General features: G+C 38.5%; 3 protein-coding genes across 20 annotated transcripts; all 3 read right to left on the minus strand.

Annotated features, from left to right (window-relative positions):
• Positions 1-13627: 13627 nt before the first annotated feature.
• LOC113533584 (NACHT, LRR and PYD domains-containing protein 14) lies at positions 13628-38698 on the minus strand. Of its 7 annotated transcripts, none has more exons than XR_008300636.1 (30): positions 36231-38698; positions 34742-34803; positions 34354-34500; positions 34165-34194; positions 32287-33982; positions 31582-31665; positions 30570-30737; positions 29807-29878; positions 29423-29569; positions 28940-29107; positions 28469-28543; positions 28089-28139; positions 27685-27825; positions 27121-27282; positions 26980-27036; positions 26645-26716; positions 26151-26294; positions 25848-26006; positions 25565-25633; positions 19749-19820; positions 19511-19576; positions 19150-19230; positions 18889-19038; positions 17709-17867; positions 17408-17491; positions 16871-17011; positions 16499-16657; positions 16270-16365; positions 14430-16062; positions 13628-14260 (listed from the first exon to the last, which is right to left on the minus strand). XR_008300636.1 is itself a non-coding variant. In XM_053227405.1 (30 exons), the coding sequence occupies exons 2-29, from the start codon at positions 34761-34763 to the stop codon at positions 15825-15827; spliced, it is 4710 nt and encodes a 1569-aa protein (XP_053083380.1). In that variant the 5' UTR covers positions 34764-34803; positions 36231-38698; the 3' UTR covers positions 13628-14581; positions 15822-15824. The 7 variants fall into 7 exon arrangements, 4 of the variants coding, with proteins under 4 accessions (XP_053083380.1, XP_053083381.1, XP_053083379.1 ...); XR_008300635.1 differs by having other exon boundaries at positions 13628-14263; XM_053227405.1 differs by having other exon boundaries at positions 13628-14581; positions 15822-16062.
• Positions 38699-38841: 143 nt separating this feature from the next.
• On the minus strand, positions 38842-99030 carry svilb (supervillin b). Of its 11 annotated transcripts, XM_034314668.2 has the most exons (42): positions 84716-84788; positions 83115-83178; positions 80971-81050; positions 80836-80893; positions 80244-80398; positions 79185-79905; positions 77448-77510; positions 72984-75254; positions 72140-72313; positions 71900-71925; positions 71733-71797; positions 71401-71537; positions 70201-70296; positions 67444-67708; positions 67074-67160; positions 65309-65969; positions 62465-62933; positions 60949-61063; positions 59511-59558; positions 59064-59144; positions 58047-58194; positions 57172-57267; positions 56989-57069; positions 56692-56869; positions 55421-55593; positions 54906-55061; positions 54617-54753; positions 53242-53389; positions 52987-53132; positions 48299-48474; positions 48064-48211; positions 47398-47698; positions 47068-47222; positions 46091-46196; positions 45609-45816; positions 44534-44667; positions 44216-44371; positions 42761-42904; positions 42064-42185; positions 41485-41640; positions 41305-41330; positions 38842-39698 (listed from the first exon to the last, which is right to left on the minus strand). In XM_034314668.2, the coding sequence occupies exons 1-41, from the start codon at positions 84771-84773 to the stop codon at positions 41319-41321; spliced, it is 8775 nt and encodes a 2924-aa protein (XP_034170559.2). In that variant the 5' UTR covers positions 84774-84788; the 3' UTR covers positions 38842-39698; positions 41305-41318. The 11 variants fall into 11 exon arrangements, with proteins under 11 accessions (XP_034170559.2, XP_034170565.2, XP_034170564.2 ...); XM_034314674.2 differs by lacking the exons at positions 41305-41330; positions 84716-84788 and adding an exon at positions 98929-99030; XM_034314673.2 differs by lacking the exons at positions 41305-41330; positions 84716-84788 and adding an exon at positions 96466-96804.
• A 2803-nt stretch (positions 99031-101833) lies between these two features.
• On the minus strand, positions 101834-121646 carry LOC113533649 (uncharacterized). Of its 2 annotated transcripts, none has more exons than XM_026925923.3 (4): positions 121536-121646; positions 114541-115075; positions 108633-114115; positions 101834-105450 (listed from the first exon to the last, which is right to left on the minus strand). In XM_026925923.3, the coding sequence occupies exons 2-4, from the start codon at positions 114897-114899 to the stop codon at positions 105416-105418; spliced, it is 5877 nt and encodes a 1958-aa protein (XP_026781724.2). In that variant the 5' UTR covers positions 114900-115075; positions 121536-121646; the 3' UTR covers positions 101834-105415. The 2 variants fall into 2 exon arrangements, with proteins under 2 accessions (XP_026781724.2, XP_026781725.2); XM_026925924.3 differs by lacking the exon at positions 121536-121646 and adding an exon at positions 120990-121358.
• Between the last annotated feature and the right edge of the window lie 250 nt (positions 121647-121896).

Here is a 121896-nt window from a genome sequence, read left to right on the forward strand (position 1 = left end):
AGTTCATTAGTTTCAGCTGCCACTCATTTACTGCTCTATTTAAGCCTCAGTGTTTGTCCTGTCTTTGTCAGTTCGTTGATTTTCATGTCTGTGTTCTGTGCAGCTTCCGCGGTTGTTCTGTTTCCCGGTTCCCTGCACTCTGGTGGATTACTGTTGTCTAGCCTGGATCATTGGACTGTTTATTCCCAGTTGCAGCCAAGTGCTACCAAGAAAACCTGCCACCACTGCACCCACGATTTTCCACCCACAGTACTCTTGTCTGTTTGTTCCTTTTTTCCCGCTCATTAAATAATATTGAACTCGCACTTGAATCTGCCTTGTATTCCCTGACACTTATATTCTACTTTACTGACTCAGTAACAATTAGGTTACTGAGTCCCCCCTTTGAACCTTTCTGCATTTTGTAGTGGTGCAAATTGGAACTGAAGTGGACTTAATTGGGGTAATGCATTTACACAAAATAGCCCATTATACTGAAGTGGGGAAAAATCAATATATTTTGCAAAATTATTTACAAATAAAAAAAGGTACAAGTTGTGATTTTGTGAAGTATTCACCTTTGTTGCTGTGAAAACAATAAATTAGTTCTCATGAAACCAGTTGCCATCAGAAGTCACATTTTTAGTTGAGTAAAGTCCACCTTTGTGCAATAAAAGTGTCACATGACACTCAATATAAATATACCTGTTTCTGAAAGGTTTATTAGAGCACATTCCTAAACAAACATCACCATGAAAAATATTTCATTTCATTTCATCTGAGTTGAGAGTTACTTTTGGTCTTCTGGTTGCTTGTCTGACTAATCCCCATGGCAAGACCTAATTTATGTGGTTCACACCAATGTGGTTCACACCAATGTGGCCCTCCTAAAGTTTCTGCTATCTCTCTGATAGGTCTGTTTTGGTTTTTCAGCCTAATGATGGCCTCCTTCACTTGCATCAACACCTCTTTGGACAGCATATTGAGAGTTCCCATGAGCAGCTACCAAATGCAAATTCAACACTTGGAATCAGCTCCAGACCTTTTATCTCCTTAATTTATCTTGATATAAGGAGGAAACAGGCCACAGCTGGCCATGAAACTGCTTATCAGTCAATTGTCCCATTACTTTTGAGCCTGTGAAAATGGAGGAACTCTGTAAAAAATGGCTGTAATTCCTAAACAGTTAATGCAATATTTTTGTTAAACCCCTTGAATTAAAGCTGAAAGTCTACGCTTCAGTCACATCTTGACTGCTTCATTTCAAATCCACTGTGGTGGTGTACAGAGGCAAAATTACCAAAACTGTGTCACTGTCCCAATATTTATGGACCTGACTGTAGCAACTGTGTGGTTTGTCAAATGGCTTGAAATAAAATAATTTTTTATATTTTGATATTTATCTTCAATTACTGGTATGTTATCACATTTGAAAGGTACACAAAAATAAGCCACCATGATAATTTACTGCATGTAAACAAAGGTAAAAACAGCATCCAAAGGCCTGTTTAAGGGTAAGTAAGAATCATTCTGGCCTCTGAGGGAACTGAGACCTTGACTTGTTGTTGTTGTTGTTGTTCCTCTTTCGGCTGCTTCTGTTAGGGGTCGCCACAGCAGGTCATTGATCTGCGTCTATCTGATTTGGCAAAAATGATTATTTTTACACCAGATGCCCTTCCTGATGCAACCCTCCCCAATTTGTAGTACACTGTTGCATACTGAGTACACTGTTGCATACTGGGGTTGGTTCCCTGGCCCGGTATCAAACCCGGGCCGCAGTGGTGAGAGCACTGTGGCCTAAGCACTATTCCTCCAGGGACCGATCTGAGACCTTGTGTGAAGGACAAAAGTCACATCCACCAATAACAGTGCTTTCTTGTACAATGTCAATATGTTGCACCTGGACAAAGGCAGCTTAGCATAAAATCAGTTGTTGGCCAGACTCGGTGGTTGATTTTGTGCTTCAAGCAGAATACAACACAAACACCCCACAACTATAATGCATAGGGCTGCTATAGAATGCATACATACAGATCTGTGTGTGACTTGTGTGTTAAGCATGATGTATCACTGAGAAGCTTTGATTGGCCTGCAAAAGCAACAGACTACAATCCTATAGAAAATGTGTGAAATTATTTGTAACAGAAAGAGGAACACCAAAATATGCATGAACTTTTGCTCAATCGTGAACACAGCTAGTAAAGATGTGGGCCAGAAAGATTGACAGGAACTATCTTAAAACAGTGGTGGCATCCTAACCTGAAAGGATTGATGCTGTTATTAAGGCAAATGGACACCTAAGCATTACTTATACCTGTTATACCTATAAAAACTGTTTTTTTGCTACTCCTCCTACACATTTTCTCCAATCATCACCAAATTTGGCACACGTCATCTTCAGAGTAAGCCTCACAAAAATTATCAAAAGAATTTTGAAAATTCCAAATGATGTGTCCGTAATGGGTCAACGAATCCGACAGCGAAGCCACCAAACAGGAATTGAGGCTGTATCTCAGCAACGACTTTGCACAATGACAGAAAACTTGGTAGGCATCTTCAGGACTATGACCTGAGGCTATGCAACAAATTTGGTGCCAGCGCCATGTACTGGTCAAAAGTTACAATAACATGCCAAAAATGCTTACATCTAACTGCCATTTTTGCTACTCCTGCTCCAAATTTTGTCCAATCTTCACCACATTTGACTCGCATCATCTTGACACCTGTCTAAACAATGCTGCAGCAATGCCATCCTGCTGCCATTTTGTTCATCTAGACCTTTCCTTCTACGGTCAGAGAATTACACCACTGTCCATGGTCAAAACATAAACATCATGAGTGAAACTTCAAATAACTCTGGAATCCCTTTGCCTAAAGTTATGGCTCTACTTTCCTGTGATTGCTTAGGCAACAATTGTAGCATGTCTGTGAATATGTGGCTCACCGAGTCTGGGTGCTTGTCCCCAGAAAATGCTGCTTGCAACTTTAATTATTATTATTATTATTATTATTATTATTATTATTATTATTATCCTCATCTAAAAGTGTTTGGCCATCAGAGACCATAAGTTGTAGAGACAGCAAACTTGGAGCGATGGTCAAAAATCCCACTGACTACTCAGGCGCGTTGACACTCATCTGTCGGATAGTAGGTGTCACTATAATAAGCACTTTTGGTTCATAACTCTGGAAACGTAAGAGCTAGAATCAAAATTCTTTTTTCCTCTGAATCCTTGAGACATGCCCTACAAAATGTATATCTCTGATTTCCTTTCTGCCATGAAAATCTTTCCACCATTTTGAATTTTTTGAAAAATTTACTTTTTCAAACTCCTCCTAGGCCATTCGTCCAATTTGCACAAAACTTGGCAAGAATGATTCACAGACCATCATGACAAAAATTTGTCAAAAGACTTTTGATTCGTCAAAGCGTTTGCTTTGCAGATACATACTGCTGTGTCTTTGTTTTAACAGAGACGTGGCTCAGCGACAGAGTTCCATACGCCGCCATTCAGCTAGACGGGCTAGCCTCATTTTGTGCCGACAGAAACACTGCTCATCGCTCGTGGAGTTTGTGACTGTTAGATGCAGACCATTTTATTTACCATAGGAATTCACCACCGTCCCCATAATCGGAGTATACATTCCCCCTAGCGCTAATGCTAAGGAGGTGCTCTGTGAGCTCTATGGGGCCATTAGCGAATTGCAGAATTCTCACCCTGACAGAGTGTTGCTGGAGATTTCAACCATGCAAATGTGAAGTCAGTGCTCCCTAAATTCCATCAGCATGTGGACTTTGCAATGAGAGGGAAGCACGCGCTAGATCTTGTTTGCACAAACATCCCTGGCGCGTACCGCGCAGAGCCCTGCCCCCACCTCGGCTACTCAGACCACATCTCTGTTATGCTAATCCCAGCATACAGACCGCTAGTCAGACGCTCCAAACTGGTTCTGAAGCAGGTGAAAACCTGGCCAGCAATAGCCATCTCTGCTCTTCAGGACTGAACACACTGACTGGCACATGTTCAGGGAAGTGGCAACTGACGGCGACTTCACCAACTTGGGGGAATACGTGGCATCAGTGACCAGCTATATCAGCAATGCATTGATGACATCACTGTCTCCAAGATCATCACCACACACCCCCAACCAGAAGCCGTGGATGATTGGAGAGGACCCGAGACTCCGCCCTTCAGAGCAGGCGACAAGGTGGCCCTAAGAACATCGAGGTCCAAACTGTCCTGGGCCATCAGAGAGGCAAAGCACGCACACACACAGAGAATCCACAACCACTTCAAGGCCAGCAGAGACAAGCGGCGCATGTGGCAGGGCATCCAGGCCATCACCAACTACAGGACAACATCACCTACCAGGGATGCCTCCCTCCCAGATGCGCTGAACAACTTCTACACTCGGTTTGAGGCGCAGAAATGATGTGACGGTGAGGAAGACCACCCCTCCTCCCAATGACCAGGTGTTGTGCCTAACCACAGCCGAGGTGAGGAAGACTCTACACAGAGTCAACCCGCGGAAGGCTGCTGGACCAGACAACATTCCTGGCAGAGTGCTCAGAGGATGTGCAGACCAGCTGGCGGATGTTTTCACAGACATCTTCAATACCTCCCTGAGCAACGCCGTTGTTCTGACGTGCCTCAAGGCCACCACCATCATCCCTGTGCCTAAGAAATATCCAGTTTCCTGCCTCAACGACTACTGTCCCATAGGACTTACTCCCATCATCATAAAGTGCATTGAGAGGCTCGTCATGAGGCACATCAAGACCCTGCTGCCCCCCTCATTGGACCCACTGCAATTCACTTACCGTCCCAACCGCTCAACAGATGACGCCATCACCACCACCCTCCATCTGGCCCTCACCCAACTGGACAATAAAGACAGATATGTTCGAATGCTGTTCATATACTTCAGTTCAGCATTCAACACAATCATTATTCAGCACCTGATAGGTAAGCTGAACCTGCTGGGCCTGAACACCTCCCTCTGCAACTGGATCCTGGACTTGCTGACTGGGAGACCTCAGTCAGTCCGGATCAGGAACAGCATCTCCAACACCACCACACTGAGCACTGGGGCCCCACAGGGCTGTGTGCTCAGTCCACTGCTGTTCACTCTGCTGACTCACGACTGCGTAGCAATGCACAGCTTGAATCACATTATCAAGTTCACCGATGATGCGACCGTAGTGGGTCTCATCAGCAAGAATGATGAGTCAGCATAGAGAGAGGAGGTGCAGCGGCTAACGGACTGGTGCAGAGCCAACAACCTGTCTCTAAAAGTGGACAAAACTAAAGAGATGGTTGTTGACTTCAGAATAGCACAGGATGACCACTCTCCACTGAACATCGGCGGCTCCTCCGTGGAGTTCGTCAAGAGCACCAATTTCTTGGTGTTCACCTTGCGGAGAACCTCACCTGGTCCCTCAACACCAGCTCCATAATAAAGGAAGCCCAGCAGCACCTGTACTTTCTGAAAAGACTGAGGAAAGCACATCTCCCACCCCCCATCCTCACCATGTTCTACAGACGGACTATCGAGAGCATCCTGTGCAGCTGCATCACTGCCTGGTTTGGGAATTGCACCGTCTCGGATCACCAGACCCTTCAGCAGATAGTGAGAACAGCTGAGAAGATCATCGGGGTCTCTCTTTCCTCCATTGCAGACACTTACACCTCATGCTGCATCCGCAAAGCCACCAGCATTGTGGATGACCCCATACACCCCCTCACACACTTTTCACCCTCCTGCTGTCTGGCAAACGGTACCGAAGCATTCGGGCCGTCACGACTAGACTGTGCAACAGTTTCTTCCCCCATGCAATCAGAAAAAATACTCAGAAACCGGACTGAAAGAACACACACACACATATACACACAACTGTACATCCTCTTTGCAGTTTTTTGCACATCCCCGCATTACATTATGCTGCTACAAATATTTATTATACTGTATATATCTTAAACTCTTTACTAGGCTGCTACTTCTTATGTTTACACCTATTTCAGCAATTTATATTGTACTATTTTTGCACTATTGTCACTGGATTCACTTTCTAATAGAACTGTGTACTGGTCGGCACTGCACTGGGACTTACCGTGTCCATTGTCTATCTCAGTAGTCATTGTACTGTCTTGTGCTGTCTGCACATGTTTGCACTTGTGCACTTTATGTATAAATTTATGTAGTCCCTTGTAGTTCTGTGTTGTTCTGTGTTTGTCCTATGTAGCACCTTGGTCCTGGAGGAACGTTGTTTCGCTTCACTATGTACTAACTGGCTGTATATGGTTGAAATGACAATAAACTCCACTTGACTTGATTTGATATTAGAGAATTAATTGGTCAGGCAACTCCCATTGTTACGAATTGACCTATATCTGCCGAACGCAATGTCCAAATTTAATGAAGCTTGATTCACGTAGTCAACAGCACATTCTGAGGAAGCACATCAAGTTCAATCAATTTCTGCCCATAGGGGGCGCTACAACTGAAAAATCACTGTAACTCCACAACCATATGATCGATGAAGTTGAAAACTGGTATGCATCTTTTTTGGTGGCCCTCCTAACATATACTCTAATATAACTCAGATACATTAAAAAGGTCGCCGGCAGCCAATCAAATTTCAGCAGCTAATAATCTGAAATCAAATCTGAATGGCCTACCAGTACGAAAATGAATATCTTTGTACAATTTATGAAAACAAATATTTGTAATGAATTTTGTGAAAATCGGCCACAAGCTGGCGCTACAATAAGCAACTTTATGATTTAGCTAATAACGCCGCAACCATGTGTGATAGAATTTAATTTCTTCTGAATCCTTGCTTTAAGCCCTAACAAATGTACATCTCATTTATATGTTTATCTATAAAGTTTATCTGTCATTCCAATTTTTTGAAAAACTTAAAGTTCAAACTTATCCTAGGCCGTTCATCCGATTCGCACGAAACTTGGCATGCATGATCCCCAGGCCCTCAGAACAAAAAAATTATTGAAAATATTTTGATTCGTCAAAGCGTTGCAAATATATAAGTTAATTAATTGGTCAGATGATGCCCATTTTTACAAATTGATCTATATCTGCTGAACACAATGTCCAGACTTAACAAAACCAGATACATATAGACAACAGGACATTCTGAGGAGGCAAAACAAGTCACATCAACTTTCGCCAATAGGGAGGTGCTAAAGATGAAAAGCCACTATAACTCCACAACCATATAATCCATGAAGTTGAAAATTAGTAAGCATCATCATTGGTACACATGCTAACATTCTTTAAATATGATTTGGACAAATCAACAAACATGGCCGTCAGCAGCTAATAACGTCAAATCAAAATGTCTGACTGTTACGAAAATTGACAAAATGAGGCTGTGTATCAAATCTTTTGAGAATCGGTCATAAGATGGCACTATAATAAGCTAATAACTCTGCATCCATGCATGCTAGCATACAATTCTTGCTTCCTATGAATCCTTGCATCAAGTGCTACAAAATATGTATCTCATTTTTATTTTTATATGTAAAATGTATCTGCAATTCTAATTTTCCGAAAAACTTGATTGATTCACATAAAAGTAGGTACCATCTCGAGACACTCCAGACAAAAAAGTTATCAAAAGAATTTTGATTCATGTAATCGTTGTGGAGATATATGCCCATATATTTGTGGGTGTTGGCAAATAATAACTAATTGGCTTATATGTTGTGAGCGCAATATCCAAACTTCATGAAACTTGGTATACATGGACAACAGGACAGTCTGAGAAAACTTGCCAAATTTCATAAATTTCTGAAGCTCGGGGGGCTAACAGCAAATTCTAAATGATCATCCATTTATCTCAATATGAGCGACAGATGTCGGCTGTAATACTAATGTTTCCCACAAGAGGGAGCCACAGGATAATAAATCTTTTTAAATCTAATCCTTTTCCATCCATTTCCATCAATTGAATGGCTGAATAATTCAGCATGTAATAGAAAAATGCATAAAATTAGATTAAATGCATAGAACCATGGTACTCGAACAATATCTCCTGAGTTTTATAAAATTGGTTTGCAAACAAATGTGTGAAATGCTCAAAGATGATTAAATGGTATCTTAATTTTTATATGACATAATTTTGAAAATATATCTGTCAAGTTAGCAGACATGATTAAATAAAAGCAGGCATCAAGATAATATTGACAAGACAATATTATTGTCTCTTTAATATAATATATATAGATTAATATTTGTGTAGACACATTTATTTATTGTGTCAATAGCAATAATAAAATGAACACTTATGTGCTGAGGTATAAGTATAAAAATGTTCATACAAAGACACCATTTTCATATAGCCCATGTAATTGCCACCCCTCCACCAGACTTTCAGCATCCTCCCATTTTCCGCTCCCTCTCTCCGGACTACTAAGCATACACACCTGCCATCAATTATCCTGTTCATCAAGGACTCCAAAAACAATCACATCACACTCATCTCTTTCTCTAGTTACTATTATTATTATTATTATTATTATTATTATTCCCTAAAACTGATATGACCACATCACCCCTATATTATCCACACTACACTGGCTCCCAATCAAATTTTGCATTGATTATAAAATACTACTATTGAACAATAAAGCACTGAATGGTCTCGTGCCTCAGTACCTGAACAAACTTTTGGTCTTTTATGATCCACCATGCCTACTCTGATCAAAAGGTGCAGGCTATTTGTTGGTACCTTGAATAGCGAAGGCTACAGCAGGGGGTAAAGCTTTCTCTTACAAAGCCCCACAGTTATGGAACAGCCTTCCCATTAGCATTTGGGGCTCAGGCACAGTCTCTGTGTTTAAGTCTATGCTGAAAATATATTTGTTTAGTCAAGCCTTTTGTGAATACCTTTCTTAGGTAAAGGAGCAGATCTGGAGGGTTCACAGGCATAGAGTGTTGTGCTGAACTGGGATGTTTGGCTGCTGTCGCCTCCCCCACTTTCATGTGTTCACTCAGGTTTGTTGACAGTGGAGTTGCTGGCCGCTTTATGTCTCAGGGCACCCTCAAGTCTGTGTCACTTTCTGGCTCTCCCTTTTGTTATGCTGCCATAGCTGGTCTTGCCGGAGTCCCTGCTTGCACTCTTGGACATTGTACTTAACCATTACAGGACAAAAAGCTTACCTAACTATCTCTCTGTCTCTCTCTCTCTCTCTCTCTCTCTGTTAAGCTACACATGCTACTCCTGAGATACCAGTGAGCCTGACCCCCTCTCCTATCCAAACCTGCCTGATACACCCTGATGGCCTACTTCTGGTTCTCATTGGTTGTTGATCGCTCTACATCACTTCTAGCTTGCTCATTAGGGATAAATTCACACATTTACGATTTATATCCTGAATATATTCATTTTGTATAGCTGCTTTGTGAAAATGTCCATTGTTAAAATCACTACATTTAAATAAAACTTACAAAACATACAAGTTAAATTAAATTGAATTGAATTGTGCAGACCAAACTGTAAGGCCTAGAGACATGAAACTTTGAGGGATGGTAGTACTCCACCAGTCAACAATGGCACAAAGTCTCACCCTGATCGGCCACGCAGTCGTGCTACAGTGATCAAAACAAAAAATTTACAAAAATGCCCATAACTTTTGAACCATTCATCACAGATACAATTGTTTTATATCTTTGGTATCCTTAGGTCAAGATGAACAAAATGTATATCTCTGATTTCATTTTCATGAAATTTTCCACCATATTGGATTTTTTGCAAAACCTACTTGTGCGAACTAGTCCTAGGCCATTCATTCAAATGGAACCAATGCAGTTCAGAAAGATTCTCTGGAGTCCCATTATCAATAATTATCAAAAAATTTTGAACTTTTGATTTCACCTTGCGATGGCACATCAAAATGTTTGAACGTTTGAACGTTTTACCTAAATGGCTATAACTCTTGAACGGAATGAGATATTTTCACCTTATGGGCCCAATCTGAGGACATATGTAAAAAACATACCAAGCATGACCAGTTAGTGGTGCTGTAACAGGAAGAAAACATGAATTTGGCTCTAACTACAGAACCATTGATCCAATTGACTTGAAAATTTTGCATGTAGTGTATTTGTCAAACGTCCAATCAATATATATGAGGACAATTGCATATCTCGAAAAACATGGCTGCCATCAACCAATTAATTTTCAGCAGCTATTAGACAAGGTTAACAAATTGGAATGAAGCTTAGTGGACTTGCTTGACAATCTTAGGCATCTGTTCACATACCTTTAATTTTGGACTTCCTACAATTCCAGGTCCATTTAATTTCATATGAATCAACAATAAGGCCTTTAAACCAATGGAGCTTGTTATACTTCCTCACCAGTAACAATAAATAGGCATTGACAACCTTGCAATAAAAAGGTAATAAAACAAAAAATAAAGGACTGTGTATAAAAAAAGGTCTGAGAAAAAAAATTCAAAGATTACCTGCACAGAACAGTTCTTACCTCACTCTCCAGTTCTTGGTGTGAGCCTGTCTGTCCAATGTCCCAATAAATTATTTTATAGGGGCCAATCCTAGACAGTAGTACATGTACACACTTCCCAGCCCAAGCATCACTTATGTCTGTATACAATAATGACAGATATCCTTTTTTTATTTATGGCTAAGATATGGGGTTGATTGGCATAGTGTGAAATGACTACTTTTAAATAAATGATTAGTTTTAAGAGAGAAGTGTCAGGTTAGCGCATAAAGGGCGCTGAACTACAGTACCCATCAGCCACTGCATGTCACATGACCACACCACATGTTACACTGTTCATTCCCACCTGTTTCTTGTTTCAGCCAAATGAGCACCACTATTTAATTTAAAGTTTTTCTGTGTCTGTTTGTCAAGCTTCTGTTGCTGTTGACGTTGTGTCTGTTGTTACTTTGCCTGCCATAGTCTTGCTCACAGTCTGTATGTTTTGTTGTTTTGTGTTTATTTCACTGCTAGTTGCTTGTTTTACACCGTGCACAGTAAAAGTCTGCACGTGTATCTGCTTGTGCCTCCTTTACATGATAAGAAGCAACAAACACAAAAGATGAAAATACTTACCACTCCACACACAGTTGCCTGCTGTCATTATTTTTATGATTAATACAATTAATTTATGATGTATTTTTAACCATTTTACAATATAATAAAATGGTTTTAACAATTTTTAATAATTTCTCTGCAGGAAAATCCAACTAATCCAACAAAAAAGCATGTTGGTTTAAAACACCTCATTCAATATCTCAAAGTTTTGTCAACCAGTGGTGTGATTTTGGGGCAGGACTATTTGTAATAAACTGAGATTTTAGTGGTGGGCAATAAAGACTGTAAATGTTACATATTTAATTATATAAGTAATTATAAAAATAAAAATTTTATTTATTTATTTATTTATTTATCTATCAAAAACTGTAGACAGTATAGAAATTACCAGAGTGAATTTGGTGAACAATAAAGACAGTTTGGGTGAAATAAAGAAGAGTAACAAATTTCAGTAACTATTTATTATGAACTGTCATATTTGGTGAACCTTATGTACCTCTGTGACTGTTTACATCAGATCAGCATGACAACCAGAATGGTAAAAGACACAGTCATAAAACACAAACAGAAAAGACGGAAGCTGCAATCTTGATGACAGAGCAGCAGCTGCACAGGGAGAGCTTGTCTAGAAGCGCTTGAACAGACTCTCTCCGCGCTCCCGATCACGTGCACGCGCCGTCAGCGCGTTCCCGCGTGAAATTTTACTGAACAGCCACCTCTAGCCACAGATTTCTCTGAGTCACCGATTTCGGCACAGCTCGCTCGCGCTCCGATCCGGTGAAATCACAGAACAAAAATGCAAACAAATGCGCCCCCGCGCTGACGTACAGCTCTAATTGTGCTTTAATAAAAACTGAATCTTTACAAGCAGCGCGTCCCTTTGCGCCACCTGGCGGTGATTTTGCGAACAAGCTTCACCTGTAAATTTGTGTGCAGCGGTAAGGGGCATTTTGCTTGTACCTACTGTACATGAGGCTCGAGGAGAACATAAAATTAAGGATGAGAGACATAACACATATATATATATATATATATATATATATATATATATATATATATATATATATATATATATATATATATATATATATATATATATATATATATATATATATATATATATATATATATATATAGTATGTGTTTTTGTTTGTTTGTTTGTTTGTTTGTTTTTAAGAAGCAACTGTGCATGTGTGGTGGCTTTGTGGTGGCTTTGTGGTAAAAGCCTTGCCTCTGGACTTGGCTGTTGCTGGTTTGAATCTAGCTCCTGCCTGTACTTGGCATGTTGAGTAGAAAGTGGAGTTAAAATTATAGGCTTTTGTGACATTAAAAAAATAAATAAATAAATAAATTGCCAACATGGTGCATGGCGTCGCTACTTCAGGTCTGTGCAGTTTACTTAGTCATATGATGGTGAAAAGATCTATAAAAGAGATGGCTTGTGTGAGATCCTGTAGCTCATGTGGATGAGTGTTGCCTCTGGGTTGAGAGGTTGCTGGTTCAAACCCCACAGGGACCACTGTAAAAACTAAGTCGACACTCACTTGCCAAGCATCATAACCCCTTTCTCCACCAGCCCTGACATACAGATATTATCCCCCACCCCACCAGTACACTGTCAGACCATTCTGCGCCTGCCACACACATCCTGCCATTGATTCCCAAACCATCTATATTCATATCCCAGAGTCCTGGCTGGGGTTTGAACCAGCAACCTCTCAACCCAGAGGTGACACTCATCCACATGAGCAACAGGATCTTACCCAAGCACCCTGTATTCTAGACCTTTTCCCCTTCATATAAGTCACCGTCACATAGCAAAGTAAACTACACAGTCAGTACAAAAAACTGCCCTTTTAACTCCACTTTCTACATTTCTCCACCCAGCAAACCAAGTACAGGGAAAGCTGGATTTGAATTAGCAAGTCCCAAGGCAAGGCCACCAAGTCCCAACAGAGACACAGTGGTGTCGTAGTGCCTTTGTGTTTTTAAAATGACATGCATGAAAAAAAACACAAAACATTTTTGTCTCTTGCTTTGTCCATATATCCATTACATATGCACAATCTATATGATACGTATCATGTACAACAGTCAATTCAACAAAATAGACTTCATGCAACTTTAATGAATTTCCTGGTTACACAATTGCACTATTTGACCATGTAGTACGCAGTTATAGAAGGGAATTATTTATAATCCCAGTGACCGGTGTCACCCAGATGAGGATGGGTTCCCTTTTGGTTCCTCTCAAGGTTTCTTCCTCATATCATCTCAGGGAGCTTTTCCTCATCACTGGCGCCTCTGGCTTGCTCATTAGGGATAAATTCATACATTTACAATTTATATCCTGAGCTTATATATTTCTGTAAAGCTGCTTTGTGACAATGTCCATTGTTAAAAGCACTAAACAAATAAAATGGAATTGAATTGAATATATATATATATATATATATATATATATATACATACATATATATATATATTCAATTCCATATATATAAAATCTTTGTTTTATATAAATTGTATTTATATAAAACAATATCTTATAAAAGTCTTGTGTGAGTATTATGTGTATTATCTAAATAAGGCCTAGAAAGAAAGACACTGCAGAAGAAAGATGCTAAAAAAGACGAAAAAAATAGAAAATTAAGTTTTGAGTTTTGTTTCATACTTATTTTCTTAATTTAATTGAATAATATTTTTAAATTAAGCATTACTTGTAAGTTGGTAGCTACAGGATGACAGTAATTGTAAAATGGCAGCTGCAAGATTAGCCTTATAAACTTTTCAGTTTGATTGTAGAAAAATGAAACATATTTTAATTTTCTGACATATTATTACTTTATGTTATTATCAGTTATCATACAATTTCTGTATCATTTTCAACAAAATCATGGACTTAGTTCACTTATAAAAGTTAAATGTCATAACTATTTATGATTGCACCAAGTTACTGAACTTCATCAGAATAGAAATATAGAGACACCATGAAGAGTCACCTCTAATATTTTCTCCTTCTCTCCTTCTTCTTTTGGAAATTCCTGCTCTGGAAGATTAAATTCCCATATCTCACAATACGAGAATGTCCAGGTAAACCTGGGGTTATATAATTACATTGATGTATAGGAGAGAATGTCAGATATCTCAGCAGTAAAGATGGAGAGAACCGTGTTCTACTTGCTTGTCGTGTTTCTGCTGAAGCAACCAAACAGGAAGTGAGGCTGTATCTCAGCAATGACTTTGCACAATGACACAAAACTTGGTAAACATCTTCAGGACCATGACCTGAGGCTATGCAACAAATTTCATGATAGCATCACCTACTGGTAAAAAGTTAAAATAAACATGCCAAAATGCTTACCTCTAACTGCCATTTTTGCTACTCTTCCTCCAAATTTTGTCCAATCTTCACAACAGTTGACTCACATCTGTCTAAACAGTGCTGCAGCAATGCCACCCTGCTGCCCATTTGTGCATCTAGACCTTTCCTCCTACAGTCAGAGAATTCCACCACTGTCCATGGTCAAAACATATACATCATGAGTGAAACTACAAATCACTCTTGAATATCTTTGCATAAAGTTGTGGCTCTGATTTCCTGTGATTGCTTAGGCAACAATTGTAGCGTGTCTGTGAATGTGTGGCTCACCAAGTCTGGGTGCTTGGCCCCCGAAAATGCTGCTTGCATAAATATTATTATTATTAGTTCCTATTACTGAAAGGTTCACTGTGAGACTGAAACTAATGGAGTTCACATAATCTGGAAATGTTAAATACGTATGAAAATAGATCTCATTTTGATGCATAATGCCCCCCCTACTGGTATTTCAGTGCTTAGTTGTAAAAGGCCATCAACATTTATGTGTGTGGATGATATTTATGTTTGAGACATTAATATATTTGAATTTTATCATGAACCTCTTTAAAAAAAAAATCACACTTCTTTTATTTTAAAAATCATATTTGCTCTATTAACTTGAATTACTTATGGTTAAACATACAATTTGATGCATTAATGTAGTGATTGTAAATTGTTAAGACAATTTTACATCTAATCTAAGTTTTTGTAACTAAGGAAAGTGGCACAATCATTTTAATAGAACACCGTTTGGCATACCAGTAACTTCAGCTCAGACAAGATACACTCACAAGTAAAACTGTTTTTTTTAACAATTTAAACAATGTCTGTTTAAAGACTGAAAGACACATGGATAGTAATCATTTTATTTAATTACTATATAATTGCTAAAATAATTACAAATATTTAAGTAGGTTCTATATATTTTAATGAGAATTTTATATTATAAAACACCAAGGTAAAGTTAAGGAGTGTACACAAAGTGTTATGCAATGTATAGTACAGTATAATCAAAGTGTAATAGAAATTATGCTATTTCACAGGCAAAGGTAATTTTTTAAATGTAAAATGCAGATGCCAGAACATTTTTATTTGCATACTTCATGCCTTTTATATTTATTTAGGTCCTTATTTGCTTACTTGTATTATTATTAGCAAGATTTTTTTTTTCTTTTTATTTGTTTCCAGTGTTATTTTAAACAATCTTTAAACATTTTAAAATATCATTTTCCAAAGCCCACAAACACCTTAATTGACTTGATAATTGTAATACAGAGAAAAAAAGTTACATAACATTACTTTTCCATTTGGCCTGCAGTTTGCATTAAAATGGCTATTATTCATCCAGATGTTAATTTTGATCTCTAATTTGTTATTTTTCATAAAAGCATATACCGTTCAATCTATGAACTCATCTCCATCTTCCTCTTCATATTCATCTTCCTCTGCTACATCAGAATAGCACTCAAACCTGTAATATTTATTCTCGTCTCTCTCACTGTCTGTCTCACACTGCCCATACATTATGGGCTCCTCTGAGTAATGGCCTCCACAGAATGAGAGCTTCACATTTTTGTTGCATTCTTGTAGCCAGTTTTGCTTTGAACATTTATCAGTGGGGTTACTGCATCTCAGTCTGTGTTAATAAACAGGAAACAGGAAAGGTCATTAGTCTATATTACTGTCATTAATTACACTTATATATTTACAAACCTTAAATATCTTTAAACATAACTCAAAAAAATCTCTGGCATGTTTATTTAGAATATAAATTAATATTGAAATGTTATTTTATCTTTATGAATGTAATGGATAATTAAATTAAAAAAAAGAAGGAACAAACCCTGTAATAACCAGAACACAGTCCTGACATGTCCAATTTTTTTTAAGTTCTGAGATTGCCTCCTCCATTAACATGTCATATGATGAGGTTATCACACTGAAACACAAATACAGATTGTTTCAACCTTTTCTAAAAAAAATTATTAAATAAGAAAGAGTCAGGTCTCACACACTGGATGACCCAGGTTTAGTTGTTGATAAGAGCAAAGAACCGTGGTACTTGTTCTCACAAGATCTTTGTAAGACTCTGGCAGGTTTTAAAGGAAAGAACCCTTGTAGCCCAGGTTGTAGTTAGGTTCTCAATCTGAAATTTCAATTTCTGAAGTTGAGGAACAGAGTGGAGGAATGAGATTAGCTCATTTATTTGCACATTGTACTCCTGAGATCTACTGTAAAAAAAGGAAAGAAGAACATGCAAAAGATTTTTACACTTTTTTTTTACACTTTGCAAGATTTTTGCAAAAGTTTTAACTATAACACTAACAATGAACTAAGTCTTACATAAAACCAAACTTTAAATGTGTATTTGTTTGCATAGATCTGAAGAGATTAAATATGTCTACATTACTGTATATTTATGCAAACTATTACATTATACTTACATGTCATTTAAACCCTCAAGGCACCTCAGTCTGTAAAGAAGACCAGCTCCATCAAGGTTGCTGATCTCAGAACATGGTAACTTGAGGTAAATGAGGGATAGTATAGTGGTGTTGCTTAGCACATGGATTTTCACAGTAACCCTTAAAAAAAAATGATAAAACAAGTGTACATAGATTCAGTATCAAAACAGTGATGTATATGGCAGTTTACATTCAAGTGAGTGATTTCAATTTAATAAAGATCTTTATAAACCAATCAGCAGTTGTCAGTATAAAATACATGTCACAAAAATAACTTTATAAATATATTATTGACTGCAAGTCATATACAAGCAAGTGTAGTAAGGGAAATAATGAGCACAAACATCTCACACAATAATAATACTCACCCTATTACTGTGAAGAGCCATCAAACAACAAGCATTAATGTAGAAGGCAAATATTTATTTTTGTCCAATTATCTCACAATATGTTTTATAGTTAATTAGCAGGTCAAAGGTCATGACCAGAAAGAAAAAAATAATTTAAATGATTTACGTGGAGTCTGTGAAGTTTCTTTTAATGGTTAAAGATGAGCAGGCACTGTCCTTTTCAATTTGTTTATCATTTTCCAACAGCAGACTGTTCAAAAGAAAAATAATAATACTCAAAGGAAAGAAGATAAAACATTTCATTATATTTTTTACTATATCTCTCTTGATATGTCTAAAAGCATATCATCAGACAAAGTAGATTCTAAGCCTGAAACTGTAGCTTGCAATATGACTGCAAAAGCATATTTGCTCAGTAACTTGTGTATAAAACATAGATAGAGCACAGGTGCAGGGTTTTCTCCTACCGGATACTATGAATATTGCGGTTTGCATGACAGAGAAAGAGGATCCTAGGAGCCCAGCTCTCAGTTAGACTATGTATGCCAAATTCCACCTCCTCCAGTCCAGGTACGATGTGCAGGAAAGACAGCAAGGCATTTGTTTTCTCAGCAAAGTACGGGTTTCTATGATGCGAAACAAATCAGCACAGTTTCACTTCAACAGTAATTTGGATTGCATACAGAGCTGAATTAAGCTCATGTAGTGAGGATTTAATACTGAAATTGTGCACATGGTATCCAGACCTCAGACTTAGAGTTATACATGCAGGGTGGAGTTTGCCTAAAACAGAAGAATGTTTCAGATACGACAGATTCGGACCTTGAACTTAAGTGTTATTGGCTCATGCAATGAAATCTCATTTTAAAAAGCACATGCAGGTACCTTTTGCTAATTTGCTAGCATTATCTGCCAATATAATGTCAGGTTAGACTAGAATCAAGTCCAGTAGCTGACATTGGCTAGGAAAATTCTAGTTAATAGTAAATATTGGTTATTAGTCAAGCATATAATCACCAAACTTACAGAGATTGAATGATGGTTTTAAGCAAAATAGCATAGTTGCTGAAGAGTTAAAATTTCTGACAGTTTTTGATAAGGAACACAAACATATTACAGAAAAGTTAAAAGTTACCTTTCACGTAAAAACATGAAATTTACTTAATTTCATCAAATAAAAAAAATATTTTTTACTTTTTAATGCTTGAGCATATTTAAAAGTAGCAACATTTTTAAATTTTACTTGACTATGCCGCCATACCCCCTAGTAATTTGCAAAATCAGACCAGGATGCCTAGAAAATTGACTTCTGCAGCTGCATAACATGACTCTGAATATGTATAACTTTCCACAAGTAAATATTGATGTAACTATTGGACTTAAGTCACCAACTCTATATATGGTCCTTAATGCATAACACTGTATAGTGTACACAGCGGCAATTACTGTTGTAGTTGTCCTGCAAGTCAGTTAGCATATTCATATAAATGGGTCAGCAGTGGTAAACTGGTGGTAAATATAATCAACGACAACAAAATATATTGTTTCAGTACTATTTATATAACATCACACAGACTGCATCACTCTTCCCTTTGTACTCAGCACATATAAGACATATAATAAGCTTGAGCTAAATGATGTCCTTACCTCTCAATTAACCCTTTAGTCTCATAGTAAGACTGAAAGAAGCTTCTCCAGTTGATTTCAGGCTCCCCTGAATATTCAGATACAATGAGTGAAATGTACGCAAAGACTGCTTTTGTATCAGGATTGGAGCCATTACATCTCAAGGACAACCTGAAATCCATCAGAAGATGAATAAAACAAACAAACAAAAAACTCTATATTTTATTTCTTTTCAAATGATATGGCAGTGTATGTGAATTTGCAAGAAACAAAGATCCTCACTTGCATTCATTCCTGGTGTTTTTCCTTATTCTTAGCTCTGAGCAGAGATCCAGGTCATAGTTTTCTATTTCTGAATCCGAACTGTGAATTAAAAAGAAAAATTGTTGCATTTATCTGAAAAAATTAGTTCTCTCCCAAAATATTTCTTGCTGAACTCTCAAGTAGCTTTTATCATTTACTGTATACTGGCTCACAATAAAGAGGACATTTTTAAAGCCATTATCTGTTGCAAACTATTTATCATGCTGAATAGTTAATTAGATAAATAGTTAATAAGTTAAAGTGTAGCCATTATAAAATACTAATATTAATACTAATACTAATACTAATACTAATACTTTCCCCCCTTTTGAGTCCCAACCTGAGCTGTCTTGGTAAGTAGACAGTGTCCCCATAGTCCTCCACATCTGTGTCATAGCTCCCAGAACTGCAGTGATTACAAAATAATAATAATGTAATATGTACTGTATATGTACAGTATATACTATATATGCACAATTAAAATAAATGGAGTTAAAAAATTATCTGCATTCTCAGTATGTTGAATTAATAGTAAATAATACATGATTCAGATACCAAAGCAACTGTAATTATTATACCTGAATTTTGCTGATCTGTTTGAGTCACTGATGTCTGAATCGACACTGTCCCCTTCATAGTCACCCTGGAAACTGCAGGATAGCATTGGGTCTAAGCCACACTCAAACAATTCATTCAAAAATTGAGATAGCACTTTTCTAATAATGATTACATGATTACATTTCTATCTAATACATGACTGTTTTCATGTTAAACGTCGCTGAACTTTTTACTATGGCCCATTCTAACTTCAGTGTTTGTCTCTGAACAGTGAATGGCTGTATGTCAGATTTTATGTACCTTAGCACCTTAGTACCTTAGCTGTGAGTAAAAAATAACCAAAGACAATAATTAGAATGGTCGCCACATACTTTTGGCCTTTCAGAATAGCTTAAAACGTACATGGTTACTTACGTAACCTCGGTTCACTGAGATACGGGAATGAGTACTGCGTCGTTAGACACTTTGGAGAAAACTCCTTTTTCTCTGATGACTGAAGCTTTACAATCACACAGTGAAACTGCACAGCTATTGGTTTGTGCAGTGAGATAAAAGCGAACCATCTGGCTATATAAGCTGGCATTGCGCCATAGAATCTCAGGTCAATCCGACTGAAGCGACGACACTGAGTCGTGCAGCATCATGGCACGGCCTGCAACGCAGTACTCGTTCCTGTATCTCAGGGAACCGAGGTTACGTAAGTAACCAAGTATGTTCCCTTTCGATACTACACTCATACTGCGTCGCTAGACGCTTTGGGGAACCAATACAATCACACCGTGCCGTGAAAGTGGAATGACTGGCATGAACTGCCCTTGAGCAATTAAGGCTCAGAGGGAGCAAGTATGATCAGGGTAAACCCCACAGGAGGCAAGAGGGCCGAACTCACCGAGGTCAGCCCAACCTGGGATAATCGTTCCAGAATAATTCTGTGCACCTCAGCACTCCTGAAGGGGCCAAGAACATACAAGGAAAATGCCTGTACTAAGCAGGCGCATGCCCCCTTAAGCAGATAGGATCCGAGCCTGTAAGGCCAGAACGTCCAAGCTATAGAACCTGGTGAATGTGGACGGCAAGGCCCAGCCGGCCACCGCACAAATGTCTGCTATGGACACACCACTAAACCACGCCTAAGACAAGGCCACGCTCTGAGTAGAATGGGCTCTAACTCCTATGGGGCTTTGCAGGCCCAGGGAGGAGTATGCTAGCGCAATAGCATCAACTAACCACCAAGAAATTCTCTGCTTTGTGACCGGAGACCCTTTGGTGCGGCTGCCAAAGCATACAAAGAGTTTCTCCGACTGCCTGAATGGGGCGGAATGCTCGATGTAAATCCTCAGTGCCCTGACAGGGCAGAGAAGGTTTAACTCCTGGTCTTCTGCCGATGGAGGAAGCACTGAGAAAGTGATAACCTGTGCTCTGAACGGGGTGTAGAGCACCTTAGGAACATATCCATGCCTTGGCTTTAGGACGACCTTGGAGTCGTTAGGCCCAATTCAAGGCAGGCAGGGCTCACCGAGAGGGCCTGTAAGTGACCTACTTGTTTGACCGATGCTAAAGCCAGTAGCAGGGCAGTTTTTAACAATAGGGTTTTTAGGTCCACAGACTGTAGTGGCTTGAAGGGGGAACCCTTGAGGGCTGTCAGAACCGTGCGCAGGTCCCACGCAGGGACGATAGGGGGCCGAGGCGGATTGAGCCTCCTGGCTCCCCTCAGGAAATGAACAACCAGGTTGTTCCGGCCCACAGACTGTCCAGCTATACGAGCATGGGAGGCTGCTATAGCTGCCACATAGACTTTGTACGTGTAAGGGGAGTGGCCCTTATCCAACAGCTCTTGCAGGAAGGACAGTATCACTGATATGTCACAGGAAGTAGAGTCTTCGCCACGAGTTGTGCACCAGGCGGAGAAGACTGACCATTTAAGGGCATAGAGGCATCTCGTAGACGCGGCTCTAGCCTGTGATATAGTATTTAGGACACTCTCAGGAAGATCTACTGATTCCCGTCGAGAGCCCAGAGGTGCAGAGCCCACAACTCAGGTTGAGGGTGCCAGATCATCCTGTTCGTCTGAGAGAGGAGGTCCTGCCTCAGGGGAATGGGCCACGGGGCTGCTGTCAGCAGCTGAGACAGCTCCGAGAACCAAAGCTGGTTCCTCTAGAATGGGGCCACTAGGAGGACTCTTGTGATCCCTGATTCGTCTGATTACCTGAGGGATCAGAGCGATCGGGGGAAAAGCATACAGGAGGAGGTTGGGCCAATGGTGGGCCAAAGCATCCTCGCTCTTTGAAAAATAAATTGGGCAGTGAGAGTTATCTTTTGAGGCGGAGAGGTCGACCTCTGCCCTGCCAAAGATCTCCCAGATTTTCTGAACCATCTGTGGGTGGAGCGTCCACTCCTCTGAGGGGACGTTGCTCCGAGATAGCATGCCTGCTCCTTGGTTCAACACGCCAGGCACATGTGCTGCCCTCAACAACCGGAGGTTGAGATGCGCCCATTCCAAAAGGCGTTTTACCATCTCGAAAAAGCGTTTCGAGGTGAGCCCGTCTTGACGATTTATATAAGACACCACTGTCATGCTGTCCGAGCGGACTAGCACATGGTGTCCCTTCAGGTCTGGTAAGAAGGTCTGAAGGGCTCGACATACTGCCGTCATCTCGAGGCAGTTGATGTGTAGCCGACCTTCTGTGTCTGACCAGGAGCCGAAGGCCGGTTTGCCCTCGCACAGAGCTCCCCACCCTGTGTTGGAAGTATCTGTCGAGACAACCTTCCTTCTGTACACAATGCCCATGGTCACGCCCTGTTTGAACTCCTTCCAGGGGGCTAGAGCTGCCACGCAGGCCTGGCTCACCCTGACATGAAGGTGAACGTGACGCCACGGCTGGGGCAGCACTTGCAGTTTCAGCCAGTACTGAAGGGGTCTCTTGCGAAGCAGGCCCAACTGTAGCACCGGCGATGAGGAGGCCATGAGGCCTAGCATCCTTTGAAATGCTTTGACGGGGTGGAAGGCTCCAATTTTGAAGGAAGCCGCGAGCTGCTGTATGGCCAGCACACGCCCTGGCGTGACTGCTGCCCTCATGCAGGCCGAGTAGAAAACTGCTCCCAGGAACGAAGTTCGTTGGCTGGGAGACAGTGAGCTCTTGGCAAAATTGACCCTGAGTCCTAGGCACTCCAAGTGGCTGAGGAGGAGGGATCTGTGGGACAATAGCTTGGCCTCTGACTGGGCTAAGATGAGCCAGTCATCAAGGTAAATCAGGATGCGGATTCCTATCTGTCTCAGAGGGGAAAGCGCCGCATCTATGCACTTCATAAAAGTGCGAGAAGCCAGGAACAGTCCGAAGGGCAGGGTATTGATATGCCACTCCCTCGAAGGTGAATCTCAAGAATCGTCTGTGATGGGGGGCTACCTGGATGTGAAAGTATGTGTTTTTCAGTCCCCGGGGCATATTTGCGACAGGATCTGTTTCAAAGTGGTCATCCTGAATGGCCATTTCATGAGATTGTGGTTCAGGCGTCTGAGATCGAGGATGGGCCAGAGGCCGCCATCCTTTTTTGGGGATGAGGAAATAACGGCTGTAGAATCCTGACTCGCTCTGTGCTGGCGGAACTGTCACTACGGCTCCTTTCGCCAGTAGGGCCATCACCTCCGAGCGCAGGACGTGAGCGTCCTTGCTCTGCACTAAGGTGGGAACCACGCTGCTGAATCGCAGGGGTCTTCGAGCGAACTGGAGTGAGTAACCTCATTTTATAATCCCCAAAACCCAATCTGACACTCCGGCGATGGCCTGCCAGGCCTCGGCCCGTGTGGTGAAGTTGGATTGGTTCGAGTGGTAGATCACCATGGGGGGACCTGACACTCCCTATAAAGTGGAAGAGGAAGTTTGCTCTCTGTTTGAAAATGTTTGTGTTTTATTTTTCCCACTATAACTGTGGCTGTTTGTGTGGGCACTTTCAGAACGGTCCCGGTATCCACAACAGTTCTTATAACACGCACATTGCCACCAGCACCCGGAACAGACCAGGGTGCTTGGGGGCATAACAGAGGGCATTTGGGGGGTGGTCCGGCGATTGCGAGACTTTGCCCCCTTCTCTTCCAGTCCAGTGGATCAGGACGACGCCTGAGGTGCAGGATCCAGCATCAGCTTGGGCCGGGGTCCTTGGCGCTTCGGAAATGGGTAGCGTCTGGCCGAGCAGGAGAGCTGTGGAGGCACAGGCTTTTGAGTAAGCTGAGCGGGCGAAGGCGCAGGTCTCGCTGGCTGCATTGGTGCAGGACTGGTGACGTTTGCAGAGCTTGAGCGCTTCAGCAGGAAGTGCCGCAGTGCCTGGGACGAACCCTTGATGGCAGGTCCAGACAGCCCCGTAGGGGACACCAGAGAGTCAAGGAAAGGAACCTTGTCAGCCTCCTTAATTTCAGTGAGGTTTAGCCATAAATGGTGCTCTAGCACCACTAAGCTGGCCATTGACCTCCCGATGGCCTGTGCTGTCGCCTTCGTAGCTCGAAGGGCAAGGTCTGTTGCACTGCGCAGCTCTCTGAAAGCAGCAGGATTGGGTCCCGACTCATCCATTATTTGGGGGAGTTTGGCCTGAAAGACCTGGAGCACGGCCATGGAGTGCAGAGCTGAGGCCGCCTGCCCGGCAGAGGAGTGCGGCCACGGACTCATCCAGAGGAGGCAGCTTTTCGCAACCCTTCTCGTCAGTGCCGTCGACCGAGGAGATCGCAGATGAAGCAGACGTGCGAAGGCAAGCCGAGTAGGGAGCGCGCCATGATTTCATGAGCTCATCATGGATTTCTGGGAAAAAAGGCGTGGCTCGCTGACGAGGGGCCTGATGGCGGCCCGGCAGGAACCATTCATCCAGACGGCTACGAGTGGGCTCCTCTAGCGTGGACCACTCTAATCCCAACTCCTCCACCACTCTACAGAGGACGTGGAAAAGCTCAGCGTTCATCCCCATTTTGGTGATGCTGGGATCCGTAGACGGCAGGGGGGCAGGGTCGATAGGAGAGCCCGATATATCCTCCGCATCTGACGCTGCTAGAGATATAATGTCATCTAGCAGTTCGTCCTCAATTGCACCAAACGAAACCGTATTGCTCGCCTCAGTCGAGAGATGCTGGTCCGGGCGCTCGAAGAGGACGGGAGAGTCATCTCTGCATGGCGAAAATGAGGCACGCGGGGTCTGGGCCGCGTGAGCTCGCTCGCAGCCGATTGCTGAGTCCCTCTGCCCTGCTGTTTTTTCCTCGCAGGTCCCTGGGTGGAAGAAAACAGGAGGACACAAGGGGCAGAGTTGCCTTCTGAAAAGAAAGCAATCCAAGTGCGCAGAGAAGCGAGACTCATGTTCACGCAGTGTGAACATTCCATCTCGGCCAGAGCGGCTTCAGCGTGGGGCTTGCCCAGACAGGTAATGCACTCTGAGTGGCCATTGTCAGCGTGCAGAGCGGAGCCGCACAAGCTGTAACGACGGCACGGCATTTGGAACAATGCTGCTGCTCTTTTAGAAAGAAAACGCTCTTTTAGCTCGCCGGATGGCGGCAGGGGACGAGCCGGTATCTGTGCCGGATGCTGAAGGTGGCTCGACTATTTGTGCTTGACAAAGACAAACCTGTAAAAGTCTAAGTCAATTTTATAGTTTGCTTTAAACAGGTCCAAAATCGATCACTCAAAACATTGAATTTTCCCCCTTACCTAAACACCGAAATCACCTTATAATTAAGAGTAACCAATTAAAAGAAATATTCGTTATTCAAGAATTGCTCAATAAAAACTTTTAAAAGATACTATGTGAATCACATATTGGGGGGAAAAATGCACCATGTAAAAAATACAACCATTGCTACTACCTTTTCCAGTCTTCCCTGACATTCTGTTCCTCAGCAAGATCTCTCCTTCTTTGCCTTGCCAGAATAACACTAGCTCAAATGAGAGACATACAAAACAAAACAAAAAAAAATTACTCTAAAAATTATTCTACAATTCAGTTGATAAGAAAACAGTTACCTGCATCCTTCAAATAGCATAGTTTATTATCTGTTGTTGGAAATATATATGATACATTCCAAACTAATCAAACCAGAAATGCAAAAGATATATAAATATATAATAACAAAAATGTTGCACACTCACTCAATCTTACACAGACTGGACGAGGTCTGAATAAGGTGTAGAATGCTGGAAGCACCATGAACTGTCAAAAATGTGAATGCCAGCTCTACCTCTTTCAGACCAGGAATAGTGTTCATGACAGATAACAGTTCATCCATGCTCTGATCATACTCTGGATAACTGCAATATACAGCAACATAACTGTATAAATTAATGTAAAGCACATTAGATCGATGGTAACCAAATGAAACAAACATGTTATTGTTAATTGTTTGTTTAATTAGCATTTATATTTAGATGAGGTCTAAATCCAGTGTCACTCACAGCTCAGTCATTGTTTTAAGCTGGTTATAATGATGGAAGAATGTTGTCCAAGAATCATTGTAGAAATCTGTGTGGTTTGTTATGGTGAGGGTGATACAGGGCAGCACTCTGTGCACATCATCTGTGATATAACCTGTTGCTGATCTGTTTTATAGGATAGAATTTTGGACAAGCTTTCATTTAGCCATCCATTCAGAACATTGTTTGGCTGAATTTGCTGGTATGAAAACAATGATATTAAAGTAAATATAAATATGCTCAAACATATTTGCTGTTTAAAATGCTCATAACATATTTGCTGTTTAAAAAGTAAAGCATCAATGAAAATAATATAAAATATACAGTATATTCTGGAAAATAAAAAATGCCATGAAAATTAAGGTTTTGCAGATCTAAGCTTTCGTGAATGCTTTAGGAATTGTTTATGCAAGACATCATGAATTTTTATGTTATGTTATAGTGAAAATTTGTCTGCAGTGCACTTTAAAACATACATCCAGCCATGGTAGTCATGATAATCCAAATGACGGCACCCAAAAGACAATATGGAGTTTTTGTCAGAAGACCTGAGAGCGAGTGAGAGAGAGAGAGAGAGAGAGAGAGAGAGAGAGAGATCAGTGTTCTACAAAAAAAATCTAATTAGTTCAATGTAAAATTAATTTTAAATGCATCAAGTAGTAAACAACTTGTTTATAATGAACAAATTACAGTATATATTCTTAATAGTAGTACGGTTTTGTTGTTGTTTTTTGTGAAGCAGTAATGACATGCGATGTTAAATATTTCTAAGGTTAGAAGAATTACGTGTTTTTTTAAACTCAATGCTAACCTCAAAGCTACTCCTCTGATCATTCCTAGAGTTTCACCTCCACTGCCCACTCTCAATCTGCCATATAGAGTAAGACAAACAAACTCATAACAGGAGTACAGATACATATTTCATATCAGACATTACAAAGTATGATCATACTCAAAAAATGGTAGACTAGAACAAGCCTGGAGGAAATAAATCACTTCAGCTGCCCAATTCTCAGGTAAGCTTCTCAAGTGTAACTTAACCTCCATTAGAGATGGTACAGATTGGAGGACTGAAAAGAGAGTCTTCATTTGCTTGTCAAAGGAGAAACATGTGCTGCAAAATAAAAAATATATATAATAATAATAATTAAATTCTCAAGTAAGGAAGAGATGAGTTTAAAAGATTGAAATTTCATTACTGAAAAGCCACAATCAGGAATTGGTAAACAACTGTGTATAAAATCTTATTTATAAACAGCTATATAAACCCTAACCAACATTACATATTATATTCAACCTTAAAGTGCTTTATGGATAACATTTTAATTTAAGTTTCAGTAATAAACTACTTATAAGCAAGTATATGCTTAGAGGAAAAAATGTAAAATGTCAAATCATAAAATAATAAAAAAGTTCCAAATAAAATGACCTTTACAAAGTCCTAACTGTGATTTTCCAAGTTATTCATTTAAAAAAAATGAAAATATATGATAAAGATTATTCATCACATCCATGCCTTTGATTTGATTTCATCAGTTGGCTATTCATTTTGAATAAAACTTCCCAGCTAACAGTGGCACCCTCCACAGGGGGAAATGTCAGTGAGAGTTGCAGGAGTATTGGTTTGGATTCATGGATCTCATGTGCATCCTGAAGACTGAAACAAATCCATTCAAAATTATTCCATACAAACCTTTAACAGAAGTGAATGACATTATTAGAGAAAAAATATTTGTAGACATATTCCAGCCCTATCCTAATTTTCCCACATATTCCTCTCTAGCAACACTCTATCATGCCCTGTGTAATTTATTCAAATTATTCATGCTATTTACAGTCAGGCCCAAATGATACGTTAATTAATGGTGTATAATAATTATACCTTCCTCTACCCCCTGCCCCCAGTACCCCTTTTCATACCTTGGGCTGTGCACTTTTAATTTCAGATGTTGCATCACACCATCCACATAACTGAAAAAGCAATTTATAATTCCAATGAATATTGCAAAAGCACATTGCATAGCTTATTTCTACAAAGAAGAACAATATTAAATATGTCTAGAAATAAGCTTTATAATCTTAATAATCTTACTATTATTGTATAATACTCTCAGAATAGCAAATATTATAAATATTATATAAACCTGTGTCCTATATTTAAGATTAACATGCTAAGATTTTGTTTTGGTATTGTGGGCATTATGGGAATGTGGTTGTTATAAGCTAGTAAATCTCCCTGCTCCTAAATTCTGTGAAGGTTTTTAGCAAAAATGTATTAAGAAAAGAAAAATGTTTCTTACACAAGATCATCTGTGGACAGTGACAGAGAGCAGATGTCCTCCTCGTTGATATTTTTGAGGCTATCCACAACAAACCTAGCAGATAAAGCAAAACCAAACTGAAACACTTCAAGCAAAGACAATAAAACTGTATTATTATTATTATTATTATTATTATTATTATTATTATTATTATTATGTTTTTTGTTTCCTGGTTAGTTTTACATGTAGTTTTCAGTGTGCCCATCGTTTATTTTCTCATTTGTATATGGGCAGATCTTTCTCCATAAAAAAGTTTATTTTATTTGAAATGCAAAGTAGTCTAGTAATACTGCATTTACTTTAAGATGCTTAAATATGGCCTATATTTGTATTACTAGTGTGTCTGAAAAATGGTACTGGAAGTAGGTGTAGAAATCCAAGTAACCTATATTTTATATTATTGTATCATCCATGTTTTGGAGTTTGTGTAGTTTTGTGTTGTCTATTTACCAAATGGAATCACGTCCAACACTAGGTCTGTTTTGGGAGAAAGCGAGGATCTTTGCAGCGCCTTTCAGACTCAAATTTTTAGCATTCAGCATCACTGTAGTTGAACCAGGTGTGGAACGGAGGAAAGACAGAAGTGCATCTACATGCTCCTCAAACTGAGGACTTTCACTTGAAAACATGAATCAACAAGAATGAATGTTATTCTTTTTTACTATTATTTTACTTTGGCAGGAGTTAAAAATGGTGACTTGAGTTCTTTACTACAAGCACTGTAGTTGGTGTACTCTAATTCTATGGCATCTGTGTGATGTATAGTTACATCATGGAACCAAGTCTGTTTGTAAATGAAATGAAAAGGAAACAATGACAATAGTCAATGTGAATCCCTCATCTTACTGTCTGGATTAACATGTTTTTGACAGCAATTAAATTTTTAATTTACATACATTTCACAGTTGGAAGAAGAAGACAGCATACACTTACATTTCTTTAAGATTATATGATATCCAAAGGAGATGTTTCAGGTCACTGTTGGCTATCACTGAGTCAAAGGCCACTGAGAGGCACACAAGAGCCAGGCCACATTTCACAGCGGAATCCACATCTTTGTGCTCAATAGTTATTCGGTACCTGGAATGAAAAAAAAAAATTGCAATTCACTGACAAAAATAACATAGGAATGTTAAATGATAATTTTAATTAATTAAATATTTTTAAAAATATATATTTTCATTTGAACATACTATTTTATCATTCCAAAAATCTAGGGTAATATTACAGTTAAGTCATATACTAAAAAGTATAACACCAAGATGAAATTGAAATTGCTGCAAGCAATATGAATACAGCATAGAAAAACAGACTCACAAGTTGTAATTTTCTATTACAAAATTTGAGCAAAGGCTCTCCTCTTTGTTCGTTAAAGTAGCCGCCTTCAAGCTGTGTAAATATGGACAGGAATTTGTTATATTATATATACAAAACTGCATATGGTCATTATCTGACTATGCAGTGGAAATATTCATCACAGTTGACTTGAAACGTTTAAGTTGCAGCTATATATGACACACCAGAAGTTTTTTTTTTTTAAATCAGCAAAAATTCATTGATGAATAGATGTTCGTTCATTATAGATAATTATGAATGAAAAAAATAAACAGTGGCATTTTGATTAGCTTGACAATACTTCAAATTAACTACACACACGTTATTATAACTTATTAAAATTCCATATATAAACTCAATAGGTTACTTGCATCCAAATTCTATGCCAAACTGACCCCATGATCACCATACATACACACATTGCTATTACGCAACACACTCCTAAACCTCTCAGCATAAGCACAACGTGGTTTTCTCTCAGGCACATGACTCTTGATCCCATGGAGTGACTTCCCACCCCCAGCCCCAAGAAGACCAACCAGTAATTTGATCACTGAATGCAATCAATCATCATCTTTGACTAAATTAAATAGTCTAAAAATAGCATTCTGCAGTATCTATGATCATTTTCATTGGAATCTAAATAGGTAGGCAAATTCTTGACTCATGCACTATAATCTTGATTCTTACTTTTCTTTAGTTGCTTTTGTATGAAGTACGGCTTACTCAAGCTCTGCAAGTTTACCTGAGTTTTCCTGAAGCCTTCTGGGATTTGTGAAAGTTCATGAGGATTTCAGTGTTGCTGTGATTAATGGCCTTCACAGTGAGATGAACATCACCAACTGATCTTTGCTTGGGCAAAGTGCTCATGATCATCTGTACACTGTGGTCAGACAGATTGCCATCTTCTATCCTGTGTTTAAGTGAAACCAGGGCAGACAATGCATGCTTTTTTAGTCTATATTCTCTTACTGACTTGTGGGTAAAATAAACTTTACAGTACTGTTTCCTAAACAGGTATTATATTAACAATATTATTAACTACCAGTAGTATTTATTAATAGTGACACCATGTTATATTATTGTTCTTAGGGCTATTACACATAACAATCCTCAGACTCCTCTGAGGTAATAATAAATCATATAGACCAGTAAAGGCTGGTCATAATATTAGATGGGAGCGTTAAAATCTAGTATCTATTAATAGCTCAATATTGAAACTATTAGAACTGATCAATGCATTATATTACAAGGTCTCATTGATAAGAAAGAGTTTCATGGTAAACAGAAAACCCTTTTTGTAAGCCAAAAACATGAAATTCATCTGTCCTTTACATGTAGTTTGTACTTGGATTGGACAGGGTGTGCTTAGTCTATCTTCTTTTAGTTTCTCATCGAAAGGTATTTTGTTGGAAAAAGGAAAAATAGATGATAAACTAAATTATCCAGTGTTCACATTCATTATACACATGACAGTATATCACATGTACCTTCTCAGTCACTGCTGATGATGTTTTACATAATAACCTGAATGGTTTGCTAGTAGTAGAAGATATGTAAGACTAAGTAATAATTAAATAATTAATACTGAATTAGCCCAATTATTCATTTACTATTACTTACTGAGTAATTAAGCAGTTTTTATTGGTAGTTAAAAGGAGTGTAATAATAGCACTCATTTGTCCCCGCTTAGTAGTAGTTCCTATTAAGTAGGAATCAGTATTAGAAAGTGTTACCGCAAACTGTATTATGATCACCTCAGATATTGAAGTTCTTTTCCTTTTCCCATAGCTGAGATCAGATAGCCTACATCATCATCTGACACAAAATTCACCGTTAAACTGTAAAAAAAAAAAAAAAAAAAAAAAAAAAAAAAAAAAAAAAGATCACAGATACTTCAGACCTAAAAGAAAAAATATATAATCAAACCAATAATAAAGCCAAGTCATTGTATACATTTTTATAACATTGTCAATTTAAAGCTAAATCATTGTAGCTGCAGGATAATATTTCGATTTATACCACAGTGCTGTGGAATTCTCGGATCTGATTGGTCAGAAGGTGCTGATTAATTACGCTTTCTGACTGCACTGTTTGTTTGAGGTTTTTTGTTTGGTTGTTTTTTTTTTATTATTAATTTCAAGAGGAAAAAAGAGAGTCTGGTGAGGGAACATCTGCTTCCAGCTGCTATAAATTACATGATAACAGGAACTATCTTTTCTCAAGGATGTTCCAACACATTAAATGTAACCATAAAAGGGTAAAATTGTAATGTGTTGTTCTTTAATAAATTAAAAACTGTAATCATTGTCAATTTGCTGTGGTATAACAGGGATAATCATTTGAGGACATGCTGTTATTGCAAAATAATAATTTTTTTTTTTGTTGATTATTTTCCTACAGCATGCCTCATCATGTTTCATTCCTGACATATAGACTGTGTTGGTGATGTTAATACTAACTGTAGTTCATAACATTTGCTCAGCGCTGTTTCCATCATTTTTAGAGTCTGCATTGTACTTGCACGCAGATACAGGCTTCTGATGCGTCTACAGAACTGCAGACAGTATGCTGCTGCACGGTAGTCTGTCATCTGTGAAGAACTCAGCAAAATTTTAACCCCAGCCCTCCCTGTTTCCCAAATTTTCATAACATTCATCACAACATTCCTGTCATTGACCTCATACAAGCAGTGAAGAGTGAAACTGCTGAAATTTGCCATCATATCATTTTTTACAAATGTGTGCATCCATTTTTCCAGCAGTGAACCAATTTCACGAGACACTACGTGTTTCTCATTAATTAAGTTGGTCACTTTCTTGTTGGAGAGTCCAAAAAGAAATTGGATGACTGGTAACAGATGGGAATTTTGGGAGATTTGAAACAGATCTGAAACAGATGATAGCAGCTGCTTGATTTTTGTCTCAGCCTCTGCCTTGTCAATTAAGATGTAGAAGAGTGCAGCAAAGAACTCTTGAAAGCTGAGATGCATAAAACTAAACATTTCCTTCATGCGAGTTCCCTCTCTGTGGTGAAAGGTGCAGAGGAAAGGAAGGCCAACCATATTTAAGATCACCTCTGGAACAAAGTGCCTTTCAAATAGGATTTTGCCTTTAAGCATTCCTTCTTCAGCTAGCTGGCCAAGGTTCTTCAGCAGGATAAATTGTTGAGATTGATTTAAATCTTGACAATGATGTTCCAGTAGGGTGAACACAAAATCAATGAAAATGGAGGTGGTACTTTTCAATCCACTTGTCATTCTTGTACCTATGTTGTGCTTTTGCTTAAAAACGTTGCAGATAAGCCAACACATTACAGGGCTGAAGCAAGCTGTGTAGAGGGCCTCATGTATCTTTACTTGCTCATGCACCTGCTTTGAAAGATCCTTGTCCTCAAAGAACTTTTGAAAATATTCTTGCACTCCCTTCTCAGAAAAGCCCATAATCTCAGTGAAGCGTTGTGGACACTTGAGCAGTTTTCCTAATTTTTCTGTAGATGTTGACCTTGTAGTGACCAGCAAGAAGGAATCTTTTAACATGATTCCCCTCAGAAGGGAGCTCAGGATAGCACCAGGTTTAGCCTGGATATCAACTCTGACAGGTAATGCCTTTTCAGGCAGAGAACGTCTGAGTTCATCAAACCCATCAACCAGGAAAAGAACTCTCTTTTCCTTATCGTTTAAGATCTGAGTCATTTCTTCACTGCAGTTTAGAAGTTCCACCAGACTTATGTCCCCAGAAATACCATTAAGCTCTGAGCATCTAAGGTGAAAGACTACATCAAAGATCCCTGCAAAGAGATCTCCCTTGGCCCAGTCCAGAATGATTTTTTGTGCCATGAAAGACTTTCCATTTCCAGAGTTTCCTTGGAGAATGACAGCTTTTGGACACTCATTGTTTGGACCATCCTCTTGACTAAACAAGTTATCAGTACCAATGCTTTGGTTGACATCATATGTCCTGAGGTTGAAAAAGTCATTTCCTTTGGAGCGCATTTCTTTTTCTCTCTCTTTCTTCACTCGGTGTCTCTGAATGATCAGTGGATCAACATAACGATCTGCTAGGAGCACATGCTCACCAGGACGGGAGGTATATTCCCGAGTGTATTCATACATGGACAGTATTGACTCCTTATATTCTGCCATCACTGAGGTTACGTCTGGGAGCAAATAACAATGACAAATGACTAAGTCAGATTCCATGAACTGAATATGAACTGCTGAACAAATGTTCAATATGAATGATGAACAAATGTTAGGCTACATATAACATCTGAGATGTGGTTAATTAAGAGGTAAAATGCAATATCTATACTATCATAAAAATGCCAAATTAGCATACCTCTGGTCGCGCCTTCAGATAAGTTTGTACCTACACAAAGGTTTATTAAAGCAATGATTCACAATTTCCCACAATATATGTAGTTTTGTCTATAGATATGTCTCAGTTAAAATGTCACTATATAATCATCAATTTCCAATTTAGTTTAAAACTGTAATTTATATCGAATTGTAAAATGGTAAACCTTACCAGCAATACTTTGTGTGAGAGTAATGCACCCTGCTCCCTGTACATTATGAAAAATTGGAGCAAAAACATTGCCACCCTGAGCCACAATATTAACTTTTAATAAGTCAGTTGATTGTGTATTTCTTTCTTCTATAGTACGCGTCTCCCCTGCAAGAAAAATATATAGAGAAGACAATTCAGCTTTTGTTTTTTTTTCCATTTGGTAGGGTTTTCTATGTTAAATTCAGTCATTTTTTGAAACTAAAGAACTCAGATTTAGCTTGTCTTTTCCAATTAAAATAGCCAAATTTTGATTATCAATCAACAACTATGTAACAGCAATTGTATTCAGTTAATATTACATGGAATAAAACCTAGTTGGTATCTAATTCACATATGTTAGACTTACTATCATGCTGCTCCATCTGCATTTTTTTCTCAGTAATGTACGTGCAGGTTTACTGAATTACCCTGTTAAACAGAAGAATAACTTATCAAAAAAAAACAATTTCACAAGAACGAAGTTTGATCTGATGCAAATTCAATACGCAATATGAATTTGCAATCATGAGACCATGTGGCTGGGATGCTGGGATTGTTAAATGAATTAAATCTTTTTTTATTTGGTATTATATGGCTTCAGTATTACTTGAATTAATAAAATGTGACAGCCAGTGCTTCACCCTGGTCAAGATCATTATGAATCTAGAACTTTTCCTGGAAAAACCAGGCACAAGTTGGCAACACACCCTGGATGGGATGCCAATTCACACATTCACACACTTATTCACACCTAGGGGCAATTTAGCATGGCATGTTTTGGGAAGTGAAACCCTCAGAGACACTGAGAGAACAAGTATAGGATTCTCCATACAAAGAGGAACCCAAGCTTATGATCAAAATGGGGGCCCTGGAGATGAGAAAAATTAGCAGTAACATATCCAAATGCTACTTCTTTTTTTTTTCCTGTATGCATGTAATTAAATCTAAATAAATGAATAGATAGATAGAAAAGTAGAATGAATTCAGATATACTGGAACACTTCTTGAATTTATTAATAAATCAAATACTGCAACACGATTTCTGAAATCCTCAAGGTAACTATCTACATATGCAGGAAAAATGTTTATATCATATGCTAAATAAGTGTGGCTTAGTCTTTTTTCAAGACTGATTGAAAGTCATTGGCTTAGGGCTTTACTTTCTTCCAAAGTGTGTGAAACATTATTAATTTATAGCATACTTATTAATGACAATTACATTTAAATAACAGGATTTTTCAAAAAAAAAATATCCAAATTCACCATCAACATATTCTAATATAATATGAATACAGTACACTAAGTTCTTCTATCAGGCACTTCCACTGGAAGGGTTTAGTAACATAAGTTTTGACTTTCATTTACTGTATAAGGCCAGAAAATAAATCCTTGCAAGTTTAATTGCACCACTTTACCTAACGTCCCAGTATACCTGAATTCATTCTACCAGAAGAGTGCTTTTTCAAAATGCATTAAAAAATTAATAATAATTAATAAATTATCAGAATACAGTATGACCATCAGAAACAATATAATTAAAGTTAAAACAAGACATGTTTTAACGAGAAAAGAAATAATTCTCTTTGGATATCAAAAACATTCTCTATCAACCAGAGTGATGATTTAAATTCAGTGGATATGTTTATGTTAAGTACTTTTCAGATGCAAGCCTTTTGTCATTTATCCTTTGCCACTGCATGGTTACTAATCTTTGAATGAACTCTTTCTGTGTCACTTTGTTGAAGAATCTGAGCTACATCATTAAAAGTACAAAGTCTGAAAGAAATCTGCTGAAGATTGCAGTCTATCTAAATAAAACTCTAAATTAATAATGTATAAGGCACAACACTTTTTACCTTCTGATGCGAACCAGATATGAAACATCCTTCCCTTTGAATGAAATGACAGAATGTTTTCCATTTCAAGTTACCAGCATGTACCTGAGCTATTAAAGTGAAATAAATTCACTAGACTACCACACCCCAGTCTGTTATCTGCAACACTAAATGGAACATCAGCGCAGAACAAACATGCTTATCATAATCAAATTGTTCCACCTTCATGGACCTTTCTCAGTGCTCTGGATTAACCTTTAATATACAGTATAAGAATGTGTGACTAATATTTTATATATTGTGTGCATTCTGCATTCTGTCAACGTGGTACATCTTGCCTTTAGCTTAATTCAATTTAAGTTGAAAATTAAAAATTAATAGTCATAAAAGTTGATTTCAAAAGGAAGGATTCTGAATATACCATAATGATATGTAATGGGAGTTTAATAACACAAGCTGACGTTGGATATTTATTGATATTTTTAATTAAAAAAAAAAAAAAAAAAAAAAAATTCAGCAATGCCTGATAAACGCACCTTTAAAGTAAAAGATCCCATGATATCCAGGTCGTCAACAGCAAATGAAAAATGAAAATGAAAACTGTGTACCATATAGTAACGCTTCCAAGTAACAGAAGTGAAGTGAGGCAATAAATTAAATTAAACATGCAATATGACATATGCTATTGAATGAAGTTATCTCAACACCTCTTGGACACAGGTTACATATAAAGTAGTGCATAATTATGTAAACTTGAACCCTGAACTTAATCTTTGTAGATAAGGTGCAAAGAGATAAGGTGTTTTTTTATTTTTTTTTTATTTTTTTTTTTTTTTATTAGAGCATATAAAAAAATAAATAAATAAAAAAAAAGGCAAATGCCAGGTGAGTTTCAGCTACTTTTCAGGCCTCTTATTAAAAATTCTTCTAAAAATTCTTCTTTTTTAAGTGGTAAGAAAGATCACAGAAAGAATATCCTTTAATATTCAGATTTTAGCTGAAATGAAAAACCTGAATTTCAAGTTTAGCAATTTTTTTTTTTTTTTTTTTTTAAAGAGTCAGGTTTATCCAGCATTATATAAAAATATTTTAATTGTGCTAAAGCATTAGTGTGCTAAAGCCCACTGGCATGGTGGCACAGTGGGCATTGATATCTCAGAGCTCTGGGGTCTCTGGTTTGATCCTTACCTCAAGTTACAGTGGAACTCCCTGTGTCCATGTGAGTTTTGCCTGGATTCTTCCACCAAAAACATGCTACACTAATTGCCAATAAATGTGTATGGTGCCTTGCAATAGACTGGCATCCCAGTGAAGATGCCACACTGCCATTTCCACTACTGGAGTAGCCAGCACTACCACTCCAACCAGGAAGTCTGAATGTGGGGAAATTTGGATGGCGAAATGGCATTTGTTTTAAAAAGACCTTTAGAATGGGGTGGATTCACCTCCCTTATTTGAAAAACCTGGCCTGTGTTCTGGCTTATGCGCCATCACTAGTTCCTGTTTTTGTAGTAGTGACTGGCACGAAACGGTTTTAGTGGCCTGTGCTATGTCCTGCTTAAGTTTGGTTCCATTTATCCACTGTTGCAGTTTCTGAAACCCAACTCTGCAGGAATAGTTTACAGACATTCGTAAAGTTAGCCCACTGCCTCAATTATCTAGTTCATGCCTACTGGGTCTGTAGCAAGGACCTGTACAGGTACTAGTGGCAGGTGGAGCAGAATATTTACCAGGCTCCAGCAATGGCGTTTGGTTCAGCCAAACTTGCCGTATAATCTTCAACAAACTCAGTGATCACTGCCTATAGTCAAGTGTGGTAGATTACTGGGTTTGTTCAAGCAGATGTCCATTGCTCGGGTTCCCATTGCTTGATGCCTGTAAGATTTCTGCACCCATTACACTTGCTGTTATGGGAATTATTTCATTAAGGGTCAGTGCCACTGTGCTGGCGATGCAACCCACATTCGCTGGAGCATCACACACCTTTTGAACCAGCATTTCCAACTCATATTTGGACTGTAGACAGCCCAGATTTAAGCACACCAGTCTGTAACACTAGTGAGGCCTCTGAGGTTTTTACTGAAAGCACTGATCTCAATCTGCTTAGTGCTTCCAGATTGGCCATTGCTGCCAAAGGAAACTGCCCTAGCCATCCAACATAAAGAAGTAGAACTTTATTCAACAGCTACTGCAGTTGTAATATCCAAGCAGATTTCCAAAGTTGTGAATCTAATCAGATTTGGGATTAATCCAATCAGTAATCACACTACCCCGTATTCATGCAGGTCTACTCAATTACCTTGCTAAACAGGAGAGTATCTCATAACCAAATATATGATTAGAGGAACATTGTTACTCTATTTGCCTGAGCTTTTAAACTGTAACATCCCAGTGGTGAATAAGGGGACTTACAAATGTTTAAAGAATGTTATTACATGTTACCAAGAATCCATACAATGTTTCTTACATAGGAATGCAATCATAATAACATTGCACAATCAGCAGAACACTGCAAGTTTTAATGAGGGGGGACATAAAGTGAGCTGATGTTAGCAAACCTCCGCACTGTCTTAAAACCTATTCAAACCTATGTATACAGATAGAAAAAAAATACATCTTCACTTTATCATGGTGATAAGTGTAAATCTGCTTTATTACCATTGCCTTTATCACAAAGTAAGTCTTTGAAATACAGACTAGAGTCCATTCTGTATATAAACTGTACACAAAAGCAAGGCACTATGCTGTACATTTACAGTGTTTCATTCATTAATTCATCTTTTAATTCTCTTCACATATTTCATAGTGTTATAACAAGCACAAACAATGACTCCAGGACCTATAATGTGAGAGATCACCTGACAACAGCCAAAGTTCATTCACACAGTAGAAAGGAACTTACATACTTGTAAACTCCACTGAAGATGGAAAATACAAGAGCAACTTGAAAATTAGAAGAGTGTACACTCTCTTGCTACAAATTAGGCTACATTTTCCTCAAGCAGACAGCACTATCCCAGGAAAAGTTGGGAAGACAGAGAAACTAGACTTGACTAGACTTACCTTTACTTTAATAAGATGAAGAGAATAGAACAGCTGTTGTCAAAGATGGTACAGAAACTTACTACACAGCACAGTTCATAGAAATGTGATATCACACACAGTGGTGACTGTTGAAAGTGCATAGAAACAAAACACGTCAACATCAGAGACAGACACCACAGCAGGTAAACACTGTTAAACCTAATGTGACATTCGGCATGACCCACATCACCCTGTTGTCAGTGACTGATTCCTGAAGGCATCATTTTCATGACAAGCTAAGGTCGCCCTACCCAAGTGCACACAGAACCATAGCTGTGACAGAAACAGAGCATGGTCATCATCATCACTGAGAGGCAATTAAAAGAGTCCTTTGGCTTTTTTCAGGTTGACTTGCTTCCACCCTGGCAAGGCTTCATACTCCTCTCTCTTCATCTCCAGGGCTTTCTGAGAAAACAGAACACATGCTGCACTTATGAAAGGAGAAAAATACACACATGCATGAAAAACTGTCATTCAGCAACTTCCAAAATCAATACTGAAATGGCCAGTAGTCCCTACTACTCAAAATCTTTACACTACGCTAATAATAATATTTAGGATTCACACCAGAAGCAACCGCCTGTGTTCTGTAGGCCACTGTACAGCACATGAGAGTTCACACCTCAGAGGGCTGAAACACTGGTTAAAATAGATGCCTACACACCATGACAATCCTGATCAGCAGTTCATGAAGCAGTTACTGAAGATGAATGAATAAATGGCTTCACATATCTCAGAGGAAATATATGTTGACCTTCACCTTCCCCAGCTGATAGCGATCTTGTGACAGTGGAGCGCTAAGTAGTGGGTGGGAATTGGCAGGTGGCGAATTTTGGGAAAAAATAAACAAAAATCATTAATATGGAGAAGTTTTCTATAATGAGACATTTGTTAATTTGTCAGTAAGTTTTCTGCCATGGGAAAGTCTTCAGGACTTTCAGGTTTCTCAGTAACATGACAAGCTGCCATAACATTAAATGTAACTATGAATGGTTAAAAAGCATGATGTGTCATTCATTAATAAATTAATAATTCTATAAATGGCCTATTGTGTTTTAGTAATTTTTTTAATTGTCTTTTATTGCTTTATTCATTTATTTAACATTATAATGTCATGACCTAATAGTGCACAGAATTGAACAGTTTCTGTTAGCCCTTCTACTTTCACAGATTATTGCTGGAACTAATTGATAGAATAATAATAAGAAGAAGTATGATAATTGATAAATGATAATGTTACAAAAAAATAGCCTCATATTATGGCCCTTCAATGGCTCGCAAAAACATTAGAGTTAGATACCCTTGAACTAGTTCATCTATACATGACAGCATATCTTCATTACTGCACTGTAGGTACCATTAACTTTATAGGTACATTCCTTCTTGAAGCTTGCTTTACCACTCATTAATCTGGCATGATCAGTTAGATTTTAGATTATGTAAAGGAACGAACAGTACACAACTACAGTCTTTAATTTGATATTCAACTTTGATAAACCTTGGATTTTTCAAATTCAAGGTTCATCAAAGTTTTAAATGCCCGAGTTGCACTGCATTTCATTACTGTATAGCTTAATAATAGCCTTGTCGGGAATCCAATTTTTCCAGGCACATGTATTCTCACACTCTGAACATGTAATGGATTTTATTGACCAGCAGATGTCAGGGTAATGTCAAATAACACTATAAATCAATTACGCTTGTTTCAGTTTTTCACAAGGCCTTATTATTCTCAATGCAGGAAAGGTTCAGGGTGTGGACATGCTTGTCAAGTTCAAAGCCTTTGAAAACCTGAAGCTCAAGTATGCACAACAGGGTCAAATCTTAGATTTGTACTGTGTGCATGTGCAGCATCTTATCAAAGGAAATATCTGTAAAGTTGGCATAAGTGAGAAAGAGTGCAAAAGGAAGAACAAGACAAACAGATTCATTAGTGAAGAAAAAGTGAAGCAGTGCATAGTAGATATCATTCTGTGCTTGTGTGAGGTCCAGTGGTTTAAAAAATACTCACCAACTCAGAAATGCCTACAAACCAGACTAGAGCATAAAAAGTAAAGCATCAGATTCTAGACATTTAGAAGCTTTGTATAAGAAAATATGTTCTCTAATGAAATACACTGCTTCTCAAAATTTTGGTTTTATATATTCTGGTTAGTTGGAGATGATGATTGGACAATGGGAGTGGTCTCACCTCAAAGTCCTCATCTGATAGGTAGACTTCAAGGCGCAGGGGGTCTACGCCGTGTGGAAGGGGCCGACTCTGCAGTGCTGCAAGAGGATAAATACTCTGGCAAAGACGAGCCAGAACATCCTCCACCAGAGTGATCTGGTTACACATCTCTGCCTCCTACACACACACAAACACACACACACACAAGAGGTCCAAATGAAAAGTTAAGTACAGCATAATGCAAACCATAAGATGAAAAGACTATAGACATTTGTAAGTGCAACTTTCAGATTTCGTTATCATGATATCCTATTACCTATAACCACTTCTATTTTTTTAAATTAACACTTGGATTCTAAGCAAATTCTAGCAGTTCCCCTAAATAAATGTGTTGCCTGTTTCATATATAAATATACACATACACCACACACATACTGCATATCATTTCTGATATCAGCTGGTTTCACCTCCTACACTTTGCTTGCATAGCTGATGAAGGACTTTTGTCCAAAATGTCCTTTCCCTCTGGAAACCTTCTGTACTACGCTGCAATTTTTACTACACATGTGAGTAATTTTGTACACATTTGTGCAGTCTCACCTGTTCCATGACCTCGGCGATATCCTCACGGTGCTCCCAGCTGGGGAACATGTTAGTGAAAGTAAGAGGCTCCAGTCCAGCATGGATCAAGTATGACTTTTGAGGATTCTGCTCATTCTTTTCTGAAAGATGAAGTTAAGCCATTAAGCTGTTAAGCCTCAACACAGACAGGCCTTCATCTTTTACCAAAAAGGAACAAGAAAACTTTAGCCCAAATACTACAATTCATGTCTTTCTAGAACATCAGCTAATTCCTAGAACACACAAAATAACAAGACTATTCCTTTATACAGAAGGAGCAACTAATATTAGTGGGCAAAGAGAACAAGTGTTTGAGTGGGGTTTTTTGTTTGTTTTTTAATGAAAGTCATAGCTTTTCCATTTACCATGTTTTGTGTTCATAAGAAAAACAGTGTGAACCCATTAAGGCATTACAGACTTGAAATTATATATATATAAAATCACAAATGCAGCTGCCAATCTGCCTTTTAGAGTGTGTGTCATTGTTAAGCTATTGACGGATATTACATTTTAGCCTCTCATTTAATATCACAACCAGCCATCTCTGTAGACAAGTATATCTTCATCTAAACTTTAGTTCTACACAAAAATAGCACAAAATTAGGACAAAAATCTTCACCACACACTTCTGGGACAAGTCTGTTCGGTTTGTTCTAACTCTATGGTCACATCTCACCTCTGCAGTAACGGAGCACTGTCTCCATGGCACATTTCCTGTCAGCATCCCAGCGGATCCGGGCTGAGCCAGGTGTTTCCGTGTCCTGTGGCCACCAGCCTTGCCACAGGTACACCTCATGATAGTTATCCACCAGGAACAGAGCTAAAGTGACAGGCACAGAGACAAAGAAGGAAAGGAAGGAAGAATTTGTTATTTTTCAATGTAGTGTAGAAAAATACTTGCTTAGCCAAGTTGCTTTATAACAGAACACATATATATAGTACATGTGCAGCAAAGATTTACAGGGCAACAATCTACAGTACATACTGTATCAGTGATCTGCAAAACCTACTGTATAAACATATCTTTCATAATTTGTCAAAAAGTGGCAGAGAAAAGGCACATCTAATATCAAGTGATAGACAGTTCCAGAGCCTGGAAACCGTGACTGCAGATGCAAAGTCACATTTTTTAATCCAGACCAGAGTACAGTTACAGTACAGATGCTGGGAGGGGGAACACATGCGTTTAGGACCTAAGTAAGAATAGGAAATGTAGATAGTGCTTTACAAAATGGCAATAAAATCTTAAACCAAATTCTAAAATGAACAAAAAAACAGTGATGCTAAACACTCAAACCTTTTATTCATTCTGTACATTATTGCTTATTCATACAGGCTCAGTCCAAGCCTAAGAGCAATATACTGTATTGTAGGGAGACAAAACACTACTTATAAACCTCTTTACTTAATGTTCTGCTTACATCTTAGCCATGGATGTCCATAAACTTCTCATTACTTAGTTGGATGTCCCATTGATTGAAATCATCTCTTAATATTAGAACGACCCAAACCCCCAGTATGTATATTACACACACACACACACACACACACACACACACACACACACACACACACACACACACACACACACACACACACACACACACACACACACACACACTCATTCACATCTAAGGGCCATCTAGAGTAGCCAATCCACCTACTGGCTTTTTTTTCTTTTATGAGGAAATTGGAGAACTCCGAGAAAACCTACAACACTGCACAGACAGTAAGCCAAGCTCTGGATCAAAACAGGGACCCTGGAGCTGTGAGGCGGAAAGACTACATGGCCATAGACAACCAATATGTCTTCATCTCAAGTTTAACAAACAATGTTTATGTAAAAAGCACAAAACCTATCCCCCTATGACTGTGGATCCACTGAGGGTAGATGTACATGATTTAGTGCAAAAAGGTAATGTGACAATAACAAAAAGACGAGTAAATTTTTTAAATATTGATAGCCCATATATTTCACCTCTGTACTCAATATTCCTTGAGAGCACAATCTGTGATATAAATAATGTTTTTTTGTTTTTTTTTTTAGGTTGGAAAAAAACTATTGATCTACATTCAGTCTAAATTTACAAAGAACAGGGTTAAAGATTTCAATATGGAGTGTTATAGTTACCAGGCTGTGGTGCTGAGTACAGGTCTTCCTGGAGGAAGGGGAAAGCGCTGACCAGGTCTGGAGTTCTGGATGGGTAGAAGAATTCCTGAGCCACAAACTCACCTGATGAACTACTTAACTGGAAGAGACGTGGGGTGAAGTTAAACTTTCCTGGATCTACCAAAAAAAAAAAAAAAAAAAAAAAAAAAAAAGGCAAGAGATGTAACATATACAAACACACATCTAACAACTTGAAATTTCATAGTACATTTTAGCTAAAAAATTGTAGTTTAAAAACCATAAAAGCATCTTTTTATGTTAAATATAAAACTGCTGTACCTTGAAGCATGCAGTCATAAGCCTTACGATCCTTCCTGCCTAATGCCTCCCAGAATTCAATGGGCTCCGCCCCTTCTTCACACTCAAGGATGGTCACATTGCAACTGCTGTGCAGGCCTGCCTCCAGTGGTCGCCTTGGAGACATTAAACAACTTTTGCTGCACTCAATAACATAAACCCTAATTATTACTTGAGCTTAGTTTCTATATTCTAATACAGTGTTAACATTACACATCACTTGTGTGAATACAGGGGTGGACAAAACGGTAGCCTGTGCGGCCAGGACAAGCAGATTACATGTCCAGGCTATTCGTTTTTCATTCTCAGTTGCCAGGTGGACAAGCAGGGTTAATAGGCTTTTAATATAACAGTCAACAGCATTTTTTTTTTTACTTTACTCATTCAAAAACCAGAAAAAGAAAAATAACTTTTCATCTGATACGTTTGTTTAAACTAGGGATGCATCCGAACACAAATACATTATTTAGTTTGCACAGATAATGTGTTCTAAGTAGATAAAAGTACAGATATTAATAGGAGGTGCACTATATGTTTATTCATCAGAAAGGTCCACAAGACATCTGGCTGAGACAACAAAGAAACAAAACGTCATGAGAGTGGGAGGTGGGAGATTAAGCTGTCAGATATGAGGCTCAAATAAAGACTCATTAACATGAACCTGTGGTAGTCTGGTATTCCCAGTTTATATTCAGGAAACAAAACCAACTAAATTTGTTAGGGGAAAAAAAAACTTCTAGTTTAGCCCAAGACTTTCTGCAAACTTGATGTGTTTCATCAGCACAGACATTATCAGGAGAAAACCAAGGCTACATATTGTCGCCCCTCCCAGGGATTTACTTATTTTCCAGAGTTTGTATTAATGCACAAAATTAGCTTATGGCGTTGACTTACATTACATTAGTCTTCACTTATTAGCCTAGTTCACTGGGCTTCTGGGCAAGCACAGCATGGGACTGGACAGCACACTGAAGCTTTGACTTGCCAGTAAGCAAGTTAATGAATTTATATTTTGTCCACTCCTGAAATATCATAAGCAGACATCTCTTTAACTTACTGCTCTTTGATCTTGTCAGCAGCGGTGCTTGCCACCTCACGGGTGTGTGATTGCGTCTTACAGCCATGCCACAGGTAGATGAGGGCTTTGTTAATGTTGAGCAGAATCATGGAGGTCCGAGAGCGCAGACTACTGCAGTGACACGCTACCTCCAGCAGATGGCCTTCTACTGGCACCTCGCCACGAACACAGTACAAACGCCATTCACCTAGAGAGATTAAGGAAGAGAGAGAATATCATAATTGACTAATCTGATACGCTCTCTCTCTCGCTCTCTCTCTCTCTCTCTCTCTCTGACATACACACTATAGTGTTAAAGTAGAGCTCAATATTCAAATGTCCACACTAGTCAGGGTTTCATAGGGTTCTGGGATTGAATGAAAAAACAAATAAAGAAAAACAGCATGGTAGACTTTAAGAACAAAATAAAAAAGGTGGGGGCTAAAAACAGATACTTAAACCATCAACTTAAATGTCCTTACTCTGAATGTTCTCTTCCTCTTCTTCCCTCTTCCCACAATGCACTATCATGCCGCCATTGAAACACTGCAGGAAGCATGGCGGCTCTTTGCCCTGCTGCACCTGCACCTGTAAATCAAGATCCAGCTTCAAGTGCTCTGTATATAGCTCCTGCTTCAGCATAATATTACTGTACAGCCATTTACCATTTATGCCTTCTGCAGGCACTGTTAAAGTAGCATGATTTCAAAACTTGTCTGCAGTGTCTCAAAGTAATGAACTATAAATGTTGATTTTCTTTCTAATAAATTTTAGAAATAAATAAATTTTTTAAGATTTGGATTGGCGGGTTTAACATCCAAACTGTAGGGAACATTTATGAGCTGTTATATGAGGATGCAATAGTCGGCATTTCCTCTCAATGTGACAGGTGGGCTTATAAAAAAAAATAATAATAATAAAATAAATAAATTTAAGATTTGAAATGACTGATGTTTATACCTGAGACATCAGGCCCTTCTCAGCTGCCAGTCTGACTGTATACTGTAATGACACCTAAACCTGTATTTAGCCAGTTCAAATATACAATATTGTCTACTACATCTACATAATCCTGAATATGGCTCCAATTGTTATTTTTAGCCTATCTAGTCTAGTAGTTTTTAACCTATTTTAAACCTTATTGATCCATATTAACTTTTTTTAATTATTTTGATTTGGTAACGAATAAACTGTTTTTAACAATTAACAGTAAAAAAAAATTGCAGTAAAAAAAAAAAAAATCCATAGTGCAATCTGATATTATTTTGCTAAATTAATCAATGTTTACATACATTGATTAAAAGCCAGTGTGTTAGGGCACATATAAAACTGTAATGGCAAACACACACACTCAGTCACTCGCATACACGCGCACACACACTCAGTCACTTACACGCACGCGCGCACACACACACACACACACACACACACACACACACACACACACACACACACACACCTGTGCTCCTCTCTCCTCATCCAGCTCAATGGTCATCAGTGCTGAGGTTCCTTTTTCACTGACTGTAGAGTTCCTGCCTTGCCAGAAGAAATAACAGCACTTCTCTCGCCCTGGCCCAGCACTGCGAACCTGCTCCGGCTTCTGCCGGTTGCCCACTAAACACACATACAACATAACATTTTTAAGTTTACATTCACATTTTGTCAGACATTTTTTCTAATTCTTCTAGACCCAGGCTCCTCCTTTCTCCATTAACATTACATACATTACATACATTTTCTACAACTCAAAACACATACCCAGTATGTTCTTCCTGATTTTGATACTCACCTGCTGCGCTCACCATGTACTTCCATTTAACTACATAGGCGTCTCCCTCATGAAACTGGCCAATGCTCTGCTTGGGCAGGCGGCTGTAGTCGAATTCCAGGATGTGCCAGACATCCACACTGAGTGTGCTAATCTCCAGAGAGCGCAGGCGGTCCTCAGAACATCCACTATCCACTGGGCCATGACCGCGACCTACGTCCTGTCCTTCCAGAACCATGCTGATGGGAGACTGGAGCACTGGGAGCATCAACCCCACATCATATGCAGCACACTCCAAGCGAGAGGGTGTACCCTGAGATAGCTAATGTGGTTAGGAAAGACAAAGAGATGCAAGGGTAAGAGGAAACTCCACAGCTAATGAGGTGTAAAAATTCATTCATGTTCAGTAACCTCTATATCCTGGTCAGGGTTGTAGTGAGAGTCTGTCATATTCTGCATCCTTTTGCTTACAGGGACTTTGCTTTTCAGCCAATTAAATAGTTTTAAGGTATCCAAACTAGTTTTGAGATGTGTTTCAGATCTTCCATATCAACATACCAAGGGGTCAAAGATCATAAATAAATCGTACATTTATGGTTGGCACCTCTGAGTAAGTGGTAAGTGGTACGTTGTCAGCCTTAATATAATTATTTTACAGAAGATATACACAGTAATCAGGGAATATACCTTCTGCTCGAAGGAATGCTCACTGCTGCTCTTTGGTAGTGACTCAACAGTCTCTCTCCAGTCCAGAAACTTCTCTCTGAACAAAGATGTCTCATTGTGTTCAGTCAATCTGCCGAATATTGCCCAGTCTGGACGGCCTTGGCCTTTTCTGAACACACAGATATCTTAAACTCAGAGCAGTTTCTTTTGGCAGAAAAGGAAAGGTTTCTTTGTATGTGCGCTACTGCATCAAAACCTGGGTATGAGTGAATTGCATCCTCCTGGGTCGAGTGGGTTGATGTCACAGTTAGTGTAGTCAAAGGTGCCGTTCCACAGGTGCTTAGCCAGCTGGAAGGCCACCTTCCTCTGTGCCAGAGTGACTTCTTTACCATGCCACACATACACCTCACTGCCAAAATCAAACACTAGCACCTACATAAACACACATGTGCACATGAGAAAGCAGAAACACACAAAAAATAATGGTATTTAAATCCATTCAGCATTCCAGAGTAAATTACTATTCAAAATGCTAACTTTGCAAATCATTTCCTGACTGACCAATACAACCTTTGTAAAACCTTTGCAAAACGTGAGTGGAAACAAACATTATATATATAGATTAGATACAATTAAGGTTTAGACTTGGGATGTAATCGAAAACAAATGCATTATTTGGAATAAACAGATAACTTAAATTGATACATATAGGAATAGGAATAGCATTACATATAGAAATAGGAATAGCGTTACTCTTTGTTTGTTTTTTCAAAGAAAGCTTGCCACAATGGTTCACAGTGCATCTGTGTGAGAGATATGCATCAGAAATGGGATCCCGCAAGACATCATGCAGCTGTGAGCGAGCAGTCAGATATGAAGCTTGAATGACAATGATCTGCAATGCATTTAGAGCATACTTCATAGCTGCATGGTCAGGGTCATGGTGGTTTAAATTAGGCTACTATTTCGTTTATATTTTGGGAAATAGAACTAGCTAAAGTTGTTAGATTCCAGGAAGAGAAAGATGCCTACAAAGAAAAATGCCCAAACAGGTTTAAAAAAAGTCTCTACATGTCTAGTTGAGACCAATTATGAGTAGAGCTAAAGTTGAGGACCTATCAGAGCCACAATAGGGCTGGCATTTCTACCTCTACATTTCTTCATGTGTTTCCAAGGGCATGATGATAGGGTTCATATTTATTTTTTTAAGTGAAAAAAGAAAGAATGAAAGGAAAGAATCCTTTCTGGTTTAAGATTTAAATCCAAATACAGATACAGATATGGATATTTGGAGCACTAAACAGATATACACTGTAAAAACTAAAGGTGCCTCAAATATCCAAATCAGTACTCAAGGGACTTTCAAGTATATTTAAAGTTATTTATAGGTTTACTGCTGGACAGTCTAGCAGTTCTTGAAGGATCTTAAGGGTCTACAGTTCTGGAGTTACCGGTTTCATCACACCAAGACCTCAGGGTGCTTTGAGGGTTATTGGAGGAACTCATTCCCCAAAAGGGTTATTTTAAGATCTTTAAAATTTTAAGTTGTTTCTGAAAAATCCCTGTTGCAAAAGCTAGCTTCTAAAGGAACCCATGCAGAGATTTCTGTGACAACAATCAACTGTAGGAGTGCCTGGTATAGTTACCTTTTTTTTTTTTTTTTTTTTTTTTTAATTTTTATGAACGAAATAGGTTTCATGACAAGATTAGTATTGTTTGACAACAACTAAAATTAATTCGGTGGATGTCAGTGCCATGAATCTTATTACAATCAGAATTTTTGTTATGTTTATTATTATTATTATTATTATTATTATTATTATTATTATTATTATTATTATGATGATGAAGGAGAAGATGATGAAGTAGAAGAACAAAGGAAACGTACAAGGGCTCATTGACGTCTTCACGCACACGCTGTCTGCTCGCGTGCGAGAGTGATTTCAAATTCAAAGTAACGGCTCCTTTCCCTCAAACAACGGCGGCTCCATATGACTTTTACATTGAAGGTGAGTCAAGTCCCCAAATAAACATACAGTCTATACACTATTTGTACTCACATGCATACACTGACAAGCTTAATTATATTTTACATTGCTGTTTTATACTGTTAGCCACTTGGTTAGTACACAGTATAGTATAGTATATAGTTGTTTTAGCTGCTAAAGAATCTAATGAACCTTGTGGGGTGAAATGGGGACTGAAATCACAGACCATGATTTTTAGTCAGCTTTAATCATTATGTTCATATTTAGTCAATGTAACACTATTTTTATTATTTAGTTGTTGTCACTGGCGTTTATGTTAAATCATTGTATCTATGTTACATAAATTGTGGCTGATATTCAGTTAATTTTTTAAGTCTGTTTTTGTTCATTTACACACGCATGCGCACACATATGTACAAGTATAATTAAATTTTTTGCTGTTTACGCTATAGTCAGTTTGTATCTTACTCTCTCCTCAGAACATTCACTAGACTTTCTTTAGTAATCTGAAAATGTCACTGGTTTCACTGAGCAGCACACAACGTAAGTATTTATTTCTGGATCTTGAAATAACTAAAATGTTTTTTGTTTATTGACTGTATTTGTCAATTAAGCCTTAATCATGAAACAGCAGCAGAAAAGAGTATATATAAATCAAATCTTATATAGATATATTGTGAGTCTTGTGATAAATTCTACTCAAAAGTTATGGGAGAAATAGCATTTCTTTTATGAAGCTCTGTTGCAGAGAAACATCAGAAACCTTTTAAAAAAAAATCAACGTTCACACATTATATAATTCATAAATCAATTATTTTCTCCAAATTTGTAGAACTAATGGCCATCACAGGACTCACAAAATTCCCTATAGGCACCCCAGGTCAAATAACTTGTTTTGTATTTTATTTATATTTATATATATATTTATATATATATATATATATATATATATATATATATATATATATATATATATATATATATATATATATATATATATATATATATATAAACACACACACACACACACACAAACACACAAACACACAAACACTGCATAAAAGCATTTGGTAAATTAATAATTGTAAATATTTTGTAATAAAATGTTATCTAATCCTCTTTTTTTCCCCAATCAGCAACCTACACAGAACCTCACACCAACTATGGTAATTACTGGAGACCCATTTGGTGAAAATATTGCGGCATTGCGGTTTTTCTTGATGGTGAAGAGCTCCTTGCTGACAAACCTGATGACATAACCATGGGTGTAGGCCTTACTATGATTGCCTACTCCCTGTTCAACAAAGTACAGAAAACCAATTAAAAGTACACAAACTTTTCTGCAATATCTGTTGGGCACTCAGGAGAAGCTACCTATAGCTGTTTTGAGGCTTATTAATTTCTTCAAATGTCCCTTGTAAATAGTCCCATAGTCAAAATGTTGACAGTCATTGATTGCATTGTATATTGAATTGTAGTATTTTCTGAGGTACCTGAAATATACAGTACTGTGCAAAAGTCTTAGGCACATGCAAAGAAATGCTGTAGAGCAAAGATGGCTTCAGAAATAATGAAACTAAATGTTTCTACATTAAAAAAATGTACTATAAAGAGCAGTAAAGAGTAATAAATGAAACAAAGTCAATATTTGGTGTGATGATCCTTCGCTTAAAAAAAAAAAAAAAAAAAAAAATAGTAGTCTCAGGTACAATGTGTGCAGTTTTATAAGGAAATGAGCTGCAAGTTTTACTGAGCATCTTGCAGAAGCAGCCACAGTTCTTCTGGAGACTTTGACTGTCGCACTTGCTTCTTATTTTTGCAGCAAAACCCAGCAGCCTTCATTATGTTTTTTGTCTGAAAAGTGTTTATGTAATATGCTGCTTTCTTTACTGACACACAAACATTTTTCTGTAACATTTAATTTTGGAAAACTAATGTTTGGAAATCTAAAAGGTTTTTGTACTGAATCAATAATGTAGAAGTCATAAAATAAAAATCTATAACAAAGTTTGTACTATAAAAAATAGGGTGCCTAAGACTTTTGCATGGTACTGTATTTTAAAGTTAAAAGATTAGAGTCACTTTTTTTTTTTTTTTTTTTTTTTTAAACAGTTTTGTCAAGATGTAAACTCTTAATTTATAACAATATTAACATTATACCATATAATATGCATATTGTTGTTGTTGCTCAATAAACAATCTTTGCATTGTATTTGGTTTAGTTCTTCGGTTTATCTAGTAGAATAGTAATTCTAAAAATACCAACACCAGGAATAGTAAGCCTTTAACTAGAGGGGGAGAGGGAAAAACATTAAAGAATTTAAATAGGGAAATGGTTCCTTGAAGCACTGAAAGTGGTTCCAGACCATGCTTAGTGAAAGACTTTGTCAAGAAACTTTAGGTCCCTCAGAGAACTGCCCTTTTTTGAAAAGGTGCCTTGAGGTTCCCCTGAGGGTTCCGCCGGTGTGGCAATGCGAGGAACCCCAAATGGTGCCTCGAGGATCTTCTAATTTTTACACTGTAGATAGTGGCATTGCCTTACACCCCCAGTTTGCACAATTTATTTTATAAAGTGCAATATTTTTATTCACTCAAAATATTTTTAAAATCCTCTTTATAAAGGAACAAAAAATGATATGCTCTTACCAATACTGCTTTCAGATAAACAGGTGTTCTAACTATGCAACAGTACAGATTTCAAAAGCGTTTCACAGTGGTGTATAATTCTTACAACATGATCTGTGTAAATGCTCCTCAAGTTTTATAGTTAAAAATATGTGTTCCAAAGTTGTTGTTTTTTTTCATTATACAGATTAGCATTTCAATTAGCTAAAGGTTGTCTTCTTATCTTATTTAAATATAATTAATATATTTTTATTTCACTATTATTGAACAAATATTTCAAACTTACTTCAATAATGTGTGCATTTGTTTATTTTATATACTACTTTCATACCTCTTTGGATCCCAGCAGTGAGCAACGAGGAACTCTGCCCCAGAAATCATCATCAGGAAGCAGTTTATCATCCACCAGACGAAAGATGCAATTAGTCTCTATGATCGCGTTCTCAAAACACTCATCCTCTTCTGGGGTACCAGCCGCTGTTGTGACGCAGGCACACACTGTGTTTGTATTTGAATGTAAAACAAATGTGAAAGAAATTTAATCTGGTCATATTTTACTGTGTAGATTTTGGTGTTAGGTGCATACGCTGGTAGCTGGCTGGTCCTCCTAGAATTTTCCAAAACTCAGCTGCAGCAGGGCTTTCAAAGTTCACCCCTTCCTCAATGGTCTCCACTTGTGTCGCCCGGCAACCAAGGTCATGGTTCAACTGGATAAAAGTGGCCAGTTCTGATGCCTAATAAAGAAACAAAGGTTAAAAAAAATATCATTTTGTATTAAAACACATGACATCAGATTTTTGTGCTACATTGTCATAGTCATGGCTAAAACCGAGAGTCAAGTAATAACATTTTTAGATTTATAGTAAGTATATTAATTTATAGCACTTTTAAGTGACTCAAAGGGTACTTTCACACCAAAATACACACAAAAATACAGCAAGGTAAACAAAGCGTGCACATGAATCAGAAAATTCAAATGAACAAGGAAATCACTGAGTCAGCAATAAATTTTTAATAGTTTGTTTCTTTTTGATCAACAGTCCAAATATCCAGAAAGTACTTCATTTTTACAGAGCTGCAGCTCTGTACTTTGGCTTAGTTTGTCTTTCATTTCAGTTTAGCAGCTCAAGAAAATTGCTCCCTGTAATCCCAAAATCCCTGCGGCTGGGTCGATTCAGGGTCAAAAAGCTTTCTCACTGCTATCAAACCATAATAAAGTTTGCTTGGAATTGAATGGAGACCACCTTGCTTAGACACACACTGTCTAAAAGAACTGCACCAAGGGAGATATGTGCGTATGTGAAGGCAACAAAAGACACTTCGAACTGGTAACATCATTACACACCACAGATATACAGTGGGGTCCAAAAGTCTGAAACCACTAGAGAAAATGCTTCTATTTTGCATTCTTTTCTAATTTAATATAACAATTCTCATTAAAAGTTATATTACTGACTGAATTTCAGAGTATTTAGTATGTTCCCTTTTCGCTTTAACGACCGTGTGCACTCGAGCTGGCATGGACTCCACAAATTTGTGCAAAATCTTATGATCCATTTTAGATCAACTCCACTGGAGTGTTGTCTGAACACATGCTTCAATAGAAGAGATTAGACATGAGGAAAATCTGACCTTTTGGACAAAGCAGTTCACATGGTCAGTATCACAAATTTGCTTACATTTAAATAGGGACCTAGAAATAATGCAGAGTCTTAAATATAAACTATTCAGTATATTGAACATTTACTTTTTGTTTTAAATATTTCAAAATTCTAAAACCTTCTGTTTATTTCCAGACTTTTGACCCCACTGTACATACAGTATAAGCACACAGGTAAACATGTTTTGGAGAAAGACTAAGACTATGAAATGAATAGATTATACAATTGAGGAAAACCATTTTGTAACAAGTTTTGAATATGCCTGATTATGCGTCAGGTTTAATAGCAGCCATGCTGTACCTTTGCTCTCTCTATGACATTTGCAAACTCTCCTATCCAAACGAAGCAGTGCTCAGGTGTAACCAGTAGAAAACAGTCACCGCTGTTCAAAGATGAGACCCTGGGCTCCACTAGTCTTGTCTGGACATGTCTGCGACCTGAGCAAAAAATAATAGTAATAAAAATTATAATGGTTTAGACTGCAATCATTTCTAACCTAAGAGATACCATTAATTTATAATAAACAATTGTTTTAGTAACATAACATTGAAGATTGTAACTTTTGAAAAGAATTAAGTACAGGACTGACCTTTGACTTGCATGAGCATGAGCTTTTTGTAGGGAGCAGCACTGTTGTTGGTCACCTGCTCAGACATGCTGACGCTACGTAAACTCACACTGCTGTAGTTCTCCTTGCTGGCCAAACCAGCCAGAGCAGCATCTGAAATGCTGGAGCTCTTACTCACTACAAAACAGATAAATTCACTTAAACACACAAGGTCTTTCTCCCAGCATGTTTCTTAGTCACCTCGTTCCTCAATTTTTAACTCTACCAGTGAACTCCCTTTCTTTTCTCCATTAGGCCAAAGCATCTTTCAGCATCAACTTTTCTTTTGTTTAATACAGATTTTCAGATGTGATTGAGCCATTCATGGTTTTTTCTTTATTCTTTATTCTCCCCCTCATAATACCTTCATTCCCACATTGTAATCCCATATTTTCACATTCTTGTCTTTCTTGATGTCTCATCACTGTCTCTTCTCCTGTTCCATGGCTACGTAGTAATTTCTATTTCCACGTCATCCTCTCCCTCTTATTACTCACTTTTCTCCTGTTTGATCCTCTTGCTTTCCAGAATCCCGATGTTGAGTCTCTGTTCAGTGTACTCGTGTCTGATGTCCTCTCGCGCTGCCAGAATCTTTAGCGGGTTACGTGACGCCTGAACGTTACGTAAAGGACGTATTGCCCTCTTGTGGTGCACCATTGCTGATGATAGCCTAAGGTCAAAGAAATTACATTTGTGTGTGTTTGTGTATGTATCCATGCATATGTATTTTAGATAAATTTATAATATAGTCATAGAAAATAATCATTTCTGATCTGGCATAAATTGCTTATATTGTGAGAGCTCTAAAGTGCTTGGTTATACATAAGCATATTAGAATGTAATCATGACTAGTCTAGGCTACTGGTCTAGGCTCAGCCTGTAATTTATTCATTCATTGACTGTCACACTATACTATTTAATAATGTTTAACAATGTTTTTACAATCAGTTTTAATATTTTTGAGAAGCAGCAAAATTAACTCAAGAATCCTGACAGACATTTCATCCATACCGTTCCATCCTTCATATGGTAGCCAAAAAGTCTACCCTCCCTGTCCTGAAGCACAACCAGTTGGCTATAACAAGGAAACTGCTCTGAGAGCACCTGATGAAGTGTCCTGTTATAAGAAAATAAGGAACCTGTTTTTTGCCACCTCCACCTTGCCCAATGAGATATCTTATTAACTCTTACATATATAACACAGATCATGGCCCAACCAAAGAATGCATTTTTGCTTTGGATGTGTACAGTAGGTATGTGGTTATGTATTGATTGAATATGCTATTAATTGTGACCGAAAATTTTAGATATGTGCATGCATACATTATATGCATTTTTCTGAATTTTATCCAAGCACTCGCATATCCATGAACCACTAACCGTTAATCACATTTCAGTCTTCTCTACACAAAGAAATTAAAAATATATATATATATTCACAATGTTAAACAACCATCTTTTTGTTTCGTTTTGCATAAATTACCATTTTACATTTTTAATGCACCATACAGTATGTTATCCATCATAATGAAGGTTAAGGGCTTTGGGTAAGGGTCAAACAGTGGCTTATTGGAATTAATCTAAAGCTAATGGTTTATTTTCTTAATTTTAATGTTGGTTTAAAGCAAAATTAAAGATACTTCAAGTGTAACTCCTATTTATGTTGTAAAATCATTAGTTGTGAATTTCTACACAGAAAGTGTATGCCAATTTATCAATTCATTTATCTGGAACATATTTAGCATTGGGCATTTCACTGTATACTTACTTTGGTGTATGTTTGCCAAATATGGCATCAAAGTCATCATCGATCGGCACTCTTGGCATGCTGCGTGGGATGTCTGTCACATGCCGATAGAACTTTGAGAAGATTTCATCATCCAGTCTCATGACTTCTTTCACAGCCTTCTCAGTCACAGTCAGAGTCGTCTCCTGCAAACTAGTCACTGAGAGATAGACAAAGAGAGAGAGAGACTGAAGCCATGAGAGAAAAGCAAGCCATTATCATCAACACCCGACTCAAAGAGACTGAACTGGAAGAGATCAAATCATCAACGGTACTCACCTTTACTGTTCAAACGTCCCAAAAACGTCTCCAACTTATCCAGTTTCTTGTCGGATTCCATATCTGCTGTGACCTCAATCTCTGTTATAGGGATAGCCATTGACAGTTCCATGAAGATTTATGCATGTACTTCCTACAAAAGCATAAAATAATGCAGAAGGGGGAAGTGTGTGTTACATTTACCCTCCTGTGGTTTGGAGACAGCTGGCACACCATTCTTTAGCTTCGCAGAGACTGGAGACAGAATGGGACTGATCACTGCAGAGGAAGCAGCCAGACCTAAGACAGAGAGGTATTTTAGATTAAAAAAGTCCTTCAGTTTGTTGCAGTTGGATAAAATGGTATATACTGTAAATGATATATACCATTTTATCCAACTATTTTATACTTTTGTATTATAAATGGTATATAGAGCATTTACACAAATGAGGTATTAATGAAAATCCAGTTAGTTCAGAAAAATGTTTGTATCCTTTAAGAGCTGGAAAAAAGCTTTAAGTAAAATTTGCATTAAATCATGCCAATTAATGTATGGATTTCATTGACAGGCTTAAATTTGTTTCAAATGCACACACAAATCTATAAATTAAGAAAAATAAGACTAGCTATTCAATTATGTTAAAAGAAATGGCACATTATAGAAGAAGAAAGAGTTAGTAGTCAAGGCACTGCAGTGGCTAAGCTGCATTACTGGAAGATTTACTGCATGCTGCGGAGGAGCTGCTTAGGAGGCGCTGTTTCACCGTTTAGTCATCATTTTGTCATTTCCAGCTCTGTGAAATGTCAGCTATGCCATGAAAAGGCATGGTAATTTACAGGTGATTGGCATTTATAAACATATGCACGTGATTATGAAGAATCAAGCATTACCAAAATTTTTGTAAATCTGGCCTACAAAAGGTTTACACACGCTTTACTAAAAGATTGATAAATGATGCCCAATATGCACAGATGTGCCCTGTTTTCATTGTAATAGCAAAAAGTGGATAAATGCTAGCAATCTGTATAAATGTTCTATGAAATGTAATGTGTGCACGCATGTACTTATCTATCCTAACCTTTCTTCACCATCCGAGCAGCCACAGTGTACTGGCCAGAGTCATTTGCCACACCCTTTCCAGTGCTTTGCCATGCCTCCTCTCGTGTACAGATCATCTGCTTCCGCTCTTCAATGGACATCTGTCCCTCTACTCCATCTCCCAGCCTCTGATTGGATAGAACACAAACAAGAATTAGAAATAGGAAATGTGGTGCAATCGTCACATAAGCAGTGCAAACTTTGACAACAGTTGGACAGGCCACTCTGTCATAATATGCCATCCATAACATCAAATGGAGGAGTCAGATTGCATGTTGGAAGCAGGCCTCTAACAAGCGTTTGTCTTTTAGCAATCTTGTTAACATTGGCTGTTTTGTGCTTCATCATGATCTGAAAGAGCTATGTGAATGATATGATCACTGATGCCATAGTCTACCTGTGTTTGTCATAACAGCCAATAGCAGCAAGTTAGCAGGTTAACATTGACACACAATCTGGCTCAAAGACAGTTGAAGGGCAAAGACTTGCAGTTATAATACCCGCAAAACTGGGTTAAGTCGTACTGGAAATTTGGGGTAAGTTTTTTTTTTTTTTTTTTTGGCTTCAGGTATGATGGTGTGGGACATATCTGAGCTGGCGTATGATGTTAGTGTTTGACATTTCCCACTAACAAAAACCTAACAGCTCTGACTCTGAATTACTCTGAAGTACTATTACAGGATTCCCAGGGTGACTCACGGCAGCTCAGGAATATCCCAGACTCAATGATGCTTTTGTTTCCATTTTTAACCAAACCCTATGCATTGCAGCTTTAACCTGCTTTTGTTTAACTGCAGCGGGTAGTGTAGGTCTTGACTAACAATAAAAGAAAAACTCTAAATATAAGCAGCACATGTGTTACCCAACACAAGTGTTTATAAACCACTCATTCAGGACATTCAGACACTAAGAACATGTTTGCTCTGAAATGCCCACAGCCCTGAAGAACACAAGATGATTGCAAAATATATTGCTGTGTGCAAGGGGCCACACTTACCTGGCATGGATGGTCTACAGGCTGATATTTTTGGGTGGAATGGAAAGGAGGAGGGGAATAGGTGGAAGCAAAAACAGGCTCCTATAGGCAGGAGATGATGTGAGAAGGAGAGAGCAGGGAAAAAAAGAAAATAGAAGAGCACCCAGAGGGAAAGAAATGAGATAAAATAATACTGAAAAGGGCAGTGCAAGACAAAATGACTCATACAGAACAGGAGTATAGTATGGCAAACTTGTACCAGAAGAAAGTAGGGCAAAGTCCACCAAATATCTTTTCAAAAGACAGATGAATACAAGCAAGTCAAAGTTACAACAATCACTGCAAAGCTCCAAAAGGTATTAAGCCCCAACTAATCACCGTGTAGTGTAAGCCAGGAAGCAGTGCAGGTAAAATAGCTGATCTGCAAAAGCTAAAGTTGTTAATGCAGTATGCATGATCGAATCTTACCCAAACCTTCTCAGATGAGGCAAACTCCTCAATAACAGCCCTTTCTTCCTACAACACACAAGTAATGGATGTGTGTATAAGGCACAGTTTGGTTTTTGTTGTAGAATACACTGACCACATCTTGGGGTCCATACCATACAATCCATAAAATATGCCTAACAAATTATTCTACTCGTCAGACTGACCCAAGTAACAAATGTATGTATGTCCAGTACAAAAATACACAATTTAAATGTGTTTAGCTGGGTAGCTGGGGTTTGGACACCACTGAAGCAATGGTCTTGACCTAAGTTAAGAACAATACATGATGGTACAAGGCTATGTTTAAAATTAGCCTGGCAAAACCCTTATCCTGAAGTTTCAGATCCTTGTATTTGTTTTGCTCTACATATTTAGTATGGCATTAACCCATGTCAGTGCCAGGGGTCTCATTTATCAAAGCATGTATAGAACTTTTTCTAATTCTGTGCGCAAGAGTCACCAGTACGCACTAAAATATTGGCGCGCATATATATATATATATATATATATATATATATATATATATATATATATATATATATATATATATATATATATACGCATGCACACACACACACACAAGTTTGTTCTGGTCCACTAATTTGATTGGTGAAGTGCAGTTCCAAGAGTGCCAATATTTAGTATAAAAACACTGGGATGTTTCACATCTGCATCACTCCACTTGTCTGTCACTACATAAAATTACACTGAAACGAAAATGGGCTGACAATCAGTCTTCTGTCAGTCTTTATCCAGCTGTAGCTTCTTTGGGAACTATTTCTGTTGACAGAGCAAAATATGTAACCCTAACACTTAACTTTTCAACAACTTGTTTGCATGAAACTCTTTACTAATGACTGAAGTGTTACTGTGTTGTTCTTCAGTAGTTAATAATAGTTTTTTGTTATTTAAAAGAAATATATTTACAAAAAGAATTGAAAGTATGTTAGTGGAGAATATATATTACTCATTGCTAGATTACAGCCTTTTATTTTTTATGTTATTGTTAATTTCTGTCAATTTATATCAATATCTGCTTAGTTCCTGCATAGTTACCTATGAGTTGTTGAACAGTATTGTACAGTGTTAGCAATATTTCGCCATATTGTGTCTGAAATGTCAGTTACTTCATATTACTTTCTTATTAGTAGAATGATTGTATAAAAGTAATATCATACTCGTAATCATGCTGCTGTACTGAATATTGGCATGGCTGTGATTACCTGCAGCACTCAGCCTGTGGCCTCATACCTACAGCCAAATCACAGCCGTGCAGATATTCAGTATAACAACCATATTGCTCATGCGACACTGTTTAATAACTTGCAGTATATATACACATTACATGTACATATGATTGATGAAAAAAGATCCCAGCTCTTAATATTTTTAACCAGACATTTCCTCAGTCATTTACCTTCTTCTTGAAGCCTTGCTCTTCCCATATTTGGTTGCTCATTGATGCCACTTCCTGTTTCTTGTTCATCCTGTTCTTCCAATCCTCCTCCCCACTCTTTTTCAGCAAGGCTAACCTGGGAAAAGAAATGCCATCACACTCATAGGGTCTTATACTGCACATCACTGGATGCATTGTGAAGACAAAATAAATATTCAGTAATGTGGATTATGCATTTTGCTTTGCAAATATTCTCTTTTTCATTCTGTCCCTGCAACCTCTTTTGATTCTACCTTCCAGTTTCATCCTTACCATAAAGAAGGGCAGCCAGCAGAACAGCACATTCTAAAATAGCAATCTCTATGTGGCTCAGTGAAGGAGAGGAGCACTGACCCACATTCATTCATCAAACAGGACGCAAAGAGAACAGCACTGATGCCCTTGACACATGCTGCATTCACAGCCATTTCCGTGACCAGGTGCTGAACACGTTAGCAACAAGAACAAACCATGGTCTGATTTCCCAAATACAAATTAATTATAGTTATTTATATTTAGAGACAAAATATGGTATATCCAAACATCTGCTGTAATTACTGGATTTGACTATTTAAGGTACACCCACTGCTGACAGGTATTGTCATAATGTCATATATACGCAACTGCAAAGAACACCACTGCCAGTACAGTGGGATAGTAGGGACAGCCAATTAGTGGTCTTCAAAATGGTCCCGTCATGTAAGGACACCTTTAAAACAAGTGTTTGGCATACATTTTTCCACTGCTATAGCTACCCTGTGCAATGGTAAGATGGAAAAATCTAAGAGCAACAGCTGTCGGGGTATGAAATGATCCCCTTTAGTATATGAGAAGTAAATAACACCCCAAAGCCAAGAAAGAAGGTGTGGAAAGCACATATACAAAAACGTGGAACAATATTCATTTTTTAAAAAAAAAAAAAAAAAGCTTGCCAGAAAGGTTCACAGGGCATCTGGGTGAGACTAGAAGTGTGCATTGTGACTGGTATCTTGCAGAACTCAACAGGGTTGCAGTGGTTTAAATTAGGCTACTAGTTTATATTTTGGGAAATTGAACCAGATAATTTGTTAGAAAATAATGCATGAAGATACAAACAGAAATATTAACTGTGTAAGTAGGATTCGGTCCCATACACATTTTCATACACATTTCTAGTTGAGACCTATTATGAACTCGAGTGATGTTGTCAAAGTTGAGGAGTCAGAATTCATGGATCATGCTGACAGTGCTGGCATTTCTACCACTTTTGTTTTTTTTTTTTTCCCCTCTCTCAGTGTTTCCAGGGGCATAGTAATAAACCAAAAAAAAAAAAAGAAAACAATCACCAAAACCACCTTCTTCTGGCTTAGATCACACCCAATAAGTGCAAACGAACCTACTAGCATGCACTAACAAATGCCTGGGACAACTGTACACCACACAAAGCAAAATCTCCTGTATACTTATCAGGATTATATTTTACAAATAGCATACATGAGACCACTAACCACACACTCACCTCTCCTTAATGGACATTGACGTCATTGTCTCTGGTTCTTCGGGGGCCACAGGAGAAGACTGGATTCGATTTGGTATGATGTACTGGGGCTTAGGTTGCGTCTGAGGTGGGACCTTAGGCTGCGGAGGGGTGTAGGAATAAGACTGAGTGGGGTTGATTGTCTGAGGGGATACTTTGGTTTGTATCTGTCCAGAGGATTCAGGGTAGAATTGTGCTTCTGGTGGTGGAGGAGACTGGAGGTATGACTGGGGTTTGGGATGAGTCTGAGGTGAGGTTTTAGGGGAACTGTGAGAAGAGCTTTGGAAGTGCGGCTGAATTGTCTTCGGCTGGGGTTTAGGCGGAGTGCAAGGAGGGCTGTGCTGCAGGTATGTGAGTGTGTGAGAAGCAGCAGTCGAAGTGCGTGGAGAGCTTTGGAGGGAAACAACTGCAGTGCTCACGGTACACACTGAGGGACCAGTCTCAGGAGCATCTATGTAACACACAAAGTGGAAAAGTACAAGTGAAATGTTTAATGTGCACACACACAGACACAAAATAAATCTAGCTGTAACATTCTAGCTTTAAAACAGAGATATTTGTGACTCCCCTGCAACTGGCTAAACTTCAGAAGGCCTAAAATGCTGCTACTTAAGAGTTTTCTGTAACACTGCTCATCCAAAAAGTGGTTATATGTAGTATTAATAATTAAAGGATTTTTGTTCTATATATATGAAAATACCAACAATACTCTGGCAGAGAATCTGTACTCATACCTCATACACACAGTAACAGGGAAAAGTCAGTAGCCAATCATAGCCAACCATGAGAGAGAGAGAGAGAGAGAGAGAGAGAGAGAGAGAGAGAGAGAGAGAGAGAGAGAGAGAGAGAGACCAAAATACCACAGTAAGAGGGAAAAGGATTCAAGAGTGTCAGAGTTTTAGCTTTTTTTTGCTGAAAAGGTAAAGAATTTGTGTGGCAATCTGGGGAAAACTTACCAGGTATTGCTGTGGCTAAATTCTGCCAAATCAGCCCAAAAAAAAAAAAAAAAAAAAAAAAAAAAGATGAAAAGCTGGGGTTTGGTCTACAACATACTTTGACACTTCTACATTAAGAAACCACACACATTATAATATATATATATATATATATATATATATATATATATATATATATATATATATATATATATATATATATATTAGGCTATTAGTTTATATTTTGGAAAATGTGTCTTCTAACTAAATTTGTTAGAAAATATTGGAGGAAAGTAGAAATAAAAATACTAACTGTGTGACCAGGACCTATTTCTAGTTCAAAATGTTTGTGACGCACCCATGAATTACCTGTGTTTGGTGTGTTTGCGTATTTTTACTTTAAACTTGGTTATATTATAATTGTTGTTTGTATTTAATTCAATGATCTTTGTCATTTAGAGGCCAGACATAATTTTTTTCCCCCTCTTCTCTGCTAGCTGTAGTTATCAGGAGTACCGGATAGCCTCAGGATGCATGGTTCAGCATCGAGCTATGCAATTACAGTGGAGCGCTTTCCCCTTCAGCCAAAACTTATACATGAGCTAGCTAATGTTAGATGACTAGTTCATTCTGTAGGCTATGTGCTGCTATTACAGACTATTACTGAATTAAGTAGTGAGGGCAAACCAGCTAAAAGACAAGCTCTTTTTGAAAGTAAGCGGTTTAAGCTCATCTACCTAATATTCAGTAAATGTGACAGTCAAATTGATGTGCACATTATTTTTTATTTTATTTTATTTTTTTGCCTCTCAACACTTCCATAATATTGAGGAAACAGTGACAATTACGGCACATAATTATATTCTCCGAGACACAAATACTTGTGTCTTTACTATGTAGGCAGCCTTTAATTATCATTGAATGTTCATTGACTTGGCACTCACAGCCCTGAGCTTAATCAGCATGGTGGAGAAGGACATGGCGCAACGCACATTACAAAATGTGCAAAATATTAGTCATTTAACCTATGTGATATCACACTGATCACATCTGACCACAGTAATCAGACATGACTGCTCCTAAAAATATTCACTCATTTGATTGTATAAATAAGAACTGGCCTTTAAGGCAAGGCAAACATACTACATATAGGAAATCGAATAGGTACTACAACATACACACACACACACACACACACACACACACACACACACACACACACACACACACACACACAGCAACTGTGTTGCAACTGCACAAGTACACTAGGCAGAGGATAATCAGACTGACTCCCTCCTGAGCAGACATCCAACACTGTATACATCCATAATGAACACAAACAGCACTGACAAGGTATTTTTTCCTTCAAATATGTAAATGTAGAGTAATCAAACAAGGCTTCCATTGTACCTTTCTAGTGTATGATTTTTTTCCCCCCATTTAAAACATTAACTGATGTATTATCACATCTTTCATAAAATTCCTCTCATTCATTTTTTCCTCGAAGCAAGCCAGCAATTTATTGCTGCATTTTTACTCACATAGTGCTAAGAGCACTCTGCCGTCTGAAGATAGTAACACTCCAGTAAAAAGCCTCCCACCTCCTTCACAACAGCATTATTAGTTTGTGATTCTCGGGCACAGACAAAGAAAGCTGTGTGGGCTGCATGGATGTGAAATTATGCTAATCGCATTCAGCCCAGCATGGCAGAGCTCACTTAACCCAATCAGAAATGGGCTCAGCACATGGACAGGCAACCAAGCAAGTGTGACACAGAGTGCGGTATGTGCATCAGATACAAAAAGGACACAGCCGAGTTAATTACACTACCCTGTAGCTTTATTTATTTATTTATTTTACCCTTTCTGACTCCATTCCTCCATCTCTTACCTGAAGCAACAACTCTGCTGTGCTCCGTCTGAGCAACGTCTGGCGAGAGGTAACCTTGTGAGAAGAGGATCTTGTCTTTCCCTCTCTCCCAGTCTTGCTGCCTCACTCTGTCATGCTCCCTCTCTTGCTCTCTCTCTTTCTGGTTGGCCAGCCCCGCCTCCCTCTCTCCATGAGTGTGCGAGAGTGTGTGTGTAATAGTGTGTGTATGTGTGCGCTGATTAAACACATGAGGGGGCTTGGGTTCTCCGCTTTCTGCCAAACCAAGTCTACACCCATGGTCCTCCTCCTGTTTCTGCTCATTGGCCGATACTGTAGCAGCCAAGCCCTTGCCTTGTGCTGGTTGGATCAGCCCTTCTGATGGGGGCGGAGAGCATGTCTCAGGGGGGCAGTTTTCTCCACTCTCCGTCAGGCTGAAATATCGAACACCTCTCTCATAAGCTGGAAGCTTATCATGTGGTGACTGATTGGGCAAAAGCAGATTGGGAGGTGCTGCTGGAGTAGGAGTGCGAGAGAGGGCTGGGCATGTCTCTGTGTGAACATCTGCAGGGATCGCCATGGATAGGTTTGTCACCATGGCAACAGAAGCCTGGGCGGTGACCGCAGCAACAGAACGGACCAACGATGCAGAGAGAGGCTCCAACTTCAGTCCTCCATTCTGCAGCTATAAATTGAAAGAGAAAAATAGAAAAAAGAAACGAAAGCAAGACAAAAAGCACAAAAGTTACAAAAAAGCAAGACAACGCATGTTACTACCCTGTAGCTTTTCTACCAAATTCACCCAAGATTTGTGCACTGCACAAGCACACACACATTTCAGCTGAGAATGCATAATATATTTGACATTTACATGAATTATTTTACCTCAGAATAATTTATCAAACATTGTTGCATATATACACAGCCAAGAGGTTATATCTAACAAGTGAGATGCACAGAACATTCAAGCATGGCATACAGAACAGTGTATAAACAGAAAGCTATATTAGTAGTAGCAGTATTTGCAGTAATAGTAATAGGAGCAGTAGTAGTAGTACTAGCAGCAGTAGTTGTAATGGCACTAGCAGCAGCAGTAGTTTTAACAGTAGAAGTAGTAGTAATAGGAGCAGTAATCATAATAATAGTAGCAGTAGTGGTAGTTGCAGTAGTACCAGTGGGGATAGTAGCATTAGTAGCAGAAGGAGAAGTAGTAATAGTAGTAGTAACAATAGAAGTAATAGTAGTAGTAGCAACAAAAGAATAGCATAAGTAGCTATAGTAGCAGCATTATTAGATGCCAGAGTAGAAGTGGTGGTGGCGGCGGCATTAGTAACAGCAGCAGTATTAGTAGCAGTATCAATAGTAGCATTAGTAGTATTAGTATTTGCAGCAGCAGGAGAAGTAGTAGCAGGAGTAGTAGCAGGACTAGTAATACTAGTAGTAGCAATAGTATCATCAGTAGAGGCAGTACTAATTGCAGCAGTAGTAATGCTTAAATCACAACTAGATGAAAGGGGTAAGAAAGAGTCAGGCGCCATGATGCATGATTCACACTTTAGTCACATCAGCTCTTTAACAGAATTACATATGGCCAATGGTGAATATCTAAACAAAATATTGAGCACATCCCTGACAAAGCTAATGAATAGTGTGTTCAAGCAAACATTCATTGGACAACTAAGAAGCAATAAGAAGCTGTTATCCAATATGAGGATGCAAAACTGCCAATCCGAAGCTGTTATTGCCCCAGGACTAACAAATTAGCCAAAAGTGGTTCATATTGTCTTACTTGATTGCCATAGGGTGGTACTACAAACCCATCAGGCATGGGAATAGGATCTGTGTGATCTGATGGATCTACTGCCTGCATTAGATCCTGTGAAAGGGACAGTGTTCTGATGCTTGAAATTGTGACTTATGCAAGATCTCATTCTTGGAATTTTCCAAAGATCCATTCATTTAGAGGGAAACATTCCATATCACTATACTGCTATAGGTTCATTTAAATAACAACTTAATAATTAGAATGCTGCTCAAACCTCATTTGAAACACAGGAATTATTCAACAGTATTGAAACAAAATTTTTGGTCAAACAAAATATAGGAAGTACTGTACTTGTTGGAAATTCTAATTTGCACCAGAAAATAGCTAAATTTACCTGATTTACTTCCCCTTGGGTGATGGGCTGGGTTTGGAACCGGGCATTTCGCCTGCGTGGGCGTGAATCTGCACATGCACCCTCTGCTTTTTGGGCAGGAGGATGAGACAGGCGATTAAACAGAGCCATTTTCTCTGCCAAGCTCAGTGTCGACAGGTCAGGCTCCTCAGTCCCCGCCCCTTCTCCGGTCGCCACTTCTCCTGGTGGTGCCTCTTTCTTCTCCTTCTCCTGTGGAGCAGGATCGGGGGCTGAGGGAGTCTTCATGCTGGGAAGAGACAAACGATCACATCACTGCAAGAAATGCAAACAGAATTGAGCATTTGCAGGCTTGCAGTTGCACCACTAAGATGCATACATGCTCCAGAAGAACACAGATTTAAAAAAAAAGGCATTTTCAGCCATTTCTTAAATTTAGTCAGTAATAAATTATATAGGATCACAGGATGCCAAAAATAAATACAGATGCAGGCTGTAAAAGTGAAAACACACACTGAAGAGCACTTCTTACAGTTGTGTAACTACTCAACTGTTACACAACAAATCAAGCAATAATCTAACACTTAGCCACCCAAAAATACAACACTCGGGTAGAAAACACTGTTTGCATATTGATTAATTAAAATTCATAACATTCAAAGTGTTTTTAGCATGAGGCATTGCTGAGTAAAAGAACCAGGAGATGGTAACAGACTAGTAGATATTAATTAATGCCTGAGACACAGTGTGAGATTCACTTCTACAATTACAAGGCATAAACACAAATTTCCGTTAACACTTCATATTAACAAACTATGAACTGTAAGTAACATTAATAATTAAACTAACTCTTCTATTAACCCTCTATGGACCACAGTATGAAAAAAATGTTAACAAAAAATTTACAGATTTTGCTTTTGATATTGTTCTACTTCACAAAATAGGTCTGTAAGTTTGTTTTGTAACATACAACAACAGTTTTTACAAACTGTCATTTATACATAACAATGGACCATAACAAGTAGTATTTCACATCAAATGGGCATTTTCTATGTTTTTTCATGAAAACCTTAAAAATATTCTACATTGGAGAAATTCTTTGTGTTTAATTTTATCTCTTAATCTGAGGAACAAAAGTATTCATCAGTTAATTATGTTTAGCAATAGTAAAACAAAGTTAAAAGTTAAAATTAGGTCACATTAACAAAAGGATCTCTCCACATTCTAAGACTAATGGTCCACTGTAACTAAAAAATGTTTTTTTTTTAAATCCAGTACTTCCAATAAAAGTATTATATCTGCATAAAAATAAATAAAAATGTCTAGATTGATCATTTTCAGTGTAACTGAGATTATGGTAATATTCACTTCATATGTGGGCCATTGCCAATTTGACACATTGCTTTTAATTGATTTGGAAGTTTTTAATTATACCATATGTATGCATATGTTATAGAAGCAGAAATTGACTTTATGGTAAAAAAAAATGACTTTATGGTATTTAAGTATAAAAGAGTCCATCTGACTTAATGAAAGTGAAAACCAATTGGTCGGATGAGTTTAAATGATAAAATTTTCCGCTTTTCTTGTCATTCTCTGCTTCTCTATGAAAAAAAAGGGCCATAGAGGATCACTCTTTTTTAAATAAACCAAACAAATACCTGCATGAACCATTACACCACCAATGAGTAAGATTAAATCAATAGTGACCAATATGAACCAACACTAACACTTAATTAACATGTTTGCAGTTGCTAACAGGTAAAATTGAATAGCAACGCTGAATAGCAAGTTTCACAATTTACACCTGGAGAACAGAGTTCATTACAAGTAATCAATATATACTTGTAATGTATATATTGATCATTTATGTGAACTGTATTCTTATCCAGAAAGGGTTGTTGTGTGTTAGGTACCAAGCAGAAGCCAAATCTGATGGTCTATTTATTGGTCTAATGAATCAGGTGTGGCTTCTGTTAGATTGTGGGTGCAGGTTTTCATTCCAATCAGTTAATGTCAGTGTATTTTGTTAACATTTAAACAAACATCAACTAACGCATGTGTTAACTGCGACTTTGAGAACGTTACTTTTGGTGTATTAATGCTGAAGTTCATGGTTTGTTAATAATACATAATCCAGAAAATAATGTTAGCTAAGGGAACCTAACACATGCATTTAATAAGAAGCTCCTATCTACTCCTAAAGAATAGTAACTTTATTTTTGATGTGTAGAGATTCTTTCAAATGCAGACTCTCTTTTTAAATGGCTGACCTTCAACATTTCACCCTCCCTAGAAAATACAAATACCTTTCTCCCTGCCTTGGATAGTAACTGGCTCATCTGGATGCCCAGATGGACAAACCCCCAAAACATCTGCAAACACATTCTCATATTTGCTGTCTCTTACTGAGACATACACAAACATTAAATTATTACAAGGGACTCTAATACTGAAGGTAAAATATTTCTTTCATATTGTGAGAGCGTAAAATGGTATAGTAATGCTGAATGCAGTGTTTCATCAGTAGAGGGTGCTGTCCACAGCCTTTACTTCACTAGTGGAACAAACAAAATATATAGTATATACACAGCATTTCAAGATGCAGAGACATTGTAGGCACAAGAATCAAAATCACACCAACTTCAGTTTTTTCCAAAGTGAAAATCAGTAGCCATGCTGCAGACATATACCCATAAATAGGCATCACAGAAACACACAAACACTAATTGCACAAGCTTACTGGAAGCCCTAAAAGCTCATACGCATACATACAGGTACCTGAAGTTAGTCATTGTGGTGCTGACTACTGTGGGACTGGGAAACCTGGGGGCTGTGGTTTGAACAGTGGCGATTTGGGTGGGGGGATCAGGAGAACTTTAGAAAAGGACAAATAATGCCAGAGAAAATCAGTGAAAGGTGGGCACACATCCATAAACCAGAGACAAATGAATGATAAATAAAAGCAAACAAGAGTTACTACAATAAGAACAGTCTCTGGAATAACAGAAGTGAAAGCAAACAAATTTTTGTTTTCCATGAAAGCCTGCACATGAATAGTTACATAAGGATATAGGTGAAATTTTTGCTACGTATAACCAAAAGTCCAAAAACCATTCAAAAAGTTCTGCCAAGAGAGCTACAGTGCCATGCATATGTATGCACCCCCTTTAACTTTTCCACATTTTGTAGAGGCAAAAGGTAACTCTGAAGGAGCTCAAGAGATCCACATCTCAGATGGTAGAAGCTGTTCACAGGATAAACAAAGCCTGGACACTCCACTACACCAAATAGTATGGCAAGTCATATGAAATTCCTTTTTTACAGTTTGCCAAAAGTCATGTCAGAGACTCAGCAAAAGATTCAAGTTTATGAGACCAAAATTGAGCTTTTTGCCCACAAAAAAATTTGGCAGAAACCACACACTTCATCACCATGAGAACACCATCTCCACAGTGAAGCGTGGTGGTAGTAGCATCATATTGAGTTATCCTTCACGACTTGCTTCTCTGTTGATTGGTGATTGGCCTCCTCTAGGCAGAATTATAGTTGTGCTATATTCTTTAAATTTTTAAGAATGTATTTAATGTTACTCTGTTGGATGTTCAAAGTTTGGGATAATGTTCCTAACAAAACCCTGACAGATATGGTTCCAGAACTTTTTCCCCAGACTTGCTTTGATAGATACTTGGTCTTTACAATGCTGTTTGTTTAGGTATGTTCTCTAACAAACTGTCCTTCCAGGAATGGGTATGTTTTGTTTTGTTTTTGTTTTTTTAAGAGCACATGGCATTTAACTGAACACAGGTGACCTCCATTCAACTATCATGTGACTTCTAATGGCAACTGGTTGCACCAGAACCAGTTTCTCAGCATTTCATAATGTATTTTGTGTTTGTAAATACATCTGCAAACTATGATTTTTTACCCATACTTCATGGGATATTTTCTGTAGTAGTGATGTTAGGAGAAGTGACCTACGTTGCAGCAATGACCACTTCCTCTGTGGTAACAGGCTGGGTTCTGGCGCGGTCCTGTGTGCGCCTGAGTCTCCGTTCCACTGCTGCATTACGGGACCGAGGTTTGGGAACACCACTTTCTGCAGTCTTCTCAAGCTCCTGAAGAATGATGGCAAGAAAAAAGGAAAATATTAAAGCAGGCATAGAAAGCAAACATGACTATACCTCTGAAATATTATGATATTTGACAATGGCTATAAGAGTACTCATTATCTCAGACTTTTACTGTCATACCTCGACCAGGCTACACAATTAAGTTGATGCATGCACATATAGACTATAGAATTCTCATACCCTGAAGAGGGACCTCTTGGCTGCTACACTCATCTTTGCTCGTTCGTCCAACTTTTCCTCATCCACTAGAGAAACAAAGTGGGGTTTTTTGAGTGAGTTTTTCAGGTATATTCACTGATATTTGTCTATTGTACTGGAAAACAAGCCATAAATGGAGATAAGCTCACCTTCTGCCTTATGTAGCTCCAGAGTCCTAAGGAATAGCAAGCAAAAAGTACAGTGAGAACAAAGTGTCAGTGATTGCAAAGAAACTGATGGGGAAAAAATTAAAGTATACTTTCATTTCCATTATACACTTATTGGCAGGAATTGCTCTAACATGAAAGCAATCTTGATGATCTTAAAATTAGCCAAGAGAAGTGTCAGAGTGAGGAGAGTGTGAATGTTATCACACTCACTTGTCATACCTATCAGACTGTAGCCTTTCAGCTGATGTGACTGGCTGAGTTCTGAACCTTTCAGAGGCCTTGCGATCATCACCAGGGTTGATATACCTTCTAGGTCGGCGTTGCCCCTTTTCTTGGTCAGCAACCTCTGCTGGATCAGCCTCCATCACAGCTGTGTCTATCTTAGGCTCACTTCTTCATATAGGGCAAGTTTGATATACAACAATGGAACAAAATGAACAAATTTAGAAAAACCAAAAAAATAATTCTTAAAATGCAAAACACTACTGGCTTTACATTTTAGAGTTTAAAAGTATGCATGTTTCTCCCATTAAAAACTCTTTATGATGCAACAAATTTATCATCAAAAGAAGCCTCATGCAACAATAACCAATAGCCACACAACTGCTTTTGCTTATTTACTTTACACACATGCATTATCAAACCAACTACGAGACAAACATTTTCAACAAATATTCCCCTATTCAGTCAAAAAAAAAAAACAATATCCATTTATTAATTCTAGCAATTGATTAGGGTTAGTTTTCATTGTTATGGTGGTAAGATTTTTTCCCCTCACAGACACACGATTCCATAATACTTTAGCATCATATATTGCCCAATGCATCACAGCAAAGTTAGATACCAGACCAACCAAGACAAAACTGAGGTTAATCCATGGAGTCTGACAGCATGTTAAAATGCACAACAGTTCAAACTGTCAACATGTGCAGATGTGTGCCTTTAGTTTGTTTGCTTAAAGACAATGTTAAAAATCATAAAGCCAGCAGAACAAAACATTTGCCTCCATGTTGAAAGAATTAGTATTTGTATCTATTTCAAGACTCAAGTGCTATCCACATACAGTTCAGGCCTGCGTCCTGAGGCATTCTCCAGATAGGAATGCCTGAGCTTTGCCACAGAAACTCTTGTATCCAAAGCCCCTACTTCACCATTGGTGGTTCCTGTGTCCCTGGCATTCTGTCCCATCCCTGTTGCCATAATGGATTCTCGACTTGCAGCACGCTCAAGACAACGAACTGCTACAGACCGCTGACCCACTCCAATATCTGACATAGAGCGAGTCCGGACTTTTGGCTTGAGTTCATCCCTGCTTCTTCTGTGGCGAGCCTGAGGGAGGGAGGAACCGCTCTGTAAGTAACAGCCTACTTCATCTGGTCTATGGTGCAAAGATGGGTTATTGCCCTCCTGTTGTGTGGATGTGGTATCCATAGCTTCTGGCATGTCCAGATTTATCTTCTTATGTCTATCACCCTCCATTTGACCACCTGTTTGGCCAATTTGATCTTGGCCATCCCAATTACCTGACTGGCTGATCCTACGCACCCTACGTCCTTTCCTATCATCTTCGGATTGGCTTAGCCTTCTGCGTCTGAGATGTTCCTCACCTTCCTCTGGCTGGCTGATCCTCCTTTGTCTACATTGCAATTCTAATGTCTCTTTCTGGACCATCTTTTGACCTTCACCATTTTCTACATCAACCTTTACATTCCTGTTTTCATTCAGCTCCACCTTATCAAATGATGCAATTCTCCCTCCACTTTGTCCATCTTTTATCTCATATTGAGTAAGCCTTTTGTCAAGGCCTTGTGGTACATCCGATTTGCTCACCCAGTTTTCAACCTGCCTTGATGGAACTTTAATGTGTTTAATGTTCTGTAACTGTTCCTCTGACTTCCCTATAATCCCATCAAATTGTCCTACACCATGATGCTGAACTTGACCTAACCTGCTTAGTTGACCATCATCCCACCACTCTTCCATCTTTTCACACCCAACACTTTCTCCCTGCATTCTCTTTTTGCTGCCCAGCCCTGCACTTTCTTGAGACTCACTAATTTTCCCATCACCTTGGCCTGCCCTGTTCTGCATGTGGCTGGTCCTGTCTTCTCCTTTACTTCCTTCCTCCCCTAATGGGCTGACTCTCCTTTCATCATGCTCTTCTCTCATCTCGAAGTTGCCAACCTTGCCTCTGCCTTTATCTGCCCCCTCATCTAATTGGCTAACACTCACTCCACCTCCTTGCTCAATCTCTTCTGACTGGATGATTCTCCTGCTTCTCCTACCCTCCACAACTTCCTCAGTGTGTCTCTGCATGGTGTCATCTACACTTCTCTCCCGGCGGCGGATTTCAGAAGGCAACACAGCTTTTCTGCTCCTCAGCAAGCATTCTGATGGTTGGTCAGTCCTAGAAGCTGATCTACCCTCCCTTTGGAAAAGCGGAATATGATCAGCACTAGCCCTTTGACTGGTTTCTACACCTTCCCTACCAATTGGTGTCAACCTAGGTATATCTGCATGGCCATGATGATCTGGAGGCCCATGTGTTTTAGAAGGCCTGGGTGAAGAACATGCAGTATTCCCATTCAATGGAGCAGGTGGCTGGCTAGGCCAGTAGGAGGGACCATGGTGTGGAGTATGGCCATAGGCAGGATGCAGATCTTCAATGGGACCATAAGGTAGAGGCTGACCGTGACTGTATCCAGAAGCAATTTGCTGATTCTGTCCAAATGATGGAGACTCATGTCCAACCTTATATAGCAGAGGTTGGTGGTGAGAAGCATTGCCCACAAGCATTGGTTGATGGGTGTGTATATATTTTAGTTCAGGTTGTGGAGCATTTCTAATCTCAGGAAATAACTGTTGAAAGTCTCTGTCTCTAGAATGAGTCTGTGGGGGAATTCTGCATATTTGAGTTGGCTGTTGGATGTCCCTGTAGTAGAGTGGAAGTTGTGTATAATCCGGCTGGCAACTCATATTGTTCGGGTGCCCCTGAAGCCTCTGATCATAGTTTAGATGTTCTACATTTGGTGCACACTGAGGTTCACCTGAGTGTAAATGTCGAAGGCGAGTTGATTCTGTACTCTGTGCGCGTTGGTATCGTGGTGGTTCGGCACTGTGTGCTCGATAGTAATGGGAAGGTTCTGTATTCAAATTCTGCTGTTGGCCTAGGGGTTCTGTAGCCCATGTTTGTAGGTGGATTGTAGACTCAGAGTTAGGGGCTAAATGTGAAGGAGTTTCGACAGGGAGACGTCGGACCGAGGTTGCATCTGATCCTGAATCAGATGCCCGTCCTAAGCTGTCTTCCCTTGCCCGTCTCTCTCTCCCTCGTATTCTTCATAAGGGGATAAAAGAAATATTAGCATTCATCCAAGCCAAAATTATAACTATCCAGAGAAACCTTCATAATAAAGGTAACATTACTAATAAATACTTGATCCAAAATTTTACTTGTTTTTGGTGTGTACTGTGACATTTGAACTTACTAACAAAGCCATATGATACTTTCCTGTTTATGCAACTTTTAACCAGGTTTAGTGTCTCTTTAGCCAAAGCAAAAGAGCATACAGATACAGAACTCCAGTACTGAAGTAAAGCAACGACTAGGATGTTAAAGTTTTAGAGTGTATTTGCATCTGCATTGGGTAAACAGTCACAGTAAACACAAATACCTTTTTTACATATTTATACCTATCTCCATATCCACCAAGGCTGGTAATCCTTTTGGAAAACAAGCTGTACAAAAATTGGTATAAATTAAAGCTTTGTCCAAAGCATTAGGTGCATCATAATCAAATGTTTATTAATTGGTATATACTGTATATATATATTATATTATATTTAGTATTGGTATTATATATTATATTTATAACCAATCATGCACTATTGAGTAGTGGCAGGCCCCAAATGCCAAAGTAGCGGATAACCAAATAACACTTTCTATTATAAAGGAAAACTCAGAAAGAATCAAGAAAACTATGTAGGATGTGCACATTAATGTGTCAGAGACATGGCAATCAGATGCCACAAAGAAGACACATAAGCAAACATTCAGAGGGTATACCACAAGATAAAAGCTACTCTTGAGCCTCAAGAACAAAAAGACCAGGAAAAAGTAACACAATCCATAGCATACATAATCTATGACAAATGGTAGCTTTGATATGTTTGACTCCCAATGGAACTGGCTTACTTTTTTTTAATTGATGATAAAGGATAATTCTATAATGTATCAAATAATGTGTCCATCACCTAAATTAAGTAATCAACTGCAATAGTCCAAAGCGAAATTGCACCTGGACTAAAATTAAGCTAGAACTATCCAGAAGTTCTCACCAGTAGGTACATATGAATGCTTTAATAATTCTCTCCCTATTTTCCCAGTGACAAGTACATAGCTCTTTCTGTATGGATGATGTGGTAACATTAATCAAGAGTCAGTGGCCCTTATTCATCAAAATTGCATAGAAATTAGTATATATTTAAGTTATAAGAATGCCATGCAATGTTATATGCATTTAATTAATAGAACTTCTGTACGACGTTGAGCCGACCACCAGTTTGAAGGCGAATTGAGGAATCACCATTGATCTTATGCAGACAAATATTCATCCAGCTTTCCTCATTTACATAATAACTGGCAAACAGCATGTACCAATTTACCATATATGCACATAAATTGGGATTTTTCATACAAATTAAGATGCATATCATTTAAATGAAACTGGCATTAATATATGGTGTAGCAATATCCATTGAGCCAGTAAAATGGAAAGTCTTGCTTTTAAAAAAATACAACAAAACACTGATGCAAAACACCATTCTTGCATAGCAGCCGTGGTGTGTGTGTGTGTGTATTTATTTATTTTTTTTTAATCCAAACAGAAGTACATTCATCTTGGCTATATATATTTTTTTAAATCTAAATGAGAAAGCATATTCTATTTATTATGGTGATATTTTATGGTTATATAGCTTTGTGTACATTTTGTGAGATACTGTCCTAGTCATACAAGTTTGAATAACAAGTCTAGTAAATCTTTCCTGTCCTCATGAAGATGAATATTAAAGTCAATGTTAAAATGATTCAGACTTATATGCTGAATATTCGAGCAGTCTGTAATATTTGCATATGCTCCACATCATATGCAACTTTGATAAATAAGGGCTAACAAACATATTTTAATCTCCAACAGGAAGAAAACATAATATCAATTCCTCCAAATGTTAAACTGTTTTTTCTCCTTTTTGAAAATTTCCAACAAGTAATTATCCAGACTTCGTGATAATGAAAGGTGGACCAAACAAAATATTTTATATGAATGGCCAAAGTAAACAACCAATGGGTTGGCTGCCTTGGGAAGTCAGTATGTGAGACTCAAACAGATGAAACTAGAGGAAAGCAAAAGTTAGGAGGGAAGAACTTAGGGGATGTCTCTGACTATACGCAATAGATGAAGGGAAAGCAGACAAATGAATTTAGCATGCCCAGAGGGAATAGTTTAAATGGCCACAAGCAATCGGGTACCTGGAGGGCCAGTTGATATGCGAGTTTGTTTCACCATCCAAGTCTTTCTGAAGAGACCACTCACTTTAAGACAAAGACACCATGCTAAAGAACATCGGCCAAAACAGGGTAGCTTATAATGATAATAAATGAACCAGAAAATAGTAAACTGTTAACTGTGTCACTATGACAATTTAACAACAATTCACTCAACCATGGACAAGGACAATTTATCTATGATTTTTTTTGGAAACATGTTAAAAGAGCTTTAGTAATGTTTGCCAATTACCTAGACCTTAAACGATGGTTGCTTGAAATCACCACCTATTTTGTTAATATAATATAATTTGTTAATATTAATTTAATTTGTAGCATATACAATATAGTTACATAAATAGTCATTATATAAATACAACCTTTCTATGCTTATTATCATGGTAACATTACTTAATATTATTTATGGGCAGTTGATAGATTTATTTATTAATAATTTATTATTTATTTATTATGCCACATGTAGAACTGATGCCATGTGTCCACATGGATTTGGTTAGGCAAGGAAAAAGGAAAGGTAGGCAAGGAAAGCAGGACAAAGTTGAGAATTTATGCAAATGAAAAGCGAATATTGCCTAGCACTGGCCAATCAGATTGCTATAAGAGGTGTGGGTCACGCCCACGGTCACCATCAGGTGATGCCAAAGTCAGCATAGAATAGAATCATGGCACAATTTACAGAAGTTTGTAGTTAGCAATCTTATGTAACATGGTCATATTCCTAATGTGAAAGTAAATTTCAGTGTTCATCAATGGACTCAGTGCCTAATTGTATGTAACTCTTGTGCACCTCTAAAATTGGTTTGGACATGCCACTGATTAAAAAAAATCCATGCTTACTGCAAAGCTGTGCCCCACTGCTAGTCTAAGCACTTATTCTTTTATACTAGCTGTGAAAATTGCTGTCCAAAGTTATAGAATTCAAATATTCTTTTATGTAGGGGAGGAAATAGAGCTCCAGCCAGCCACTGACTGCTGACCAATCAGGGGTCATAAACATTGGTAAAAAAAAAAAATAAATAAATAAAGTTAAGGCAAATATACAAGTTACCTTTGTAGTTTTGCTTAATTGCAATTTTTTAAAAAATCTCTACTGGTAGACATATTTCTTCCTGCATACCACCTGCCTTGGCAGTTGCTTATTATTGAAAACTGGAGAGATGTGATGCCATGGGCATTGAATGGCACCCAATTCTGTACCCCAATGAGAAACTTGAACCAACTGAGAAATTTAAGCATGTATAACATCATGTATTCAGGGAAAAACTATTTTGTTTTGTTTTCCTCTAGAGCTCTTCAGAAGACATTAGCATAGGCTTAAATGCAAGCAGTCATGGGCATGATTATATAAAAGCTAAAAGGGTGTTTAACTACAGCTATGGTAAGTGATGTGGCACCTACACTGCGTAGGTTTATGGTGTTATCTAGTCCCTTGATCAGTGCTAGAGTACATTTACACAACTGAGACATAAAGGACATAAAGGATAGCAAAAGAAACTGAAAAACACTCAGACCCGATGTTCTCCAGTTATCCAGATCAACATTCCTTCAACATAATCAATGTAAATTAATAAAAGTAAAAGCTGATGGTTTACAGACATCCAGGGTTTGTATGAGCTTGTGTTTAAATTATGAAAGATGTTTACAGTGGATTAATCCTGAAAAAAATTCAAAGACATACTAAAAGCATAAACTCAGACTCACCCCTGTCGGCTGAGGATGTTTTGTGCCTGCTGCTCAATGAACAGGTCTCCTGGGGAGATTCCATGGCGCGTAGAGGGCAACGAGGCACGGCGTGCTGCTCGGGGGGATCTAGGCACTGCAGCAACACCTCTGGCCTGTTGGGCTGACCCCTGTTCCACAGAGGGTGGAGCTTCTTGTGGGTATGATCGGCGGTTGCTGTCTGGTGTTCTCCGGTAGTTCTCCAGGTTGACCCTTTCGCTCTCTTGCTCTGCATCCAATCTCTTGTCTCGAGAACTAAAAGTGTTTCTTCTTTCCCGGTGTGTGCGAGAGGCAGAATCATCAGTTGGTATGGAAACCCGGCCAACGCCTGAGCTGCTGTATCTTGACCTGTTGGCGCTACTGTCATGCCCCGTCTCCTCTCTCCACTGTTCCTGTTTCTGCCCATGCCCCCCATCAGGCAAAGCTTGCTTGTCCAGCGACTCTCTGCGGGCTCGTGTGTGCCGTGGCGTGTAATCTGTATCCGGCTCCTGGTCAAGCAGGATCCCATAACGTTCTGATAACTGGCGCCGGCGCTCGGCTTTGTAGCGAGCTATTCGTTCAGCTTTGGAGCTGAGGCTTGTCACGTCAGTGCTTTCAGGATTGGAAGCCTGCTCAGGATGCACAGGAACTTGTGGATTGGGCCATGTTTGTGCCCTTGATTGCCTCTCTGTGTTGTCCAGCTCATCACGACTGTAGCGCCTCACTATGACAAGATGAAAGAAAGCAGAAAAATGAGTACAGATAGGATGTAGAAATACTACATTTATTATGATTTACTCATAATACATTTAATTCTATAATTATACTGTATAACATTATTTCAGACAATATGCAATGAGATTTATAACTTCTTTTGCAAAGCAGATCTAACAAACTGTATGTAGTATTTGTTTAATTTTCTCTAACATTATTATAGGAAGTGGAAAATGGGCATGTTTCACTTTAATTGGGGCATTTTCCTAGTTGTCAACTGTCTGAGGTCATGTGACAAATATTACAACAGTTTATTTAACATGAAGTGACTTCCTACAAGCACAATACCTGGTTCACTTGAGTCTGAAGCACGTGTATACCGTGGCGTGTCCTCCTCCAGTAGCCGATTGGTCACCTGGCCGGGTGTGTATTGCATGCTTGTAGCCAGAGCAGATGGCACATCTGTCTCTATACCCTCCAGCCTTCGTGCAATCCTCTCTTTTCTAGAGAAAATGCCATCTTATTTGATATATTTTGGTTGCTTTGAAATTGTGACGTCAGTAGGTATATGCTCTAGAACAGGGGTTCTTAACCTTTTTCCCAGTGCGACCCCTAAATGGGATTCACTTAAAGGGATGGCTGGGCCTGCGTTGATGCACAGACGTGAGAAGCCCGATTCACAGAGAAACTTGGACGTGAAGAAAAGTTTTTTCAGTCCCATTTTTCTCCAATAAAAATCTCACCTTATCTCAGAGCTTGTAAAGGCCAGATGGTGCCATTAGGCAAACCGTGCATGCACCTATCAAAATTATTTTGTTTATCTTTTTTTAGCATCACACTCATGACACCCCAGGGACCAAACTGGGACCCTCATGGGGGTCACAACCCCCAGGTTAAGAACCTCTGCCCTAGAAATGTAATAATTAGTAGATATACTCACCTTTTCATTTTATTATCACTTGTGATATCAGTTTCAAAATGCTTTCGTAACTCTGAAACTATAAAGAGAGTCTGTGAGGTTCTCAAAAATCTCTAAACTTCTCCAAGTGAAGGTTGCCGGTTTAGAACCACTCACCTTTGGGCAGCACAGCAAGGATTTTGTCCTCTGTGACAGTGTGTGTGTTTTTGTATTCAGTGGAAAATTCTCTTGTAAAGCTGTAAAGCACAGAAAAGTTAAGAACATTTAAAGATTCTTATTTCAGGAAACAGATATTCAAATCGTGAATATTAGCTCTTCCTAAATGTCTGAAAAACTGTGGGCTCAGCAAAATGTAACTACTGCAGTCAGAAATTTCATGAACAGAAAAAGAATGCATTTCAAGCAACACAAAAGTAAAATGCTAATTTTCCACATAGAGCACTTTAGGACCACCCACAATTTCTTAGTGATAAACAAGTGTGTTCTGGAAGCCTGCGTTAGTCCCATGCTTCTGTGTGACATTTTAAGATGAATTGGTAAATTGTGTCATGGACTCTGATTGTCCTCGTGGTCTTCCTACAGAAATAGATTAGGAGCTAAGCTATTAATACATGCCTTGAGTTCTACTTTCCCATGTCACCATGCTTGCCTAGTCTAAACAGGGTACTCCGATTACCAATGTCTGCAGTGAACACATACCGATACCCAACACTACACTCCCCCCCACCCGGCTTTTTTTCTTTGGTGGCTAAAGACAAATTAGGCAACTTTATTATGAGCTCTAATTCCAGGTGAAACATTTGATATGCAAGTTATGAAGACAAAATATGTACACTTAATATTTGGATTGAATCATACCTAATAGAAATGTGTATAATCATTAAAATAATTAAAAACTTCATAATTATTGGAACCCTGTGGTAAGGAGAAGGGGCTAAATTTTTGTATATAATAACATTTTCCCCACTTAATTGAAAAAATTAACAAAAAGACTTAATTATTTCAAGACTTTCAAATATTAATAAATATATATATAAAAAAACATTGTGGAAAAATTGACAATCCTAAGAAATACTTAAATAAAAGCAAGCAAATTGCCGTTCTTGAAAAGACTCAACAAATTTTTACATTTTTAAATGTAAAGCTCAGTCACCAGAAATGCCTTTATATTGGGTTAAGTCACTAACAAGATGCCATCCTTATCACCACGGGAGAAAAAAAACAGCTTGCAGCACAAGAGAGACAGATGGATGCTGACCTAAACAAGTAATGAACATAAAAAATTGATTATCAATATTGAAACCAGGGCATTTTTTTTTTTAAATTGAAACCAGGATTTCAATATTGCTGTTTAAAGAATATTTGGTTAAAAATAAAACTATTCCGTGTCCCCATGAGTTTAAGCTTAAAATATCACTCATTGCATTTGTTTTATATAATGGATTACTTTCATGAAGGGTCAATATTTCAAAAGCTGACTGTATGTGCTTTTTAAGAAGATTAATCAAAACTCTAGACCCAAAAGTCCAGATAACAGCCCAATTAACAAAGCCAGAGATTTTGGCAGATGGACAGCTTTGTCCTGAAATCTCTACAAACCCAGAGGCAAATGCTGGAGTATGGAACAAACACACATTCGCAACATAAGGTTCACCCAGATAACACCACAAAGGAAGCTGCACTATTCAAAGGCTCTCACTTTAATCACCCCATTCAGTAAACAATTGAAACAGCAATTCACATTTATCCCACTACCTAGAGGTCTGTGCACCTGGATTTCCACATTAATGTCTCTTTACGTTTGACTCAAGTTTCATGTATGGTTTTAAGCATTTGTGATGTGATAATCATGTTTTAAAGGGCAGATAATCAACACATGTATTCCCAATGATCAGATGAGTCTAACCTGCCTAACTGATAACTTGGTGGTCGCCTCTCCTAAGATCTACATCCCCCTCCAAAAGTATTGGAACAGCAAGGCTAATTCTTTTCTTTTTGCTATACTCTGAAGACATCTCTGGGTTTGAGATCAAAAGATGAACAAGACGATGAATCAGAATTTCAGCTTTCATTTCCTGAGATTTATCTAGATGTGTTAAACAGCTTAGAACATGGCACCTTTTGTTTGAACCCACCCATTTTTCATGTGAACAAAAATATTGGAACATGGCTGATTTCTGAATTCAATCTACTGCTACCATCATGAGTTACATCAATAAAGATTAGTTTGCCCATTCCAGAAGCAGCCATGCATTAAAAATAAACAGCAAATCTTGTAGTGGAATAAAAGAAAAGCACACCTTGGTGCTTCTTTCTGTAGTATTGTAGCGTTGCAGATTTTAGCTGCTGACTCACCACCAAGCCCTGTAAAAGAGACAAAAAAATATTACTTGGATGGGAAACAGTATTCCTCACACCAGACAGGAACATACAATGCCTTTATTAGGATGTCTGCAAGGTCTAGGCACATATTTCCCCTTCAGATGATGGGGGAGTATGGGTCAGACTAAAATGGCAGCAACTAAAAATCACCATCTTAAACATAGCCATAAAGCTATTCCTGTATAGACAAGTGCAGTGCTTACGTTACGGTCTTTTAGAAGTTTTATTAGACAGGTGCCTCCTTACAAACTTTAAAATGACCAACCTTGTCTGGGACATGAAGGCAAAATCCCCTATAAGCACTTTCCACACTTAAATGTGCAGTTTGTAATTTTTAGAGTCCTCTGTTGTCTGCGAGGCAAATTGCTACTGCAAAAAAAAAAAAAGGACTTTGCTCACAGCCAACCTCACTGCCTTTGGTGAAACTACATATGGTGCCTTTTTCAGAAAAGGTGCAGAGCTGTGTAGCTGTTAATTCTGCAAATGGATCTACTTTCTGGCCCAGAAAAAAAAATATGTAAACAGACTCTTGAAAAAAAACTCTTGAAAAACGAAACTAGCCAAATTAACTGCAGTTTTTGTTTTGTTTTTTTGGTTTTTTTTTTTGTTAGGTATTTCTTGAAATAATATTATAATAATAGGTCTAGTAATACACTAATACAAACATTATCAACTGCACCTTTAAAAGCATCTTTTTCATGATTTTACCATATCTGTAAAATTAATCAGACATCAGATCAACCACCTGCACCCTTAGAATATCTGGAGCTGAACATAATGAAAATGTGAACAGAGTAAGCACTAATATCAAAGCCTAGGGGTTTGTGCTCTGTGCAAGTGCCAGAGCGAAGCTTAAGGATGCTGACTGGCACAAACCAACAACCTAGAGAGGGGAGGAATGGGGGATTTTCTAAAAATACAGAAAGGGGTGGACAAAGTGAAAAATAGATCTCTCTCTAAAAATGTGACCCCTCCTTCGTAAGCACATACAGCTCTCAGCGGAGAGATGGCAAAGGGAAAAGTCATGTACTGCAAAAAGATATGAACAAGTGATTTTTCTGGAGAAATAGTTGTTAGAAAGGCTTTGATTTTTGTGATCTCTGACATCACACTGACATGGTGCCAACAAAAAAAGCTGAGGTGAATAAACTCCAGAATTGGATTAAATAAGAGATATGGACACTACAGAGTGAAGATTTTTCATATCATAAAATCTCAAGTGGGCAAAACATGTAGAGCAAAATATGTACAACACTACATAGCCATTTTGCACATACAAAACACTTTTTATTGGTCAGCAGTGATTGATCAACCTTCCACTCTGATGATATGAACAAAATCCAACTTTTATGCTCACTTCAAACGATTAAGACAAGGCAGTAGCATGTACAAACTCAATCCCACGCAACTGTCACTCCTTTCCTCAAGTAGACATACATCTAGCACCACAACAATCCCACACTTCATCTTTTCCTGCTGCCAGGTAACAGTATCCAGGCAAAAGGAACCAGGATCTTACCTTGGCTGTACTGTGCGACATGGCCGAGGTAGTTAGTAATCCATGGGTTCCGAAACATGTTGCAATGTAAAAAGTACAATAAGGTTTAAAAAAAAAAAAAAAAAAAAAAAAAAAAAAAGGAGATCGGACCAGACAGAGAGGGAGACAGAGAGAGAGGGCAAGACCTCAGTGTGATGGAAATGCAGACCCATGCACAGTCCAGGGGAGGGGAGACAAATCACATACACATCAGAGAGAGAGAGAGAGAGAGAGAGAGAGAGAGAGAGAGAGAGAGAGAGAGAGATGGGTGTTAAATCAGCTCACAGGCTGTAATCTGACTGCAGGCAGAAATTAGCCTGGATGATATAAGTGGGCTGTAGTTACATAGTGGATTCCCAGACTTTTGGCACATCTACCAACAAACATGCAAAAGTTTAAAGGTATTAAATTCCCAGGACTACAGGGGTGCAAATGTGTATCACTGGGTGGTACCCAATTAATTATCATGATGGCAAAAGTAAATTGGTGCAGATATGTGTATGTGTGTGTGTGTGTGTGTGTGTGTGTGAGCGAATGAGTGAGTGGCTGGCTGTAAAATGTGTACTCCAGGATGCAGGTGAGGACTCTCAGTCAGATACACAGAAAGACAGAAAAAATGTTCAATAATATACATCTGCAACATGTACACACTTATCACAATACTATTTCTCTCTCTCTCACACACACACACACACAGGCATTCATCAGGTTTTGTTTACACCAAGAAATATTTCTATGAGTGAAAGAGTTCACTAGGGGGCACAAGAGCATGTGATTTTTAAATGTGCTTTAAAAAAAAAAAAAAAAAAAAAAGTCTGACCCACAGGAGGTATTATGTAATTTGATTCCTCAATTATATGCTCTTTTTTTACTTGACTTCTCACCACTACAAACAAGAAAAAGAGAGGGAGAAAAAAAAGCATAAGAAAAGAAGCAGCAAAGTTCATTTCATATTAGAAAAACAACCGATTTGTAAGTACCTCTTCCAGGACATCAGTAAGAATTACCAAAAAATAAACAAATTATCTGTAACTTAAATCCTCCATTCTGTAATTATTGCAACTTTGTTGTTAATAAATTGAAGCTATGTTTAGACAGAGAGAACATTGTTATTTCTTAAACACGATTAAACACTTGTTTTCATAAAATAAAACATACACATAGACGTTTGTACATGCACTGTGTCCCCGTCCCCAGCCTTTCACTGCCCTGCAGATCCCCTTAATAAGGTAATGTGTGCTGTGATTGGTCAGGAGGCCAGTAAGTAGGTGGGGCAACCTTGTTTATCCTGCTGCTCTGTCCATGTGCTCTTCTGCGCACTTTCTCTTAGTCTGCTGCTCTTCAGGATCATCAGACATTCTCTTTTTACCACTTATGCACCTTTATGTCTTTTAGAAACTCTGCGTCTTTTTCTTCATTTCAAAACACATGCCCTTGTTGGTCTTCATTACCACTTTACCACCATTACTCCTAAATATTGTTCAGCCAGCCACACACTCTCAACATACTCAACCCTCAGATGCAAATAAACAAACTTCTGTGTAATCCTGACATGCGCTCTGCTCACATGCACACTATTTTTAAGCTGAACTTAAGTGATGTCCCTTAAATCACATAAACCACAGAGACATGTAGACTGCTACTTATACCTTTATTACTGCAATAACCTGGATCCAGAGTTTCTGGTCTGAATATGCTGTCTTTTATTCCAGGACTTTCTTAAAGAACCATTGCAAACAGCAATTTCACTCAATAGCATAGCTATTTTCAGGACAAGCTGAAGAGTCTTATTTAAAAAAAAAAAAAAAGGATAGTTGCAGTTCTATTGTAAAATTCTTTGATATACACACACCTGTGACCACATCACAATCACTGAATTCTGTATTAATTTGCTGGGTTTTAAACACTTTTAAACACTTAAGCTGTTGGCTGTTCATATAGTGCCCTTATCTTTGTCTGTTATTTTGCTCAGCAACCACCAACTACACTGCATGGCAGAAGAATTGTTTACAGCAAATATTACTAAAAATAAATGACATTATTTATGGACTTTATCATACTGTTTTGTTGCTGTTTTATAAAAGCAATAAGTCACAAGAGGGCACGCATTACAGTGATTTTATCATGGGTAAGGGGGTTTTAGGCACGGCACTCCGCTTTGTGTCGTGCCTAAGAGTACTGTTACTTCTGACAAAATCACTAATGCACACCTTCAGGTGGATTACTGCTTTAATATGAAATGTGTGTATATTTTAGATAGATAGATAGATAGACACACAAACAGACAGATATATAAATGGCTATATATACACACAATACAGACACATATATATATATATATAAAATGTATATAAATACATTTATATATATATATATATATATATATATATATATATATATATATATATATATATATATATATATATATATATATATAGACATTTATAGCCCATTCAGTTCAATCAAATAGGTTAAAAACTATAGAGACATCGAATAGGTACCAATAAATCAAATAAGTTAATTCCTATAAGAATTCAATAATAAATATATTTTTATATCACAGAGAACCATGGTTATAAATAACATCTCTAAGACTGGGGAGGGTATATGCAGTACTATGATAGTTTGAGTCCTACAGGAGGCCTGTGCATTGCCTTTAAAATGGATCTGTTTATCCATGTAGGATATGACTAATATGTTAATCATCTCCAGATGCATTCAATGTTTGTGTATGAGAAAGTGCCACTGAGGTTTCCAAGCAGCAAACTTCTCAGTTAAGAAAAAGAAAACCAGCAGGCCCCATAAGCATGGTGGCAAGTTTCTTTGTTTGGACAGCTGAGTGCAAAAGCAACACAAAGTTCAGCCTGCATTCTCAAGCATACACCAAAGATTACCAGCATACACACACGTGCACACACACACACACACACACACCTGTTGAGGTTACATTCCACCACATAAGCCTTTGGAATCACTGTAAGACTACAAACATTACAACAGTGATGCCTGGTGGTGATAGGGAGGGCTAAATCTATCAGTAGCTCAACAATGAAACTATTAGGACTGAGTAATGCAGTATATCACAAGGTCTCATCGATAATAAGAATGCTGAGATTGGCAGCTGTATTTGTGATTTCTGAGCTTTCTGTAAGTGTTTCACGCTTGTAAAGAGTTTATGCTGTGTTTCCTCGAATACCCTTCCACATAAACAGAAAAGTTGTGACTCTCTTGTTCAAACCAAAAACACTAAACTCATGATTCTGCGAACTCTCCTTTTGTTGGACGATATGTGCTTAGTCTATCTACTGTTGAATTTTTGGCTCACGCTTTCCCGTTGCACTTTATTTTTCCCGTTGCACTTTATTTTTCCCGTTGCACTTTATTTTTCCCGTTGCACTTTATTTTTCCCGTTGCACTTTATTTTTCCCGTTGCACTTTATTTTTCCCGTTGCACTTTATTTTTCCCGTAAGGCAAACAGAAATTGAATTTAGCTGTTAAGTGTTAATGAACGGCTGCATGCATTAGTATATAATTATAATACTTGTATTCAAGTGTCATGAAGTCAACCCCAAAAAAAAAAAAAAACAATTCATTGTTGATCACAATTATGTCTATTAATAGTGGTCAGCCAAAATTCAATAATTGTAACAGGCCTAATCCAGACAGCAGATTTTGGGACAATAACTGAAACAAATCAAGAATTTTTTTGTGTGCAGTGAAGTTAGAAGCGTATGTATTTTTGTGGTATTCTTTGTCCTGGGACATTAAAGTGAGAGACAGCATAAGCTTATAAATCATTTGGAACATACAGAGCTCAGTGCATATTTTTTGTCCAGTCCATTTTTCATCTTATATAGGCCAGAATACAGATCTGTATATAGCTTCTATATAAACACACATTTAAAAAAGAAAGATTAATAAATATTTTATATGTATATTACATTTACTTACAGATCTTATACTTACACTACAACACATGCTATACTGTACATGCATATTGTTCAATCTGGACATTCTGGACATAGCGTAGTTGGGTGGGAAAAAATACATATTCTAATATGCAATATTTACATATTTCTTGGAATTTCTTTTTCCACTATTTTTTATTTATCTGTTTCAGTGTCTAAGGTACTTGAACAGTAAAACTGATTCTGACTTCTAAACAGAAGGTCATCCCAGATATATATATATTTTTTTAACTATTTTACCCCCATTTCCTTCAGCCAGGCCACAGAACTTTACATTTCATCATGAAGACTGCTTTCACATCATCACTCAGGAACTGCAGCATATATAAATCACCATGATGGCAACGTAAAATGAATATGCTTATCCCTTTGGGTTTGCAAGACTTGCTAGTAATATGGATTTATAATTTTCTTTGTGTGTCTCTATGCTAAAATTTTACAATCACCAAAAGAGGCTCAACCTTTCAATATGCAAACTAACAAATCTAAGAAAACAGATGTGGGGGGAAACCAAGCACAGAATTATTTTAGCTACAAATGAAAGGGCAATAGTCCATTCTATTGGCCGTTATAAGGAATGGACATCTCGGGTAAAATTATTATTCGAATTTTTTTAAGGCATTATTCTAATATTTGAATATTTCTGTTGTGTGCGTGCGCACACACACACACACACACACACACACACACACACACACACACACTAGATACATTAAAAAACATTAAGCCTTTATCTGCTGTAGTGCATGCATGGATGAATAGTGTGACAGTAACCCAGTTTGATCTTGAGCTCGAGTTACTGGGTGTGGAGTTCCACAAGTTCTTCCTGTGACTATGTTGGCTTCCTTCAGGTTCTGTGGTTTCCTTCCACATCCCAAAAACATACCACTAGGTGAAATGGCTATGCTAAATTGCCCCTAGGTGTGAATGAGTGAGTGTGTGTGTGTGTGTGTGTGTGTGTGTGTGTGTGTGTGTGTGTGTGTGTATGCCCTGTGATGGCCTGGCCTCCTTTACAGAGTGTCCATTCTTCATGCCCAGTGTTCCCTGGAGCCACTGGGACCCTGACTAGGATAAAGCGGTTACTGAAGATGAAAGAATGAATTCATTAATTAACTTTAATTACAGTTGCAAGGCATAAACTCCAAAGCAGGACTGCTGTTTCTCTCCTGGAGTATCACTTAGTGTACTCTGTACCACTTAGCATGTGCAATTAAACGCAATGCTGAAGACTTTTTATATATATATATATATATATATATATATATATATATATACATATATATGGCAAGTATCTAATGTCAGAAGATGATGATGATACATTCCCATACAAGGCGATTCTTCAGAAAAGTTTTGATAAGGCTGAAAGCAGCTTATCAGATCCTGAGAGCAGTAAGCAGAGAAAAATAAAATATGCTAGATCATGATGGCACACTCACGATAGTCAGGATATTGCTACTTAAATGCTTAACCAACTAATTATTCTACAAAGACCCCTTCCAAAGACTCCCAGTTCTACAGATCACACTACAGTTTTATAATTTCCCAGCTTTAAAGGTGACATCTGTAGTGCTTAATAGATCTCACTGGCCTACAATAATCAAAAACGTTTAAAGGAACAATATGAATAACTAATACACACAATATGGCCATGCATTAGATATCACTAGTTTGCCTTATGTTTGTTTAAAAGTGATCCTTCCAGCATAATCATTCAGCGTTGATGGTTTTATAGTTTCTTTATATGTTTCTTAGTGAAACATAATTCCTCCTGCCACTTTTTAAGACCATTCCTTGATTTGAGAGGAAAATCATGCCCTTTTGCTTTTTTTAAATAATAAAATAATCCCTCTTGTAAAATTGGTATCCCCCTTTCCATTCTGTGGACACAAGTCAATATGTGATAGCACTTATGTTAAAGGAAACACTAAAAACTGCTAGTGTATTTAGGCTAACTAGCCTCTATATTAGTATGTAAGTTGGCTAGCTAACTGGTTCTTCTTTGCTCACTCCCTCACATGGTGAGATAGTTAACATACAGTTGAATGCAAAAGTATGGGCACCCCTGGCCAAATTACATATTTTGTTGATTTTTATTCTGTTAATGCACAGTTACTTTATATCTGATGAACTTTATAAAAAAAAAAAGAAAAAAAAAAAAAAGAAAACACTAGATAAAAATAAAATAGCAGTTGTAGTATCTGCTAAATTCTCCAATGTGCGAAACACACCCCATTTGGCAGATATCACAGCTTGCATGCGCTTTTGAAGCCAGCAAAAAGTCTATTTAATTTTGTTTAATTTTCAAAAAAAATGTTGTAGAAACCAATCTCTTTTCAGCTTTAGTTTCTTGACTGACTCTCACATTTGCTTAACAATTTTGCTGATATTTACTGGAATCCTTTCTTCCATCGCCCCAGACAACTTCTCCTGTTCCACTGGCCACCACACAACCCAAACACATAACAGATCCACCACCTTGCTCAGCAGTTAGCAAGGTTCTTTATATCAAATGTTTTTCCTTTTTTTCTCCAAATATACACTATATGGCTTAAGGTTTGTGGACACCTGATCATAACACTCATATGTGCTTTCCGAACATCGCATTCCAGCTTTAGTCCCCCTCTGCTCTTATTATCCTCTCTCTTCTGGGAAGGCTTTCCACTAGATTTGGAAGTGTTGCTGTGGGGATTTGTACCTATTCAGCCACAAAAGCATTAGTGAGGCACTAATGTCAGGTAAGGAGGGCTGGGGTTCAGTCAGCTTTCCAACTTATCCCAAAGGTGTTCAGTGGCATTGAGGTCAGGGCTCTGTGCAGGCCACTCAGTTCTTCCTCTCCAACCTTTACAAACCATGTCTTTATAGTTCTCGCTTTGTCCACAGGGACATTGTCAAGTTCCAGTTAAGGGAAATAGTAATGCTACAGTATACCAAGACATTCTATAAAATTGTGCTTCCAACTTTGTGGCAACAGTTTGAGGAAGACCCACATATGGGTTTGATGGTCAGGTGTCCACAAACATTTGGCCCTATAGTGTACCTTTCATGATTTTGACCAAAGTGCCCCATTTTTAAATCATCAGTCCACAGCATAATGTTCAACATATATCAAAAGGCCACTTTTGTGATGAGGTCACAAAATGAGTTCATTAAGACCTAACAAGTTAATTAAGTTCTGAGGCTTTACAACTGGAAAAATGTCCAAACTTTTGCACCTTTTCACTTTTTTACCTCTTTTTTAAGAGCATCAAAAAGTAACTGCATTAACATTCATAGCAAAGGTTAGTGCAAAGGTTGTGTTTACTTCTTTTCACTTCAAAAATTAATAAAATAAGTAATTTAGTCAGGGGTGCCCAAACATTTGCATACATAGCTATGTTTTCTTTTTACTACGATATTTAACTATAGCCATTTAGTTGCTTGACCCCACCATGAAAGCACCTCCAGAACATTTCCTATTATTCAACCACTGCTGAAGGCCAGTTCTAAATTCCTACTAAGCAGGAGGGGTAGGGCTGGAAGACTCCCATTCTCTCCTCTGCTCTCACTCATCTGCCTTTATTAGGAGAGAGTGCAAATGGTATGGTACAGTATGTTTATCTAGCCACTGGACTGCAAACAACTGTGAAACAAACCAGTCATTTAGCACCATTCTTTCAAATCCAAACCCAAAACCACAAGACCAAGACCCTGCCTGACGAACAAGGCTAATAATCACAACTAGTTCACCAATGTGCAGTTCTGAAATGGCATGCATTAGAGTTTACAGTGGTTCAAGATTGCAGTAAAAACATTACATCGACGAGTGGCCAATTATCCTAAATTACTGCATGTACTGAGAAGCTTGAACAACTCCCATGATCCAATGATACACATAACTACATAAACAATCCAACATAGTAGGCTATGTTTAATCCTGGTAAAACTAACTTGGCTGATAGTTATGCTCTTTTACTTTTCTCACAATTATAACTGCTGATCTAGCCTCACCTTCAGTCCACACGAATTGATTTATCCTTTGCTAAACTGCAAAGCATAATCAGAATTGTAACCAACTCCAAGAAAGCACCTGGTTCATACTGTGCAGCACTTCTGCTCCATTATCCTCCGATTTCTCTAGATACTGGAGCAGCAGCTTCACAGTGTCTGTGTTCATATATGGCTATTACACACTGAGCAGATGTGAAATCATTTACAGCAGCTGAGCCACTGAGTCCAAGTTGGTCTTGGAATACACGTCTTGAGAAATATTCACCTAAAAATAAAAGAAATAAGCTACAAGCCTGCTTGCCAAACCCAGTGCTGACCACAATACAGGTATCTTAGAATAACAAAAATCCTCATCTATCCTCATCTGACCCTGCAGACTTGAATCTATGTAATACAAATATGTACAGAATAAAATATGACACGCTGTTTTTGTGTATTGTGGCCCGTCGCTAAGCTGTTTTTCAATAACAGCACAACCTGAATTTCTTTATTCCTCTAATACCACAGCAATTATTATTATTATTACTATTAATAATGATAATCATCAGAATCAGCATCATCATCTCCTGTTAATTATAACCTCTATGAACATTATGAAAAAAGGACTTGCACGTCCTGTGTACAGACCAAAAGGCAAAAATATCTACAGGGTATATCAAAGGACCATGGGAACACAATCAATGAATCAAAGCTGTACATCAAACAGCAAAAGAACTGAACAAATGCACATAAGATTAGACTTCTCAAACTAGCCATATATCAGCACCCATGCATTCTCACACAGTAATTATTTCCCTGTATTTTTATTTTATTGATCCATATCAAGTGAACATGATTGCTCTAAACATATGTGATTATTATACTACATTATTAATATTATTATTATTATTATTATTATTATTATTATTATTATTATACTTCCCTAAATCAAATTAACAAATATATAAAAAAAAAAATATGTCAACTAGGGCTTCAGTTGCATATGCAATTGGTAATGAAAGGACAAGGCTGAACTCAAAGGTTAACTATGGGCTGTATATATATATATATATATATGACAGTTTATTTTGACAAAGCAGGCAGGTGCAACTAACTCAACAGCTGCAATACTGGTGCCTGGCCAAAGGCCACCATCAAAAAAAAAAAAAAAAAAAAAAAAAAAAAAAAAAAAAAACAAAAACACACACACACAGGGTGATAGTGAGTGTTAGTGCATAAGTGAGTTTCTCATATACACTCACAATAGCCCAAAAAACAAACCCTTCACTTAACAGAAATATGAATACAGCCATTTGTGTAGATGCTAAAGTGACAAAGTTAAAAGCAAGCCACTGTTCAATTCAACTTAATTTGTATAGTGCTTTTAACAATGGACATTGTAACAAACAGCTTTACAGAAATGTATAGATTCCAGGTATAAATTTTACATTTAGAAATTTATCCCTAACGAGCAAGCCAGAGATGACTGTGGCAAAGAAAAACTCCCTGAGACGACAGGAAGAAACCTTGAGATGAACCAGATTCAAAAGAGGACCAATCCTCATCTGGGTGATACCAGATAGTGTGATTATAAATAATTTACCTTCTATAACTGTATACTATATAGTCAAAAGGTGCTAAAATGTTAACAGGAACTTATGAGCATGAGCATCAGAGTCATTTCTGAATTCACTATAGTTTTAACTTCAAGTTTATTGTATCGTTCTGAAGTTATTCATTGTTCAATACTAGGCCAGTGTACTTGATTTCACTTGGTCCTAAAAGTTCAATGGCCAAGGCTTTAATTGCACACCACTCATTGGCAACAGTTCTAATCTCTAAGTCATTTCACAGTAGCTTCTTGTATTGTAATTTCAGATTCCTTACATGGTGGCATTTTAGGTTTTGCATTTTAGCTAAGACTGGCATCAAACAAAGGTTTCTGGTCAGGGTTAGTGCTTCAGTCAGACATTTCAGAGCCTTGTCTTAATCAGTATCCTACAGAATGAGCTCCATTAAAAGTAGACTCGTTATCTTGAATAGACAATTTGTCTAGCTCAACCAGCAAAATATCATAAATCAGAGCTAGAGCCTCATACTTCACTCCTGAAGAGAAACCAAAAATGATTTTACCCAAAACATACACACACACATATATATATATATATATATATATATATATATATATATATATATATATATATATATATATATATATATATATATATATAATAAAGTAAAGAAAGAAAAACTCAGTTTTGGGTAAAATCATTTTTGGTGTATATTTATATATATGTATTGTATATATATATATATAAAGGTAAAGAGCTAGTTTAACATGTGCAACAGTCAGTCTGCCTAAAGATTCTAAAACATCAGTAGCCAAATGAGTCTTACTCATGATTTGATCAGGTGTTTTGGATAGCTATTTGCCATAGCAAAATGGACGTATAAATCAATTCAGCTTGTAATCAGATACTGGCTGCCAAAACGGCTACAGTGTTCCTGTGCCATCACAGCCTCAACAAAACAGAGAAGGGCACTTACACACACTGTACAGATTACCACTGACCATGACCACTGACATTTAAAAATTTAATGACTTAAGATTTAAAGCATTTATAAGAAATTTAGTCAGCAGAACTGCATAAATTAATCAGTAATTATTTCCCCACCATTTTTACTTTCGATGCTAGCCAGACTTAATTTTTTTTTTTTAAACTTCACTTCTGGTTGAGATACTTGCAAAAATGTCAAACGTTTGACCATGTGATGAGCATCACACATATATCCAGTCAATAGGTAGATTGTGGAAAAGCTAATTACCTTAATAGGGATTCTGAGAGTGATTTTGTTTGATTTTGCCAATATATGCCTGAGAACCTGCAAAGTTGGTCAATTCTGTGTTTTAATCATCTATACAAGTATTTATTGGTCTGCTGATTTGCAGTGGCTCTCTTTAAACTGTAAGGTATGCCAAACAAACACACTGAGGATGCCAAGCATGGACATGCCAACAAAACAGCAACTCTCGCCAGCTAGTTCCGGTTACACTGCTGCACATGACAGCTGATTTCAGAGAAGATCTAAGGTTCAAAAGGAACACAGAGTTCTAACCTTTGAATTTGTGAAACAGAAATTAGAGCAGAGCAAACAGGTTATTGAGACACCATCATCTAAACAGATTCAATGCTAACTATTTTAATCTTATCTAGACAACATGTCCTGACTATCTATGCAAACAAAACCGATTCAGTCTTAAACTCCAATACATCTACAACAGCTTTACAGCAAAGGTTTAACAGCAAAAATCTAGACTGCACAGACTATAGGCGCCAGAATTTGTACCATCGCCACATAAAAAAGGCTTTAGCAATCATTTTAGCAAAAAAAAAAGTTTTAAATGAGTTTTAAAAAAGTGAAATTATGGGTATTATGGGAAAGGACACACTTTGTTGAGCATGTTACTGATACTGCCTGCATAAAAAGACATTAAAATAATTATACAGAGCGTGTTAACCATTGGCCGGGATAAAATGAAGACTGTATAGGTACAATTCGTTAATTGGGCAGTGGTGCCAGTAATGTGTTTGTTTATATTTTGATAAACGCAACCTTCAGTGTTTAGCTTCTCTTGCACAAAGTTGATATATGCATGCATGATATATATGATGCTGCATGTTATGTTACTGTATATAACAGTATAACACTGTTCACTTTTAAATGCATCGACACTGAGTATGTATCCAACATGCATAAAGTCTGGTAAACATGCCTAGAATAAAAGAAATGGACACCTGTGTTGATGTATGGGCTCTGTTGTGAAGTTCAAGATAACCGTCTTCCTCTCAGTCCAGCACACAGAGACTCTGGCGATTTTACATCATTACACAGAGAGTAATTAGGAATGTTAAGAAGTAAAGTGTAACAGAAAAGAAGTCTGTAGAAGAAAATAATATTCCAGGGGGCTCTTCAGAAATATTCCGTTGTTCAGATTGTCACGATGCAGGAGAAGAGTTCCTGTCAAGGTGGGAAAAGCTGCAGGTGGGAAGTTTCTGAATTTCTGTCTCAGCTAACAGCACTGGAGTTCCAGAGTGACACATCAAACTACTACCAAGAGACAGAGGCGTTAACAGGCAAGAGTGAGAGGCAGGAGAGATAACCTAACCCAGCAGGCTCCATGTATGGGCCTAAGAGAGGAACACAGTGAGAGGGGAATCTGCCATAAATAGCCAAAGGAGTAGAGAAGGAGAGATGGAATCAGCTGTCTACCAGTCCTGGTCGTGCAGGATTGCTAGAAGCACATTTTCTATTCCTGCTCTAAAATGAGGAACTCCATCACAATTCTTAATGCATTTTTGGTTCTGCAGGTTTTCTTGAATTAAAAACACAAGATGTGTTTTGATGGGTCACAAGTTATATTTGAGGGGTGGGTGGGGGGAGGTGGTGTTGGCCCTTAGGTTTGACACCACATGACTTTCTAGAGGATCGGTCACATTCACTCTGGCTGAGCTGAGCAGCAGCCATGTTGAACATGACTCTGGGATTTTGTGGCAGCTGTTGATCATTCGCCAGCATATGACCAGACTACTGTGGTCTCTTTTACACTCTGTCATGGTCACAGAAACATGAGCATTAACCTCCAGGATAAACATTCATGAAATCCAAATGTTTCCCCTTAATCAAACACAGGAATGGTGTCTCCTCATGGAAGACACTTCTACAGCATACAACCAAGTAAAGCATGTAATGAAGACCATGAATAAAATCCACTAGAATAAAATGAGTAAAAGCATTCCCATTGATATGATGGATGTAATCTAAATCTATCATATTTTATTGACAGTAAATGTGTAAACAGGGGTTACATGCTGGGGAACCTCCGAAATCCTAGTGTCTATTAAAAAGTCTATCACACTACATAAAGCAACACACACACACACCCAGTAGAAGTATCCACTCTAAACACACAGAAACAACTACACTATTCCAGTCAAGATACCATATAATGCTAATGCCAAAATATAATGAAAGGACAAAGTGTAAAAGAGGTACAAAAAAATGAACTTAATGACTGATCCAGAATGCAGCAATACAACTTATTCTCCCCAGGTTCTCTCACACCACCCCATTGCTGTGCTCTTTCCCCTGGCTTCCTGTAGCGGGCCGCATCAGATTTGTTAATCCTTACCTACAAAACCAAAAACAGGCCAGCCCCACCAACCTGATGGCACTTTTTTTTTTTTTTTTTTGCTTCAAATAATCCCAGGCCATACTCCTTCTGGCCTCAAACACTCTAACAGGGTTCAAGCTCAGATAGTATTCTTGAACCCTGACCTTTTTGTACTAGCAAGACACATGATATGGGTAAAAAGATTCCATCTAAGATATTAAAGGTAACCTACATCAATTTTTTACTGCCAAGATACACATTTTTATGTGAGGATATATACTACCAGTCAAAAGTTTGGACACACTTTTTACCATTTTGTACAGTTTTAGAATAATTGTGAAGATATTACCCACCATGAAATAACATTAAACTATGTGGTGACCAAGAAAAGACCAAGAAAATCAAAACTATTTTATATATAACATTTTCTTACAGTATTCCTGAATAAGCTTGGTGTCTTCTCAACCAGCTTCATGAGGAGGCCACAAAGGAGGCTTTTCTTAAACTTCCCAAATAGGCCCTGTTTCTTCCAAGATTTCAAGAAAGAAAAATCTTCTCTGGTTTGACTTTTAATTTTTTAATGTAAAATATACATTAAGTTTTAAGCAAAAAAAAAAAAGATTAAAAAATGTGTAAAATTTTACAATAATTTTAAAATTTTAAAATATTAAAAAATACATTTTAAATTAGCCATAAATGTATACATGGCCATTAACTCCTATATTTACATTATATATATATATATATATATATATATATATATATATATATATATATATATATATATATATATATATATATATATTTTTTTTTCCTTCAAATGATTTATACTTAAAATATATATTTAGTCTAGAGTGTCCAAACTTTTGTAGTGTATATTTACACATATACTGTATTCGGTCCATATTTTAATCAATTCCAAGGCCTATATTCATGCCTCTCCAGAGCTTCATACCTTACTTATACAATAAATAAGTAAAAAGTAAAATACATTTTTGAGCCTCTAGTTTCCAGGGAAAGCCTGACTAAATAATTGTTTAAAAATATCTGCCTATGTTTGGAGAAATGCATTTACAAGTTTGCTTACCGTCCACCCTGCTGCCCTGTTAAGCCTAATTTCGCCCAGTAACGCTTGCGTTTGAATTTATTTTAACTCTTTATTTATTTTTAATGGCGCAGTGAGCATTAGAGAAGCGCTTCTTTTTCCGCATGTTGGTACTATAATTTAAGGAGCGTTATGGCGTTTTAAAACTTCCGCCCTGACCTGTGACCAATCACAACCAATCTCAAACAATCATAACCAATCACAGCACAGCACGAGCCACGCAGCTGCTTCCGCTCTTATTCAGCTCGGCGTAATTGCGCACTTCTACTGGCGCTCCAGTGCGCAAATAGGACAAAAACACACCCAAGCAAATAGAGGAGCAAACTGTATAGTGTCATTGGATCTTCAGTTGTCAGACAAAGAGGCAAGGTAAAAGTAAATTAGATTTTTTTAACAAATATTTTGAGAACGTCCTGAAATATTTTGTTATTTTTTCAGAAAAGTGATTAAAAAAAAACTAGGTGGTGGAAATGCAGATCTGTTAATAAAGCGTTCTCTCATAAAGGTATTTTATGGCAACCTTATTAATGTGGTAGGATCGGCTGAAGGTAGCTCGTGCCTTAAAAGATTAAATCAAAAAGTCTTTCTGATATCAACTCCAAATGCGTGTCACACTTATCAAGAACTGTAGCTTGTACAGATAGTATAGTGGATCCTACATAATGAATAAATTATCAGACTTAAGGGCAAGGACAACGTATATATATATACACTATATGTTTGTGGACACCTGACCTTCACACCTATATGTGGTTCTTCCCCAAACTTTTGCCACAAAGTTGGAAGCACACAAGAATGTCTTTGTATGTTGTGGCATTACAACTTCCCTTCACTAGAACTAAGGGGCCCAAACATGTTCCAGCATGACAATGCGCCTATGCACAAAGCAAGGTCCATGAAGACATGGTGTGCCAAGGTTATTTTGCATCCAAAACCCAGCAGCCTTCATTATGTTTTTGTCTGAAAAGTGGTCTGTTATGTAATATGTTGCTAATGTAATATGACTGACTAATGAGGAAGTCATAAAATAAACATCTATAACAAAATTTGTACCAAAAAGTAGCATGCCTAAGACTTTTGCACAGTACTGTAGCTTCTAGGTTATAGGTTGTAGAAGTATTTGTCTCCTTGATGGTAGCCAAAATTAATCATGCATCTTGCTTTCTACTAAATCAAATAGCACACATATATTCTGGGTTTTGTATTTTTTTGCAGCCAGGGAGCTTGTCAGTGCAGATTTATTTTATGAACATAATTTAACCCTAAACCTAACCCTTACCCTAACCCTAGGCTCATTATTTAAATGTGTACAATGTATAATGTATATACTGGCTATTTAATGACCCATAGAGCTTTCTACTCCTGAGCTTTTCACTTACAGAACACACTTTGATTAAAACTGTCATTACGTTCAAGCTGACATTATTTATAGGGTTGTTTTTATAAGCTCATGTTCCTGAGGTTTTCAGGTTTTGATTAAACCCATTTTTTTAAAACTTTAATTCAAGTGAGCAGTCAAACAAGCTAATAACTATAAGAACTCAATAACTAATATAATACATTTATAATAGGTGGTTTTAACGGGCTACTGTGGAGCTCCACTATAAGAACACTCTACAGAAAACCACATAAATTCACCCGTGAAAAATCACATAACACACACATGACTCACATGAAATTTGCACGTGTAGTTTTTACATGCTTCACATGTTATGTTTCACATCTAATGGAATTTTTTACATGTAGTGCTTGTGTTGTTATTTCTCACATGATTAATTCATTTTTACATCTGATCACATTATTCACATGATGTCACGTGTTTACTTGAATTCACATGTGCAATTTCAGGGCATAACATGGTGACATGCACATTCACAAGTTTTTCACATATTGCTCACATTATCACATGTACAGCTTATGATCTTATGTCAAATGTGTGTGTTTTTTCTATAAGAGGCCATGGGTATATCCGTTCTTGTTTTGTATTCTAGTGTAGTCTTAACCTGAATACTCATAAAGTTCCCTAAACACTATTTGGGCTTTCATTAATGGAGGATGATGTAATCTTGTTTGAGTAAATATAATGACAGATCTTAGTATTGGGCATTTTCTCCACTCATAGCAACACCTAGGTTTCACCTTGCACTGTGTTTACAGCAGAACACTATCTCTTACAGGAGGGTTTGGGTCTTGCACATATCTGTGTGTGGCTGCGTGTGAAACAGAAAAAGAGATCTGCTGCTGATTTTGACACTTTTCCCTCGCCAGACTGCCATGCTAAGTTCAGCCAGCTGGACCCAAATGTTGACAAAACTCTTTTTTAATGGCTCATAGCTTTGGCACAGTATTTTATGAATTAATCATAACTGTGATGCACTTTATGAATGGAGGCTAACATCATCTCAGCATGCTCTATGATATTTGGAGTACATCCACCCATCCAACCTGCTAAAAACACCCTATGCCAAGTTTTCCCACTCATGCAAAAATACACACAGAGACCAGTTCCAAACCAGGCTATTTAAAAATAATGCTAGGTTTTAGCACAAAAGGAAATGATGAATGGCATGGGGCAAAGATATACCATGTCTGTGCCCCGAAGAGCTGGAAAATTTAGATGTGACTTTAATGTTACACATTCTCCAAGAGTATTCAGATGTATATATTCAGGAAACATATATGATAGAAGTGTCTGCTATAAATTGCAGCATCTTTATTGGCATTATAGATATTGAAGATTAGATTTTGTATAAGTAAGCATGTCTTCATAAAATTGATTAGTGATATGTTTATCTCAGGGGAAAATATAGTTTATCACAGGGTCTAAATATTTAAATAAAAAAAAAAAAAAAAAGAAAGATATAGGGTATACAATGCGATACGAAAAAAAAAATCTCATCCCAAAAAATTTAGAGCTAATAAAACTTGAAGTATACTGAATTAAAATTGGATTATACAGTGTTTATATAGATGCAAAATGATTTCATTAATGTAATAAATTTCCCTTTAAATGACTCATCACACTTACTGCAAATATCAGCATTTCAGCATTTTATCATTCACTTTCAGCATTTGTAATACAAACATTTAACAACAGAGTTAAATTGTAGAAAATGTTTATTAAATTTCACTTTTTAGCTTATTTAACATATTTACATTTCAATGCCTAACCATTTACAAACATGGAACCAATAGTCTGTTGTGTTTTGTGACATGAATAATGACCCAGAGACCTCAAAGATTATGGAAAAATTTTGCATCAAAATGTTAACTCATGTCACTCTTTGCACCCCATAGCATGTAGCAAAATGTAAAGAGCAGTTTATGCTTTAAAGGTATACACTGCATTACTGTTTCATCAAGTCACAACTTCCAAAAAAAGAATGATGAATTTCATCTACTTTTCCCACAATGCGCATTCTCCAAGTGCTACAATGGCGATAATGCTACATCGTTCATGAAAATGCCATGAAATAATAACAGTTATGGGCCTGTGGAATGGGGGGGAGAACAGTTCCAGTCCATGTGCTACACATATTCCTTTCAGCTTGACTTTAGCTTATAATACTTGCAAAGAAATAAAAAATATTTGGCTGTATGACTGAAAGGTTCCTTTTGTTCTAGAAAAGAAGTAGACATGACATGAAGTGACACTGAATCAAAGACATACAAATGCTCAAATAAAATAAGGCCACATTTAGCTTTTAAGAAACATAGGTAACATATTTTCATTTACACTGTAGGCTACTGTATGAACTTTGGGCCAAGTTTTCATGATAAAACTACCTTTGGACAAAAAGAACATTGTAATTGGTTGTGGCTATTGGGATTCATAACTAGATTTAATATGTACCTGGAAAGCTGGTCCTCTGTAGGTATCTAGGCTGCTGATTGGATTTTGCTAAACAACCAATTGACTGAATGTTAACGTAATACTGACTTGTTTCTACAGAGTTCCATGTATGGACCGAAGTTCTTACATGTTTAACTACAGCAGTGTGATACATATTCCAAGCACAAGCTGAAATCCACATCGTTATCAAAGTATACAATGACAACTCTTATCATTCACAAATTTCTGAGCAAGAACAAGGCATACTGCAGGTGTTTTAACAGAGATATTCTTAGCTCAGCTAAATGTACCCTATTGTCTTTTTTAAAGCACTAGAAAATTAAATATCTTCTTCCTGCACTATACAGCAATATGATACTGCCAACTTGATCCAAAAGCAAAGAAATAAAATATCATGGTAAATACAAAATATTTCAGAAAATATTTAAAATATACTTTTTTTTATTTTTTACATTATCCGGCCTGGTTAACAATTTCAATGATAAAAAAAATAAATATTCAGTGAAATGCAGTTCTTCTTTTCAAATACATGGATGGCACATGGAAAGCAATGATGGGGGGAGCAAGCGAATATTCATGCACGCACACATGCACACACGCAGTCTGAAACGTTTCTTGTTGAGCAACATTTAGACAAATGACAATTTTATACATCTTGGCTCGCACATATTCTACAGCCACTGAGCTTTATGTTGGACGACATTGCTCTAGCTATCAAACACATATATCCTGTCATACCGTATACTATCTTTCCACCTTAAAACCCTGCTGTCTTTAACCACTATTATCAAAATGGTATGTCATCATGGTATATTATGTTTTTCATTGTATCTTCTCAAATCATGGCCTAACATCTTGTTCTCTACTAAATTCCTAAAATCTGTACACATTTATATGCTTAATCACAAATAATTGTTAGCATTTATTGCTTCCTGCTGTACCTGGTGACAGAGACACCACGGAAAATTAGAGAATTAATTGTGTTCATATTTGGACCCTGTTTTTAAAAATTTACATTGCCTGAAAAAAGGTATCCCAAACCTGGGTTAATCAATGGCATTTAACATATCATGTTACAAGTATTTATAGTGATTTTGATATTGAACATATGGAACGTCGTGTTTGTGTCTCTTGTGTAGGCGTATCATTAATGATGTTTTTCAAAAAGGCTACTCAATAGCTTTTATTCTCTTTCTTTTAAGCAAAATAAAATTTTTCTAACCTTCCATTCACAAGGTGCAATGTTGGTTCATCAAATACTAAAATGTTCATTCTATCCACACTTCTATTTCATCTAAAATACATCTATGGTTTCAGTCAATACAACATGTACTGTAGCGCTCTATGTTTAGGGACATTATGTTACAGAGTGCTGAAAAGTTTTTCAAATGGGGATTATGGATCAAAAGCAAATGCTTCAGACGTCTTTGATCACTTGACTGTTAAAGTAAAACAGTTCTTGAGCCACTAATCTTCAACTTGCTACAGTTGCCCATCTCAGATGGAGCTCTTAGTTTTTGAATAGCTCAGGTGACACTTTAACAACAAATGCAAACAAATGTATCCTCCACAATACTTGGTTAAAAATAAAAATGAACATAAAATGTACAAATACAGACAACAATCATGTCTTGACAAATGAATTACACTGGACTACAAGTAGACCACAGGTTCTGACAATTGACACAAGTTCCACAAGGTCATCAGAAGAGAAGCACTGGGTGGAGAAGAGGAGAAGGAACAGACGCTGCTACGACTTAACCCCATCTTAATTTGAAACAGGGTATAATGATGGGCAAGGAAGAAGGTTGTTGCATTGTGGGGCAGATAACAGAAATAAGAAAATCATGATTTTCAACATAGGATTGCAACACATTTTTTTTTATGGGATTGAGGTTAGGTAAAGTTTATAGATTGTTGGGATAAGGAGTTGCTTAAAGGGATACTTCAACCAAATAATGTGAATGCAGCTAATAATGAATGAAAGCGAATTCCGCAACCATTATTTGGTTGGCCTATCCATTTAAAATGTTTGGCCCATATTAAAATGGGACTATATAGCTATTGGTTGTTGATATATATTACAAAAACCCCTTGGTATAATAATATACTTCCAATACATTACATTTTCTATTGGTAAAATTTGGAACACTGGGCCATAGCAGTGCACAGACTCCCATGAGAAATTGAATAAGGTAGGATGGGGAACAGGAGCGGTTGGGTCTTGCCTCCTTCTGGCAGTGGAGCAGCAACATTAAGAAACCCAGCAGGTAGGGTGGAGTTGATACACAATGCTCTTGTCGGAGAAGGCCATTTTTATCTGTGTATGTGTGTGTGCATTTATATTTGAATGCATGTCAGAATTCATGATGATGAACTGAGGTGCATGTGAGATTGTTTACATGTTTATATGTCTGCATATGCATCATGTAATTACGTAGTGCATAAATGCATGTCAATGTGTGTGTGTCTGTGTGTATGTGTCTGAGTGTTCTTGTGCGAGTGCCATATGAAAATGAAGGCATTTAGCAGACAGCCAGGTCACAGTGTTGGAAGCTGGCTCTTAGTGGCAATGGATGTCCCTTCACCCCCTTATTTATGACTTCCGGGGTTCAACTATGACTTCTCCACCTGGCTGGGCTCCTCCGATTCTGAAACACAAGAGAATGGCTGTTAGTACTATTTTAAGGGAAGTTCTTTGACATCCTGAAGTCGAAGTGTCCTGGCTCTTTGTCAGAATAAATAAATGAACGTTTTCTGTATAGCCCGCTTTAGAAAATATACAAGCACTTTAAACCACACAAAAAACACATAAGTTAATGATTACCCAATGATACTGTTGTGCTACGTTGAATTGTCTATGAATAAATGACAAAATATCACACTGAACCCAAAGTAGCTTGATAAAACTCAAACTCAAAAGGAAATAACTGGAAAGTAACTGTAAATTCCTTAAACACGATTTTAGAGAATCACAATTGAAAGAGTGTTACTCCCTCTAGTGGTTATCCTGCATCATCTCACAGGGAGCATTTTAGTTATTTCACGAGTGTACGTCATAGATCCATATACTAATTCTGCAAAAATACAAGCACATTTTCTCGTTTTATTCAGTTTGGAATTTAGCAAAAAAAAATTGCTTCTGTGCAACACAGTTTCTGTATGCACATCTAAAATACACTGAGTGACAGGTGCAGGATAGTGATCAAGCAGTTATTAACACATGTCTGAAGAAGGACATTTTCTTCACCTGGCATATGCTGCATTTTGAAATGACATGCTCATTTACCAATTGGTCCCACCCAGTACCTTTAAATAACTTAAAGGTATAGTCAGTGATTTTGGTGGAATGTACAAATGGGTGACGAAGATTAAACTGGTGGCTCTGTTTGGGGCATGTTGTTGGAATGGTTTGGCTCCACTTGGCCCCTTAGAGGGAAGAATCACTCCAAATCAATACAGAATTATTCTGCTGATCCCCTTTATCCTATGATGATACATTTCTATACTGATGGGAGTGGTCTCTTAAAGGATGACCCCACCCCACCTGCAGGGCATGAATGGTTTGATGAGTATGAAAATGATGTTAATCATATGCTTTGGCCTTCACAGATCTCAACCCTATGGAAGCTTGTTTCTGCCGCATATGAGAAAATATTATGCAGATTTTTCTCACTATTGTGAGTTAATATAATGCAGCTGTGACTTTTTATCTTGAGATTGCGATGCATTTGTGTATGTTACAAAATTCAAAATTCAGGCCCTCCCATCACTACTCCCTCTAAATCCACATGACCAAAACACAGGAATCTGAGGATACAGTGGGCACAGGCTCAACAAAACTGGCCAGTTACAGACTGGAAAAATAGCACATGGTCTTTTTTCCAATCTTCAGCTACCCTTTTTTGCTGAGCTTGTTCCGACTGTAGCCTCAGATTCCTGTTCCTGGCCGACAGGTTTGGAACCCGATGTGCTCTCCTGCTGTTGTAGCCTATCTGCCTCAAAGTTTGATGTGTTGTGCATTCTGTCATAATTTTCTGCTTACCACAGTTGTAAAGAGTGGTTATTTGATTTACCATAGCCTTCCAGTCAGCTCATGCCAGTCTGACCATTGTCCTTTAATCTCTCTCATCAAGAAGACATTTCCACCCACTGAACTGCTACTTATTTGATGTTTTTATGTTTTTTTTGCACCAGTCTATGTGCAAACTCTATTTGTGTGTGAATATCCCAGGAGATTTTTTAAATACTCAAACCAGTCCAGCCCAAAGAACCCTGCCATGGTCAAAGTCATTGAGATCACATTTTCCTCCATTCTGCTCTTTTATATGAACGTTAACTAAAGCTCTTAACCTGTATCTGCATGATTTTATGCATCACGCTGCTGCCACATGATTAGCTGGATAGATAATTACATGAATCAGCAGGTGTACATAAACTGTCAAAAGTTTGGGGTCACTTAGAAGTTCCCTTGGTTTTGAAAGAAAAACACTTTTTTCAATAAAAATAACATTAAACTGATCAAAAATACAGTCTAGATATTGTTAATGTTTTTAAATGACTAGTATACCTGGAAACTGATGATTTTTAATGGAATATCTACACAGGCATAAAGAGGGTTATTTTCAGCAACCATCACTTCTGTGTTCTAATAGCACATAGTTATAGCTAATCCAGGTTTATCATGTTAAAGGGCTAACTGATCATTAGAAAACCCTTTTGCAGTTACTGTATATATGTATGTATGCATGCATTCAGTTCTCATCTTATTACACTCAAAGGTGTTAAACTCATCCAAAAAGTCTTTGGATATCATAATCATTCTCTGACCACTATCAACAAATCAACAAATCATGGGATGTCTTGTGGAAGAATGATGCCATGTTGCCATGAATTGTTCCCCAAAATTCTGAAGTTGCGGTATTTAAAGTAGCAGATCACATGCAATTCATACATATTTTTTTGGTATAAACAATCTCATGAACAGGTTCAAAATTCATTTTTCGTAACTGTTCCTCATTCTCTGAGTTTCTCTTAGGTTTGAACTTTACTGAGAATAGGAATTGGTGATCTTAAATATACTCTGCAATCAATGTCCTTTTTGTTTATGAATGTTAAACAATCTGACATTTTTTCATGTTCAGTTTTATATACTGGGAGTTTTTTGTACATTTGCATAGCCATAATTACATGTATGTAAATAGAGCTTCTATAGTATCATTATATTACATTCATTTTCACACATGCATTCATCTTCAGAAACTAACCCCTTTATCCTGGTCAGGGTCATGGTGGATCTCAAGCCAATCATGCTTTTAAAACTGATGTTTGACAACATGTATAAAGATGCCCTAGACAATAAAGCTCATTTTACCAAACCACATGTTTTCATTGTATATTTTGATGAACATCTTTTATTGGAAGACTTTGCACTGGCGCTAAAGTGTATTCAAACTTGTGAACCAAGACTCCAAAGCAGTTGGTTGAGAAAGAGCTTATAACAAGGTATGGGAAAGAGAGAAATTAACTACAGCAGGGATTCTATAGTCACTGGTTTACTCAGAAAATCACACATATCTGGTTTATAGTCCTTGATTATGTATGTAAATATTTTGGTAATAGATACAGTATACACCTGATTTTGGAAATCTATTACAGTGCACCATATGTTACCTATGACACATTATAAAGGCTAGCTATTTATGACCTAGTTAAATTATACCCGTTTTACCCAGTGAACTCATGCACCAGTTCAAAACATATTTTCAATTTTGGCCACACAACAATAAAGACTGACAAAAAAATTCTAAGTAGTAAAAAAAGGGCAAAGTACCTGCTGAAACTGGATGGTCATCTTGTGTCTCACAAGGCTCAGTGCTGTCTGAGCAGGGCTCTCTGATTTCTCTGTCCTCCTTTTCTTCTGTGTTTGGAAGTTCCTGGGGTGAAGGAAGGGACTGTCTATCATCCCTCCTCAGCTCTTCAGCACTAGAAACAAAGGCTACCCCATACAGTCCATCCCATGAGTCTGTGCTACGAAGGCTAAGGCGTCTCATGCGGGAGACAGTGTCCACCTCCCTCATACGGGCAAGTCTCTCTTCAGAACCATGTCCAGGTGGAGCTATAAAACGATCATGCAGGGCCTCAATTCGTTGAGAGAGCACTCTGCCCCGTCTTCCTGAGCCTTGCACCTCCTTGACCCTGGGACTCCCTTCAGCACCTTGATTCGGTTCATCTACCAAGTTATATTTGTCCACCACTAAGTCTTTATTAGACACATTACTGCTTTGGTCTTCACTTTGATCCTGCCCTTGCTTAGGGTTCCATTTTTTTACATCTACAACCCTACCTTTATCCCTTATATTGTGGTTATCAGTGTCTAAATCCCAATCTGAATCATCTGAACCCTGTCTATCAATCCCACACCCACGCCAACCGCCTAGACCACGCTTTTCACCACTGGATTGTTGTCTATCACTTTCTAAACCCCACCTATCCTCGCCTATGTCCTGCCTCTCAGCATCAAGGGATCGCCTTTCTCTTGCCCAACCCCCTCCAAGGCTCCATCTAGCTCCCTCCCAGCCACTTCTCTCCCAATCCAACTCTAAAGATAATCTACGATTTGGATAAGCTAATACAGACAGGGGAAGGTGATCCGGGGGAAACTCTGGCAGTAGCCCTGGGTCTAGGCCTGAATGAGTCCACATTGCAGCCTTGTTTGGCCTTAAAATCACACTTGGTTCCTTGCTGGGGTCATGCATTTTCTCGTCCTCTTGGGCTTGCAGTTCTGTACCTTTAGTCACAGAGTCTTCTTGTTGGAAATTTTCTGGCTCTAACTTTGGCTCTTCTTCTTCTTTCCTTCTGTTATCACCATCAGTTCTTATTTCTAGAGTCAACTGACTTTCAGCCTGTGCTAGGTCAGTCTCTTGCTTGTCTACTTGGGTATCAATCTGTTCACAGGCTTCAAGGTTGTCTCCTTCCAGTGCCTTGTTTGTTTGATCTTCTAAATTACTGGCAGGGATGCTGTCATTCCTCTTAATGTCATTTATTTCATCTAGAGCCTCAATTGACCCAGGCTTGGACCCTTCCCCAGTGATAAGTGTGGCAATATGCTTCTCAGCTAGTGACAGCTGCATCTGCCAGTCAGCTGGTACTTCTGGGTTCACCTCTAAACCTGCTTTGTCTCCTATTGGCTTGCCACCTGTAATGCCACATAGCACACTCCTGTTACCAAGGAGTTTGTTACTCTGATTTGTTACCCTTCTAAAGCCAGAGGTTCTCTCTTCACTTAATAAAGATATTGGCTCCTGTCTTGAATTATTTTCATTATCTAATGTTAACGAGCAGCAAGGCTGCTCTGAATCTGCTGCAGATCCACTAGGCATGGCCACATGCTGCTGATTATCAATGCTCATGGCACTACCTGGTTTGGATTTTACAGAAGCTCCTCGGCTGATTGCCCCAGAATCACGGGCCATTTGGAGTGATTGACAGATGTGCTCATAGTCTGGGGGGCTGGTTAGGGTCGAGGCATCCTGCATGGGCTGCCTGTCTCCCCATGGGACCTCAGCTGACATGGATGAAGTGGAGGAGGTTTGTGCAGTCAAACTCTCATCTCTGACTAGAGTTTCCTTAGGAGTTGAGACATCCAGCTTCACTGATCTGCAGGCTTTGCGCTGAGTAATCTGGGCCATTACTGTTTTATAATCTCTGAAACCTGTTTCTGGTGGAGGAGCTGCTGGACAAATCTCCTCCCTCAGCTGTTTGCTGAAGCTAACACTCTTCCCTGTTGATGGCCGGGAAAAGGCACTCTTAACCTCCCTGTATTCTGGATCACTTCCTGGTACCAGGCTGGACCTAAGTGTGGTTGCAGGCATTCCCAATGGATCAGTGGACAGTCTTGCTTTTATACGATCAGGGATTTGCATGGAGGAACGGTTGGGAAGGTTATTGCTGGCAGTGGTAAGCTCCAGGATATCTTTGTAGGCCTCATTAAGATCTTCGATGCACTGGTCCACACTAGGACGCTTACCTGCTTGCTCTTGCAATTCCTTATTAATGGACTCTAGCTCTTCAATGGCATCCCAAGACCTTCGGCTCACTGGCTTCAACAGGAATTGACCGAAAGCCTCTGGGTTAGGGCCAGCAATTGACTTTGAATCTTCAGCTTGATCCAAGGGGGGTGATTTGGGTGGAGGCTGTGTTGGGGGTGGTGGTGGTGGTTGGGATGGTGGTTGGGTTGGAGGTGGTGGTGGTGGATGTGGAGGAGGATGTAATGGAGGTCTGTGTGAACCTGTGCTCTTGAAGGTGCCTGTTCTTGAAAAGGCACTGTTGCTGGATAGTTTCAGACTTTTCTGACCTTTCATAGGATACCCAAAAGGAGTACTGGTGTCTGAGGCCCCAGGGGCTGCTGCAGCCCCTGAAGTTCCTGTAGGCCCTGGATTTCCTGTAGCCCCTGTAGTTCCTGAAGGCCCTGGATTTCCTGTAGCCCCTGTGCCTACTGCAGGCCCAGAAGTACCTGGAACTCCTGACCCACTTTCAGCAGGTGCTTCTGCTTCTGGAACAGCAGGCAGTGTTTGTGCTTCCATTTTATCAGGACCTGGATGTTGAGCACTCTTTGCAAGTTCTGGACTAGTTTGGGTTTCCTGGTCACGATACTGGTCCCCTGGCCAAGCCCCAGAATATCGTCTCAGCTCATCATGGGGGTTTGGCTTAATTATTTTAGTGCGAGAGTTTCTCCTGCGATGAGCTCTTCTGGTGATTATGCTACTGGAAGCACTGCCAAGTGTAAGTGCCTGTAGTTCCAAATCAGTGGAGGTGGTGGATGTGCTTTTGAGGCTTTGGTTTGGCAGAGAACCAAGGGTGTTGCTGTTTTCACTTGAGGAGCTTGGTGGTGGAGGGGGAGGAATACGAGGGGATTCAGGTTCTTTTTCTTCATTGTTGTTTTGATCTCTTGACTTTCCACTAGATTGTGAAAGAGGGACAGACACCAGGCAGAATATAGTCTCGCTTAATTTCTTTTTCACACTTTTCTTCTCAGGCTCATGTACTACTTCTGTCTTTGCTGTGGAAACGCTTTCTGAGGAACCCTTTTCAAGGGATTTGTCTGCCTTTAGCTGTTTGTCTGTGACTTTCTCAGCTTTTAACTGTTCTACAGTTATGTCTGCTTTTGTCTGTTTCTCTGACTTAATGAGCTTGTCCGTTAATTTATCTGATTTACTTTGTTTTTCTGACATCTTGTCTCCCTTAAGCTTTTCTGGAATTTTGTCTGCTTTGACTTGTTTGTCAGGAACTCTCTCTGATTTACTGGGCTTGTCTAGAATTCTCTCAGCTTTAACTGGTTTGTCTGGAATCCTCTCTGCCAGTTTATCGAGTTTAGTTTGTTTTTCACAGTATCTATCTGTTTTACCCTGGTCTGGATTTTTATCTATTTTCGTTTGGTCTGGCATTCTATCTGTTTTAATCTGTTTGTCTGTAAATCGTTCTGGCTTAACTTCTGCAATTTTGACTTGATCTGCAACTCTGTCTGGCTTGACTTGGTCTGTAATTTTGTCTACTTTGACCTGCTCTGCAGGTCTGTCCACTTTAACCTGTTCTGTTCTCTCTACCTTGACTTGCCCTTGGTCTGTAATTCTGTCTGCCTTAACCTGCTGATCTGCACTCCGCTCAACTTTTATTACTGGTTGTGAGGGTCTTGTCTGAAATGTTGTAGAGTACTTGGAAAAGCTCTGGTCTGGTGCTACACTTTCACTACCTTTGTTCAACCCTCTATTCCATCGGTTAGCATTCTCCTGTTCACTGAGAGCTGGTTTGTGAGTGTCCGTGCTCGGCCCCTGTGGAGGGAGGAAGGCACTATCATGTGTGGATTGTCCTAAAGCTGCAGTGCAGGGAAGCTCTTTGTTGACATGTCGGATCTTGTCTGCATCTGTGAGTGAGTTTCCACTGGGCCCCCCTGAGATATGCCTAGCACGTGGGTCTTCAAACGGGACATACTGAACAGATCGATTTGGTACAACTGGCACCGGATGCACTGGCCGTCTGGGAACAACTGCCATACTCCTGTCTTCCTGACGTTCTGACCATGACATTCCTGCTGTTCTTGAAAACCACTCACCCATCTCAGCACTTACTGGTTCTCGTTTCCATCGGACAAGGGCAGAGTCAGCACGGTAAATCTGTCCACTCCTGGGAGGCAGAAATCTCCTGTAAGAGGGGGGTGGGATGTAACCAGGGGGCTCCATACCAGTCAATTCCTGATAAAACAGATCTGCCCTATATGCCTCTGGTCTCAATAATTCTGCACTCTGTGAGTAACACATAGACCTGTCTCGAAGTAGTTCTGAGCTATAACAAAGTGATCTGTCCCTTAAAAGGTCAGCACTGTGAGAGTGGCTTAAAAAGCGGTCTCTTAACAGGTCTGCACTTTGTGAATGACTAACAAATCGTAGCGGTTCAGCACTTTGGGAATGGCTCACCATTCGATCTCTCAGTGGCTCTGCACTCTGTGAAAAGCACAAGGACCGATCCCGTAATGGCTCTGCACTCTGAGAATAGCATCCAGACCTGTCTCTTAATGGTTCAAAGCTCTGAGAATAGCAAACCGACCGGTCTCTGGGTTTAGAAACTGGTTCAGAGGAAAGAGTTTCCCAACTCCCCCTATTCTGCTGGTGAGTCTCATAAGATGGGGGCTTTATGGGACGACTGAAACGTGGCTTTGGCACAAGTGCAGTGGGACCTTGACTCTGACCACTCCACCGTTCTCCTAATGGCCATTCATTATGATAACGACTGTATGGCACAGAGTTGTTTCTTTGCGTAGGGGCCTGGCTTGAGGCACCTGTTTGGGGATGTTCTCCATACTGTGGATCTTCAGGAGAGAGAACTCGGGGCAGTGACTGAGACTTCATCCTGACCGTGGCAGGCACACTGCCTTCTGTGGGCCGCAAACGGTGCTGCTGCTCCTGAGACCAGCGTTCAGCTTCTCCATCAGATAACTGCCGGCCCAGACCTACTGCAGGACGCCACTCCTCCGTGCCCAGGCTTTGGCACTTCCTTTCTCCAGTCACTCGTAGTGTCTCTGGGCCTGAGTCTATGGGCTCTCGCATCCACTGCACTTCTTCCCATCTCGCCAATGGCCTTTCTGTCCTTAGCTCCTCAGGAGCCAGCACTGGGCCTCTCCAAGCCCCTCCAGACACACGCAACTCCCTAGGGTCAGCAAAGTCCAACAGGGCACTGAAGTCTTGCCCTCTCCTTCTCCAAAAGGCAATATCTCGCTCATCTGTGTGTTCAGAAAACGTCAAGCTGGGAGCGTCATAAAACCTGAGAACAAAAATAATGCAAATTATGACACAACTTATGAACATACAAGAAACGGTTCTACATGCTACCATGTACGGGTGCTAAAAATCATGTTAAAAGAAAATGCAGTAATTACACCAATGAGCCATTCTATGTCGTCCTTCATAAAGTAGGTTGTTACACTGCCATTCAAAGTAGCTACTATATACATTGTATACTGTATACATTATACAATCATTAACGTCATTAAAATTGTGAGATCCATAAGAGATCCCAATCAACCACTAAACACAAAATGCAATATTTAATAGATTTTTCTATTAATTAAAATTTTTATTATGAAATTGTTTCTGATGCATGGATCCATGATTCATGGGAATCTGCCCCACTTATGTGACAGTGAACAACCTCAAGTATATCAGTGTTACTATACATGACCCACTCACCCACTGTCAGTAGCAAGTGAGTCTCCTAGAGGCTGCAGATCACCAAGGAAACCAACAGGAACTTCCAGCCTCCTCTGGATACGTTCAGGTCCCTCGTTGATATTGTTGTTGTTTTCCGGATATGCTTTTACTGACTGAGTTGGTCTGTAGGCCCCTGTCCCTGTTTCTGTCCGGCTGTCTCCTCCACCTTCTGCTGTTCCAAACCCGTTCAAGGCCCCGCCACCGCCAGAGGGACGGTTCTCTACATTGTCACGCCGACAGTCAGTGTTCCGATTGTCGTAAGGTGCAGAGGATGAGGCGGGGCCACTCCTGGGCAGTTTGTATCCATGAGAGATCAGCAAGTCTTCCACACTGTACATGGTATCTGCTTGTGTCTGTGTGTATGGAGGTGAACCTGATACAGGTGTGTGCCTGTATGTTTAAATGTGTATGTAAGAGTGTCTGTGTGTGTGTGTGTGTGTGTGTGTGTGTGTGTGTGTGGCCTAGGAGCAGTGCTGGTGAAAGCAGGAACACAGCTGCTCAGCAGAGGCCATCACTAAAGAGAGAAAGGGGGGTGGGGGTTGGAGAGAGAGAGAACCATATTTTACACCTTAACAACCGTAAAGTAGGATGTGGCCAACATCTACTTTATAGAAAAAGGTTAAAAGTATGTGTGTAAACATCATAACAAGCAGACATAACATCAGTAAACATCAGAATGGGGGAACAATGTGATCTCAGTGACCGTGGCATGGTTGCTGGTGCCAGACAGGCTGGTATGAATATTTCAGAAACTGCTATTCTCCTGAGATTTTCACACATAACAGTCTCTAGAATTTACAAAGAATGGTGTGGAAAAACTAAAAACATCCAGTTTGCAGCAGGTCTGTGGGCAGAAATGCTTTTTTGACGAGAGATCAGAGCAGAAGTGCCAGACATCCATGGTGAGCAGAAGACCATCTCAGAATGTACAACATAACACTTTGGATTGGATGGGTTACAACAGCAGAAGACCACATCAGGTAAACTGTTGTGTGTGAAAATCCCAAGAGATCAGCAGTTTGTGAAATACTCAAACCTACCTGTCTGCCACCAAAATTTTCCCCATTCTGATATTTGATGTGAACATTAAATAAAGCTCTTTACCTGCATGATTTTATTATGCATGCCGCTTCTGCCACAAAAATGGCTGACTGGATAATTGCGCTATATATATATATATATATATATATATATATATATATATATATATGTAATTACTAGCTTTGAGCTTATTTTGCCATCACTGTAAATAAGGTTCCGTGTCAGTGCAGACTAAAGGACAGAAGAATATACATAGGTAGAAGCAAATGTCCATTAAAGTAAAAGTTAGACATAACTGGTAGCCTACATATATACTATTTTACAATATGTTTATTTTCTCATACAGAAGCACCTTCTCCTACCTATGCAGTGGATATGCAACTGTAACAGTCTTTTTGCCTGCCTCACTGACATTGCAACCCACCATCAAACTAAACCGCTTGAAGACAGAGCTTCTTGCCATCCCAGGTAGTCCTGCAATCCATCACAACATCACCTTCAGAACTGGCTCCCCATCAATATCATTTGCAAGGTCTGCTAGGAACCTTGGGGTATTGACTTGCAACTAGCTGGCTTTCACAGACCATCTCCCTGTCATGCACATTCACTTGGTATAACAGGAAAATCAGGCCTTATCTGTCCAAGTATGCAGTTCCTCGCCTAATCCAGTATGGTGTCATCTTTGTGAAAAAAGTATTAAACTTAAAATTTAGACACACTAGATTGATTACTGATTGACTGACTAGATCTATTTTTGCTTGTCTTATGGACATTTTGATAAAGTGTTATTGTTGAAATTTGTTTCCAACCTTATGTTCACACTAGCAAGTGACAAAGCATTCATTTTCTACATACCTATGTGACATGGAGCTGCAATTTCAATGACAGTGGCAAGCAACATTCAAACTGAGATTTGCTCTATTCTATGCAAACTAGGTATGATGCGATAAATAACAGTCTCTATAAACAAAATAAACAAATCCAAATAACTGGATTGAATGATTCCTTGGACCAATCCTAATGGCGCCTATGGTCCATTAATTCAGTCTACCATTCACAACAGTTCAGTTCTCATTTACAATTTCATGCAGAAAAATGTAAGAAAAATATAATTTCCTCCTACGATTTCATCCAATCCTGCCATGTACGACCTTTCATTAAACGTGCATAGTGACATTATGAAGAAAAATAAAGCTTGGAAGGCAGTAGAAGAGCTCTGGGAAGTATACACTGCTAATACACGTAGCTTGCCTTGCTAATCTGCTTACATGCTCAGCCTAGCATGTAACATGTAAATCAAACAAAAAAATCACACTGATTAGTGCATTATTTAAATTTCTGTTTAAATTTTCTAAACTAAAAAAAATTCTGGAGAGTGCATCCCCACAAGTGATAACAGTAGTGGTCGCACACAGACAAGAGACAAACTACAAGCAACACAAGCAACTTGCTTTGTGCTAGTGAGTGAAGTTAATGCCTGTGTATAAATATATTTCTGAATTAAAATGTATTTTTGATAAGTATAGCAGGTTGTTACTGTTTCCTCAATCAAACAGTTTTCATTTAGACCTTTTAGGAGCTCCCTCATAAAGCTAGTAGAGAAGATACCACAAGTGTGCAAAGCTTCATCAGGAATAGTATTAAAAATTTAAAATATTCATTCATGCATTTTCAGTAAACACTTTATCCTGGTCAGGGTTGCGGTGAATCTAAGACCGATCCGGAATACTCAGCATAAAGAAGAAGGAGCACGCTCTGGATGAGATGCCAGTCCATTACAGGACACCATGCGCACACACACTCACACTCATTCACACCTAGGGGCAATTTAGTTTTGTCAATCCACCTACCATCATGTGTTTGCAAGGTGGGAGAAAACCAGAGAACCTGGAGGAAACCTGTGTAGACATAATGAGAACATGCACAAAAACTCCACAGAGACAGTAACCTGAGCATTGAACCAGGGACCCTGGAGCTTTGAGGCACCAACACTACCTGCTACCCTCAATTTAAAATATAAAACAAAATAATTCCACATGTGTTATTCCATATGGTTATTGCCTTCATTATTATTCTAGAATAGTTAAAATAATTACATTTTTACCCCATATGTCCCATATTTTCCCATACAGTTTTTTCCAAAAAAAAAAAACTTAAAACCTAAAAAGAAAAATTATACTCTTTCTTATTTTCTGATTTTGTGAAGTGTAAAGATGTTTCTAGACTTTTTTCCTGGATGAGTCTTGGAATAAGGTGCATATTTTGAATGTCTGTTGGTCAACTGGAATTTAAAGCGAGAGATCCTCTGACTCTTAGCCACAGTCGCTCAACCAATCCTGGTATTTCACACAGCATGGATGAATGATCTCAACTGAGTGCTCAGCAGCAGATATCGCTAACCTGGACCTGTATCTAGCTACCTCTGTATTTATAATACCTAAGTGCTGCGGAAGTATGACTAGTTTTTATATTATATTTAGCTGCTGCCTTGTTTGTGGATTGTAGTATAAGTTATGGTAAAGAGCAGAAGATTTAAGAACTACAGCAAATAGTTCAGTTGGTTTGTGATATAGACCATGATGCATACAAGTATCTTATTCTACCCTATGGTGTTAAAATCTACTTACCTCGATTCATCCTGCATCTATGAATAATTTGAATATTAAAATCCTGCTGTGCAATTGTCATCTTGTAGCCTTTGGCACTATAATGGAGTCCACCCTTTTTGCTGCACTATTCTTGGAACATCAACAGAGTCATTTAGCTCTTGCATCAAAGTTGTCATAGCTGTATAATTGGATTATATGTTGTTTGTAACTATAGCAGCAATATTAGAGAGATGATCAAGGTCTTATACAATTTGCAGCCAGTAAAATAACCTATACTAAAACATTTACAACACTCAAGATGTCTCAGTTCCCTTTATTATGATCCCAAACTTTGCACTGTAAAAAAAATGTTGCATTTTGAAGTGTAGGGCACATTTGCCCAAGCTTGTCTAAGGAGTGATTAAAAAGCATTGAACTTACACAAAATTGTGCTCTAATGTTTCTGTACTCTTTCTAGTACAAAAAATAATCAAGATGAAAAAGGATCGATGTATTGGAAATAGTGCCCATGCAGCCAACAAAATTAAGTAGTCAGCAGGAAGTGATTAAACACAAACAAAATAAGACGGTTTGTTCTATCTGATTCCATGGTTTTCATCAATAGCAAAACCCCACCCCAATCTGGTGTCTTATCCAGGTCTTAACCTTTGACCCCAACAATGACCTTAACATGACCTTGAAGACTGTGTTAATTACATTGACCTTGCTTCACTCCCACCAGATACTCTGCCTGTACATGAATGTTTATAAGTGTCCGTTTTGAACTACATATTGCCTTTTTTTTTCCTGAGCTATTCTCCTAGATGATTTGATGACTGGTGTGCAGCGAGGCTGAAATTGCAGTGTAGAGTGAAATACTGGAAGCTACGCTGGAAGCTTCAGCTAGGACTTGCATTAACTGAGCAGAATCCAGCATAATGTCTGCACATTGCAGTATTTAAGCAAACACACCACAGCCTACACATATGACCTCTGTATGACCTTTGCACATTCTCATGCTGTGTTTGTGCACATCTGGGAAAAATGTGCAGTTTACAATACATAACCCAAATGTTTGGGAAGGACTGTTATTATACAGTAAAGAAATCTTATTGTAAGTTAGTATGAAAAGCACAACTAACAGCAACCACAATTAGACTAGTGGTAAAACTCAGCTAAAACTAGACCCATATAAAAGTACACAAACCAACACTGTCTAAAAAAGTTTCACAAGCATGCCTATTCACCTATAATCAAAATGCACCAGATGTGCGTTTTCTGTCGCAAATGCATAGTACCTATATAGTAAAAAGTGGTCGGTATAAATTTTGTCTTGCAGATTGTCTTGCAACTATTTTGTCAACAACTAGACCGAAGTCTCTGAGGCAAAGAATGTAAGCAAAATAAGTAAAAACAAATATATGCACTGTTTTCTTGCAGAAGCTCATTAAATTGCCCCGAGGGTGTGTAGGAAAAGTATGGTCTACACAGTATGCATTTAAATAATAAAAGACAATTAAATGTCTACACTGCCATGACAGTGCCCAAATACAAATGCTGACACCTTGTACAGTGATGCCTGAACATTTCCACTGAGCATTAGATGAGGCGCTACAGCATGCGGCTGGACCTCCAACCTCTCTGTGGCGTTACCTTTTTCAATGCTAACAGTCAGAGGGGAGAGACAGCCATAGTCCAAGTGTGATATGACCATGACAGCTGCTGTCAATGATATCACATTGGTGTTGCTAGGTAGAAAAAAGGGGTGCTGCTGCCTCATTTTGATGGAGTATGAGTGTGCAACAGCATCGCCACTGAAATAAAATGTTGCGATTTCTCCTGAGTGAATGCGGCCCAGGGGGCTACTGAAGAAACAACTACTTCTCTGAATGACTTGGTTGCACAGGCTGTCAAATGCATATTATCATATTATTATATAACCACCCAGTCATCTGTCCCTAAGTGGAACATTCAGTACATACTTGTATACTTGTGTATTTTTCCCTGTAAAAACTTTTAATCTAGGCTATGTATCCAATTAACTGCACATCATGGTAACTTTAAAGGTGTGGCAGTGGGACAAATTGTGTCATTTGATTATGTAAAACTTCAACCACATGCAAAACCATACCACAATAATCAACTTTGGCAGTTCTACAGAATAGGCAGGTTTAATATGCAAAATTGTATAGCCTGTGCTCACTTGGCAACATGGCAACAGCTGCCCAGGCAGTCATTTTGAAACACGCAGACATGCATGCACACACACACACACACGCACACACACATGCACGCCGGCCGAATACACAACCTCTTCTCAGCAGCCCTGGACAGGTAGCTTGAAAAAACCTGAGCAGGTGAGAAAACGGCGTCACTTCGGACCGACGGACAGCCGCGCGCAAAAAATGGGCTGCCGCGTGTCGCCATGGCAGCATCAGCGAGCAACTTTGCGGCGCGAGAAACACCCAAAACGGATTCGCCGCTCCCCCTGTGGAGTGTGGAGCTCTGTTATTAAAGAGCATGAAGCACATGCTTCGCTGGTATTGCCTCCCACCCGGTATCGCCTTAAAATCCGCAAAATCACACCTCCCGATCCTTCCTTGCCCAAAAGCCGATCCGCAGCGCCACGAAAACACGCGGCGCCTTTTTCCGGCAATAGCGCGCTGCAAAGGTGCGCATGTGACCTACAGTAGCACGAAGGAGCGCGCTGAGCTGCCAGCCGTACCGCAGTATGCTGTGGTGTACATAAAATAGGCCGCTCCTGACGAGCTATAAAGGGGGGGAAAAAGTCGCACGTACCAAATAGCGCTATACGCCACGCTGCAGGTGCAAGCAAATCCGCATGCTCGCGCAAAATCCGGCAAACGGTCGCTCGATCTCTCCGCCGGCCAGTTCCGATTTCCCGCTGCATTCGCGCATATTGCCCCTGTTCCAGGCGAACATAAACACGCGCTCGGCCTAAGCGCGCGTCTCGAGCGCACGCCGCACAAGCACAGCAGCCCCGAACCGAATCTTTCCTCCCTCTTTTCCTCACCGGTGGCCGCGAGTTAAAGGCGCCGTTCTGACATTTTTTTTTTTTTTTTTTTTTTGCAGATGCGCCTCTCGCTGCTGCCGGAGGTACGTGAGCGCGGCGTGCGTGCCTGTGCGTGTGCGTGCGTGTTTATCGAAAAGAGCTGAAAATGCACTACCGCTCCCTAGGCGAAAAAAAAAAAAAAAAAGAAGAGGCATGCACAGCAGCAGGCCGGGTGCGGAATCGGTGTAGTTCGTTTGAGCTTTCTGCAACAGCGGCCTGGTAGCTTGATGTTATCATTTCTTTATTTATTTACTCATTTTGAAAACGCCTACCTGGTGCGGTTGTTCCGTCGCCCATCTTCCGAGGCGGATTTGAGTCCGCATTTCTTCCAAACCGGCCGGGGAGCGGCGCGCCCGACGAGCGGGGCTCTCCTTACTGCGCTCCTCACAGCAGAAAACACACACACACACACACACACACACACAGGGAGAAAGAGAGAGAGATAGATGGAGAGAGAAACGAGGAAATTACAAAATGGTTTCTTCCGAATGCATGAAAAAAAAGTTGATATACTCACTTTGGCATGGGCTATCAGTCAGGCTCTCACATTCCTCTCATGCACGTTATGCCAAGTCAAAAGTTTGTCCTTTAGTGATAATTAGTGCAGTTGAAGTAAGCATGGCTAGCATGGGA

This window comes from Pangasianodon hypophthalmus, chromosome 21 (assembly GCF_027358585.1).
Source record: "Pangasianodon hypophthalmus isolate fPanHyp1 chromosome 21, fPanHyp1.pri, whole genome shotgun sequence".
NCBI classification, from domain to species: Eukaryota; Metazoa; Chordata; class Actinopteri; order Siluriformes; family Pangasiidae; genus Pangasianodon; species Pangasianodon hypophthalmus.

Excerpts from the sequence above, each read along its gene's own strand:
- LOC113533584 (XM_053227405.1), bottom strand. The coding sequence starts at position 34,763 with ATGCAGATGGAGCAGCATGATA. Across the intron at positions 29,108-29,422 it reads TCATATAATCTTAAAGAAAT|TGAAAGTCCTCAGTTTGAGG; the intron begins GTAAGTGTATGC and ends CATGTTTTCAAG. Across the intron at positions 25,634-25,847 it reads TCCAGTCTGTGTAAGATTGA|TGTTATTCTGGCAAGGCAAA; the intron begins GTGAGTGTGCAA and ends CATTTGAGCTAG.
- svilb (XM_034314666.2), bottom strand. The coding sequence starts at position 84,773 with ATGTTTCGGAACCCATGGATTACTAACTACCTCGGCCATGTCGCACAG. Across the intron at positions 67,709-70,200 it reads ACCACAATGACTAACTTCAG|CATGAAGACTCCCTCAGCCC; the intron begins GTACCTGTATGT and ends GTCTCTTCCCAG. Across the intron at positions 47,223-47,397 it reads GTACATGGTGAGCGCAGCAG|TGGGCAACCGGCAGAAGCCG; the intron begins GTGAGTATCAAA and ends ATGTGTGTTTAG.
- LOC113533649 (XM_026925923.3), bottom strand. The coding sequence starts at position 114,899 with ATGTACAGTGTGGAAGACTTGCTGATCTCTCATGGATACAAACTGCCC. Across the intron at positions 114,116-114,540 it reads TCACTTGCTACTGACAGTGG|GTTTTATGACGCTCCCAGCT; the intron begins GTGAGTGGGTCA and ends TTTTGTTCTCAG. Across the intron at positions 105,451-108,632 it reads TGACCATCCAGTTTCAGCAG|AATCGGAGGAGCCCAGCCAG; the intron begins GTACTTTGCCCT and ends CTTGTGTTTCAG.